The sequence below is a fragment of the Canis lupus genome, chromosome 17, assembly GCF_003254725.2.
Source record: "Canis lupus dingo isolate Sandy chromosome 17, ASM325472v2, whole genome shotgun sequence".
Lineage (NCBI taxonomy): Eukaryota > Metazoa > Chordata > Mammalia > Carnivora > Canidae > Canis > Canis lupus.
Window position 1 is genome coordinate 37,530,566 of NC_064259.1, and position 122,059 is coordinate 37,652,624.

The window sequence follows — 122,059 nt, forward strand, 5'->3', positions numbered from 1 at the left end:
CCAACAAGGTGTTTCCTGTCTCCTTCTCTGACCCAGTATCACTCTTGTCTCCCTCTAAGTGGATTTTCTGCAGGTCTAGTCTTCTGGTTGCTCTATCTCCACCAAGGAGCCATAACTTCTCTTTACTGTACACTGGTTGAACCACACCTGAAGTATTGTGTTTACATCTAAGTTTCCCTTTCTATGAGAATTATCACAAGCTCAGGGATGTTCGGTAGAGGGTGACCAAGATGGTGAGGGAGCTAGAAACAGCTCATCTTATGGAACTCTTGAGAGAATACATATGGAGATATATATAGATATCTATATATATCCTACAGACAAGAAAATGCAGAGGAAACATAATCCTCATTGTCTTAATATATTTTAAAGGGCATGAAAAAAGAGCTTCCATCTACTGACTTAGATCCCTCTACAAAATAGAATTAGACAGAAATTACAGACCAGGCAGGTATGGAATTCCTAGCAAGAAATACCTTCTGGTCTTGTGAAGGCATTAAGAGCACTGGCTCTGCAGTAAGATGACATGGATTCAAATCTTAGTACTGCCTCTTCTTAGCTGTATGATCTTGAGCAAGATATTTTATTTTTCCGTGCCTTCTTTCACCATCTGTAAAATGAAAGTAGATAATGGTAGTCATTGTAATAAAGATTCATTATTCCCTTTGCTAGATATTGTATAGAGTTGTAGACACAATCACCCTTAATGATGACTCACAACATAGGAGAGGTAGATGCACACACAGGTCATTAAAATACAAAGTAGATCACTGAGATAGAGGAACCAAATATAAGGGGAAAGAGAAAGAGAAATGTAGCTGGAGGGATTGAGGATTGCTCGAGGAGGCAGAAGCAGTGCAAGTAAAGACCTGAGGATGAGAGGAGGAAGGGCATCTTTGAGAATTGGCAAATGCCCCCAACAAGTCCACCTTGGAAGCCTTCGCTGTGAAGCCAAACTACAGTGTTTGTCTTTTTCTAAACTTCTACAGCATATTCTTCATGCTGCCAATCATCTTTCTGTGTTAGGGGAGGGGATTTTTCAGCCTGCTCTGCAAATAAAGATATAACCCAATAGGATCTGAGCCCAAGAGCCAGCTATTTGGTCCAAGGAGCAGATGGTGGAGGCCCAGATTATGGCCCAAAGAACGGGTGCTCAAGAATCTGTATACTGACCAAGAAGTGACCCAGGGGAAGAGGAGGTCCAAAGAAGGCAGGGGTGGTCCTCCATTGGGGCAGCTGGAATGTATCTACACAGGTGTCCTTTCATGTTCATTGTCTAGGGCAGACCCATGTAGACAGTGGGGTCCCAGTGAATGAGTGAATGAATGAATAAATGGCATGAACGAACGTATGGCACAAAATAGTCTGTCATGTAGGTTATAGTATATTTTACATATAATTTAGATCAATATGATGTGCAGACATTTGAAGAACCTGCATTTGAAGAACCACTTGCTGCTTTCTGGTGAAGTGCTCAGCAATCCACACACATTGTTGAATGTCTAAGAAAATAATTTCTTTGCGTTCTGATGTTGTAAAATATTGTTTGGATTAAAAGGGCAGGAACAAATTGATGGATCTGAAATTTTTTTTCTTTTGGCTTGGAGATGACAGGGCAATCCATCAGACAACTTCCTTGGCTCCCTGTGACATTTCAAGCTCAAATGTTATAGCTTTCTTATTTTTTCTTTTCTCTTTTTTTTCACCCCCTGGCTCTCTATTGAACTGTGCCTTTAGGAAATGCATCCCGTAGATGTGGCTTTTTTGACACTTGTCATATGGCAGGCACTCAGTTGAGGCCTGTTGAATGGTGGCTGGGCAAACTGGGTCTAGCTTAACAGGTCATGCTAAAGTTGAGCTAACTTCTTAATTCACCTGTGATGCTGTCTCCAGCTGTGTCTTAGAACATCCAACAAGGAATTCTTGCAAAACAGAGTGGGCCCCTGGAAAATGGATAAAGAGGCAAGTATCTGTATAATGTGATTTCAGCAGTTAGACTGTGTGCAAAGAGAAAATATTACAAGTTAAAATGTTTGAGGTGCCTGGGAGGTTCTGTGGTTGAGCATCTGCCTTTGGCTCAGGTTGTGATCCTGGAGTCCTGGGATCAAGTCCCACATCAGGCTCCCCATGGGGAACCTGCTTCTCTCTCTGCCTGTATCTCCTCCTCTCTCTCTGTGTCTCTCATGAATAAATAAAATCTTAAAAAATAAAAAAGACCTTAGAATGCTTGCCCTCTTCACTTGTTTCTGCTATCATGCATAATGTGAACCTAGAAAGGTTGCTTATCCTCTCCCACCTGCAGCTTCTCTACCTTTGAGCCAGAGAAATGAAGTATCAGAATAAAATGAGTTAATGACTATGGATAAACTGTGAAAATACAAACCATGATTTGATGATACACACCCTCTGTATTAGTTATCGACTACTGTATACAGAAAATAAGCCCCATGCTTAGTGAATTCAGATATCAATTTTTTATTATCTCACTGTTTTTGCAAATCAAGAATCTTGGAGTGACATTGCTGGGAGGTTCAGACTCACAGTCTCTCAACACGTTGGCTGGGGCTGCATCATCTGAAGACTTTACTAGGGATGGAGTGTCTGTTTTTAAGATGGTTCATTCACATGGCTATTGGCATCAGTTTCTTGCTGGCTGTTGGCAGGAGGCTGCAATTCTTCACCACATGGGTCTCTCCATGGGACCACTTGAGTGTCCTTAGGCCATGGCAGCCAGCTCTCTGCAGTGAGTGATCCAAGGCAGCATTGCAATATGCTTTATGCCTAGGCTCAACGGATACAAATTGTGATTTCCTCAACATCCTCTGGATTACATGGGTCAGCACTAGTAAGTCTGGGAGGGGGACAACACAAAGGCCGGAATTCCAAGAGACTATCTTTAAGGCTGACATCCACACAGTCCGTCAGGTTAAATGGTTCCTCTGGGAAATGAGGAATATAGCTGATTATCTCCAAGGTCTCTGCTCTGCAACCACATTGCTGCTTGCTCCAAATAGCTCTTTGGCAAGCCTACTAGGCAGCTCCTTCCCTCTCCCATCTAGCTTAAAATTCGTGCTATCCTTGTCAACCCGTTCCATACTAACACTTCAGTTTCAGTCTCTTTGGGGCATATGAAAATCACCATGTGTTGCATCTGAGGGACATTTCTGGAGCTCTTCATGCTGGGTTGCATGGATTTGCCACTTACAGGTGCCAACCATTGCAGTCGTTTAGTGTCACCACATCCTTATTTGTGCGAGATGGAGCCCCTGCCCTGAGAGCCAGTGAGGAAGTGAATGATGTTGGTAGTGAGGGGGAGGAGGAGGGCCACGGTCTCCAGCTCTGACAGTTGGCCTCACATTTTTGTATTTTGCAAAACGTGTCTGTTTCTGGGCTCTCGCTTGGAGTCTGTTGACTCTTAGGGAAACAGAGCTAGCATAGTTTCTGCCACTTTGCGGATTGAACAACTAAGGTTCAGGAAGTCTTAACAGAGCATTTGCTAGAAGAAGGGACATAGGAGGATAAAATATTGGGTGGTTCAAATGTGGAATTTGGCTTGAAATGTCTTGGTGTCTGGCGCATATTAAGCGAGGTTAATGAACTTCTTTGACTAGAGCTTCCAAGACAATTAATTGGTCACAGAACAAGATCTAATATATGGATTATTATGCTTTATCTTCAGATTTCTCCACTCCTTCCAGCTCTTGAGCTGTTTTCTATCTTCTTGGTCCCAGATGCCCTGGGACCATCATGGCCCTCAAGACTTCAAGGTCTTGAGACTTCAAGGCCATCCTCATCAGCCTTGTGGATGCCAATGGCCTGGCTGTGCCCAGCTTCAAGGCCCCACGAGCTGACTGGGAACTGCTTCTAGTGGGGAGAATTCTGACTGAGGGTTCCATGAGCCCCTGGGAAAAGAGAGGGAGGAGCGCCAACAGTGTGGGCTGCACCATCCTTCAGCAGAAGCACTGGGAAGCATAGTCTGCCCATCCAAACAGACCTCCATATTCTATTTCCAGAACATCCTGGAGCCTAGATTTGCCTTAATGGCTGGCTCCTTAGCCCTAAAGTAAGAATTATGGGTGAAGGCACCTTCGGACTAACTCCCAGGGCCCCGGTGTTGGCTGGGTCCTTTGTTGGAGCCCACAGGCCGTCCCCACCCTGCCAGCTCCAGCTCGTACCACGGACCAAAGTGAACTCTCCTCCCCACTCCAAGTCCCTTAGAAGATTGCCAAGAGTGAGGTTCCCTGAGGCCGGCACACCCCACATGGCCCGAGCCCTGGGAGCAGCTGCTTCTCCCACCTTATCTTCCCTCTGCCTCCATGGAAACCTGAGAAAGACGGAAAGGGGGAAGTGGCCCAGTTTCCCAACACAAATAACCCCACAGAGCTTTCTCAGCAGTGACCCTTAGCCTGTTGTGTCAGCCTCAGGCTGCAGGAGGAAGGAAATAGACCTTCTATTGAGTATTTTTCTTCCCCTGTCAAGAAGATCAGAGGAGCTGAGACGAGAAAAGAAAAGGAGTCAAAAGCACCTTGTTGCCTCCTCCTGCAGGATTTGTGTTGCTTTTCCCCTCCTCTCTTGAGCTCTAAGTAAACAGACTCCCCAGCCGGGGAAGGCCCCAGGCCCAACTCAGGCAGGCCATAAATAAGAGCCCTTCAGCCTTTGGCTCTCGGTGAGCAGAGAGGGCACTTGTGAGCGGAACATTTGATAGCGGGGGAGCAGCGGGGGGAGGGCGCTCGTGTTAATTGAATCCCAATTTCCTTCTCCCAGGCCTGCTCTTATCTTTTTAATTATACAAGGCCTTTAATCTTCCTGAGGACTTGTCTCTGTCATTAATGCGTGATCCCTATTAGAGATAGGGGTCTGCTGGGGTAATGGGAGCCGCCAGCGGAGGCCTTTGGAAAATTTTTTGCTTTTGAAAACACTTAAGAGTTATCCAGGGCAAATCCAGGTTGAGGCCGGGAGACCCTCTGGGATCCTCTCAGCCCTCAGATGGTGTTCTTTGGGCTGTCTGTACTTGGGGGGGGGGGTGGACCCTGAGATGAGCGACAGGAGCCTCTGCCAGCCAGCACCTGTTGTCGCAGCCCTAGGAGCTGAGGGGCAGATGAGCTGCTTGCATAATCACCACGCCAGGTAATTTTCACTCAGGTAAAATCAGTTCAGCTATGCTCACAGGATGCTGGGCACCAGCATAGGAGCCCAGAAGGAACGGGATATTCTGTATCACCTAAATGTTGGTGGATAGCTTCAGCGCTTGTGAATAGAGATATGTTCTCACGGACTTTCTCCTTAACATCACAGAGACGAGTTACCTCCAGGTGACAGTGGCGTGGGACACTCCAGGGTTAAGGTTTCTCTTCAACCTCTGCCCTCACAGTTGCCCTGTCAAATGGCTAATGAGTTGTAAACCAATACTTAGGGGTGCAAAGGACATGTCCTATGTGAAGGGAGCTGGCTCATTTTAAACATTCAACAAAGGTTTGCTAAATAACTTTTTAAACAAGGGCTCTGAAAGCCATTCAACTTAAAATGTGAATCCACAGAGTATTAATCTAGCAATTAAAGTTCCTCCTTTATGGATTTAAATCTTACTGAAATTCATTTCTCTGAGCTGCATAGCCTTCAGGGTTCTGCAGCAGGCAGTCTGATATGTCACCTGCCACAGCAGCCCGACTGTCCAGGAAAGGGGATTGAGGCCAAGTCCCCACAGGGAGCCTAGTGCTCAACTGGGAAACAAGGTATATTTTGTTAGTTTTAAGCATATTGCAAGTATTTATAAACGTATATATGTATAGTTATAAGGCAATATATAGTATATATTTATACACTATGTATTGTGTATATATGCACACCTAACACAACTACCCACATATACATACATGTATATATGATTCTGTATATTTATATTATATGTGTGTTCATATACGTGTGTGTATGTATATATATATATAGAGAGAGAGAGAGAGAGGGAGAGAGAGAGTTACCTTCTGAGAAGTCACTTGTGATTTTAATTCTATCTGTATATCTATCTATCTATCTATCTATCTATCTATCTACCTACCTACCTATCCGCCTACCTACCTACCTATTTACTTATCCACACAGATGACTTTTCTGAAGAGAGAAGTCCGCACAAAGAGCATCATCAGCCAACTACAGATCCTGAGTGTGCATTCATGAGCTTCTGTACTGAGCCCCATGTCTCAGCAGCTCACACCACCACCTTAGGGGACTTGGAGGTGACCTGGCTATTAGTGATGAAGGCCACGTAACTACAAGAATCAAGAAGCAGGATTTCAAACCATGTCATCCATAGAACGTGGCCTTCTACCCCCGAGGTCCACAACCAAAACTTTCCTCTTTGCTTGAAACCACAGTTTGCTCCTGAAAGTGGGTAGTTCTAGCCATAGGCTCCCATGAAACTTAATGAACCTGGACATGGTCCAGAGAAGAGGAATTAAAACACTCTAGGGGAAGGAAAGGCTTCTGTTTAAGGACAGACTTAAAAATATAACAAAACAAACCCAGAGTAAAGTCTGGAAGGAGGAAGGATGAGCAGAGACACTGTGGAAGTCTATGGGATAGTGGAGGGAGGAGGCAGCTGTGCCTGCCAAGGGGCACTCACTGAAGCTTAGAAGCAGCAGCTTTAGGACAATGACAAGAAAGTTCTATTTAACACGTTCCATAAGTTTGCTGCCTGCTGTGTGATCCCAGTAGGTGGTAAAGGCTGAGAATATAAATAGATTCCTGGCCTATGGATGTTTTGCTGTGAGCTCCCTACAGAATCCCTGGTTTCTCATTGTCTAATTCAACCTACCTCAGTTTCTAATGCTCTAGACCATGAGTTGGCAAACTTTTCCTGTAAGAAAGCAGATAGTAAATATTTTTGGTTTTGTGGACAACTCTGTCACAATTATTCAACTTTGCCATTGTAGTTCAAAAGCAGCTGTAGATAACACATACAAATGGGCATGGCTATGTTCTAATAAAGAGAGGCAGGAGAAAGGCAGAAGGCTGAATTTGACCAGCAAACTGTAGTTTGCTAACCCTTGGTCCAGATCAATTCATTGTTAAGTTGAATTACACAATTTAAAACTGGGAGGTGTCTTGGTGATCACATCCTCATCCTACAAAGCAGGGAAGGGAGACATCCGGAGGTGTCAAATGAACTTCCCAAGGCCATCCAAAGTGGGCTGATCCCGTTGTTCGGCTGTTCTAGGGAGAACACTTCCAACCTCTGGAGGTACTCTGATGGAGATTGGCAAAGGCGTAGTCTCCTGCTAGAGGAAACGGTCCAACTTCACATTTCTGATTCATATAAATATGTACTGATGGTCAAAGACTGCCTTTTCTTAGAAAATGTTTCAGGTATAGAAGGATTTGGAAATATAACTTACTTTAAGAAAATTAAAGACTACTTTTAAATTTCCAGAAATCAGAAAACAAGAAATGTACCACTCTGTCTATCCTTCCTTCCCACGCCCAGTTCTGAGATGGGAGAACATTTTATTTCTTGACAGACTATGCAAGTGACATTGACTCTCAAAGTTGAATCTCTTGACAGATTGGTGTCTCAGAGATTGTACCTCTATCTCACTTAGGTCAATAGAGGTGCTCCCGGTGGGGCCTGGGCCCTGAGAGCACTCACCTATTACATTCAGGCAAGACTTTCCTGAAAATAATCCCTGTTCCATGCTTTGATGTCCAGAGCCAGGAACTGCTTAAATTAGTTGACACTCAGAGCCATTAGGGGAAAGATGTGTGTGTGTGTGTGTGTGTGTGTGTGTGTGTGTGTGTGCTTGTGTTCACGTGAATAGCTGGTGCAAGGAGGATAACTCCGGATAAATCAGGAATGCATCAGTGCTCAAAAAAGTCTAAGAACTACTAAATTTGTGGCTTTGTGTGTGTGTGAGACCCATTGAAGTTCCTTCAGGAAAATAAGTACTCACTTGCTCAAGTAACCTGTAAGTCCGAGGTCTTATTGCTGGAAGATGGGCATATGACTGTTCCAGGCTTGATGTCTGGACCTCTTGATGGTACCGCAGTTCATCATGGGCCTCTCAGCCTCTTGGCAGGCTCAGAATTGCCCTCTGGGAAAGGGAGCTGGGTTAGACACTCTTTAACACCTTAACAAAATGTCTGCAGCTGAGCAAAATGGCAGAAGTGAGAGGATATTTTATAGTTAGATGGCTGATTCACCTCTGAGGTTAGCATCATGCTTCAGGGATAGGAAGGATCTCTGTTCTACAGATTTAGAAAAGGAATCTATCAGCAGGATTTTTGGTCCACATAATAAGCGTTCCCCTAGAATGTTTGACGATGGGGGGACACTGGAATCTCAGAAACACAGCTGTGTTCTAGCCACTCCCTGAGCACCTCCTCTCCTGGAGAGGTCTCCACACTAATTCTTCATAAACCTGTCAGGAGACAAAACTTAGTTTGTCAGGAGACAAGTCTTTGTAACAGATTGCAAGGTTTCCTACTTGTTTCTTGATCCCAAGAAGTGAGGCAGGCTGGATAGTTGAATAGGTGCCTAAAGTGGGCCTGGTTCCTGCAAAGGGAGAAGGCTCTTTCAAACACGGGGTGAAGACACAGAGAGTCCTGAATTCAGATCCCAGCTCCAACTCTTATTAACCTTAGGCCATTCGAGAGTTAGAGGTGGGAAGTCCTCTATTCAGATCCCAGCTCTGACTCTTACCAGCCTTAGGTCATTATAGGAGTTATCTTGTCTTCAAGTCTCAGAGTTGGAGCATACAGACTGAACTAGACTTTGGTGAATATTACTTCCCCTTCTTTCTATTGGTTCTCACATGTAGTGGTCCCACCCAATGCAGGCTGGACACTCAGGGGCAGGGGGCCTCCGCCTCACTGGGAAGCTGTCACTGAGCAGATTCACCTGCAGGTTCATCCCAGAGTCTATCAGCTATCCCGCACACAACCGTTCTTCAAATATTCTTAATGTGTGTTTCCTGATTATAAAGAGGATAACCTACACATTGCAGGAAATTTGGAAAACATGCAAAATGAATGTAAAATAAATCACTGATAAATTTAACATGCAGTGATGAGCCCTGTTAGCATTTTGGTTGCATTTCTTCCTATTGTGCACGTGTGGCCATGTATGTTTTATAAAATTAGAAACCTACTGATGATAAGGTATTGAACCCAGATCATTCTTATTACTGATTTTGCAAACATTTCTCATATTACTAAATACTCTTTGAAGACATATTTTTTATGGTTGCCATATATTCCATAACATGGCTATATCCCAACGTGGGGAATCGTATCCTAACTTTTAGGCACTTAGGTTGTCTCTCACTTTTCCATATTGTAAATAACACATCAGTAAAAAAAAAAAAACACTGTAGGAATATTACTTCTTTGAGATAAATTCCCAGCAATACAAGTCCTGGACCAAATTCAGTGTGAGGAATTTTAAAGGCCTTGATATAGAGGAAAATGGAAAAGGCTGCATCAATTTCTATCGGTATGTGTGTTTCTCAGCATGTCCATGTAACCCCCAGATTCTCATATACAATCCCTCAAATATTGGAAGGTTGCTCTCAAATCTGCATTCCGGCATTCTCCTTTTGGCTGAACAGCCATTTCCTTAAAATTCTTCAAAGGCTCCTTTCCAAGCTCCTCACCATAGCATTCCACTGATTTAAGAATATTCTAATTTGTAATTATGGTCTTAAAAATGTGCTACCTAAAACAGAACACAATACACCAATTATGGTGTGACCCATTCCTGCCTTTTTTTTTTTTAACTTTGAATCCTATACTTGCGTTAATATAATCTAAGATTGCAGTAGTTATCTGTTTTTGTGTTTGTTTTAGCTGTCTATTGGCTCATTTAAGTTCGTGGCATACTGACACTCTGAGGTCTCAATAATCTGGTTAGTTGGGATCTCTCCCAATTGATATTTGTTCAGTTGATTTTTTGAACCCAAATCCAACACTTATATTTGATCGACAGTAGTTCAGTGCCCCAGCTTAAGTTCTAGTGATGCCCACAGAAAATAGGTCCTTGGTGCCTCGGGTGTGTTTCCATACCATATTGCCCAGTGGCCTCAGTCTGGGGCTTCTGTCCGGACTGTCCCTATGCAGAGGTCAGGAGAAGGTCGTGGGGTTGTTGGAGCCTGGGCTGCCTGGCGCCTTCCTGGCCGGCAGTCCACTTATGAGTGTTCTCAGGAGTAACTGGGATCTTGCCTTGAAATAACTCTGGAGGAGAGTGTGGCTGGCCTCTCTGAGAAGGGCTCTTGAGTGACGCCGGGACAATTCTACTAGCAGGGGAGGGGTCTCCTCAGAGGCCAAGGGGCTCTGCAAGCCCTGTACTCACCTGGAGGGGCACCTCTGGCTTGACCCAGGGGCAGGCCCTGGGACTCTGCCAGAATCCTGGCCTGCTTTGCTCTTTCCAGAGTCTTTCCCAACACCAATAGGGTGTAATTCCTTTGTGAAGCCGGCACTTCACTCAGTTTATAGGTGAGTCTGAGGTCTGCCCTGCCTCCCAGCTTTGACCTGAGCCCCCAAGGCCTTGGCGCACTGGTGTCTGGGCATCCTGGTTCCATTACAGCTCCCCCCCGCTCCCTGCCACAGCAGCCTCCTGTGGGCCACCCCCCAGGCTTCAGCATGTGCCCTGGGACATGGTCGGTATGGCCCCTCGGACTCATCTCATGGGAAGAGGCATGGCTTGGGAGCCCAGGGCAAGGCCTTTGGGAGTCACGGGGCCTCAGGCAGGGACCTTAGCTGTCCCAGGGACTAAAGTGATGCTGCTCTTGAGCAAACTATGTTCAATCAGCCACTTAGCCCCTGTCGGTCGCTATGCTTCTGTGCGTGGAGAGGCACTAGGGTGGATGGCTGGAAGGAGCAGCTGACCCTGTGTAAACAGAAAACCAAAATGAGAAGAGTTCGGGTCCACATCTGAGGCACTCTGCTGTACTTGTGGGGAAGAAACTCCCAGAACATGGAAACAGTGGAGATGGTGATATGGGGAAGGATCTTGACGGGGGGTCAGGGAGCTTGAGCTCTCATTCTGGGATCTGGCTAGTGAGCATACTGCCCATGGGCCCCATTTTGGCGCCAGGTCCTCTGAAGACAAATATCATCTCTCCCCAGCACTTGTGAACTTCTGTGCTCTGCACTACCGCCACCTGCCTACTGTGCCCTCCTTGGGGAGCGCAAGTCTCTCATCCCTAGAGCTCCCCTCCCTCCCAGGCTTCACTCTGGCATCCACTCAGTGTTTGGTTACTACGAGTAGGGATAATGCAACTTTTATTTAATTCAGATCGGTTCGATTCCACCCCATTCAACTCTCTCCCATCAATGACACTCTTTTATTGCCACCATAATTTGCTGTTTTGAAGGAGATAAAGCAGAAAATATGAACATACGTTAAAAATAACCCCCCTGCCTTATACTTCCTATTTTCAAAATGCTTTCCCATAAAGTATTTCATTATAGACTCAAGCAGCTGGCGTCATGAAATACGGTGTCAGATGTAGAATCCAATGAAAAACAAATGAAAAGGAACCTGAGAGCAGAAGGAAGGAGAGCGCAGCTCCATCAGGCCACTGCCCCATCCTGCCAGGGCCTCAATGAGAACTTGGCACTGGCCCCTGGTCATGGCGAGGTCAAGTGTCTGGAAACTTCTCTTTCTTCTTCTGAAATGCTCCATTATTTTTAGGCCATTTCTTGCCATTTATGTCCTTCTTCGGAGCCAAATCCTAAGATTTTGGAAATGGTGAAGGAACCAGTAGTCATCATGGAGGCCAGTGGTTCTCAAAGTGTGGCACTGGTTGAGTGGCATCAGACCCTCAGGGAACCCGTTAGAAATGCAGACTCAGGCTCAGCCTTCACCGGCTGATTCCCAGACTCTGTGTGTGTGTGTGTGTGTGTGTGTGTGTGTGTGTGTGTGTGTGTGTGCATATGTGTGTGTAGCCATCTGTGTTTCAACAAGCCCTCTGAGTGACAGTTGCAAGGTAGAAGAAGCTGATCTGGGCCAACTTCTAAATTTCAAACTAAAGCCCTGTGAACAGAAAGTCCGACTCCTTGTCTTGAAGGCGGTCAGCTGGGGAGCCCAAACGAGAATCCACTTCCCAGGCACAGTGCTGCACATCTTCTCCTGCCTCCCTCTCCCTCTGCTGACCTCTGGGTCACCCCCTTCATGAGCATTTTTGCCAGCCTGTTTCTCACTCTGCCTCAGAGTGCACAGAAGAGGAGCCAGGCCAGCAGCCAGGAGCCCCCAGGACAGCAGGCGTCTGTGCTTCCAACCTGGCTCTTGGCCCGCAACTCAACTCTCCTGGACAGCATGGCTCTGGAGTTTCCAGGCTCTGAGGACACCTGATTTCTGACACTCAGAATATATCCTCTTACCTGCCCTGTCCCTCTTTTGATCTTTTTTCTTCAGGATAAATCTTTGGGCCTGAACCAGACCAGAGTCCCTTGCACTCTTCTGGGAGGCTCCCGGCTATCGCTGGCATGTGACCCAGGGTTATAGGAGCTGTGTGGGTAGGTCTCCCCTCTTCCATTCCTGCCCAGATATAGAGTCCATAAGATGGCAGAGATGTGGGCACATTGGCCCTGGACACCAGCATTCTTGGGGTGGTTTTGAAAATGATACAAAATATTTATTACATATCAACACAGGGCCTGACACTAGGCCTTGCTGCCCCTCCAGAGTCAGAGTCTCCTGGTCAGAGTCAACAGGCCTACACTGAGGTCCTGCACTGTGCCCTGCATCTCTCTTAGCCTCGCCCTTCCCCTTTCTTTATCCCCTCTGCCCCCACCCCCATTGCTCTGCAGCTGTGCCTTGATGGCCCATGACTTCTCCCTGATGACACTTAGGAAGGTACTCATCCCAGGGTGCTTGACTTGCCAGAACAAAGGAGGCAAGGTCACCTGGGGAAAAGGAAGACTGGGATAGAATCAGGCATTCCAGAAGACAGGGGGAGATTTTAGGTACCTCTGGTGGAGGATGTGCTCAAATGGACCTGAGATGATTAAGACATTGCCCAGCTCAGGACAGAGACACAAAAGCCATGATGGGGTCCTTCGGCATGACCCAGAGTTTTGCCAGATGGATTTGTTGTATTTCTGCAAGGCAGAGGCTCCAACAGGTCAGTGAAGATGGCAGTGGGGCTGACCTGGGTCTTAGGATATGACTCAGGCCCGGAGTGCTGTGTGATGGGAGGCCCAGAGCAGCCAGGGGACCCGGGGAGGGTGGAGAAGCTGTGGGTTGCTGTCAGTGAGCAGGAGAGGAGGAAGGTGAGGTAGCGAGAGTGGGGTGTGATAGGCTTCCAGTGTGAGGATGCTGGACAGTTGTCATCCCAGGGACCACGTTGGTCAGAAACAAGAAATGCATCAGTAATGTGCATGGAACCCATGGCCTGCGATAACTTCTCGATGTGAATTTCCTCATGTAGACTTCACAGCCATGTATGCAGCACCAGCTATGTGCCAGGTACCACCCAAGGTCCTTCTACATTCCCACTGGCATTCGGCTCATCTCACCCACCCTGGGAGACAGATGTGGCTATCAAGGAACAGAAACACCTCGTGACTTGCCAGGCACCCACAGCTAGCAGGGAACTGAGCTGTTTTTAGATTCTGGGTCTTCCCACTGAAAAGTCCCAGCTCCTTGGCAGGGTCTCACCTGGTTCTTCTGCTCAAAAAAGCTAATGAGAGTCACAGAACAGGATGCCACATGGGACCCAAACTTCTGGTTCCCCTGATGCCCATGCAGGAGGAGGAGAGGGAAGCAAAGAACTGATACTTGTCCTGGGGCATACCAGGCAGCACTCCTCCCTGTTTTCTCACACCCTCTCACCCCCTGGTGTCACCTGGGGCTCCAAGATTTGTGCTCAGAAGCCATGGAGCTGCTGCTTATTGGCTAGATGTGTCCAGATGATCCTGGTATGTATCTGTGCTGAAGAGTGTGTGTGGAAGGGAAGTCTCAAGCTGCCATGAGGACCAAAGGAGAGAGTGGTTGCTGGAGGGTGTGGCCAAGCTCAAGTCTAATGATGGTGACTTCTGTTTGTTCATTGGTCAGGTATCTATGAGGCACTTGTCATGCCATAGTATGGGTACTGGAGTCAGAGCAAAGACAAAGCAGAGGCAAGCTCCAGTGACATTACAATAACCAAAGGGTGGCAAGTGCCACAGCTCATGGCTTCTTACAGACATTTGTTACTCTAGGGGTCACCCCTCCTCTTAGTCCTAAGGCAGTTCCTGACCTTTGGCTCTTGAGTAAACTGCTCAGTGAATACTGCCTCGATGCTCTGATTGAGCAATTTCACCTGGGATAAAACAAAGGCCTATAGATGGGGGTCCCAGAGAGGTGGTCTTTTTTGGAAGCTCAGGCCTCCTCAGATGGTCCTGGAGGTAAGATTGGGGCCTCCCTGCCTTTACTGTTGAAACCCATAGACTTTGGACTCCTTCTAGAAGAAAGCTTACATCTGCCCCCTGTCCCCATGTAATAAGACTTCACATGAATTAAATGACCCCAGGAGTATAAATCCAGCAGGAGGAAGTGGTTAAATCTCACACGAGTTGGCACTTCTGAGGCAAATAGAAGAGAGAGACCTTGGCGGACGCACTCCTACCTAGTTCTATGTAATGATTCGGAGTGTTTTAATATTTACCTAGCTATTAGGCTCAGCTGGTTCTTGGTTTGGCTCTCCTTTATCCTCTGATTTCCCAAGCAGAGTGTCCATCCTAGTCCCAGCTCATCCTCCTCAGGACGCCTGGATCACTCCTGGGGTCTTGGGCAGAAAAGGAGCAGAACTTGAATGAAAGGATCTGCATGTGCTGACCCATGTGACCTTGAGCAAGACATTTTGCTTCCTGAGCCCGAGTTTATTCAACCGGGAAACGGAAATAAAAATATTCACTGAGTCTGTGTCGGGACCAAATTAACACCCTCACCCACCCTCCTAAGTGAGAGAGCACCTACAGTGTGTGACGGGGCATGGGAAGCTCTTTCTGTGCATGATCTCATTTATTCCTCACCACCATTCGCAGACAGACGCTAGCTAGTGGTGCTTTTACTTTACAAGTGAGGAAATGAATTGCAAAATGCTTAAATAACTTGCCCAAAGCCACGCAGCTGGAAGTGAAGGGGCAGAAAATTGAACATACGCCAGGCTAACTTTCAACCCTGAACTCGAATCCCTGCAGCTTTACCTCAAAAGCAGATCTCTGCTGACTCCCAGTTGCCCCTGAACCTTCTCTTTTTCTCTCACTTGCTGTCTTCTGCCTTCCATCTGACCGACTGCATTCTGCTCCAGTTAATATTTCCATGGATGCAGAGGAGCAGGGAGGCGTCTCTTCCAGGCGCAGATGCTAACCCTTTCTCAGCAAACTGCTTTCATCTCCTGTGTGCCTCCAGACATCCCTGGGCCTGTGTGCGACGTGGCCAGTACCTGGCATTTGGGGTATCAAATAGCTAGTGAGGGTCATGGCTGGGCCTGAGAACAGGAGACAGTGGCTCATGAAATGAACTCAATTTGTGCACTTTCCCAGGGCACGGGGGAGGAAATGACAGTGACTTGTTGCTTGGGAAATGCTGATGGGTGGCCTGGTATCTTGGGAATGTGCTCAGATGATCAGGGGCTGTTTTTGCAGCCTCTCCCTCTCCTCCCCATTCCTGGGATGGTACTTTGGACTCCTCACCACCATTCCCAGGCACAAAAAAGAAATCTGAGTCTGCTGTTTTCCAGTGTTCTCAGTGCTAATTTCATAACAACCAAGCTCTATCTATGTATCTGTATGTGCCCAGTCCAATGCAAGATATCTAATTTATCCTCTAATTTATCCTCTGCAATTCCATGTGGTTATTAAGTGAGGAAGCCAAATCAGAGAGGTGAAGAAACTTCCCTAGGATCATACAGGTAGAAATCATGAAACCAGGACCCAGACACAGGGTCTGAATTCCTCAATCACTATCTGATATTCTTTGGATTCAGAGTCACCTCAGGCATTTCCCCACCACAGAGTGTGCCACCCTCATGGGCCTGGCCTTGCTTCTTTTGCATTGAACTTGGCTCTCTGTATGGTTCCACCACTTGGGTGGTCTAGAGGGGGCCAAGTTGGCCCCCTCTTTGCTCATGTGCCCATAAATTGCCATGGTGGTTATACGGAAGCACTCATCTCACGGAGGCAAAGGTGAGGACAAATCAAAGGCATGTGATAAAATATACCTGCAACCCACTAGGCATTTATTCCGCTCCAACTATTTCCTGGTGCTACATACTCGAGTGGAAGGGACTCAGGTATAGATGCTGACCTTCAAGGATCGTAGAGTCAAAGGAACTAATAACGGGAACTTAGTAGCTCAAACCCAAGGCAGGATATTCTGAATGCAAGTAAAATCCTTTGGAGAGGAGAAGAGTTGAGGATTCCAACAGTGGGAAATATTTGGAGGACGTAGTTTGAGCCAGCACTCTGAAGGCCTTTGAGTCATATGGAAAGATGGTAGGCCATTCCAGGCAGTCAGACTAAGAGACTGGGTACACACAGAAGTGGGGATGCCAGGAGTGAACAAGTGGTATGTGTGCAGGCCCAGCAAGTCTGTCTTTCTGACTGTGTGCTGAGTAGGATAAAGTGGTGGCCAGTCTATGAAGGTTTTCTAGCTGTGATGAAGACGTCCACATGTACTCTCTATGCAAGGAGAAGCTCCTGCTGACTTCGAACAAGGCAGTGACATGATAGCCCCTCCTTGGGGAAGACCTTTGTAGGGTTAATCTAGAGGGTCTGGGTGAGCCTGGAGCCTGGGTGGTGGGGGCAGGTGATGGTAGTATTGCAATAACCCAGGCAAGAGGCAGTGAGGGCCTGAGCCAGGGCAGTCACAGAGGGGGTGCAGGGGAAATGAGAATGCACAAAGCTTGGGCAGGGAAAAGGAAGGAAGGGATTTCTCTGACCATGGTATATTTACCCACTACCCCTGTTGCTCACACTCTGCTTCCCTGGAAGCCTCAAGGGAGCCTGGGAGGAGAGCTGTTGCTACTTCTCTGTGTTTGCTGGGCTTGTGACTGTGCTCAGAGCCATAGGGTCCCCTCCTTCCTCTGCTTTACTGCATTTGGATGATTTTCTTTATAATGATTGTCATAGTCATAACTATAATAATTATAGAGGCAATAATAAGATTCTGAATGGATGGAGAGCCTTTCTTCTAAGGATGCTAATGTGTGTGAGGTGAGGGCAGAAGGGGTCCTACCAGGAATATGATCAGATCCAATTTGGTAGAAAACAACTCCAAGCAGTGTGGAGAAGACCTAGCCACAGGGGAAGTGTTTCTGACCTCTATTCTTGAATAACAGGCCTCCCCTCTTAGTAAGGGCACAATCTGCCCCCGCTCCCTGGTAGGCACCTCCTGGATGCGGATTTGCTGGCAGTGGTGGAGAAGCTTGATTTAGAACTTCATTTCTCCTCCTCACCTCGGACAAGCCTTCCTTGGGATCGTTGGTATACAGTGACCCCTTCATCCTTACTTTAGCTTTTTAAATTAAATTAAATTAAATTAAATTAATTTATTTGGCAGACATAGAACACAAATAGGCAGAGCAGCAGGCAGGGGGAGAGAGGGAAGCAGACTCCCGGTTGAGCAAGGAGCCCAGTGTGGGCCTCCATCCCAGGACCCCAGGATCATGACCCGAGCCCAAGACAGATGCTTAACTGACTGAGCCACCCAGGCACCCCCTACTTTAGCCTTTTTTATTGTTTGGCCATACAATTAGCTTTTAATAATATGTCATGGCATTTTATGAATTACAAAGCCTGTTTGAATTCATGATCTCATTTAATCCTTGCAGTCACAGGGACTAGCATTATTTTATTGTTCCCACTTTACAAATGCATTCATTCTTTCAAAGAGCAGGTATGGAGCACCAGTCATGTGTGGGGCCCCATGCCAGGTGCTGAAAGCAGATACTTCGAGATTAAATGACGGACAGAGACCCAAACAGATTTGAACCCAGGTCATCTTTCTCCAAGCCCTGTCTTCTTTCCCCCTTTCGTGCCACTGTCTTAATTTTTAGCTCTGTATATTCCCAAAGTTTAGCACTTTATCTCTGCATGTTTCATGTATTCATTTTGTCTTTCCAAATATGTGGGAATGTTTTACCGAAAAATAAAGGAACTCACAGTTGGAAATAATAATAATAATTATTAAAGCCTATTTGTGGTAAGCCTATTTGTGCAAATTTGTATCCCCAATTATGCTTAGCAACATGGTTAGGCAGATAGGAGTTGCTCAGTAAATATGAGTAAACTAGAAGGTCCTACAGCTCCAACCTTAGCTCACTTCCACCTCAAACACTGGTCTCTATCCTCACCTCAAAAAGTCTTCCCCGTAGTTTGTTTCTGAAGCATTTGGAACCTTTCCTTTTAAATTATTTTGCAGCCAGTTTTCAAATGATGTCATATATTTTGAAGGAATATTAATATGTCCATTATAAAGATAGGACAATTGAGGCTAAGCAAGGACAGTTTAAAGTCCTAAAGTCCTTTTCAATGATTTGACAGCTGGTCTTCACTTCCTATACGTTCTTTAGACAGATAGAGGAGGTTGGAAATCTAGACGCGCCTCACTGGCTGACAATTTCTACAGATGCTGTGGTCTCCCGGGGTGAAGTAGAACCTTCAGATGACCGGGCACTTGCTGCCACCATGCGGTAGAACTTGAGGTCTGCTGCTCTTCCTCCATCTGCTCCTGGCGGGCGCTTCTTTCCCTTTCCCGTTTTGCTGAGTGTGCCTTGTGTTCTCAGGCACTAACTGCTGGGGGATATTGAGGGGAAAGAAAAGAAAGAATTATTGTCTTGTCAGGACTTACGTTCTGGGGTATGTGTTGTGTCTGAGGGAAGATGGGCATTAAATACATAATAAACCAAGATAATGTTAGATAGTGCTCAGTGCTATGCTTTAAAACAAGACAATGTGATGGAGTGACTGCAGAGCGGACCTACTTCAGTTAGGAAGGCCAGAGAAGGCCCTTCTGAAGAAGGGATGTTTATTCCAAGAACTGAATGCTGAGCAGGAGTCAGGCATGTGAAGAGATGTTCTCAGAAAGAGAGAGCAGGATGAAGCCAGTGGGGCTGGCTCCCAAGTGTGCAAGAGAGTGCTCCCAGATGGAGGGTGGAGAGGCAGGCAGGAGTCACATTTCACACAGCCTTCCAAACCATTCTATGTGCTATGGGAACCACCAGAAGGTTTTTAGAAAAGGGATAACATAGTCTGCAATGCCATGTGAGGATCTTCTTGTCTGTGTCTGAACTTGCCATTAAATGGAACTAGCAGGTACAAAGGGCCACACTTGGAGTGTCTCCAGAAATTGTGAACACACCTATGTTATGTGGCTGCACCTTTGCGATGTCTGGGGAATTTTACAAACTCCTGATGCCTGGGTACAGCCCAGGGGCAATTCAATCAGAGGAGCTGCAGATGGGCCCAGGCTGGGTTTTCTCATCTAGTCCTTTCCAGGGATTCTGTGCATCATTGGAGTTGAGACCTGCGATGTGCTGAGGAAACTCAATGGAGGAGCCCTTAAGGTGAGGGCTTGATAGGGTCTGTGGGAGTGCTGGGACTGAGGACTTGGCCCTGGGCTGACCACTACTATGGACTATGAAAAGAGAAGGAAGGGGGGAAGAAAGCAGGTGGCAGAGCCTTGGGTACTGATGAGAATGAGATGGGGTGAGTCTGGACTAGACTTGGAAAGTGATGCACATGGCCGCGTGACTGAATTTATTACGGAGGAAGAAGAAGCATAAAGCAGGCCCGGATTGGAAGGCAGTCAGAGCAGAGGCCTGGGGCTGGGGGTCCCTCGGCAGGTTTGGAGGCACACTCTGGTGGCTGCTTGTAGACCCATCTTGCCCTCACACATCCCACCCCACCCAATCTCCTAGCAGAGACTTCTTTCCTTGGAGACTTCCAGTCAGAGCAGCTGCTTCCAGAGCTGAACCTGGGGACAAGGCTCCTGCATTCTTGGCAGCTGGCCTCACCCAGGGAATGCTCTCTCAGGCATCAGGCTCTATGGATGGATCATCAGTGCTCTTTTGGTTGCAAGTGACAGCAAACTCAACCCAGAACTACTCAAGTAAAGTGGGAATTTATAGGTTCAGGGGGCAGAGAATTTAAGGGTATTACTTCAAATGTGGCTTGATCCCAGAACCAATCAATGGCCAGGGAAGTGAAAGGCTCTGATTGATCTGCTGTGGGTCATGGTCCCATTCTGGGAACAGGGGCTGGACTCAGTACCATCATGTGGGGAAAAGGGCTGAGAGCCAAGAGAGAACAGGTCACTAGAATAAAACCATCAGGTGCTGTTATACCAGTCAATGGATGCCTGTGTGACCCAAACCAGCCCATGTTCCCCACAGTGATTCACATGATGTGGAAGAATGTGGAGTTTATAATCTGCCTTATCCCATTAATCAATTTGGGTAACTGTGGGAGGAGCTCGAAGATTTTGAGAAGCCCTGAGGATGTAGCCTCATATGGTTGAGGGATGGTAAAGGATACTTGTCATTGAACATTGACAGATGATTTCATTACTCTCCAGTAATAGACCAGATGTATACTGGAGAATGATGACTGGCTGTCTTGTTTGTTTTTCCTCATCTGAGCCCCAACTAGAGTAACTCCTTGGGGAAATATATGACCATCCACAGTGACAAAGAGAAGGAGAAGAAGGACTCCCCTCTCAGTGTGGTCAGGTCATTTATGGCACTTGTTATGTCAATTGAACAGCCTAGCTGTAAATGGTTGTAGGCATATGCTGCAAACACGGGTGCTAAACCCAGCCCTGAAAGCCCAGGGACTGGACTGGGTGATAGTAGGGTGTTAAAGCAGAGCTTATGAGAAGAGGGAGCAAGGCTCAGTTCAACACCAGCAACTGGACTCATCAGACAGAAAGAGTACGCTCAAGGCTACGAGCAAGGAGCAGCTGGTAGAGGTAGCAGCCCTGGAGCCCAGTCAGGCAGGGTCTGGGTTAAGGCAAGAAAACATTAAGAACATTGATGTGGGGGTGATGTTCTTCAAGGGCTCAAGCCTTCATTACTGACACATTCCTTATTCCTAGAATCCCTCCGAAATGCTCTTGGTCCTTGCCAAATTGGAAGGAAAACGCTGACATTTCTCCTGCTGTTATCTATGAATCCAGGACTGTAATCAGAGATTAAGAAAAACTTTAACACTGAGAAATTTCTGCTTGGACCTTGTGATGGCCCAATCCAGCAGTGGGATTGCATAGCTTGGGTTCTCCTGCTAAATATAATAGGAAAAAAAAAAAAAAAAGGCAGGGAGAGAGAGAGGGGGAAAAAAAGAATGAAAGTGGGGGTGGGGGGAAATCAAGCAAGTGAGAAAGGAAGACAGGAGTCATAGAAGCTCTTCCAGATGCAGAAGTAGTATGAGTCACAATAGAAGAAGGTAGGAGGGCACAGCAGGAAGCCTAGAGGACCCTCCTCCCCATATCTCCCTGCTCTATTCCTGCTTAGGGTCAGCGCTCCCATCCATCCACTTGCCTGGGGAAGGAAGAGATGTACAGGGTGAGGGGCATCTTGTCCCTAGGTGGCTCAGGGCATTTGTGCTCTCACCTCTTCCTACCTAAAAGCTCTAAAGAATTCGTTTCTCAGTTCGCAAAGGATGCGTGATCCAATTAGAACCTCAGACACAAACCGGAAGTCATTAACAGCTGAATAAAGGTAACAGGGAACAGACTTACAGAATTAGGGAAAGAGACCAAGCAGAAAAGCGGATAACTTAATTTCCATAATTCAGACAGCAGTGCAATTTAACAACCATATTGACAGGCTTGAAAGTTTGTCAAGGAGAAATAACCCTCAAGTTGTAAGAGCTTCTAAAGAAAAGAAAAAGGAAATGGACAACAAAATTATTTTGCTCTTGATAGAAAAACTCAATACCTTTTCCAAGATAATCAGATTTGTAAAACCATTTGTCCTAGCCAATTTGTCACACGTAGCACAGAAGTCCGATAAAACAGAGCCACAGCAGCTGGACGGATGGATGCTAACGCTTGCCTGAAAGCCTCCTCACACCGCTCTTCCTCCTCGTCCCGTGGGTCCTCTGGGGTTGCCTTTTCCCAGTCTATTCTGACACCAGTGCCAGCTCCACCTGCCCCTTCAAAGAGAGACCTTGGTCCCAGGTGTCAGGAAGGATTTCCACAGCAGTTACAACTCCTGAGCCAACTTTGGATAGCCTGGCTCGGTGGCTCCCAAGCCTCATTGGTTATAAGTGACAACAAACCTGGGAGCTGGGCCCACCTCCAGAGATTGGATTCCTGGGGTTTCTGGTGGGACCGAGATGCTGATCTTTTCAAAGAAGCCTATAACATGATTCACATGTATATTGGGGGCTGAATGCTTTTCAGGCCCCTAGAGGAGACCTAGTCCTTTTAATTCACAATTGCAGACATTTGGAAACTTTGGTGATGTTTTCTGAGGGCTTTGTCTGAAGAGGATGGGTGAAGAGGCACTTTCTGGTATTACACCTCAAAGGGATCCCATCCTTGTGGGCCAAGGAACAGCCCCTTAACCTCCCTATTGAGAGTCTCTGCTGAGAATTCCTGCGGGCAGCACCTGGGGCAGCTGTTCATGCTGGTTGATCTGCTTGTTTGTTTCAGATGTGGGCATAGTGCAGTATTGAATTCCAGGACAAAAAAAAATATGCAGACAAACAAGGAAAATGCATACTCAATAACTCCATGGTCACAAATAAAAAGAATGAGGCACTAGACAACCATCTGGAGATGATGAATATACCAGAGATAAAACCAGTGACCATACAGGATGTAGGGAAGGCAGTAGCAAGCGTAAAATATGTAGCAATAATCCAGACTTAAAAAAAAAATCCTCCTTGGAACACCTAACCAAGTAATTAAAGTAGTTAGAAATCAACAAATCAGTCAGCCCTCACAAAAAACTAATTGTAACAGTGAAAAAAAATCAGAAAAAAAAAAAAAAAGGAAACTGGAAGTACTATTAACCCAAGAATGGAAACGGAGATTTGATTCTTTATTTAAAAGTATGACTAGAATAGTCTGGCTTGACCAACCAACAAAGAAGAGAAGGAATATTATGAGAATATTAACTTGTTTTAAAAAGGCTATTATCATCATTTAAAAAGGAAATTATTGTCCTGGAAGAATCATATTTTTCTCTAATGTTATATATCTGTTCACGTAACTGTAATTGCTAGGAACTACCATGCAAATGGAATTACACCGCCTGAGGAGTCAAGCTGTCAGAGGGTCTAGAACTCCAGTCGTATGGGTCATACAAGGTCCCAAGTCAGACTCCAGAAGAGCAAGTGAGACCAGTGCCTGGTGGGGTGGGGGGTGGGGGTGGGGAGGACCACCAACATCGCCACTATCCTCTCCTCAGCCACAGAGGGTGCTGCAGATCACTATCTCTCCTGTCTGCCGGCTCCAGAGCTAAGTCCCAGTACTGGCTGGGGTGGGGTGGGGGGGGATGTCTCTGAAGGAGGGTGGGGCAGTGCTGACGCGGTTCTCAAGGGGCGTTTTCCATCTGTGCTCCTCTATGGGTTCCTGAGTCCTCATCCTCAGCTCCTCACACACAGTACATCCTCCCCGACGTTCCCCCACACTGCCTCCCATCTGCCCAAATGCTGTTCCAAAACTGTCCCCTGATTCTAACCATCTGGGAACCCCGAGGCATTGTCCTTGTTCCTATTCTCCTCACATCAGCCACTCCCAACCACAACCTTGAAGTTTTCCAAACCACCCCCAAGTCTACAAGGGGTGCTCCTTGTAGACTAAGGCTCCTTAGTCTACAAGGGGTGCTCATCCATCTGGCCTTTAATTCCCCTGACCCTTCCACACAAAGTTTATTGCCTCAGACTTTAAAAACACAAGCGACTGGTTCACTGACCCTTTATTTATTGGTCCTTCCGTGAATAGTGATTCATTCCCTAAGAATAGACATTTTCTTCTTTGATTAAATATGAGAAAAAGGAAACACCTAAAGTCTACTGTCCTGTGCATGGCCGGGACTGTGGTTATAGAATCTATGATCCTTACTTTCTGGCAGTTTCCAGTGCTGAAGAGAATGTAAAACATGTACACCAACAACGACTATGCAAATGTACCTCAAAGGGAAGAGTAGAGCCACAGGTTCCTTGGGTGTTCTGGGAGGATATTGGCCAGAGGAATCAAAGAAGACCTAAGGAAGGATGAAGCAGTAAAGCTGGGTCTTAGAAAATTTTTAGGGTATTATTAAAAAATTTGTAGAATTTAAAGGAAAATATAAACAATTGGAATTTCAGACAGATGCACAGCCAGGAGACAGTTGTGATAACAAGGGATACACTAACTTTCCATCTATATTTTCTAAAAGTGTCATTTTTCAAATAATTTTTAAAAAGTAACATGCTGATATGAAGGTTTTTAATACTATAATAGAAAATGTTAGAGGAGACAGTATATATATATATATTATAATATAAATTATATATATATTTAAAGATTTGTTTATGTATAAGAGAGAGAGCCTATGAGCAGGAGGACGGTCAGAGGGAGAGAATCTTCAAGCAGACCCCCCACTGAGCATAGAGCCCAACTCAGGTTTCGATTTCACGATTCATGAGATCATGACCTGAGCCAAAACCAAGAGTTGGACACTTAACAGACTGAGCCACTCAGGCGCCCCAAGGAGGAGGCAATAGAAAACTAAGACTGTTTGACCTGCAGAGAATTCAGTCCAAGGACAGCACATATCTGGGCTCTCAATCCATTACCAGTTGATGGTGTGGACTTGGCCTCCTGGCATGGACTGTCTGGGGTAACTTTTCTGTTCTCAGAACCCAGTGCCAGATGAGAAGTCATGTGAGCAAACAAGTGGAAACTGAAAAAGCATGGAGTGTTTCCCAGGAATAGTGAGTAAGTAGACCACTTTCTCATTTTTTAAAATTGAGGTGTAATTGACATACAGTATTTTATTAGTTTTGAGAGTAAAATATCATGCACCCTCTACCACTTTTCCTCATTCATGTGCAGGGTCCCAGGTTTTCCCAACCAGGATCTGACTGTGGCTTGACAACCTAGTCTCAGCTGAGCATTCAATTTTTTTCAGGCTTTTAAGTTCTGAGTTTGGTTTTTGGCTTTTTTCTGCTTTCCACAAGCAGAAAAAGAAGGCTTTTTCTAAACTGCTAAGGATGGCCTCTGGCCTTCACACTTGCTTTTCAACTGTTTAACTATCCTCAGGGCCCATTAGGACCAATGCAACCTGACAGCCAGCTGCTGGCATTACTGCCTCGAATGCCCTATCCTTCCTTCCCGGATCCCTGAATCATTGCAGCCACCAGCATCTCCACCAATTGGCATATTTCCTTCACCTTCTTTTGGCAATTGAGCCTCCACAGCTACGGATGGGGATCCTGATTACCTTCTGGGTACTAAGTGACCCTGTCCCAGCCCTATCTTTACTACCTGCTTTCTCAGATCCTCCCTTCTATCAACTATATCCATCCATTTGGATTCTCCAGGAAGAAGGTGGTGAGATGGAGGTGAGAGGGCTAGGAAGTTCATTAGAAGGTCATACATTCTAAGGAGGAAGACGCAGAGCTGGATAGGGAGAACCCCGACAGTCTCACTCAACCCAATGGGAAAGCCCCCAGCACAGGGGAAGGGCCCCCTCACCACCACTGGGCAGAATTGGCCAGACCTTAGCCCCTCTGCCACGCTCAGTCAATGGTTGGGAGCTGTCTGGAAAGAATGTGGGTTTGATTCCAATGCTATGGCAGGTCGTGAGGGAGGCTGGAGGCTGTCAGCCTACTGTACACCTCATAGCTGAACAGTTCTTTCTTATAGGAAGACTCACAAAATGCATCTCCATGACTGCCATGGAAATCTCTGGAAGCTGTATCAGAGAGAGAGAGAAACTGCCTCATTCCAGGGCTTGCAGTCTGCAGAGTTTAGGAAGCTTATTTGGCCCTGTTACCTGGACTGGGGAGGCACAGGAGGTTTTTGGGTCCAAGCTACCAGTTTTATTTTGAACATATTTTTCTTGACAGGGGTCAATGAGCTTTTGTATTCAAAACTATTTGAATAGGATGTGAAGTTTAAACACATATATTTGGGAATTGGAAGCAAGAAGGAGGTCACAGGAAAGAGGGAAAATTTTGATAACTTTCTTTCATAAGTCCTATCTCTCAGTCCCTAAGAAACACAAGAATAGTATCTGATGATCAACAATAACTTTTCCTTCTTCTCTGTCCACTCAGCATCATGAATCTATCAGAGGGGAGTGATAGTGTTTAAAATCATTATCTTCTCAGGAGATTCCCAACAAACCACTACGTGTTTATTTAAAAAAATTTTTTTCTTCCCCTCTAATGCAAACCAAACCAGTCCTGTAAGAATGGGGAGACTTCTGAGGGTTTTTTCACTGGAAAGGTAAACTTCATTACATTTTTCATCAAGCCCCTTGGCCTGGATCACACCCATGAGACAGGCTGTGCCCTCTGTTCAGAAGCTGGAAGCCCAGATCCGCATCCATCATTGCTTTGCACGTTCCCCAAAGTGCTGCCTCTACCACTCAAGCCCTTATCAGTGGATTGTTACAGGCTCTGGGCAAGATCCAAGTCAGGGAGGAGCAGCCCAGGCCATAGACACAGGGCTCTAGCCCTCTGGGTCATGTGTTCTGGCTCAAAGCAAGAAAGAGAACAGGGTGAGGGAAACAGTCCATGGTGAAGGGTGCACATGTTCTATGGGACTGGGATTGAGATCACTGCTCAGTGAGTGAGGCCCTTCCAGCCCCTTTTGATCACCAGCATGATTTCACTGGGAAGACCGTGGGTGAGACATTGTCAATATGGGACACATTTGTGTTTTGTCTCCATCTCCTATTCTAGAGGTGAGACTGGGGACAACTTTCCTCTTCGTGTCTCCAGGAGAGAAAGTTTCCATCGTCTGCCAGGAAGCAGCAGAAACCAGGGAATCTTCCAAAGATCCACCATGTGTTTCATCCACTTTGAACACAACCACACTCCAACTCCTAGCTTGGTGCAGTGGCTGTGGGGCAGGCTCTGTGCTCAGTGATGATCAGCTGGTTGTCCTGGTGATCGTGCTGGTTATTACTGTCAAAAACTATACTGTCACATGGCAAATATTAGCTAAACCCAGCTATACAAACTTAAATTAGAATTAATTAAAATTAAAGCTCACTTACTTGTACTAGATACATTTCAAGTACTCAACAGCCACATGTGGCCAGTGTCTACCCCATTGAACAGCATAAATACACACAGTTTCAGTATCACAGAAGATGCTATTGGTCAGTAATGGTCTAAAAGTTTACCCGTGGTCACTTGTGGTGTTACAGCTGGAGCACAAACCTCACCAGCTTTTGATCCAGATGCCTCCTGGCTGATGCACTTCTTGTGGATCTCAGAGCCTCTCTGGCAGCATATCTGGTTGGGAAGAGAGAAGCTAGGGTGACAGATCTGGAACAGGAGCCCTCTGTGTACAACACCCCCCCCCCCCCCACCACCACCATTATGCCTGCAGGTTCTCTCCTGGCCCACCTGTCCTTTCCAAAACCACATCTTTGGCATCTTGTATGGATCACATATAACTCTCCTATGACCAATATCTTCTCTCTATTCTGGTTACCTGTTAGTCTTATGTTTTCACCTGGGTGACTGGAATCATTTTGTGCTCCCTACTGAGGCTGGGCTAGCTTCATGGATGTGAGTGACAAGTCTCACAGTCAAGATTGGCTGGAGCTCAACCTCTGAACTCTAGGTTGTAGTCTCACAAAATCGCCATTAGATGGCAAACCAACCCCATAAAAAGAGTGCCCAGATCTTAAAAATACTGGGACAGTAACTGAGTGACAGTGGCCCATTTTCAACAGGGAAGCACCTAAGGCTTGAACAAATTCTCTGGGTATGACAGGGAACACCTGGAAGGAGCCACCTGTGTGCTGACTTGTTCTGCTGTGTCACTGGAAACCTGGTCCTGCTCATCTGCTGGGGACTGAATTGTGTCCTCCTCAAATTTGTATGTTGAAGGCCTAACTCGCAATGCAACTGTGTTTGGAAATAGGGCCTATAATTAAGGTTAAATGAAGTCATAGGGTGGGTCCCTGTGCCCATCAGATTAGTGTCCTTATAAGAAGGGACACTGTGGAGCTCACTTTCTTCCTGGATGCAAGCACCAAGGATAGGCCATGTGAGGACATGTTGAAAAGGTGCCCTTTTGCTAACCAGGAAGAGTGCTCTCACCAGAAAGTAAATTTTACCGGACCTTGATCTCCAACTTTTCCAGCCTCTTGAGCTGAGAGGAAATAAATTTCTGTTGTATAAGCCACCCAGCTCTAGGATTTTGGTATAGCAGCTGGAGCTGATTCATATCCCATCCCTACCCTATCTGGGCCAGAGAGGCAGCTGGAGGTGAGGTGCTTCGAGGACTTGGGGAGCTCTGCTCCTTTTCCTCCTGCTATTCTGAATCTGGTGAGGAAGGAGGGCTCATGCTTCATTCTCAGTCATTTGCCTTGAACTCAGACATTTCCGTGAGGATGAAGCTGTTAGCTTGTTTTGTTTTCTGATCAGAAATAGAGCAAACTGCATGAGCTACCTGCTTGCTATTGATGCTTGGGGATGACCATGTTGGCTTTCCCACTTAGGTGCCAGTGGGGACATGTGTGCTCAATATCTCCAGCCTCCCTAACTATGTCGCAGAAGAGAGGGTCACCATCCCCTACAGGGGCAGCCAGAGTATTAACATCTTTGTAGCTGGAAATCAGACAGATGTCACCTTCACCATCCATGACCAAGATACTTTTAAAAGCACAGGCCCCCTCCTCCTGTCAATTCTTGGGCCACAAACCTCACCCAGCTGCCACCCTGCTCTGGAAGCCTGCAGCGTGTTTGTGCAGCTCCTGTTCTGAACTCTCTGATGCCAAATGGCCCTTCCTTCTTGTACTGGCCATCTGCACTTTCAGAGGGCAGGCCTCGTCCTCTCCCACATCCTGGCCCCTGTGAACCTCTGGTTCTGACTCCACTTTTGAACCATTTGGAAGGGTCACTGTTGGTAAGTGGTGGTTCTTGGAAACCAGAGCTTAAACTATAAATACTCAGAAGCTTGTTCACAGGGACAGACCCTCCCACTGAGAACCGAGTCCCAGTGGCCATGAGTGGCAGTGAGAGTTGGGCAGGTGGATAACATCCTGCTGTGACCAGGCCATGGAGTAGTTTTGTCTGCAAGCACACACTCCCCGGAGGTCACCAGTGCTGCTCCTACTGACAGGAGCCACAGGGGGTGCCGCTGCCACCAACTGGACTCTGGAGGGGAAATGTCTCTTCTCAAGGCCCAGACCCACTGCATGTCTCTTCCAGCACCGGCTGATTCATGGGGTCCTCAAACCCTCCTCAGGTCACTCAGAGTCCTCTGCAATGGCAGGTCCCTGCTGAGCCCAGCAGGTCATGAAGGTGAAGTTCTGGGCTTCACAGCGTTCTCTGCTCTGTAGTGAGGAAGGGGCCAAAGGACTGAGAACTCATGGCTGGTTTTAAATATTCATGCTTATATCTAAGTTTAAAATCATACATTAGGGGTGCCTGGGTGGCTCAGGGGTTGGGCATCTGCCTTCAACTCAGGTCGTTATCCCAGGGTCCCAGGATCAAGTCCCACATCGGGCTCTCTGCAGGGAGCCTGCTTCTCCCTCTGCCTATGTCTCTGCCTCTCTCTGTGTGTCTCTCATGAATAAATAAAATCTTAAAAAAAATAAAATCATACATTATACCAATTAAAGTCATATCTGTATATAAACATACATATTGTTTTTATTTATATTATGGATAAATATTACATATAAATATGATTTATATAAAATATTTGATTTAATAAATTTTATTTAATAAATAGTATTTGCATATAACATGTAAATGATACAATTGTTTGTTTATTTAACATATATTCCATTTTTTCTAACCAGAACAGCATCTGGCTGACTAAAGACTCCAGGATAGGGACATTTGCTGACCTCGCTCTTCGGGGCCCAGGGGGGGTCAGAGCCACTGATGACCAGGGAGAGTAGCTCTGAGATCAGAGGGCCCCACAAATGCCAGGCCCAGCTCCAAGGTTCTGGTTACTCCACTGTCACTCTGGTTACTGGGCTCTTGGCTTGGTTTAGCACATTAATTCTAATAACTCCAAACTTCAGACTTGTTATTGCTTGACTTACTGCTAAAGCTTCTTTCATTTGCTTTTAAAATTATTCTTATACAGAAAAGATAGGTAAGGAGAAGGGTCTGTCGAGGCCTTCAACCTGCCGTTCAGTTGGGGGCAAACATCATACTTTTACGGGTGTGTTTGAGGGAATCAGAGGCATGAAGACAGGAAGCCATACATAGTGATGCCTTCCCTGGCATGTTAGGCATGCTGTGCTCATAGCTAGAGAAACCCAGACAGAACTGAGTTCATGGACTCTACTCTCTTCCTGTGTACACTTCTCTTTTCATATCCTAAACACCAAAGTAGCCTCACGTCCTGTATTTCATTCACCAGAGGGTCCTTAAAATAGAATTGTGGCCAAGAAAAGTCAGATACCACATAGAGAATGTGGATCCCATAGGTCTCCTCAACCCCAGTGTGTGTTTGTGGGTTTTCTACCTTGTCAGGTATTTCTGGAGGGGAGGTGCAGACTCATCCAGCTGGCTTCCCAACAGAGGTGGCATTTTGAAGATTTACAAAGAAATCCTTCCCAGGTGGTTAGTGCTGGATTCCTGCATTGTGAAGCAGGACAGTGGTTCGGAATCCTCAGCAAGGAGGGGGCCAGAGGGAGTCCTGAGAGGCTGTGCACTTGAAAAGTAAGAACCCTCAGACTGAGGGTCATGGCCTTGGGAGCCAGAGACTGGGAACCTCTTATCAAAGAGCCACAGGCACCTGAGTTGGGTTCTCATCAGGACGCTCTCTTTCATCAGGGCCTCCCTTGCCTGTCATGCAAGTGGGGACCCACTTCAGTGATGCCTCAATGAGGCCCCCAAAAGCAAGGGCTGTCAGGTCCCTCAGTGAAGGGGAGATGGACCCCAGTGGAAGAAGCAGGCTTCATCCTGGGATCTGTGGGAGGGAGCTTCAGGTGAGACACCACGGTCCCCATTCAGAAGGGAGATGGCACTGAAAGTATGAAAGAAGTTTCTCTTAATTGTACCGACAGCCTATAAATTTGACGGCCCGCCACTTACTGACAGATGTTCACCTCTGCTGCTGTAGAAGTCCAGCATCTGGAGTGAGTCAAGTCAGGCCAGTGAGAAACGTATCATGGAGAGCTGCTTCTTGCTTTGACTCAAGGCAGGATCTTTTTCTTTTGCTCATTGTCAAGGGATAGAAAAGTTGCTTTCTTAATAGTTCTGATTTCTTAAGAAGGATTAATATTTCTTAACAAGGATTTCTGCCCCCATCTCTAGTCGGAAAACCTACAGCCTCATAGGACTACCCAAATTATTTCCCTGTGGCCTTTTTTTCTTTTTTTTGCATGCTCCCCTCCCCTATCTCATCTCCATCATACCCCCCAGTCTCTATAAAAGCTGAAGCCTCACCCATTCCCTGGGCTCTGAACATTCCCTGCCAGCATGCTTCTGGGGACTTAGGTGCAGCTACTCTGGAGCCTGGCTTTCTGGAGGGCAGGTCAGAGGGAAGGCAAATCCTCTCTCCTAAGGGAGGGTGGATGCTACGTTGTTCAGGACCCCCTTTGTGCACCGTTAAGTGCCACTTTTCTCTTTTACTCTTGAACAGTGAGTGAGAACATCATCCTGACCCAGAAGCCAGTCTCCCCATCTATTTCTCCAGAAAAGAGTCTCCATTTCCTGTCAAGTCAATGCCAATGTGCATAGAGAAATATCTCAGATCTGGATAAAACTTGGACAAAGACTTGAACCCCTGTATTTCACATCCCTACATTGGCCCCAACCATCCCAGCCTGGTGCAAAGCAGAAGTGGAACTGAGTGGAACTGACTAAACCTTCAGTATCAGCACCAAACCAGGGTGTGCAGCCTATGCACTGACCTCCTACTGCCTTCTGGATGTCTAGGGAAGCTGCTTGCCACCAGGCAGCCAGCATCATGTTCCAGAGAGAGAGGCAGGGACATGTGGAGCTCCTGACTGAAAAGACAATTTTTTTCTTCAATGGATACTGTCAGCCTTCCATTTCAGTGCACCTCTGCGGACTTCCAGAGCCCCTGTCTGTGCCTCTCTGCATTCTCTGCAGCTGGAGAAGGCAGCTCTGCCAGCATTCATGGCCCACCAATGGCCTGGAATAAGGACCCTCTAGAACAGTCCTCAATTATGACTGACAAGAAGAGGTGGATAAAATACCCCAGCTCCCCCACCTTTCAGCTGGAATCATCCAGAGATACTTTCTCTTGTTTCCATGTGGAGTTTAGATCCGGCAACCTCACTCAACACTGCCCTGCTGATGGATGGTTCTCTATCCATCTTCTTCTCCCAGTTTCATTCCTCTGCTTCCCTGCCAGCATCTCCTGCACCTCTGTAATATGCAGTCTGCATGGGACTCCTGAGCATCTCAGGGAAAGTTCTGTAGAAGTCTGTTAGGTCCATTTCATCTATAGTGTTTTTTTTTTTAATAAGATTTTATTCATTCATTCATGAGCGACACACACAGAGGGAGAAGCAGGCTCCATGCAGAAAGCCCGACATGGGACTCGATCCTGGGTCTCCAGGATCACTGCCCTGGGCTGAAGGCGGCGCTAAACCGCTGAGCCACCCGGGCCGCCCATCTATAGTGTTTTCAAGTCAACTGTTTATTGACTTTCTATATGGATGTTTATATCTACTATTGAAAGTGGGATGTTGAAGTCTCTACTATTATTTTTTAAAGATTTTATTTATTTGTGCTCAGAGGGATTCCTCTTGGTGCTAAGCTGTGGTGGTCTGGGGGATGGGATGACATAGGTCAATGCTTCCCACACTTTCTATGCAGCCATCCTCGGTATTGTGCTCTACTAGTTACTGCAGTTTCTTAATTGCAGTGTGGGACTCTCTTGGAGCTATTTTTATACATTAGTACCATTAAATCATTGTTTATGTAGGAGGACAAAGGGTGGAGCCTCTTAGTCCACCATCTTGCTAACATCGCTGTCCACCATGAAAATGTTCCCCAATCCATTTAGGTACAGCATTAGAAAGTTAGCCAAGGAGATTACAAACAATAGTGCCTTTAGTATGGAGCTTCTTTGAGCCCCATTTGTGTTTGTTTCTTATGGCTCCTGTAACAAGCTTATCTAAATGTGGTGGCTTAAAATAACAGGAATATATTCTTTCACAGTCCAGAAGTCTGGGCCAAGATCAGGGTCATGCTGAAATCAGAGGCTGTAGGACAGAATCCATACATCACCTCTTACAGGTTCTTGTGGTTGCTGGTACTCCAATTCCCACCTCCATCTTCGCTTGGCCTTCTCCTCTGCTGTGTTAAACTCCCTCTGCCTCTCTCTTACAAGGACACTTGTGATTGCACTTAGGTTAATTCAGGATAATCTCCTCATCTCAAGATCCTTAATTTAATCACAAGGATACTTTTTCATATCAAGTAGTATTTTAGATTACAGGATTAGGTAGGATCTGATACCTCTGGGGGCCATGGACTCAGCTTGCTCTACTATTGCAATACCAATTCTCTGTGAACACACACTACTCTCTTTCTCTTTCTGTCTCTCTCTTAGGTTCACAAGGCATTTCTCTAAGTGTATCCAACACCAGCTTTGCCTAGGCTCAGAGAGGCACACAAAGGAAGGCCTTTCTCAGGATATTTTAAATGACCTGCTGTGTCATCCATTATCTTGCACAAAAAAGACTTCTCCAGAGATAGCCCTTAACCATCTTGGGAGAAGCTGTCTCTACAGAGACAGCCGTGGGCTATTATCCTTTGGATCTCTGATTGTGTGTCGGGGCTGTGGTCCTCAGTTCTCGTGGAGGGTAATTTGTGGTCACTGTCTCAAATATGATCCTCTTTTGTCTCCCTTTTTAATTCTTTTTACTTACTGGGGACAGTGTACTTGGCATTGGCTGAGTGACCTAAATTGCCCAAAGTATGGAAATAACTAAAATTTGGTTATATTTTTCTTAAGCTCATGAGACATTTTGAAATGTTTTACAAAGTTTAGGGTAAGAATCATTTTTTCTGGACATGGCTTAGGAGATGGGATAAATCCCTCAATTAAGACTATAACATCCTACTGTTTCTCCAATTTGTGACACAAAAATCAGTTCTTGACTCACCTGGCTGAGAATCTGCTTCTGCTGAAGGCTATTAGTAAGGATGATCCACCTTCCCACCAAATTTGTATATCTCTTCCCTCCAGGATGGGCTGCAGGGATTCAGGGAAATGTCTTGCTATCATATTACAGTAATGAATCAGGCCAGCCGTGGCCCAGGGAGGCTGTTTGTGACCCAACCTCTCAAGTGCCCAGCCAAAACCCCAGGGCTCCTGATAAGACGTCATCTCTAAGTCAGCTGACATCCTGGGACCACATTGCCATGAGAATTAGCCTGTGGGTAAGGTCCTGGGGATCGGAAGAACACCTTATACCTGAGTATCTCCTTCACCCTCACTCCTGCTCCATTACTGGGGAAGAGAGGCATTGGAAAAAGATAGGAGCTTCTGGGCTGTCCCTGCTGGCGAGAACTTCCTTACACAGGACAGGGCTATTGGCCTTTGGCCCTAGAGATACAAATATTGAAATCTTTAGTTCCTACCTGCAAGGAAGTCATTGTCTCATAGGGAAGATGGACCCCTACATACATAAATAATTACATATTCATGAATACATACATATACAGCTTAACTGAGGTGTGCTGCGGTTACAGCAAAGATAAAATGAAGACGTGGAAGAAAAAGGGCCACTGGATGGAGAGTCAGGAAAGCAACATGGAGAGGAGAGATTTCGAAGAGGAAAAAGAATTTTCAGGCAGACAAGGTCGGGGAGAGTATTATCTTCTCTAGGCAGAGGGTGAGGCAGTGCTCACTGCTGATGTTCCTTCTTCATTCCCTAGGGTATAAAGGAACGCTTCTTCCCCTCTCCCCAGGGCCGAGATTAAGGGAGGGCCTGCCCTGCTCACCCAAGAACTGTGGTGTTCTCCAAAGGTCAGGCTGAGCTCTTTTCTGTATGCCTAATTTTTTTAGACTTTGCCTATCTATGGGGGAAAGGCTCACTCTGCTTTGGATGGTGAGGAGTTTCTAAATTTAGATGGCTGAGAATCTGCTTCCAGTGGGCAGGGCATTTTCCATGAAGAAGAGGATGATCCTATCTCATCTCATCTTATCTTAAGTAGGCTCCATGCCAAACTTGGAGCCCAACAAGGGGTTTGACCTCATGACCCTGAGATCCAGACCTGAGAGCTGAGATCAACAGTCGGATGCCTAACTGACTGAGCCACCCAGGCACCTCAAAGAGGATGATTATTGAAGAGTTTTCACCAGGCCAGAGACACTTTGTGCAAATCCAGCCTTCACTCTCCACTCCTATTTCCCTCAGAGGCTATCCCACTTGCCTAAGGGGCCAGTGCTCTTAGATCAGTGAGCTTGGTTCTATCACACACAGCACAATGCCTACATCCTTGTCCCACCAGCCCAGATCAGCAGCACTGGCTCTGGACTGGTCTCTTGCTGCCTACTAGCAGGTCCACAGTAGAGGAAGCCATATTCTCTCTGTCTGAAGCTTAATGCTATCACTTGCCATTCTGAGGCTCTGGCACCTCAGAGCTCTGTGTAGAGCTGCCATCTAGCAAGCGGCGGGAGGTGGGGAAGGGCGCATCTAGTGACCACACATAACCTCACCTTCATTTCCAACCACATAAGCCTCCTTGTTTGCATTTCAACCCTCCTTAACATGTAGATTCCTCTTTGGTTATGAGAGATTCTTTTGTAGAGCCAATAAAAATCTTTACTTCCAGTGAGGAGAAAATAACCTATTCCTAAATGCCTCCTTAAATTTCTGGGGGATTTCAAATGCTAGTAGTGGGATTATTCAGCTCTCTTGTTTTCCCAGAACTTAGTTTCTCTGAACATTGGTAGGTTCTAGAAGCAAAACAGTCAAGGTGAACACAGGTTTGTATGCTGCCCCTGGGGACTTGCCTACTAACTCATTTCCCTGTGTTCTGTTGACCTGTAGCTGCCTTAGGGAGGCTGATGACAAATAGACAACCAGATAGACAAAAAGAAGGGGACCAGGTTGAACCGTACAAGCACGCTCCATGGAGGCAGCTAGAAGGACACTGAAAAGATCTTCCCAATAATAGGTTCTCCAAAACTTCATTCCCATTGTCCTCTCTGGGTCCTATCCGCAGGACCCTGGAGTTACAACCTTGCCTTGGAAGGCTGCAGAAGAGTCCGGAAGATCCAACCTGAGACTCTGGGGCTGCTCCAGTTCACAACACATAGGAGAGAAGGCAAAGGCTACTGCTGTGGTCTCAGGATCAGGAGATACCATCCCTTCTCCTGAGACATGGGCTAGACACCGTGCCTCGTTGTTGGGTCAGCAATATGTACCCAAATTCTCTCTGTGGGCATCTGGCTTCTCCTATTAACTATTTTCTTCAACCCCAACTTAACTTTAATCTCAATTACCATTCTTTGTTGAGTATATTCAGAAATATATTCTCTGTGAGGAAGTAGTTTGACTTGATTATTTTGTCTGGGCTTCAATCAATGGTTAACTTGACATCTAGTTAGAGCAGAAAGCAGAACAAGACCCCATCTCTATAGCAATAGATCCTTGAGTGATCACTTTTCAGGCAGGCATCTGGCTGTCCCTGGGGTGACCTCTATCCCTTCTTCTGCAGAGGACGTCCCTGGTCCTGCTTAGTCCACAGGCACCTCGGTTGCCTCCACTACCTCCTCCATCTGCAGGCAGAGTGAGCCTGCCAGTCCTGAGAGGCAGGAGAGAAGAGCTCTGTTGGGTTCTCAGACATGCAAATCAACTCCATGGAGACCTGTGGCTTATTTAACCCTGGGGCGTGGGCCCCTGTTCCAGAGCAGCCCTGACCACTATCCACCTGCCCAGCCCATCCCTCTTGCCCTTTGGTCCAGAAGCAGCAGATTCAGGGGACACTCCAAGATGAGCTTCCAAGCCCAGCTCCTGTGTCTCCTGGCGATAGGCTTTCAGGGTAAGCATGTTTCCCACTGCCGATTGTATGCTGGACCTTTAGCCTTTGACACAGAGACCATGTGCTGAAAAAGGGGTTTGGGCAATTATAGTGGGTTATGTAGTGTTGTTTTGACTTAACTCTTAGTAGGAAATCCAGGCACGGAGGCCAAGGCTGACAATGAGGCAGAGGCACAAGCAGCCTGGAAACTGTCCTTGGCCTCCTGAGGACCATGAAGTGCTCTGTCCATGCTCCCACCCCGTGTCCACTCTGCCTTTGGAGGCTCACCTGGGACCCGTTCAGGCTATAAGGGAGAGTCACGTCCATATGCCCCTCGAGGTGGAGCTGTGCCCTGTGGGGTCACCTTTCATAGCTTGCCCTGAGCCTAAGGACAAGCTTAGGATTGACTTGAAAGCTGTGTGAATTCTTGGACACATGCAAAGGTGGGAAGGCCCGGGGACACTTGATTTATAGTCTCTGTCATGTTTAAGCATGGCACGGTTCTTCTGAGGAACGATGTTTCCTCGATGCCTTTGACAGAAGTAATACACTTCGTTGCTCGGATGGGGTGTCCTTGCAGGCTGTGGAGGGCGGCACATCCTGACCCAGTTCCCAGAGACCCTGGCGGTATCTCCGGACAGCTTCATCTCCATCACCTGTCAAAGCAGCATAGACATAGGCACCTCCATGGCCTGGTACCAGCAGAAGCCTGGTGAGGCTCCCAGGCTGCTCATCTTTGGGGCTTATGCCCGGGCTGCTGGAACCCCGTCCCGGTTCCAGGGAAGCGGCTCTGGCTCTGATTTCTCCCTTACCATCCATGGAGTGGAGGCTGAAGACATGGGGGTATATTACTGCCAGCAGCACTTCAGCTGGCCTCCCTCAGTGACAGGTCCCCAGACAAAAATATCCTGTCTGGGCTGTGGGTGCCAGTTGTTGAACAAAGACATCTGCTTCCTGTAGGAGGCTGCAGCATGAGGGAAGTGATATACCTAGTGTTTATTTAGACTTTATGCTTTCAGAGTCTGTGTCTTCTGACCTTGTGAAGCAAGGGCAGGTTGGAGAGTTATTGTCTCACATTTAAACCAGTTTTACAGGGGCATCTGGTGGCTCAGTGGTTGAGTGTCTGCCTTTGGCTCGGGTGGTGATCCTGGGGTCCTGGGATCAAATCCACATCAGGCTGCCCACAAGGAACCTGCTTCTCCCTCTGCCTGTGTCTCTGTCTCTCTCTCTCTCTCTCTCTCTCTGTGCCTCGTATCAATAAATAAATGAAATCTTAAAAAAAAAAAAAAAGGAAACCACAGATCTACATACAGGAAAATGTGGAGGTGGATAGAGTCAAGTGGTAATCTGGACAGAAGCTTTAGATGGATTAATTTATTGCTATTCTTGGGGCACCTGGGGGCTCAGTAGGTTTAGCATCTGCCTTCGGCTGGGGTCATGATCCCAGGGTCTTGGGATCGAGCCCTATGTTGACCTTCCTGCTTAGCGGGGAGTCTACTTCTCCCTCTCCTTCTGCCTCTTCCCCTGCTCCTTGTTTGTGCTCTATCTCTCAAATAAATAAATAAATAAATAATTAAATAATTAAATAAATAAAATATTTTAAAGAAAATAATTTATTGATGTTCTATGATCTATTACATTATGACAGAGCACCCCAAAACTTAAAGGCTTAAAAGAACAACAATTCATTATTTCTTATGATTCTGTAGGTTGGCTGGGTAGTTTCTCTTCTGGTTTGCCAGGGCTCACTCATGCAGCTGTAGTCAGCGAGGTCAGCTGGACTGAAAGGATTAAGCTGGTCTCACCCCATGTCCACCAGCTGGTGCTGGTTGTGGGCTGGGAGCCTCAGGTCTCAGTTGCAACAAGGGGAGGGGTGGCACCCCCAAGTGCAGGCTCTAAAGGGCTGAACTGACTGTAGAAATTTATAAATTAATAATAATGCAACTTTCATTATCATCATCCACCAGCAATCATGAATACTTCTCCCAATCCTGCATCTCCTCTCATGCTGTTGGTTGCAAAGGACAGGTCTCCACAACAAAGAATTTTCAGTTCTACAATGTTAACAGTGCTCAGGTCAAGAAGGCTTGTTCCATGAGTTACCATTTGCAGGGACAGCTGTCCCAGTCTACTCTAAGTTAATATTCTCCTACTTCGCATACACGGGGAAATCCTTAGAGCCATGCACTGTCATTACCCTGTGCCAATCTTTATACTATTCTTGTCATGCATTTTGCTATTACATATGTTTTTAAATTTACAATATATTCTCATTCATATTGCTTTAAATAGTCAATTGTCTTTCAGGAAATTGTAAATCAGAAGACAAGTCTTTCATATTTACCTATCATTTACCACTTCTGGTGCTCTTCAATTTTTTTATGTTTCTATCTGGTGAAATTTATCTTCTGCCAGAACTTTCCTATGTGCTTCTGTGTAGGTCTGATGATGACAAATTGTTTCTTTTTCATCTTTAAATGGCTTTATTTCGCCTTTATTTTTTAAGGATATATTTACTAGAAATAGAATTCTAAATTAACATATTTTTCCTTCAATGCTTGAAGATGCTATCCTGTGGTCAGCTACATATGTTTTTCTGATAAGAAGTGTGCAGTCCTTTTTCTTGTTCTCCAATACTTTTTTTCCCTGACTGGATTATTTTAAGGTTTTCTTCTTATGACCAGTTTTTATCAGTTTGACAAGGATGTACCTACATGTGATTTTCTTTATTTTGTGTTGATCCTGTTTGTGGGTTGTTGAACTTCTAGGATCTGTGGGTTAGCTTTTTCATCTGCTTTAGAAAATGTTTAGTCATTATTTGGCTCATAATTCTATGGACTGTTGAGGGTTGGCTGGCCATAGGCTACTGTAAAATAGCTCTTTGGCAGCTGAGCTCTTTTCTGCATGGCCTTTAATCTTCCAGCAAGCCCTGTCAGGACTTGTTCACAGGGAAGTTGTAGGGGCCAAGAAACTAAGGAATTATGCAAGATCTCTTGAGCCTACGCTTGAAGCTAGAACAATAGCCTGTCTGCCACGTTCTATTGACCAACACAAGTCACAGGCTATTCCAGAATCAAGGGCTGAACATATAGATTTTACCTCCTGACAGATGGAGCTGCAAAGGGATGTGGCCACAGGAAGGGAAATCACTGAGAGGAAGAGTTCTTAAGGGGCCATGGCAGACAGCACAGTACCCACACTGCAGTGTGAGGAACCACATTCACTCTGCTGGTAATATGGTGGCTTCAATCTGGAGAACACTGGAGAAAATTATATCATGTTTACTCTCTGGGGCCAGAGAAGACATCATGCTGACCAAGTTCCCAGCCTCTGAGTCCATGACTCCAGGAGGCAAACTCACCATCAGCTGCCAGGCAGTGACTTTAGTTCACAAATCACAAAAACAAGGAGAGGCTCCTAAGTTTTTCATTTACAAAGTGAATGATCAAAGTTCTAGAACCCTAGGCTAGTTCTATAAAATTCATAGATTCTGTGGGTAAACAGCAATTCAAAGCCTTTGTGATACTGGAGAAAATTTTTTCAAATCTATAACTTGCTTTCACAATGTTACATCTGTGAACACAAATCTAATGCACTCAAGCTCATCACCCAAGGAGGTCTTGTGGTTCTAGCTATCTCCTCTTAGGCAAGGGGACTGTTTGGTATCTCAACAGCTGCTGAGCAGAAATGTTTGCTGAGCTCACAGTAAAGTGACTCATTCTTTCCTTGATAAAATAATAATCTACAACCTTCAAGAGTGATTACTGCACAAGATGGTGGGCATCTTCCTTACTTATTTATTTTATTTATTTATTTGTTTTTTTCTCCTTTGTACCTCTATTTTGATAACATTATTTTGAATGTTTAGAGCCTCTCAGAACAAGTTGAATTATGATATTTTATAATTTATGTATCCAATTTCATGTACCATTTTGCTAAGTTTGCAATTAGAAATTGTACCTTAGATGCATCAATTAATTTTTAAGTGAATTTTTTAGCCAGTTAATTTCTATTAAACCAAAAGCATGTTTTATGTTTATTAAGCATACAGACTCTACTTTAAAGTTAGGAATGTTATACATTATAAATTTACACAAGGATATCCAAGTAATAGCAGATAATCATGGGAGTTAAGGACTCCTTTTTTCCTATAGGATCAGAATGAGGAAAAAAATAACCTGTGTCTTGAACACCTGCCATCATCAAGAGGCAAGTGATGGGATGAAGGAAGCAGTTAATGGGCATCTTAAAACTTCAAATAAGAGAACTTATTTCAAAGATACAAAATCTGTAGAGATAGAGTTAGGCTTTTCTCAGGAAAACAGATACCCCCATAGAATTTCCAAATAAGTTGGTTTTAGTCCAGAGTACTGTAGGGCTGAACACTGGGGAGTTTGAGGAGCAAAGGTCAAGGAAGCCACTTCCAGAGTTCCTCAAATCAAAAAATTCCTGAATCATGGAAAATCTGCTACAAATAATTTTTTTTTTTTTGCTACAAGTAATTTATTTCAGTAGCAGCTCCAAAGAAGATGAGTCCCCAGAGATATCTCAGAAGCCATGATAAACTTCAAGAATATAAGAAACCCATCGGTGGCCCACATATACTTTGGCCTACAATACTACTGAAGAATAAGTTTTTCCTGTGCTATTCCAATTTGTAGATCTTACACAAGAACCTTCTATTAACCAAACAAAATCTAGAGTCATAGGGGAAAGGGATTCTGGAAAGTGATGCCAATGAGAATGTAGAAAGGCAAAGCAGTGATGCTAAGCAGACATATAGGCCATCTGGTCCACTTCTTTGTACTCCAACATCCAAAACACTTGTTTACCTGTGTTTATATTTCTAATTAAAGTCCAATTCCATCATGCATCTAGCTAATATGATCCAATGATGCTAATAAAACTCAAGACATGTTCTCTTTTCTCATTCTTCCCTAGAAGGGGATGCTTATTTATTTTCCAGTTCAGCCACAATCACTTTTATATTAAGTAATTTAAAGAATGAATTATCAGGTTGATTACTACAAATACACCTTATTTAAGAAATAAGGGATATAGCTAACCACCAGGTGGCTAGCTAGTACTCTCAGGCCTTGAAGCCGTAGTGAGAGTGCAGGGATCAGTATTGATCTTTTCTTTTGTTTGTTGACCAGTTACCTAGAGTCAAAAAGGTCAAAAAGTCATATAAGTCTCAGTTAGAGTAAGTCCATGTTGTTGAGCCCATGTATAGCCTCCATCCATGCTACCATGGCCACTTTATGCCTCAATGAACAAGACTGGGGTGTCTGGACAAGGAGCTATCTGACATCCACAGAGTTGGTTATCTTACCTACCTAATGACTGAGAGCTCCTTGTGCAGGGCATGTGTTGAAGTGAGCATGTGCATAGGACAGATACTCTTAGAGTAAGTGCCCAGGCCAGAGATCTATTCATAAAACTCTACTTTTGAGCTCCTTATCATCAACCTCCTAGTCTTGTTTTATCCATTCTTCTGGGAATGTGACCACACTGTTAATCACTGTCCCTGAATAAGTGAAGACTCTGATACGGGTTACCTCTATGAAAGGTAAAGTGGACTGGGGAATCCAACTCCAAGTTCTGCCCACTAGATGAATTTCTCCCTACACGTTCTTCCCTGGCTATTCTTAAAGTTGTCTTTAAGGCTCTAAAACTCAACTTTTGATTTCAGTTTATGCATATCTTACATATACTGAATCTGAATTATTATTATTTTTTATGGTCAACTGTCTAAAGAGAATCCACATTAGGATAAGGATGAAGGAAATGGAACAATTCTACAAGTGTAGGTGCCATGAAAGTTTGAGAGTTTGAACAACTTACCTGTGTCCTTGGGGACTACAACAAGGCCTGGCCTATCTATCCTACTTCTACCTGATGATAGGATACTGCTGTGAATATATACAATATGGCAGGTTGGATGTTACCTCTCAATTCTTATAGGCAGCTCAGGTTACATGGCTACTTCAGGATCTATATACAATGTGTAGTCTCTCCAGGACTTAACAGCAAGCCAGGACTCTATCTCAAAATGAGTATTGTTCTCTGTGAAGAGATCATGGCACTATTCTAATACTTCAGGGTCCCTCCTGTGCTTCTCCTGTTGGAGCTTTCTGGAGCCTCCAAATGCTCTCCTTATCTGCCACAGGCACTTTAAGCATCACTGCCCTACTGGATCATAAAGTCCTCTGCAGGTTGTCCTTACTGCAGAGTGTTCTTCTTTTCTGGGTCTCACTCAAAACAGGCAACCTTATAGGTTACTAAATAAATGAGTATATATTGGCTTCAAATCTAAAGAGGGCTTCGGGGGGCACCTGGTGGCTCAATGGTTGAGCACCTGCCTTTGACTCAGGTTGTGATCCCAGGGTTCTGGGATCAAGTCCTGCATCAGGTTCCCAGCAGGGAGCCTGCTTCTCCCTCTGCCTGTGTCTCTGCCTCTCTCTGTGTGTTTCTTACTTCGGGGGTTCCTGGGTGGCTCAGTCAGTTAAGCATCTGCCTTCGGCTCAAGTCATGATCTCAGGGTCCTGGGATTGATCCCCACATCAGACTCCCTGCTCAGCAAGAAGGCTACTTCTCCTTCTCTCTGACCCTCCTCTTTGCTCTCTCTCTCTCTCTCTCTCTCTCTCTCTCTTTCTCTCTGTCTCAAATAAATAAATAAAATCTTTAAAAAAATTAAGAGGACTTCATGGTGTGGAGTCTGTTTCTTAGTTACTGAAGATGTGCAGGGTTTTTTTAGTTTATTTATTTATTTTAGTAACTTCTATACCCAACGTGGGGCTCAAACTCACAACTCCAAGATCAAGAATTGCATGCTCTTCTGACTGAGCCACCAAGGCACCCCTGAAAATGTGTTTTCATTTTGGAGACTTTTTTTTACATTCCCCAGACAACTCAACTTCTAAAAACTTCTTTGCAACTGCACCAGGACCATGGAGGAAGTTCTATGTGATCTGCCTTGCACTTCTATATTTAGCCACCAAGTACATTGTTTCAAGTTGACTCTGGATTTTTAATTGTGCAAGCCCAATGACGATGATTTCTTAAAACTGGAAAAAAATTAGCCAATGATTTTTCAAAATGTTTCCTGTACTTCCTCACTTTCTCTTCTCAAGACTCCAATTATTCATGTAACAGACTGCTTCCGGCTGTCACAGTTCACTGATGGTCTCTCTGTTCATGTTTTTTGAAGTATTTTTTCTCATGATACTACATTTTAGACAATTTCTTTTTTCTTTTTTTTTAAATTTGAATTCAATTTGCCAACATATAGTATAACACCCAGTGCTCATCCCATCAATTGCCCTCCTCATTCCCTGTCACCCAGTTACCCCATCACCCCACCCACCTCCCCTTCCGCAACCCTTTGTCTCCCAGAGTTAGGAGTGTCTCATGGTTAGTCTCCCTCTCTAATTTTTTCCACTCAGTTCCCCTCCTTTCCCTTATAATCCTTTTCACTATTTCTTATATTCCACATATGAGTGAAACGATATGATGATTTTAGACAATTTCTAAAGCTAAGGTTGCTAATCTTTTTTTTTTTTTTTCTGAAGTATCAAATCTGCCACTTGAATCTGTCTGATGGACTCAGGTCTTGCTTTTAAGCTTTGCTAGGTGGGACCAGAATAGTATTTTGTCCAGGGGTAATTTGCCCCACTCTTAAGGCAAAGATTTCTTTAGTAATCAGCTGATTGCCTTGTGAATCATGAGGTTTTCTTTCTACTCTCACTGGTGCACATGAAAACTCTTTCTGCCCCTGTGTGAACTCTGCCAAATTTTCCCTGATATACTTTCATACAATTTTTTCCTCCAGCTTCTGTAGGTTCTTGACATGCATGTGTTGATCAGTACACTCTTGAATATTGAAAGGAACAATCTGTAGATACCCTGGATTCTCTCTCTATGTTGATAATTAATCACACCAAGGGCATCAGGGTATCAGAGCAAAGAAGAAGACTCTCTGTCTTAAAAGATGTATAAGTACCAAATGCAAGGACTTGTAAAATTTCTTTGGATTTCTGGGCTTTTGTCATTCTCAATAGACCAAATCTTAAATGGAGAGGTAACAAGAAAAGCATGTTACAAAACTTGAAGACAGCAAAACAAATACTCTCTTCACAGGATAGTAGACTAATTCTGTCCTGTGGTCCTCAGGGATAGATATGTTCTTTGCAGACAAATTTATGCTGCCCTAGTCTGGCCTGGACTACACTGCACTTAAATGCTGTTTTTGTAAAAAAAAAAAAAAAAAAGCCAGTCCTATAGCCAAACTCAGCCTTGACAGAAGCAAAGAGAATTATATCAATATTTATCTTGTGATAAGTTCTTAGAATTGTATTAATTCTTGATCTCTAGAATAAGAATATTTATGTAGGCAGCAACATATGGCTGCCTCACCTGGTGTTAGAAGTTTTATCACACTTAGGAAGCTTTTCACTCGTGTTGCCTTCTGGGACAGAGCACTCAGAATGGAAGAGGACACATGGCTTAGCTGGAGATGACAGGTTAACAATGGCAGATACTCAATATCTGGGCACTTATTTACACATCATGACACCCACACTTCTTTTTTGTTTGTTTTTTTGTTTTTTTTTTTACACCCACACTTCTTAATTATTCTTCTACCTCATTGCATCTCTGGATCATAGTGATGATAATTTCTTACACCGAGAATAGCAAGAAATTATAGCAAAGAGGATCTCTCTGGCCTCAATAATATTCATAGGCACCAAATAAAAAGAACCTGTGCAATTTCTTATAGTATCTGAGATTGTATAATATTTGACAGAGACTGTCTTAGACACAGTATGAAAAGTGTGTCATGAGTCTTTGAGACCAAAAGAACTCTACTCACAGGATGGCAGACTGATTCCGTCCCACCTCTGCTGGCAAATTTCTGCTGCTCTGGTCGAACCCGCACACTGAGGGGTTATTGTATCCATTCTATTTTTGAGATAACTCAACCCTGCAGCTGTACCCAGTTATGCTCCATCCTCTGCTGATTTGCATTTTATTGGAGTACAACCCACTTCCCTGAACACTAATTAGCAGGTTGGTCACACCGGGTGCAGGACGCAATCCCAATCAGGACACATGAACATGAAGGTCCCCACTCAGCTCCTCGGCCTCCTGCTGCTCTGGCTTTCAGGTAAGGAAGGAGAACCCTGGGAATTTATTCAGCCAGTGTGGTCAGTACCACCTGGTCCTTCAGGGAATGCCTCTTATAACATGATTCAGAGTGCAGATATTTATTTCTGTTTCCAGTCTCAGGAGCCAGCTCTGAAATCCAGATGACCCAGTCCCCAACCTTACTGTCTGTGTCTCCAGGAGATAGAGTCACCATCACCTGCCAGGCGAGTCAGAACAGTAACAGTTGGTTAATCTGGTTATCAGCAGAAACGAGGGAATGCTCCTAAGTGCCTGATCTATGAAGCATCCAAGTTGCAAATTGGGGTCCCATTGAGGTTCAGTGGCAGTGGGTCCGGGACAGATTTCACCCTCACCATCAACAGTCTGGAGCCTAAAGATGTTGCTACATATTAGTATCAGCAGTATAATAGCTACCTACCCACAGTGTTACAGGTCAGAACATAAACCACCAGGAAGCAGATGTGAGAGGCTGGGCTGCCCCCTGGTCCTCCTCTGGGGCCTACATCCGCTCAGAGAGTTTCTCAGGTGCAGCCCCACTTTGGAGGTCACTGGGAGCTCTGGGAGAAGAGCAGGGAAGCTCCTCAGTCCCCTGACTGACTGCCCCCCTATCCAGTCCAGCAAAACAGACATGACGATGCCTCTCCTGACTCAATCAAAACAAAATGATTACACCTGTGGATTGCGGGTCATGGCATCAGCCAGGATTTGAACAGCAAAAGAGAAGCCACTCTAGATATTCCAGTAGGAATTTTTTAAATTGACTTCAAGTTTTAAAGAAGTTCTATACTCACAACAAAATTTGGCAGAAAGTACAAACTTCCAAATATCCCCTGCTTATGCCCACATGCAGCCTCTCCATTGTCAGCATTCATCATCCCCCCCAGAGTAATGCATTTGTGACAGTCGGTGAGCCTACCTGGACACACCATTATCACCCCAAGTCCATAGTTTACATTGACATTTACTCTTGGGGTTGTACATTCTATGGGTTTGGACAAATTCATAATAAAATGTAGCCACCGCTATTGTGTCATATGGAGTAGTTCGGCTGCCCCCCAAATTTGTGCTCCACCTATGATCCCTCTATACCCTCCAGATCTTCTTACTGTCTTCACAGCCTTACCTTTTTCAAAATATCATATAGATGGAATCATACACTGTGTAATCTTTCCAGATGGGCTTCTTTCACTTAGCAATATGCATTTAAGTTTCCTCCATTTCTTTTCCTGGTTTACGTGGTCATTTGTTTTTAGTTTTGAATAATATTCTATTGTCTGGATGTGCCACAATTTATTCATTCACTTACTGAAACACATCTGTTTTAATCTCCCCAATTTTTGGCAATTATGAATAAAGTGAGTATAAACACCTGTGTGCAAGTCTTGTGTAGGCATCATTTTCAACTCTTTTGAGTAGATTCTAAGAAGCACAACTGCCAGATCATATGGTAAGTATGTTTAGTTTTGTAAGAATCTGCTGTCCTCCACAGTGTCTATGCCATGTTGCATTCCTACCACCAATGAATGAGGGTTCCTGAGGCTCCACATCCCTGTGGGCACTGGGTGTTGTCAATGTACCTGATTTAGGCCAACCTAAGAGGTGTGCAGCAGTGTCCCATTGTCTTCTTAATTTGCATTCCTCTGCAGTCAGGATAGATATGAAGTATCCTCTCATATGCTTTTTTGTCATCTATATACCTTGTTTGGGGAGGTATCCAGTAAGGTCTTTTGCCTCATGTTTTAGTCACATTGTTTTCTGTGGAATTTAAAGAGTTCTTTGCGTGTTTTGGGTAACAGTCCCTTATCAGATACGTCATTTGCAAAATTTTCTCTTGTTTCTTGTTAGGTGTTTCTTGTTAGGAACTGTTTTAATATAGGGAATTAGAGTTTAAGTACAATTTTTTTAAAGAGAGAGATCAGATGAATGAGGGATAGGGGGCCGGAGGGAAAGAGAGAGAGAGAGAGAAAGAATCTTAAGCAGGTTCCATGTGTAGCCTGACATGGGGCTTGATCTCATGAGACTGCAATCATGACCTGAGCTGAAATCACGAGTTGGACACTTAACCCGCTGAGCCACTCAGGCATCCCTAACTATATATATATATATATATTTTTTTTTTAATGGACTAGGGATATGGCAGTCAGGAAAACAAATACTAGAAACCGGAGATTCCCTGGTGCTCACAGCCAGAGCTCTGAAGGTCCAGGCTGCCTAACCACGTATGTGGTCCTCAGGCCTGTCTGGGAAGCCCAGGGGTGGAAGTGTTGATGCTCTAGCCTCTGCAGCCCCTCACCAGATCATTCTTCAGCTCTCACCTTGTCCATTCTGCCTGCAGCTGCTCATGGGTAGAATCAAATCCTCTTTTTCTGACCTCCAAATTCCAGTGAGGCTATCTCTTTGAGTATCTCTAAAGGAAACTATAGAGAAAAAAGATAGAGTTGTGTTTCTAGAAGGGACAAAATGATGAGTGGTTGACAGCAGGCAGCCCAGGATGGTCACTAACTCCCATCTCTCAGAGCTCTTCTGGCTAAAGGATGGACCCAGAACACACTTGAATGTTCTTCCAAGTATTATCAGCAAGTCTGGGATCATAGCATGAAATTTATTGAGTTATATGGTAAACAGAAAATGAGAAAATTACATAAATATATAACAATTGTTTGACGAATAAATGAAAAATGTTTTTGACACTCACAAAAACACTAAAAACCAATGTAACATTCTTTTTCCTTAATATGAAAATAAATGGCTCCTCAACATTTTCCCAGAAGCCTGCAGCATTACCTGCCTCACTGAGAACTTCTTATAAACCCAAATTGTGGGTCACCTTAGACCTTGAGATGGCACTCTGAACTTTAACAAGTTACCAGGTAGGGGCATGTGGGTGGCTCAGTGGTTGAGCCTCTGCCTTTGGCTCAGGTCATGATCCTGGAGTCTTGGGATCAAGTCCTGCATCGAGCTTCCCACAGAGAGCCTGATTCTCTTTCTGCCTATGTCTCTGTGTGTCTCTTACGAATAAATAAATAAAATCTTTTTTAAAAAGTTACTAGGTGATCTATAGAATGTTTAAGCAGATGTTTTAGAGAATGTTTACTTCAGCTAAAAAGATTTTTTTCCAATGAAGCCATTTAAGACAGTTTCTATTTAAAGCTGTATGTTGAAACCACATTCAGCTCTGTTTTCCAGTTAACACAAAACTAGATTTGAAAACATTTTTATGATGGTATAATCTGAAAAACATTTATCTGCCAATGGCATGATCAAATACTCCATTTTTATTTTATTTCCAGTATAGTTAGCACACAGTGTAATATTAGTTTCAGGTGTACAATTTAGTGATTCACCAATTCCATACTTCACCCTGTGCTCATCATGACAAGAGCACTCCTTAATCCCCATCATCTAGTTCACCTCCTCCCCTCTGATAACCATCAGCTTGTTCTCTATAGTTAAGAGTCTGTTTCTTGGTTTCTCTCTCTCTCTCTCTTCTTTTTTTGCTTATTTGTTTTGATTCTTAAATGAGCAGGGGGTAGTGGAAGGGGAGGTGGAGTGGGGATGGGTGACTGAGTGAAGGACACTGAGGGGGGCACTGGACGGGATGAGCACTGGGTATTATATTGTATGTTGGCAAACTGAACTCTAATAAAAATGTACAAAAAATAAATTCCACATGTGAGTGAAATCATATGGTATTTGTTTTCCTCTGACTTATTTCACTTAGCTTTATACTCCCTATCTTCATCCATGTCATTGCAGATGACAAATTTCATTCTTTTTTTTTTTTTTTTAGGAATTTCATTCTTTTTTATGGCTGATAATGTTTCACATCTTCTTTAGCCACTCATCTATCAATGGACACTTGGGATACTTCCATAAGTTGGCTACTGTAAATAATACTGCTATAAATATTGGGGTACATATATCCCTTTGAATGATTATTCTTGTGTTTTTTGGGGTAATTACACAGTAGTGTGATTAATTGTATAGTAGGGTTCTATTTTTAACTTTTTGAAGAATACTTGAAAATTTAATATGTTAAAGTTTTTTAGAAATTTGAGGAATTACCAAGGCCAAAGAATGTGAATTTTGTGCACCTGTGTTGGAGATATTTGGATTTAAATTCCTTGTGCAACTTGGTTTGGGGATTTTGATCACTTCTGAAACTTGACATTAGAATATTTTGCCCAAAGCAGGGTGCCTGTCTGGCTCAGTTGGTAGTTTATGCAACTCTTGATCTGGGGGTTATGAATTCAAGCTCCACACTGGGTATAGAGATTACTTAAAAAGAAAAAAAAAAAAAAAAGAATGAGTAGTCACTGCCCTTCCATCTTGGTCCCAGATGAAATTCTATCTGTAGGATAGAGAGCATCTCAGTGGTGTGTAGCAGAACCATCCAGCTGAGCCCTGCCTGGATCAGGCAAGCCATTGTTAACATGAACATCTGTGAATATTAAAATTAATGCCTAACATGGTGTGCCAATGGGTTGTGAATGGTTTGTTACTAATCATCATGTAAAAATTGACAAATACAATATTTATACACTTATATAGACGCATTTTATTAAAATTGATGCCTTCAATATGAATAACATTCCATTCATAAAGATATTAAGAAGAAATTAAAACAAAATAATATTTGAATAAAAAGTTAAAAATTACCTTATTTGTGGAAAAATATGCATATATTCATGTAATATACGTATAGGTGCATATATATATTTAAGGTGGCACATACTTAAATATACATGTATTCATGTTCTGTGACTATCATATATGAATATATATGGTGATATAACTATAAATATATATCTTTAAAATATATAAATACATGTGTTTGATCATACTGATAATAGTTATGTTTGATAAAATTTAACAATTCATTACTAATTTTTAGTTAAGAAATGTCTTAGTAAACTATGAATAAAAAGAATCCGGATAAAAAAAAAAAAGAATCAGGATAGAGGGTTGTTATATAAGTTTTCATCCAAACTGGGTTATTTGTGAGCGCAAAAAGGAGGTGCTATTAAATGTTAAAGATCACATTGGGACTGTGCCAGACAAAAGGGAACTTATGGTAAGTCTAAGGCATGACACTTGATGGGATGAGCACTGGGTGTTATGCTATATGTTGGCAAATTGAACTCCAATAAAAAGAAATTTTTAAAAAAGTCTAAGGCATGACAATATGATGAGCAAAAACTGATGAGAAGAATGAGGAAATGGGCAGCCTGGGTGGCTCAGCGGTTTAGCACCGCCTTTGGCCCAGGGCATTATCCTGGAGACCAGGGATCGAGTCTCACATCCAGCTCCCTGCAAGGAGTCTGCTTCTCCCTCTGCCTGTGTCTCTTTCTCTGTTTCTCATGAATAAATAAATAAAATCTTAAAAAAAAAGAATGAGGAAAAGTAAAAATAGAAAACTGAAAAAATTAATACCCAAAGGACATTTACCTCCAAAATAAAGAATCATGTTGATTATAGAAATAGACTCCAACAATGTATAATATAAGCCTTCTCTACTGCATAGTGCCTGAAGAGGCAGTGCATGGATTTGATCCGAGGACATATTCTCTGTTTTTTTTGTTCATGGCTCACCAATATTTAATCTAAGTAGCATATCAAAATAGAACTGATATTTCACACCCATCCCTAGAAGATGAGAGCTCAGGAATTCTATAAGGAAAAGTATATGTTCATACAAAAATTTAAGTTTTAGAGGGTCGTCTCAGTTCTATTATTTTATTGTTTTTAGAAGGTGTACAGAATTTAGAGTCATGAACACAAATAGGCACCAGAAGAATTAGAGATGTATTAATTTTTTTTAATGTATTTATTTGAGAGAGAGAGAGAGAGAGCACGCAAGTGTGAGCACAAGAGGAGGGGCAGAGAGAGAGAGGGGAAAAGAATCCTCAAGCAGATTTCCCACTGAGCACAGAGCCAGAGCAGGGCTCCATCCCAGGACCCTGAGATCATGACCTGAGCCAGAATCAAGTCAGCTGCTTAACTGACTGAGCCACCCAGGCACCCCCGAGAGATGTTTTTTCTTATAAACACCGGAGAGAAGCTCCTCTGGGACTGGACATGAATCCCACCTTCTGGTGTGAGCCCCCAGGAGGCAGTGGTTCCCTAGCCGCAGCCAGATCTGCCCAACCCCTCACTGGTTTGCATGTTTTCCCAGAACCCATTCCTGCTCTTCAGAAGTCTCATGAATAGGCTGCTCAGACATTCCAGGCAAAAAAGAGCCTCAGGCAGGGCCTGGATGGAACATGGGTGTCCTGACCCAACTCCTCTGCTCTCTGCGGTCCTGCCTGCCAGGTGAGGGGGGAGTGCAGGGGATATCCCGAGATGCTGGGAGTTGTCTCCTCCCCACTGACTGTGGGATCTCCCCAGAGCTCTGTGATCCCTGACCCGGGATTTCACCCCCTTCTCCACCCCCCCCCCCCACACACACACACACACTCTCAGGTGCTCTAGGGTTAGGGGACCCGGGCAGCTAGAATCTTCTGGAGGAAAGTGGAGTGGGACCTAGTCAACAAAGGTGACTTTGTGCTTTGTGTCCTTCCCAGCTGCTAGCAGGCACGCTGGGCTGACCCGGTGCCGGCTCCCCTCTGCGTCCCTGAGACACAGCGTGTCCGTCACCTGCAGGCCCAGTAGAGCATCAGCGATCACTTCAGCTGGTATCCGCAGAAACCAGGCCGGGCTCCTGAGCTTCGCATCTGTGATACTAGTAACCGAAAGCCTGGAGTCCCACAGGTTCTCCGCGAGTCAGCTGGACACCGAATTCATCCTCAGAATCAGCACGGTGGGGGCTGAGGGTCCTGCCAGTTATCACTGCCCCGGGAGTATACACTGCCCCCCAGGTGCCGCAACCGGAGCATTAACCACAGGGACTGGGGTTCCAGCTGCGCCCTCCGCCTGTGGTCGGTTCGTGGGGGCAGGGTCTTCTTTGGGGACCGCCTCTGCAGGGCGCAAGGGCCATGGCCTGCAAGGGACTTTGTCCTTGAAAAGCTTCCTGTTTGAACAACAGTGGATGCTATCAAAGGAGGCTTCTGGGTCAGGTCTGCAAAGGAATTTGTCCACAGCATGGTCTTTGAATCCCTTCTCTGAGAAACACTCTGGGAGGTTTTTTGTTTTAAGATCGAGAATTAGGGACGCCTGGGTGTCTCAGTGGTTGAGGGTCTGCCTTTGGCTAAGGTCGTGATCCCGGGGTCCTGGGATGGAGTCCCGCATCAGGCTCCCTGCAGGGAGCCTGCTTCTCCCTCTGCCTATCTCTCTGCCTCTCTCTGTGTCTCTCATGAGTAAATTAATAAAATCTTAAAAAAAGAAAGACCGAGAACTAGGCAGAAAAGGGAGCCCATATCCAAGAAAATATCGGTACTAAAACTATTAATAATAAGGACAATAATACTAATACTATTAATAATACTATTAATACTATTAATAATACTATTGAATAATAAGGACAATAATACTACTACTAGGGCCAGTAGTTACTCTGCCAGTTGCCAGTTGCTGCAGTCTTGAGGATGTGCTCTGTGTTTGCTGCCAAGGCCTTACTCATCCAGAGCAAATAGTCGAACAATAATCCTCTAGAGATGAGAAATCAGGGGTTCTTCCAGCTTAGGTTACTTAAGGCACCAGGACTCGCAGGGAAGATGATAAGAAAAGAATCTGATTGTCAGACTCCGTAAGCCCTACTCATTAATGAACTCATTCATTTAAAAAGTAGAGAAAATTAAATGCAGCAAAGTGAATTTCTTATATATAAAGTGAATTTAAATACACACCTAGATGAATATAACATACGTACATCCTCCTCTAACTGTTACCAAGTCGGGAGAGCCACTGTCTCCAACACCCTGAAGCCTTCCTCACTCTCCTGGTAGTCAGTGCCACACTCCAATCAACCCCCAGCACCAGCGGCCACCACTGCTCTGTTTTCTGATCTTAAACTTCACAGAAATGAAATCATATAGTATGTACTTTTCTGTATTTGGCTTCCTTTGACAGCATGTTTTTTGAACTTCACTTTTGTTGTTGGTGGCCATAATTTATTCCTTTTTACTGCAGAAAAGCTCTCTAGCATATGAATCTATCACAATTCATTTTTCAATTTATGAGTTCTTTTAGATTGAGGACTGTTACTGAAAAAGATTTTAGGAACATTTTTTGCAATATCTTCTATGGACTTAAGCACTCCCTTCCCTTGGGTACATTCCTCAGAATGCAAGTGCTGAATTGCATAGGTTGGACTACAGTAAATACTGCCAGTCTGTATTTCCGCTCCATCAACTGTAAGTACAAGATCCAGTTGCTGTAAACCCTGGCAACATTTGGTGTTGTCACACTTTTTATTATAATCATATTGGTAGATCTTGAGGTGGTATTGCAGCTAAAATGTAGATTTCCTTGATGAGTAACAATGTTGAGTAATTTCTTACATGTTTTTCATTAGTTATTTAGAAATCTTGGGAAACATCTGCCCAAAACAGATAGGTTGGGGCGGCTGGGTTGCTCAGTCGGTTAAATGTCTGCCATGGGTGTTGGCTCGGGTCATGATTCCAAGGTCCTGGTATTGAGTCCCACATCGGGCTCCCTGCTCAGCGGGGAGCGTGTTTCTCCATCTTCCTCTGCTGCTTCCCCTACTTGTACTCTGTCTCTCTCTCTGTCAAATAAATAATAAAATATTTTTAAAAAATTGAAATGCAAAACAGGTGTGTGTGTGTGTGGAAAGAGAGGGATTATCTTTTGTAATATAATCTGAAAATGAATCTTTTCACAAAAACATGCATTGGAAAATCTTTCCCCATGTATAGGAATGTTTATTAACTTCCTTAATGAGATATTTGAAAATAAGTTTTTAATCTCAATGAGGTCTAATTTATCCATTTTTTCCCCTTAATTTTGCATGTGTATATGTATGTTTCATGTAATAAATATTTACCTTACCTTTAGGGCCTGAAGTTATCCTCCTGGACTTTGTTCTAGAAGCTTCATTATTTTAGCTCTCACATGTAGACTATAATCCTCCAGGAGTTCATCAAGGTGTTTTTTTTTTTAAGATTTAAAAAATTTTATTTATTTATTCATGAGAGACACAGAGAGGGAGGCAGAGACTTAGGCAGAGACTTAGGCAGAGGGAGAAGCAGGATCCCTGTGGGGAGCCCTATGTGGGACTCATCCCAGGACCTGAGTCCAAGGCAGACGTTCAACCGCTGAGCCAGCCACCCAGGCATCCCAAGGTTTTCCTTTTTATGATCCATTTCATTGCATTTCCATCTCCAATGGCTCCTCACTGTTCATTGGAGAAGAAACACAGCATATCATGCACTCCATTGTGTGGCAAATGGCCATCTCAGGATCCTTTGTCAGGTAGGGTGAAGATAATTCCTTTCACAAAATCCTTTATTACACAGCAGCTTGCAACAGAACCAAAGTCTGAAAAACATAAATAAAAGCCGTCTTCAAAAGTAAAGAGACTAGCAATAAGCTAGAAACAGAAGAATTTCATCAATTTATATGAAAATTCAAGGGCAGGAAAACCCAAACTACTGTGAAGGAAGTCAGAACAGCTAGCATGATTGGGAATAGTGATGGACAGAACAGTGCACATGTGAGGCATCTGGAGAATTCGAAATACTCCAATTGACAAGTGGTCACTATTCACTTGTGCCCTGAAAATGTTTGCCTTTTATTCTGTATGTATTTTATCTCAGTTGAAGTGAAATATAAGAAAAGACCAAAAATCACCAAATATTTGCGGAAACTCAACCCCACTAAGATGTAAATATGACTAAGTAAGTTCTGAAAATCCAGAAAACTGATAGAGAAAATAGAAGGGACATGTCACTGTGTGCCTCTACCCCTAAGTCACCATAGATTTTATCTCTATCGGTTTTCCTTCAAATGCAGAGGCATTTGATCTCTGCTCACAGGAGAGCCTCCCCAACCCCTTCCACCGGTTCTCTCCACACAGGGGATTTGCATATTGTTCTCTAGTGAGGACATTTCCTTCTAAGTCTAAGATAAAACGTCAGCTGTCATTTTGCTTCTACTTATCAGGATTCATCAATTCAACTTCCCAAAATGACTTTCCCTGCTCAGATCCTGGGACCACTGATGCTCTGGGTCACAGGTAAGGACAGAGGGAAGATGAGAAAGGAATAGAGGGTGGGCTCAGTGTGCTCTGGAAGACACAGTTGCTTAGGATGTATATTTGTTCACATGTTAGATACATACATGTTGCTCTGTAGAACGAAGTATGTTTAGGTCCATGAGATTGAGGACAATTCCAGAAGGAACAAGAAAGGATCTATGTTCTGATGAAGACTGTCACCTAGAAGGAGAAGGATGGTGTAGGTGACTTCTAGAGGCCCCTTTGTATGTTGTGCATCTTGGGTTCTTTTTGAAATTGGATATTTTAGGGTAGTAATCAACTTTTTAAAATGATTTAGCCTGAAATAAATAACAAAAGAAAAATTCTGAAAATGGCTCAGAAAGTTTGTATATGACCTTGCATTTCTCTCTCTCCTTACTTTAGGATCCAATGGGGATATCGTGATGACCCAGACCCCATTGTCCTTGCCTGTCACCCCTGGAGAGCCAGCCTCATCACTGTGCAGGAGGCCAGTCAGAGCCTCCTGCACAGTGATGGATATATTTATTTGAATTGGTACTTTCAGAAATCAGGCCAGTCTCCATACTCTTGATCCATATGCTTTACAACCAGACTTCTGGAGTCCCAGGCTGGTTCATTGGCAGTGGATCAGGGACAGATTCACCCTGAGGATCAGCAGGGTGGAGGCTGAAGATGCTGGAGTTTATTATTGCCAACAAACTCTACAAAATCCTCCCACAGTGGTACAGCCTTGGACACAAATCTCCTCCCTCTGGGTGGTGCAGCTGTGCATGGATGTTGATAGTTTGAGGAAGAAACAGTTTTAGACTATTCACATACCCTGTTCAGTTAGTTTATAGGTCAGCTGGGATCAGCAGAGAGTTTAACTTTATAGACAAAAAGCTTTCATCTTCAGCACACTATTTCTCCACTTATCCTTATCAATCAGTGGTATATTTCTAAAAAAAATTTCTATTTATTCCAAAAAATAGACTCCTATGAGGCAGATAGATAATAAGGCCTCAAGGAGCCAGAGAAGTCAGGCATGTCACTGTTTCTTCCAGTGTTTGGAAAGAGCATGCACACTCAGAGGGTAAACACATTCAGAGAGTCTTCCCTGAGCTTCCTGTTACCAGAATGCATTTCCACAGATTTTACCTTTTGTGGGTGGCAGTAATTTGTGCAAGAGGACCAGCCTCAATCACATGTAACTCAGGGCTCAGCAAACCACTCCATCCCACCTGTACCTGGGAAACTCTCCCGATGGGCAGGTTGATCTACCCTTTAATCAGAGAACCTTACTTTGGATCCAGGAGGTGACCAGGCCTCCCTGTCTCTAATCTCATCCAAAGCAGTGTGGGCCTGGCTACTTGGGTTGACAAAGTCTAGAGAACACAGTGCACAGTCTCCATGCCCCCAAAGTGACAGAATGATAACAGACTCAGACCCCAAAGAAACAGTCTTTCAAAGTCACACCACCCCATACTGGCTTCCAGCTTTATGGACCTCAAAACAACAGCATCTGACAACAGACACAAAGTATAATGAGACCCACCTGCTTAAATCGTTCCTTACTTAGTAAGATGATAAAAATTTGAGACTCCCAGAGCCTGATACTCAGCTGGAACTCATGTTCCTATTCTTTCAACCTGTACAAAGTCTTATTATTTCTAGGTGCTGTGAAGTGACTGGTGTTGGCTACTGGTTGGTTTTGTTTTAAAGCCACAGTATACTTTATATGTCTGTGAGAGACAGAGATTCTTTTTTAGAATTAGGAATATTGTACTCTCTGTCCACAAATAGTATAGGAACATTTCATAGCCTTTTTGTGACAAAGAAAGAATTTCAAAATATTTCACATTTTATGTCTATTTTGGGATAACAGATTATGACATGAAACAGCCAATAAGAATTAGAGACCTTTATGACCTTTTCTTGACTACCTTCATCTAATTCTCCTACTGTCTAGTCTCTGCCTTTACCAATCACAAACATGATTTTTTTTGTAGTTTTATATTGTTTTCTTTGTTTTTGAATCCACTTGTAAGTGATATCATACACTATTTGTCTTTCTCTATCTGATTTATTTCACTCAACATAATGCCCTCAGGGTCCATTAATATTGTCACAAATGGTAGAGTTCCTTTCTTTGTTATGGCTGAATAATATTCCATTACCTATATGATGTGGGAAACCCAGAGGGCTGTATTAACCCTTCTTACTTTTTACTAAGTTACTTCCACAGCCCAAATCTTGCTTAGTATTCCTTACTAATTGAAACTCTCAGATGTAATTTTTCTTCGACCTGTCACTTCCTCATAGATTCCTTTCCTTGGTTTAAAAAGTATAAAAACTGTCTGCCTTGGTCATTTCTTAGGGTCTCAGTTTCATTACTGGGCCTCTGCACACACAGAACAAAACGTTTCCTCCTGCTTTTTCTTCTTTTTGTTTGTACTTTTTTTTTCTCCTGTAACTCTGTGTCATGCAAATTTCTTAGTCCAGATAGAAGAACCTTGGAAAGAGGAAAGTTTTCTCCTCCCCACTGTTACCAATCATATTCATAGAGGGCCACCCCTAAGATAGTATGACACATCTAAATTAATGATACCTGCAATGACTATTTTTCCCAATAATAACACATTCTTAAGTACAAGAGGCTAAAATTTCAACATAATTTTTAAGGGGACCCAATTCAACCCATCATGGTGTATAAAAACAATTTTTAATTTAGTACATTTAAAAATAGTCCTATAAAACTAGCTTTAATATTTTTGAAAGAATGGCTTTTTGTTCCTTTATTAGTTTCTTTTCTTCTTCAGCTACTTACCTTTCTGGATTCTTTCATTGGCATGATTAATTAAGAGATCTGGAATTTTTTAGGACAGCAACCTGTTGCTTAGTAATAGAAACACTGATTAGTACTGATACCATCAGAAGTCAGGAGTATGATCCAGAATTGCCTTGTTGAGCATCATAAGAAATGATCAGACCAAAGAAACCAAAATAACTTTTAATTGGAATAAAATGAAAGGGCAATAATCTTTTAACTGGCAGGAAAAGGGATCTATAAAATTTTAGATCTAACTCTTCATTATGATTGATTCCAAGAAATGAGATTGGTACCATAGAATCCAGAGTGTTAAAGATCAACATAATTTTTGCTCCATTATCATTTTCAGCATGCATAAAAGCTTATTCCAGTGGATTTCCCAGATGATACTATCAACCTAAGTAGAGATAAACTGAGGCAAGCTTAAATCATCTGAAATTGAGTTTATTCTGGAATAGCAGGGAAAGTAACATTTGGAAAGTGCATGCTGTAGCAAGCTACAAGTGAGTCCATTGAGGGTTTGGGGCAAGCTGCATTTATGGACAAGGAATGCAAGGAAAGGGAAGTCCAGCCAGAATCCAAGCAGCAAATTCACTGGCTTGAAGATGAGGTGAAATTCTTGGCAGATATTCGTTGGTTAGGACATAATTCTCCATCTTCTGTAAGCCAAGCATAATAGTGGAAATCAGTCTCTCAATTCTCAATTTCCATTCTTCCGAGGGTCCATAAGTGAGATTCTCCACTTTATCTCCACTGATTCTAGTTGAAATTGAAATCCTTTCACAATATTCAGACCAAATATTTTTGTGGAATCTTACCTAGACTAGTATTTGTTAATTTGTTTCCTTGGTCGGTTTAGTCTGACTCTGGATTTAAATTACCCAAAACATAATAAGATGGCAAAATCGATTTTTTCCATTGTATTTGCAGGACAAAAAGCAATTTGACACAGGCACTGTTTTTCAGGAGCTGTTCAATTCAACATGACCTGCATCAGGCTGACACATGAAGAACTACTGGGTGCTTTCCCTATTAAGTGAAGGGTGGTGTGATAGATGGACACCCCAGGGCAGCTCTGACCCAGAATCCTATTCCATAGTGATCATATTTAAATGAAAGCTCAGGAATAGATCAGTGATGGGTCCAGGTGCCCTGAGTTATAAAATAATCAATGCACTCACTGGTCCTCTCACAAATGGAATCTCCTCTTGGCTTGTAGGATCATAGCTATGACTTCCCCACTTTCAAGGCATGTAAGAGCTTTAGTTTCTCACAGAGAGTGAACAGGAACCCAGAATAGCTTGCTAGGACCTTGCTCTATTTGATCAAAAAGAGTCAGTATGGACAGAGTTTTTCTAAGCACCACTCAGAAAAAAATATTTTAAAAATTCCCAGGGTGCTTATGGGCTCAGTCAGTTAAGCATCTGCCTTTGGCTCAGATCATGATTTTAGGGTCCTGGGATGGAGCCCCTCATTGGGCCCCCTGCTCAGTGAGAAGCCTGCTTGTCCCTTTCCCTCTGCTGCTCCCCCTGCTGTATTCTCTCTCTGTCAATAAAAGAATAAAACCTTAAAACAAACAAACAAAGAACCAAAAAAAATTTCCTTTTTCATCAGGTTCCATCATCCCAAGGGAATTTTTTCCTAAGTATTCTTTGACCTAATAATTGGTCATGCTATTTATGTCATCACACATATGATAGAACTAAAGTCATTAAGTCAAGGGAACGATTTCTAGTTGAGAAAATAAAGTGTATAAAAAAAATAAATAAAGTGTATAGAGATGATTGCCTCTTCCAGGTAATGAATATCATGGCAAGTACAATTAAATGCAATGTGTCAATTCTGGTAGCTTTGATAGTGTGTGAAAAAAGCATATACAAATCAGGCAGACTGGAGTCCACAAATCTTTGAACTTATGACACTTAACAAAATATTTTAGAATATTGATAAGAGCATTATGAGATGGAAAGCGATTATGGAAGCACAGAGAGGAAACAGAGCAGGAAGACCCGAGGCTCAGCTGAGCCATAGTCATCTTACTCCCACACGATTTATAGCACCTTGTGATCTGGAATTTCTGCTTTGATATCAAGCTGGAGAGAAAGCCAAAGTCCCTTAGCATGTTGAGACTAGTAGAAGAGTCCTACATGATGCTTGTATCCCAAAAGGGCTGTACTCAAAACAAAATAGTACAAAATAAATGATCTCATAAAACTGAAAGGGGACACCAAGGAGAATCAGAAGACAATTTAATTGGCTGTTATACATAAATCTTCAAATATAGTTGATTAAATACGACAAGATTTCTCTGTCACTAACAGAACACTCCAGAGGTGGGCCAGCTCCCTTGGTTACGGAAAGTGGCTCATTAGGTCACTTGGATTTTCCCCAGCTGGTCACCGTGTATGGTGATTAGGGACCTTGCTCCTAATTTCAGCAGGTGGTCTCAAATCCTATTTATTTATTTATTTATTTATTTATTTATTTATTTATTTATTTATTTTTAATGTTTTGTTTTTAAGTAATGTTCACACCCATTGTGGGACTTAAACTACAACCCTGAGATCAAGAGCCACATGCTCTACTGACTGAGCCAGCAAAGTGTCCCAAAATCTATTCATCCTTGCACTTATGGTCACTATGTCAAAATACATAGCACATCTGAAGGAGAGTCTCTGAAGTCAACAAGATTTCATACCTAAGCAGACCCCTCTGTGTGTCATATATGGTAGATTAACGGATGCCATAGTCATGAGTTTACTGTTACATGAGCGTCACAAAAAGTACGTTCCTTGTCCCAAACAATACTCTTATTAATCAGCCAAAAACTCTGCAAACTCTTGGATGATGTCACCAAATGAGACTCACTGGATCAGGAAGCTTAACTGTATGTGGAACACAACTAAGCCCAGGATTGATGTATCACATGCTCTGTGGGGAACTGATAAGATATACAAAATTAGGAATAAGTAGTTGGTAGTATTAGTCCCTGTTGGTGGCAGCTCAGATACCCAAAGGTGACAAAAATTATGTCCACCCTAGTGGGGATGCTAATGGTGGGCTCATGCCATTGGGCATAGAGCCTCCACTCATGTCACCATGGCTTTGTTACTCATCAACATAGTGAGCAAATACCATGGAGCTTGAGGCAAGGGCTGAGTATAGCTCATCTGCTCAGAAGTACAAGCTTGTTTGTTTGTTGTCTTACCTGTGGTGGATACTCTGCTAAATTTTGACCAAACACTGAGTTCCACTGACAAAATGTCCACTCCCTTCTGTGTATCCACAGTCCTTTTTCCAGATCTCATAATCAGTGACCTTCTGATTTTCTCCTCCCACACCCTTGATTTATCAGACATCCAAGAATCCTTGTCAGCCCTTATCTCAGGCAAGTTGTGTATTTATAGAAGTCAGAGCCATAAAGACAGGAAATCATAGTAAGTAATGTCCCTGACATGTTAGGCATGCTATGCGTGTAGCTAGAGAAACCCAAATACTTTGAAGAGTTCATGAATTCTACTCTTTTCCTGTCTTCACTTCTCTTTTCATGTCCTGAGCACCAAAGAAGCCTCATGACCTCCTTGATCTTGCTCACCTTCTAGGCTCCTTAGAATTGTGGCCAAAAAGTCAGATACAACGTAGAGTGTAGGGATTCCATGGTTCTTCTCAACCCCAATGTGTGTTTGCAAGTTTCCCTCCTTCTCAGGAGTTTTTGAGGGGAGGTGCAGACTCATCCCACTGAGTTATCATCAGAGTGTGCATTTGAAGATTTCAAAAGAACACTCTGATGACCAAGTGGGATTTTTCCCCGGGATGCAAGGCTGGTTCAACACTCATAAAACAAGCAATGTGATTCATCATATCAGCAAGAGAAAAAACAAGAACCATATGATCCTCTCAATAGATGCAGAGAAAGCATTTGACAAAATACAGCATCCATTCCTGATCAAAACTCTTCAGAGTGTAGGGATAGAGGGAACATTCCTCAACATCTTAAAAGCAATCAACAAAAAGCCCACAGCAAATATCATTCTCAATGGGGAAACACTAGGAGCCTTTCCCCTAAGATCAGGAACAAGACAGGGATGTCCACTCTTACCACTGCTATTCAACATAGTACTAGAAGTCCTAGCCTCAGCAATCAGAGAACAAAAAGAAATAAAAGGCATTCAAATTAGCAAAGAAGAAGTCAAACTCTCCCTCTTCACAGATGACATGATACTGTACATAGAAAACCCAAAGACTCCACCCCAAGATTGCTAGAACTCATACAGCAATTTGGCAGCGTGGCAGGATACAAAATCAATGCCCAGAAATCAGTGGCATTTCTATACACTAACTGAAGAAAGAGAAATTAAGGAATCAATCCCATTTACAATTGCACCCAAAAGCATAAGATACCTAGGAATAAACCTAACCAAAGAGGTAAAGGATCTATACCCTAAAAACTATTGAACACTTCTGAAAGAAATTGAGGAAGACAAAAAGAGATGGAAAAATATTCCATGCTCATGGATTGGCAGAATTAATATTGTGAAAATGTCAATGTTACCCAGGGCAATTTACACGTTTAATGCAATCCCTATCAAAATACCATGGGCTTTCTTCAGAGAGTTAGAACAAATTATTTTAAGATTTGTGTGGAATCAGAAAAGACCCTGAATAGCCAGGGGAATATTAAAAAAGAAAACCATAGTTGGGGCATCACAATGCCAGATTTCAGGTTGTACTACAAAGCTGTGGTCATCAAGACACTGTGGTACTGGCACAAAAACAGACACATAGATCAATGGAACAGAATAGAGAACCCAGAAGTGAACCCTCAACTTTATGGTCAACTAATATTCGACAAAGGAGGAAAGACTATCCACTGGAAGAAAGACAGTCTCTTCAATAAATCGTGCTGGGAAAATTGGACATCCACATGCAGAAGAATGAAACTAGACCACTCTCTTTCACCATACACAAAGATGAACTCAAAATGGATGAAAGATCTAAATGTGAGACAAGATTCCATCAAAATCCTAGAGGAGAACACAGGCAACACCCTTTTTGAACTTGGCCACAGTAACTTCTTGCAGGATACATCCACGAAGGCAAGAGAAACAAAAGTAAAAATGAACTATTGGGACTTCATCAAGAAAAGGAGCTTTTGCACAGCAAAGGATACAGTCAACAAAACTAAAAGACAACCTACAGAATGGGAGAAGATATTCGCAAATCACGTATAAGATAAAAAGCTAGCATCCAAGATCTATAAAGAACTTATTAAACTCCACAGCAAAGGAACAAACAATCCAATCATGAAATGGGCAAAAGACATGAAGAGAAATCTCACAGAGGAAGACCTAGACATGGCCAACAAGCACATGAGGAAATGCTCCACATCACTGGCCATGAGGGAAATACAAATCAAAACCACAATGAGATACCACCTTACACCAGTGAGAATGGGGAAGATTAACAAGGCAGGAAACCACAAATGTTGGAGAGGATGTGGAGAAGGGGGAACCCTCTTGCACTGTTGGTGGGAATGTGAACTGGTGCAGCCACTCTGGAAAACCATGTGAGGTTCCTCAAAGAGTTAAAAATAGACCTGCCCTACGAGCCAGCAATTGCACTGCTGGGGATTTACCCCAAAGATACAGATGCATTGAAACGCTGGGACACCTGCACCCCGATGTTTCTAGCAGCAATGTCCACAATAGCCAAACCGTGGAAGGAGCCTCGGTGTCCATCGAAAGATGAATGGATAAAGAAGCTGTGGTCTATGTATACAATGGAATATTACTCAGCCATTAGAAACGACAAATACCCAGCATTTGCTTCAACGTGGATGGAACTGGAGGGTATTATGCTGAGTGAAGTAAGTCAATCGGAGAAGGACAAACAGTGTATGTTCTCATTCATTTGGGGAATATAAATAATAGTGAAAGGGAATAAAGGGGAAAGGAGTGAAAATGAGTGGGAAATATCAGAAAGGGAGACATAATATGAGAGACTCCTAACTCTGGGAAATGAACTAGGAATGGTAGAAAGGGAGGTGGGTGGGGGGGTAGGGGTGACTGGGTGATGGGCTCTGAGGGGGGCACTTGATGGGATGAGCACTGGGTGTTATTCTATATGTTTGGCAAATTGAACTCCAATAAAAAATAAATGTATGCATATAAAAAAAGAACACCTTTCAGGCAATTAGTGCTGAATTTCTTCAAGGGGAAGCAGGATGGTGGTTCTGGATTCCCAGCTTGGAGGAAGCCAGAGTGAGTCCTGAGAGGCTGCACACCTAAGAAGTAAGAACCTGACCCTCTACCCTAGGGTCACAGCCTTGGGAGCCCGAAGGTGGGGATCTCTTATCAAAGAGCCACAGGCACCTGAGTTGGGTTCTCATCAGGATACTCGATTTTATCAGGGCCACCCTTGCCTGTCATGCAGGTGGGGACCCATCTTCAGTGATGCCTCCACAAGGCTCCCCAAAACAAGGACTGTCATGTCCCTCAGTGGAGGGGAGATGGACCCCAGTGAAAGAGGCAGGCTTTATCCTGAGACGTGTGAGAGGGAGTCGCAGGTAAGATACTCTAGTCTCCATTCAGAAGGCAGATGGGTGCTGGAATATGAAAGAAGTTTCTCCTAATTTTACTGACAGCCTGTAAATCTGAGGGCCCGCCACTTACTGACACATGTTCACCTCTGCTGCTGTAGAAGTCCAGCATCTGGAGTGAGTCAAGGCAGGCCAGTGAGAAAAGTATCACAGAGAGCAGGCTCCTTCCTTTTGCTCCAGCAGGAGCTCCATTGTACGTCTGGTCTTTGTCAGGAATAGAAGAGTCCCTGCTCAACAGTTCTGATTTTAACCTAGGGCTCTGCTCCCCTTCTCAGTAGGAGCACCACAGTCCTATGGGACTATGGGAATCCTTCCCTGGGAGCCTGCTGTTCTCATGCTCCCCTCCCCTATCACATCTCTAGTATCTCCAGAGCAGGTCTCCTACAGTCAGGAAACATGGGCTCAATTAGGAAGAGATCCTCTGATGGTGTGATCTAATTAACACCAGTGATTCCTCTTTTTTTTTTTTCACAGTTCTGTGAGGTCAGGACCTATCTCTGTCCTTCTGGGGCAGACACAAGATGATATACAGCTGTCCTCAGTGGAAGAGTCAAGAAAAAACTATTCAGATTCTCCTTTTTTGTATAATTGACATACACTGTTACACACGTTTCAGGTGCACAACATAGTCACTTAAGAATTCTATGCATTACTCAATGCTCACCACCATAAGTGTCGTCCCTGTATGCCAGCATACAACCTTATTAGAATATTACTGACTATATTCCCTACATTGTACTTCTCACTTCTGTGACTTTTCATCTTATAAGAGAAACCTTGTACTTTGTAACTTCCATCACCTATTTCACCCATCCCCTCAGCCCTCTGCCCTCTGGCGACTATCAGTGTGCTCTCTGTAGTTATGAGCCTGTTTATATTTGTTTGTTTGTACATTTGTTTTCTAGATTTCCCATGAAGTGAAATCCTATAGTATTTGGCTTTCTCTGCCTGACTTATTTCACTTAGCTGAATACTCTCTAGGTCTACCATTTTGTTGCAAATGCCAAGATCTCACTCTTTTTTTTTTTTATGACTGAGGACTATTCCATTTTATACATATACCACTTCTTCTTTATTTCTCTATGGCTGAACACTTGGGTTGCTTGCATATCTTGGCTATTGTAAATAATGCTGCAATAAACATAGGACCACATATATCTTTTTGAATTAGGGTTTTTGTATTATTTGTGTAAATACCCAGTAGTGGAATTACTGGATCATATGGTCATTCTATGTTTAAGTTGTTAAGAGACCTCCATAGTTTCCACGTGGCTATACCAATTTTCATTTCTACCTACAGTGCACAAGAGTCACTTTTCTTCACATTCTTGCCAACATTTGGTACTTCCTGTCTTTTTGATACTAGCCATCCCAATAGGTGTGAGATGGTATTTCATTGTAGTTTTGATTTGTATTTCCCTAATGATGAGTGATGGCTCTAGGCAAAGCTCTGCACCCAAACCAGCTCATCAGATGACTCCTCTGTAACAGCAGCTGCAATACGCCCAACTGAAACACTAATGTTGTGCCCAGGGTACAAGGAACAGCAGACACTCTGGTGCCACAAGACTTATCTTCTTTAGTATTCAATCTGTGAACTTGGATATGAGCCCTGCTAGCAGGTTAGGTTTTCGTCTCTTTCAAATGGCGCTCTAAGGATAACTGTAGCAGCATCCGATAGTGGATAAGAGAAGGTTCTGGAGTAGGAATGCTTGAGTATAAACTCTGACTCTGAACTCTGCTGGGAATGAGCAATATGACCTCAGACAACTTTGTCAATTTTCTCACCCATAAAGGAGGATATTAACTATCCTATATCATAGGATTGCTCTGAAGAATAAATTAATTACTACAATACTTAAAACTGCATTTGGCACATAATGAATCTGCAATAAATGTTTAAAAATAAAATTGTGTTCCTTCTTTCAGAGAGAAACTCAGGGAAAGAGAGACTGTAGATAGGCTATTAGCTATTCTCCTAAATGCCTTTGGAGAGGCCATTTGTTATAAACAATAAAACGGAAAATCTTCTGCAAAATAGGCAGAAGTGATTTCACTTAATTGTCTGAGTTATAATTTCACAAATTGTAAGGTCATCCATTGCAGTGAGAGAAGGAGCACTCATTCAGTTTTAGATCAAGGACTGGGAGACCTGCTGGAGAACTAGGAGGGTAGTGGGGTGGGGACCAGCTCAGAGGTTAAGGGACACATGCAAAGGACACACACAGAGCCCTATACAATGCAGGCTCATCACCTGTGTGGAACCCGGGAGCAAAGGAGGAAAGAAAGGCACTGCTCTCATCCTTCAGACTCTACTCAATGTAGATTTGGGACAACAGTTTGAAATTTGCATATGTTGGCTTGAACATGCTTAAAAATACCAGATGTAATCAATTTAGAGAGGATAGAAGAAGGTGTCCCCTCTCTCCATAATCATTTGGCAGTCACCACCCTGCCCAGCTGAGATCACTGAATAGAGTGAAGCTGAGATCCAATAAGAACTGAGAACCTGAAGTCCAGTTTTCCTATGTAGCTGTCACCCTGTGATCCCAGTACTTCCCAGGGAACTGGGGGAGCCAGTGGTTCCAAAAAGAGAGAAATGACCCCAGACATCACCACTGATAGAGTGAAATAAAATGTGATGTATGCACAGATGAGTTGAATTGCTGTGGACTATATATGACTCTACAGTCACTCTGCTGCTAATGTGTTGGACAGCAAAATCTTGGGTGGATTCTGCAGCTTTTGGATCCCAACATAATGGGGAAATTGCAATCCAGGAACTGTTGACATCTAAGTGAAAACTATGTATCACTAGCTCATGTGGCCACACCCCACCATAGAACCTGGAAAGCAATTGTCATTTATTACAAGCATCAGAAACAAGACATGTTTGAAAATGTACAAGAGGGAAGTTCACTTTATCCTAGAAATGATATCAAGAACAGAAAACAAGGGCAGCCCCAGTGGCTCAGCGGTTTAGCGCCGCCTTTGGTCCAGGGCATGATCCTGGGGACTCGGGATCGAGTCCCACGTCGGACTCCCTGCATGGAGCCTGCTTCTCCCTCTGCCTGTGTCTCTGCCTCTCTTTCTCTCTCTCTCCCTCCCTCATGAATAAATACATAAAATCTTTAAAAGAAAAAAACCTCAGGGTGTCTCCCTTCACGTGGCCAAAAGAGAGCGCACAGGTGTCTGGCAATAATGGCCAAGGGCCCAGACTGATTTTAGATGTTATTATGATTTCTTGTTACCACTTATGATTACATCTCAAAGCTTCCCCTTTTCAGCTAAGATAATTTCACACATCTTTCTGTGGCCCATCTTTCCATCAGACTCCGTGGCCACAGGGAAAAGAGCACTTAGGGAAGACTCCAAATGACGTACTTGATTTAGCTGGAAATGAGTTCCCTCCATCAAATACTGCTGCAGGAAGAGTGTAACTCTGGGGAAATAACCCCTACAGAAAACACATGTTAGAAGGACTTACAGTGGGAGGTCCCTCTGGTAAAGGCAAAAAAATGTAGACTAGTCACTGAGGGGCCATCAGGAGGACACCATGCAAGGTACTCCTCATCCAGGTGTGACAAAGTGGGAAGAATGCAGGCTCTCGCAGGCCCACGGCCATGGCTTTGGGAACCCATTGGCCAGACTCACACTTGCTCACATCTGCAATCACCATTGGTTCCAGAGACAGAGTTAGCAAAGTCTGATTTCCCAGTACTTCAGAACTGGCATACAGCCTGTTAATGACCAATAGGGCTTTGCTTAGATGAAACCAGTAGCTATGGTCAAGATGGAAAATTGGGCAGAAGAGACATCTCTCAAGTCCAAATTAAAAATCACCACCTTGTGGCTTATTTCTCTTCCAAGATTGATCCTCCATGACATGCTGGAAACCTCTGAGTGTGAAGGGATCCCCATATTATTCACTCCCAAACTGTGGCCTGGTCACCTGACCCCACGATTGGACCACTCCAGGAGTCTGCATATCCTCTTTAAATGACCAGTGTCTGGGACAGTGTGGCTGAGGTAGCTGAGGTCATGATGGCTCCATAGTTGACTCTTTTCCCCTTGGCACTGGGCAGTGCTGAGCCCTGAAGGAATGGCCCACCATCTCATCTCCAGAGCTCCAAGAACACAGGCCTCTCTGTCTCAGGAACACTTTTTTTTACCCTGAAAGCCCAAGTCAGACACACTATATCCAGTAAATCTGATTGGCCCTTCTCGGCTCTCCTCTCTTATATACACAACATCTGCATCCTCTCTTCATTTTTGCCTTGCACAGTCATCAAAAGACACGGTCTTTTGATTAGATCAGAAATTAAAAAGTTGGGAAATCATCTAGTTACTGAAATAAGTGCAATAGAGATATGGTTACATAGTCGTCAAGTGAGATTTTCAGAAATAGTGTCCTAACTCTGTGACTCTTAAGATGCATCAGTCCTAGCCTGAGACTGGTGACTCAATCTTCCTAGTTGTGAGTAGCTCAGTGAATTAGGTAACTGAACTTTTTTCCCTTTTACTTCTGAAGCACGTTAAGTGGTAGAAAATTCTGTTCATTTATCTGAATAATTGACACAATAGCAGCTGTGCATTGGTGGGCATTTTAATAAATCACATTTTTCAGAAGTCCCATGTTTTCATCAATCCTATTCCTCTTTTCCATTTTCCAGGCTAATAACATCCAAGTTGTAATTGACCATCAAAGAAACATTTGTCATCTTAGAGCAAAAATAATTTGTTTCTTCCATCTTTCCTATTGGGTTGCAAGCTACAAAAATAACTAAAATCTGAAAACCTATGACAAACACAGGTAATCTCCAATAGAAATAGACTATTTCCAATAACGTCAGCATATGGCTAAATAAGGAGAGTGTTACAAGTAGCTCCTTTGATTATGTTTGGAAGGATACATAAAAATGAGATAATCATCGCAGATTAGAGGAAACTAAGGAGACAACGCAGTGCAATATAGATTCTTAGATTTTATCCTAGGACATAAAAAGCACTTTAATGGAAAAATTAGTGAATCCAAATATGGATTATAAATTAGTTAATAGCACTGTATCAATGTTGACTTTTGGCTAAGATAATTATGGTAAGGTTATATAAGCTGTTCCCATTGGGGAAAGCTGGAGAACCGGTATGGAAACAAACTTAATACTTTTGACATTTCTTGCAAGTCTAAAATGATTTCAAAATAAGTTGAAATATATAATCAAAAGGCTTTACTATAAGAAGAGAGTACGAGTTCTTACTGCATGGTTCCACAGTGTCCATCTCTTTTCCCTCCTTGACCTATTTGTAATTCCTGTTTATTTTCTTTATTTACTTATCTTTTAAAGTCTAGTTGACATGCAATGTTACATCAGCTTCAGGTGCACAACATAGCGATTCAATAACTCTATAGGTTATATTCTGCTCACCACAGTGTAGCTACCATCTGTCACCATAGGACGCTATTGCAATACCATTGACCCTATTGCCTGGGCTGTACTTTCATCCCCATGACTAATTAATTCCCTAACTGGAAAATTGTGCCTCCCTTTCCCCTCACCCATCTTTCCCATCATTTCCTCACCTCCTTCCTCTGGCAGCCATTAGCTTGTTCTCTGTATTTATCAGTTTGGGTTCTACATTTTGTTGTTTGTCCATTTGTTTTGTTTTCTAGATTCAACATAGAAGAAATCATAGGGCACTTGTCTTTCTCTGTCCTACTTATTTCACTTAGCAGAATACCCTCTACGTCCATCCATGTGGTCACAAATGTCAGGATTTCTTATGGCTGAGAAACATTCCATTGTACCTATGTAGCACCTCTTCTTTATCCATTCACTCATTGATGGAAACTTAGGTAGCTTCCATATTTGGCTACTGTAAACAATGCTACAGTAAACATAGGATTGCATACTATCTTTTCAAATTATTGTTTTCATTTTCTTTGGATAAATACCACAAAGTGGAATTCCTGGATTGTAAGGTATTCCTATTTTTAACGTTTTAAGGAGACTCCATACAGTTTAAACTCTATACTGTTCTCCAATGTAGTTGCACCAATTTACGTTCCCACCACCAGTGCATAGGGATCCTTTTTCTCTTCATCATCACCAACACTTGTTATTTCTTGTCTTTTTGATGCTAACCATTCTGGCAGGTGTAAGGGGATGTCTCACTGTGGTTTTAATTTGCATTCCCCTGATGATTCGTGATGTTGGTATCTTTTATGTGTCTGTTGGCCATCCCAGATCTTCTTTGGAAAATGTTTATTCAGGTTCTCTGTCCACTTTTAATCAGATTATTTGGTTTTTGTTTGTTGAGTTGTAAACGTACTTTATATATTTTGGATATTAACCCCTTATTGGATGTATCATTTACAAATATCTTCTCTCATTTAGTAGATTGACATTTCCTTTTGTTGATGGTATCCTCTGTTGTGCAAAGCTTTCCATTTTGGTATTATCCCAATTGTTTATTTTTGCTTTTGTTTCCCTTGTCTGAGAAGACATAGCTAGAAAAATGTTGCTAAGGATAATTCTGCTAAGAATTTTATGGTTTCTGGTCTCACACTTAGGTCTTTAATCAATTTTGAGTTTATTTTTGCCTGTGGTGTAAGAGATTGGTTCACATTCATTCCTTCAAGTGTTGCTGTCTAGTTATCTTGACACCATTTGTTGAAGAGACATACCTATTGTATACCCTTGCCTCCTTTATCATGGATAAATTGACTATATAAGCATAGGTTTATGTCTGAGCTCTCTATTCTGTTCTATAGATCAGTGTGTCTATTTTGGTACCAGGACCATACTGTTTTGGTTACTATAGCTTTGTAGTATGGTTTGCAATCTAGGATTGTGATACTTCCAGCTTTGTTCTTCTTTCTGAAGATTGCTGTGGCTACTCAGGGTCCATTTTTTAAAATAAAAGTGTAAAATATGCCTGAGAATAAGCTAAAGAGGTAGAAATCTAGCAGAGGAAACAGAAAGAAACATTTAAATATGTCCCTTCTCCCAGTTAGGCAGCGTGGATTGTATCTCTTTTAGTTTTGTTCCAAACATAGAAAATCTTTTATGACACTTTGCTCATATGAGAGGCCGTACCCCTCTCCTGCTGGCTCTTTCCATTTGGCTGCACCCACAGGGGATTTGCATATTGTCCCCTAGGGAGGACCTTCCCGTGCAAGTCTGAGATAAAAGATCAACTCTCAACTTGTCTTGACCTATCAGGACTCATCAGTTTAACATTGTCTCAACATGAGGCTTCTTGCTTAGCTCCTGGGGCTCCTCATGCTATGGTTTCCAGGTAAGGACAGAATGCTCAAAGAGGAAGGAAAATGGGGTTGACAGGATGAACTCTGAGGGCAACACTGTTTCCCAGGAAAATTCTGTTTGCCTGTGAGATGGATATGTGTTGCCCTCTGGGATGTTGAATGGGACCTTTAGATCTGTGAGAAAGGAAGATTCCTGAAGGAAAAGGAACTATGTGTACTCTGGTGAACCATCCTGGCACCGAAGAAGAAGATGGCTTATGTGACCTCTAAAGGCACCTTATGTCTTGCCAATCTCTGTTTCTTTTTTTGAAATTGGAAAGTTAAGAGTTTTGAATCAAAATCCCTTAAAAGGTATTTTGGTCTGAAATAAAGAGCAAAAAGGAAATTACGATAATTTTTCACAATGTTTGCATATAACCTTGTGCTTCTCTCTTCTTACTTTAGGATCCAGTGGGGAGGTTGTGATGATACAGACCCCACTGTCCCTGTCTGTCAGCCCTGGAGAGCCGGCCTCCATCTCCTGCAGGGCCAGTCAGAGTCTCCGGCACAGTAATGGAAACACCTATTTGTATTGGTACCTGCAAAAGCCAGGCCAGTCTCCACAGCTTCTGATCGACTTGGTTTCCAACCATTTCACTGGGGTGTCAGACAGGTTCAGTGGCAGCGGGTCTGGCACAGATTTTACCCTGAGGATCAGCAGGGTGGAGGCTGAGGATGTTGGAGTTTATTACTGCATGCAAAGTACACATGATCCTCCCACAGCGGTTCAGCTCCCAACACAAACCTCTCTGGGTGTCGTGGCCCAGCTGCCCATGTGTTGTTTGTCTGGGGAGCAGGCACAGCAGAGTCTCTCAGTCAGTGTAAGAGGAAGATGCTGGGGAGCTCGAGGGGATGGTTGAGGCTGTGGGTTCTGGAGCATGAGAGCCTCAGCTGCACCCCAGCACCATCTTTCATGGCATGTCAGCTGAAACCACCCAGGCATGACATGCATATCAGGGAGAATGGGTGAGCTCTGAGCCACCAGTCAGGACAGAGGGAAGAGCTGAACGGAAGTTCATCCTGGTCTTCCCTGCCTTGTGTACAGTTGGAAGTTAAAATTCAGTGGGAAAGCCAAACAAGGGGGGGCCAGTCTTAGAAATACAAGTGGAATATGTGCTGGTGTTTGATAGGTTTCATTTTTGGTAACTGAGTCAGTCTCCATTCCAGTGATATGCCTTTGCATTTTTCCTATTTCTCCATTGTTGGTTCTTGTCAGGGTGTATGTTTCTAAGAATTTTTTCATTTCATCTGGACAATTCAATGCAGGGAGATACAACTGTTTGTAGCACTCCCTTACCATCCATTTAATTCTGTAAAATGTACTAATGTCTGCATTTTCAAATCAATTTTAGTAATTTGAGTCTCCTTTTTTTCTTTTCTTTTTTTTTAATTTTTATTTATTTATGATAGTCACAGAGAGAGAGAGAGAGAGGCAGAGACATAGGCAGAGGGAGAAGCAGGCTCCATGCACCAGGAGCCCGACGTGGGATTCGATCCCAGATCTCCAGGATCGCGCCCTGAGCCAAAGGCAGGCGCTAAACCGCTGCGCCACCCAGGGATCCCGAGTCTCCTTTTTTTCTTAGGCAAGCTAAACATTTGCCAATGTTACTGACTTTTTAAAGAACCAAACTCTAGTATATTTTATTTTCTCTGTATTTTAAATTTATTTTATTTATTTATTATTTATTTATATCTTTTCCAATATCATTAATTTCCTCCCTTCTGCTAACTTTGGGTTTTAGTTTGTCCTTCTTTTTCTGGTTCCTATAGTATAGAATTAGATTGTTGATTTTACATTATAATGAAATTTCAAAAATCGAATTCATTTTATATTTACCAGCTAATAGTCAAGTGCCTTTAGTGTTTTCATAAGACATTGTCAATTAGAAAATGACTGTCAACCTTCTTCCATACTTGATTTAGAAATGAGTGGTCACTTCTGCTGACCCTATTCCCAGCTTTCATCTTTGCATCTTCAAGAGAAAATATCACCTGACTGTGCAAGGTGAAGGACATCCTTTCACTCTTCAGTGAACACATGGCCACAGGTGCCCTAGCATAAACTAAGGCAATCTCCTCAACTCCTCTTCCATGAAATTTCCACCTTGATCCTTGGGGTCCCAGCCCAACTGAGTGGTTGTGTATTTGGGACAATTCCATTCCTAGTCACTGGAGTGGAGGATAGAAAAACTGTACACATATCTCTGTGAGTAGGACTGCCAGGGCCCCTGCAGTGTAACAGCCCCGAACACAAATCTCCCAAGGAGCCTCAACCTCTCATGGGGGCAGGAACCTTGGTAAACCATATGAAGTCAGGATCAGGTGGAAATGGCTATGGAGCCTTTGGGAAGAGGCTACGGAGGCCTCTGTCATGGCCACTCTGTTATATAAACAGGGGCCAGGACAATGCCAGGACAGCATCCCAGAAACTCTTCCTCTATTCCCGTTGAGGACATTCAGGCCCCACGGATTCTCCAAGGAGTGGCCACTATGTCCTTCCTGAGGGATCCACTCAGGATTCCTGCTGATCTCATTGCTGCACAGAAGCCCAGTCATGTCACTGGAAGAAGATCCTAGTGTGTCCTGACATCACCCAAGCCACTTAATCCTTTTGGGTACTGTGATCATCACCTTCACTAATCACCAGAGAATGGAAAGCCATATTAACTGTTTCAATTTTGGCTTTTGAGTAAGTCAGAGTTTACAGGAACCTCACATATGTATAGTGCCATACGAATATTGTCTAATAATCCTATCCTGACTTCCCTTTCACTGAATTGTCTTGGAGCAGTTATACAATATACCCAACAACTAAGACTTCTTCCTTTTGAAGCCACTAATATGTTGTGGGACCCAGGAAATTTAACAAAAATCCCCTACCCCTGGACAAGCAGAGCAGGACTGATTCCATTTTGTGCTACACCGGCCACCTCCTGTATGACCCCCACATGACCTGCTTATTGCTTAAGGCGCTGCCCCACCCTAGTCAAGCCGCTGGGCACACCCTAATCGAAATCGGCTCATAACAAAGTAACCCTGCTTTGTGCCCGCCAAAACTGCGCGCCAATTCTGACCAAAGTAATAGGCCAGCTCAAATGGATACTATAGGGTAAGATGTAATTCAATTGGCCACCTGCGTGTGGACCCACATGGCTGTGCAACTTTCTGTGTATCCCATTGGCCGCTGGACACCTATAAAGCTGCTACGCCTCTTAGTCTCGGGGTCCAAGTCCCTGCTCCGCAGTGTCGGGTATACTTGGACCTAACCTCGAGCTTGTAAATAAACCTTCGTGTGTTTGCATCGGTGTTGGCTCCTTGGTGGTTTCTTGGATTCGCAATCTTGGGCACAACAATGTGACTTTACTTCCAGACTGATAGGAGTTCAATGCTGCACACCCAGACTTGTACACATCAAATCCCTTCATTTTTATGAAATTTCCTAGAGCAAAGCTATTGGTCTTTTTACTTTCCTTTCTACTTCTTGGAGGAGGGGCAAGATGGCAGAAGAGTAGGGTCCCCAAGTCACCTGTCCCTACCAAATTACCTAGATAACCTTCAAATCATCCTGAAAATCTATGAATTCGGCCTGAGTTAATGAGAGAACAGCTGGAATGCTACAGTGAGAAGAGTTCACGCTTCTATCAAGATAGGAAGACGGGGAAAAAAGAAATAAAGAAACAAAAGGCATCCAAGGAGGAGGGGCCCCGCGAGGAGCTGGACTAAGGCAGGGCGAGGGCCCCCAGGACAGGAAAGCCCCATCCCGGAGAAGCAGGAGCTTCACCAATCTTCCCGGACAGAAAGGGGCTCACAGGGAGTTAGAGCAGGACCCCAGGAGGGCGGGGATGCCCTCAGGCTCCCTGGGACACTAACAGATACCTGCGCCCCAAGAAGAGTGAGCCAAGCTCCCTAAAGGGCTGCAGCGCGCATGGCTTGACCCGGGAGCAGCTCGGAGGGGGCTGTGTGGCCGGAGCACGAATCCAACAGCGCAGGCCTGGGAGCACAGGGCGCCGTAGACACAGCCCAGGATCCGGCCTCCCTGCGGGACAGGCAGAGGCCAGGTGGGCCCAGGACAGCAAGGATGCTCCTGCCGCAAGCTGAGCAGATCAGCGGCCGTGCCCCTGGAGCATCCAGGCGCCTGCAGGCTGAGAGCTTCATAGTTACTGCGGGAGCTGACACCAGGGCTCCAGAGCTGGCCGCCGCCACTGTGGTTGTTCCTCCTGGGGCCTCACGGGGGAAACAACCCCCACTGAGCCCTGCGCCAGGCAGGGGGCAGAGCAGCTCCCCCAAGTGCTAACACCTGAAAATCAGCATAACAAGCCCCTCCCCCAGAAGACCAGCTAGACGGACAGGGGAAAAACAAATTAGTGACCAAGCAGCACTGGAAAGTTCCAGGGGAAATCAAGGGACTTACAGTATACAGAATCAGAGAATACTCCCCCGTGTTTTTTTTTGTTTGTTTTGTTTTGCTTTTAAATTTCTGTTTGCTTCCCCCACCCCTTTTTTCCCCTTTCTTTCTTTTTCTTTCTCTTTTTCTTCTTTTTTCTTTTTTTCTTCCTTTTTTCTTATTTCTTTTTCTGTTTTCTTTCCTTCTTTCTCTCCTCTCTTTTTCTCCTTTTCCCAATACAACGTGTTTTTGGCCACTCTGCACTGAGCAAAATGACTAGAAGGAAAACCTCACCTCAAAAGAAAGAATCAGAAACAGTCCTCTCTCCCACAGAGTTACAAAATTTGGATTACAATTCAATGTCAGAAAGCCAATTCAGAAGCACTATTATAAAGCTACTGGTGGCTCTAGAAAAAAGCATAAAGGAATCAAGAGACTTCATGACTGCAGAATTTAGATCTAATCAGGCAGAAATAAAAATCAATTGAATGAGATGCAATCCAAACTAGAAGTCCTAACGACAAGGGATAACGAGGTGGAAGAACAAGTGAGTGACATAGAAGACAAGTTGATGGCAAAGAGAGAAACTGAGGGAAAAAGAGACAAACAATTAAAAGATCATGAGGACAGGTTAAAGGAAATAAATGACAGCCTGAGGAAGAAAAACCTATGTTTAATTGGGGTTCCCGAGGGCGCCGAAAGGGACAGAGGGCCAGAATATGTATTTGAACAAATCATAGCTGAAAACTTTCCTAATATGGGAAGGGAAAGAGGCATTCAGAGCCAGGAAATAGAAAGATCCCTCCCTAAAATCAATAAAAACCGCTCAACACCTCGACATCTAATAGTTAAGCTTGCAAATTCCAAAGATAAAGAGAAGATCCTTAAAACAGGAAGAGACAAGAAATCCCTGACTTTTATGGGGAAGAGTATTAGGGTAACAGCAGACCTCTCCACAAAGGTCTGGCAGGCCAGAAAGGGCTGGCAGGATATATTCAGGGTCCTAAATGAGAAAACATGCAACCAAGAATACGTTCTCCAGCAAGGCTCTCATTCAAAATGGAAGGAGAGATAAAGAGTTTCCAAGACAGGCAGGAACTGAAAGAATATGTGATCTCCAAACCAGCTCTGCAAGAAATTTTAAGGGGGACTCTTAAAATTCCCCTTTAAGAAGAAGTCCAATGGAACAATCCACAAAAACAGGGATTGAATAGATATCATGATGACACTAAACTCATATCTTTCAATAGTAACTCTGAACGTGAATGGGCTTAATGACCCCATCAAAAGGCGCAGGGTGTCAGACTGGATAAAAAAGCAGGACCCATCTATTTGCTGTCTATAAGAGACTCATTTTGGACAGAAGGACACCTATAGCCTGAAAATAAAAGGTTGGAGAACCATGTACCATTCAAATGGTCCTCAAAAGAAAGCAGGGGTAGCCATCCTTATATCAGATAAACTAAAATTTACCCTGAAGACTGTAGTGAGAGATGAAGAGGGACACTATCTCATACTTAAAGGATCTATCCAACAAGAGGACTTAACAATCCTGAATATATATGCCCCGAATGTGGGAGCTGCCAAGTATATCAATCAATTAATAACCAAAATGAAGTACATACTTAGATAATAATACACTTATACTTGGTGACTTCAATCTAGCACTTTTTACACTCGATAGGTCTTCTAAGCACAACATCTCCAAAGAAACGAGAGCTTTAAATGATACACTGGACCAGATGGATTTCACAGATATCTACAGAACTTTACATCCAAACTCAACTGAATAGACATTCTTCTCAAGTGCACATGGAACTTTCTCCAGAATAGACCACATACTGGGTCACAAATCGGGTCTGAACCAATACCAAAAGATTGGGATCATCCCCTGCATATTCTCAGACCATAATGCCTTGAATTAGAACTAAATCACAACAAGAAGTTTGGAAGGACTTCAAACACGTGGAGGTTAAGGACCATCCTGCTAAAAGATGAAAGGGTCAACCAGGAAATTAAGGAAGAATTAAAAAGATTCATGGAAACTAATGAGAATGAAGATACAATCGTTCAAAATCTTTGGGATGCAGCAAAAGCAGTCCTGAGGGGGAAATACATACCAATACAAGCATCCATCCAAAAACTGGAAAGAACTTAAATACAAAAGCTAACCTTACACCTAAAGGAGCTAGAGAAAATACAGCAAATAGATCTGACACCCAGCAGAAGAAGAGAGTTAATAAAGATTCGAGCAGAACTCAACGAAACCGAGACTAGAAGAACTGAGGAACAGATCAACAAAACCAGGTGTTGGTTCTTTGAAAGAATTAAGAAGATAGATAAACCATTAGCCAGCCTTATTAAAAAGAAGAGAGAGAAGACTCAAATTAATAAAATCATGAATGAGAAAGGGGAGATCACTACCAATACCAAGGAAATACAAGCGATTTTAAAAACATATTATGAACAGCTATACGCCAATAAATTAGGCAATCTAGAAGAAATGGACGCATTTCTGGAAAGCCACAAACTACCAAAACTGGATCAGGAATAAATAGAAAACCTGAACAGGCCAATAACCAGGGAGGAAATTGAAGCAGTCATCACAAACCTCCCAAGACACAAAAGTCCAGGGCCAGATGGCTTCCCAGGGGAATTCTATCAAACGATTAAAGAAGAAACCATACCTATTCTACCAAAGCTGTTTGGAAAGATAGAAAGAGATGGAGTACTTCCAAACTCATTCTATGAGGCCAGCATCACCTTAATTCCAAAACCAGACAAAGACCCCACCAAAAAGGAGCATTACAGACCAATATCCCTGATGAACATTGATGCAAAAATTCTCAACAAGAGACTAGCCAATAGGATCCAACAATACATTAAGAAAATCATTCACCATGACCAAGTAGGATTTGTCCCCGGGACACAAGGCTGGTTCAACACTCGTAAAACAATCAATGTGATTCATCATATCAGCAAGAGAAAAACCAAGAACCATATGATCCTCTCAATAGATGCAGAGAAAGCATTTGACAAAATACAGCATCCATTCCTGATCAAAACTCTTCAGGGTGTAGGGATAGAGGGAACATTCCTCAACATCTTAAAAGCCATCTACTTAAAGCCCACAGCAAATATCATTCTCAATGAGGAAGCACTGGGAGCCTTTCCCCTAAGAACAGGAACAAGACAGGGATGTCCACTTTCACCACGGCTATTCAACATAGTACTGGAAGTCCTAGCCTCAGCAATCAGGCAACAAAAAGACATTAAAGGCATTCAAATTGGCAAAGAAGAAGTCAAACTCTCCCTCTTCGCCAATACATGATACTGTACATAGAAAACCCAAAGACTCCACCCCAAGATTGCTAGAACTCATACAGCAATTTGGCAGGATACAAAATCAATGCCCAGAAGTCAGTGGCAGGATACAAAATCAATGCCCAGAAGTCAGTGGCATTTCTATACACTAACAATGAGACTGAAGAAAGAGAAATTAAGGAGTCAATCCCATTTACAATTGCACCCAAAAGCATAAGATACCTAGGAATAAACCTAACCAAAGAGGTAAAGGATCTATACCCTAAAAACTATTGAACACTTCTAAAAGAAATTGAGGAAGACACAAAGAGATGGAAAAATATTCCATGCTCATGGATTGGCAGAATTAATATTGTGAAAATGTCAATGTTACCCAGGGCAATTTACACGTTTAATGCAATCCCTATCAAAATACCATGGACTTTCTTCAGAGAGTTAGAACAAATTATTTTAAGATTTGTGTGGAATCAGAAAAGACCCCGAATAGCCAGGGGAATTTTAAAAAAGAAAACCATATCTGGGGGCATCACAATGCCAGATTTCAGGTTGTACTACAAAGCTGTGGTCATCAAGACAGTGTGGTACTGGCACAAAAACAGACACATAGATCAGTGGAACAGAATAGAGAATCCAGAAGTGTACCCTGAACTTTATGGTCAACTAATACTCGCCAAAGGAGGAAAGACTGTCCACTGGAAGAAAGACAGTCTCTTCAATAAATGGTGCTGCGAAAATTGGACATCCACATGCAGAAGAATGAAACTAGACCACTCTCTTGCACCATACACAAAGATGAACTCAAAATGGATGAAAGATCTAAATGGGAGACAAGATTCCATCAAAATCCTAGAGGAGAACACAGGCAACACCCTTTTTGAACTCGGCCACAGTAACTTCTTGCAAGATACATCCACGAAGGCAAGAGAAACAAAAGTAAAAATGAACTATTGGGACTTCATCAAGATAAGAAGCTTTTGCACAGCAAAGGATACAGTCAACAAAACTCAAAGACAACCTACAGAATGGGAGAAGATATTTGCAAATGACGTATCAGATAAAGGGCTAGTTTCCAAGATCTATAAAGAACTTATTAAACTCAACACCAAAGAAACAAACAATCCAATCATGAAATGGGCAAAAGACATGAAGAGAAATCTCACAGAGGAAGACACAGACATGGCCAACATGCACATGAGAAAATGCTCTGCATCACTTGCCATCAGGGAAATACAAATCAAAACCCCAATGAGATACCACCTCACACCAGTGAGAATGGAGAAAATTAACAAGGCAGGAAGCCACAAATGTTGGAGAGGATGTGGAGAAGGGGAACCCTCTTGTACTGTTGGTGGGAATGTGAACTGGTGCAGCCACTCTGGAAAACTGTGTGGAGGTTCCTCAAAGAGTTAAAAATAGACGTGCCCTATGACCCAGCGATTTACCCCAAAGATTCAGATGCAATGAAACGCTGGGATACCTGCACCCCGATGTTTCTAGCAGCAATGTCCACAATAGCCAAACTGTGGAAGGAGCCTCGGTGTCCATCGAAAGATGAATGGATAAAGAAGATATGGTTTATGTATACAATGGAATATTACTCAGCCATTAGAAACGACAAATACCCACCATTTGCTTCAACGTGGATGGAACTGGAAGGTATTATGCTGAGTGAAGTAAGTCAATCGGAGAAGGACAAACATTGTATGTTCTCATTCATTTGGGGAATATAAATAATAATGACAGGGAATAAAAGGGAAGGGAGAAGAAATGAGTGGGAAATATCATAAAGGGAGACAGAACATAAAGACTCCTAACTCTGGGAAATGAACTAGGGGTGATGGAAGGGGAGGAGGGTGGGGGGTGGGGGTGAATGGGTGACGGGCACTGAGGGGGGCACTTGATGGGATGAGCACTGGGTGCTATTCTGTATGTTGGTAAATTGAACACCAATAAAAATAAATTTATTATTAAAAAAAGAAAGAAAAGCTTATCTAGAACTATTTTTACTTGTTTGTGTTCTTTGGCAACTTTTTGTGTGACTTTGGGTTAAATTACCCATGATTAGAAAAGCCACACACTTGTCTTTAATTTCTCTTGGATTATTTATTTGTTTGTTTGTTTTTGCTCCCTAATAGGACCATTATTATGTTTGTGAAGCAATTTAAAATAAGCTCCATTTGTCAGGAGCTGTTCAGGTCATCAAGACCTACATCTCTGTCAAGGGTGATTATTCAGGTGGACATCTTATTTCAATGACCAGCAATATAATAAAGTGATGCCCCTGAGCAGTGGCTACCTTTGAGGGAAATCTCTGGGAAACATCAGTCTTAGTTAAGAGTTACCCTAAGACACAAACATTATATGGTTTCACTTGTACGGGGAATATAAAAAATAGTAAAAGGGATTAAAGGGGAAAGGAGAGAAAATGAGTAGGAAATATCAGAGAGAGAGACAGAACATGAGAGACTCCTAACTCTGGGAAACGAACAATGGGTTGTGGAAAGGGAGTTTGGTGGGATATGGGGTGACTGGGTGACGGGCACTGAGGGGGGCACTTGACGGGATGAACACTGGGTGTTATACAATATGTTGGCAAATCGAACTCCAATAAAAAAATATACAAAAAAAGGTTATCATAAGACATTAAAGCAGTGACTACATTTCTTGTTCTTCTCACATATAAAATCTGTTGAACTCTAGACTCACTGCCATGGCTGGGCCACATCTCTCCATCATCACTGTTTCTATGCTCTCTTACAGTATTAGGGCCAGTGCACTGGGTCCTCACCACAGACCCAGACATCCACGGGTCAGATCTTTCTTCAAACTTCTGCAGGCAGCAAACACCTTATCTTTATTGCTTCTCCTCCAAACCCAGAATCTACTTTAGGGGAATTTGCTCACATGGTAAGGCTCTTACCCTTCTGTTGGCTCTTTCCACTCTGCTGCCCCTATAGGAGATTTGCATAGTGTTCCCTAGGGAGGACCTTTGCTTGCATGTCTGAGATAAAAGGTCACCTCTAAACTTGCCTTGACGTACCAGAGTTCATCGGTTCAGCTTCTCAAAATGAGGTTTCCTGTTCAGCTCTTGAGGCTCCTCAAATTCTAAGTCCCAGGTAAATACAGATTGGAAATGGAGAGAAGAATGAGGGGAGGAGGATGAGCTAGAGGAACATCACTATTCTCTATGTGTATTCTGACCATGTGTTAAAGTCATATGTTCCTGCTCCAGTGAAGAAAATTTGGTCTTTAGCCTTTGAGAATTAGGAAGCACCTAAAAGGAACCATGACCAGAGCTCTGATGAAGAGTTTGAACCAGAAAGAATCACCGTTATGCCTTCTAAATATTGCTTTTTCAAAAAGTTATGATAAGGATCCATTGTCTAAGTGATTAACCCGACATAATTAACAAAGAAAAAATCATGAGAATGAGAAGGACACATGCTATAGTGAAGACTGTCCCTTAGGAAGAAGAGACTGGTGCAGGAGATTTCTAGAGACCCTCTTGCGTCTGAAAATTTCTCTAATTTTTTTGACATTGGACATTTTTGGTATGTGAGTAAAATCATAAAAATAGTGATTCAGCCTGAAATAATTACTGAAGTAAAAATTATGAAAATGCTTCATAATATTTGTATGTAATCTTGCATTTCTCTCATAATTTTAGGATCCAGTACAGATATCATGATGACACAGACCCCACTCTCCCTGCCTGCCACCCCTGGGGAATTGGCTGCCATCTTCTGCAGGGCCAGAGTCTCCTGCACAATAATGGAAACACTTATTTACACTGGTTCCTGCAGACATCAGGCCAGGTTCCAAGGCATCTGAACCATTTGGCTTCCAGCTGTTACTCTGGGGTCTCAGACAGGTTCAGTGGCAACGGGTCAGGGACAGATTTCACACTGAAAATCAGCAGAGTGGAGGCTGAGGATGTTAGTGTTTATTAGTGCCTGCAAGTACACAACCTTCCATCCCCGTGGCGGTTACACTTTGAACAACAACCTGCCTTTCTAAAGTGATTCAACTGCCCAAAAGTATTACTTGTTTGGGGAACCCACAGCAGATTATCTGAGTCTGTAAAGGGAAGATGTTCAACAATCTGGAGGAATAGGTTGCAGCTGAGGGCTCTAAACCATGAGTGCTCTGGTTCCATCTCAGGCACCACGTGTTAAGGTCCCATCATAAGGTCACATGTTAAGGTGCAACAACTTGGATGCAGAACCATTCTTGTATTGTTTCTGGGGAATTATGCATTCATTTATCTTGGGTATATTATTAGGAATGGAAGTTTTTGTCATAGGATTGGCATATGTTCAGCTTTAGTCAGCACTACCAAAATGGGCTAGAAACTGAACATATTTACAACCCATCAGGTATCTAAAAATTCCAGTTGCTATAAATCCTTTGCAATACTTATTATTGTCAGAATTTGTTTACATGCATATTGGTAGATCCCAAAATCATATTGTGGTATTCTTGGATGAATAAGATGTTGAGAAATTTTTCATATTTATTTTTTATTACCCATTTGGATATATTTTTTTCTTAGAATGCTTGCTTTACTTGTTCAAATTATATATTATATATATTTATACTTAAGCATAATTATAGTATACATTTTGTATGTTTATACATAAATATATTTAGATTGTCTTCTCTCTTTCAGGGAGTTCTTTATTCATTCTGAAATGACTTTTTGTCGTAAATATGTATTGAAGTATCCCCTCATGGTTTATGGTATGTCTATTGACCTTCTTAGTGATTATTTGAAAAGAAATTCTTAATTTTAATGAAATCTATTCAATTAAATTTTCTATCCCATGATTATATGTCTGTGTGTATACATGCACATTGTTGTTTTTTTTTAAGATTTTATTTATTTATTCATAGAGACACAGAGAGGCAGAGACACAGGCAGAGGGTGAAGCAGGCTTCCTGTGGGGACCCTGATGAGGGACTTGATCCCAGACCCTGGGATCACAACCTGAGCCAAAGGCAGATGCTCAACCACTGAACCACCCACGTGCCCCTACGGGCATGTTGTTTAAAACATCTTTGCCGGGGATCCCTGGGTGGCGCAGCGGTTTGGCGCCTGCCTTTGGCCCAGGGCGCGATCCTGGAGACCCGGGATCGAATCCCACGTCGGGCTCCCGGTGCATGGAGCCTGCTTCTCCCTCTGCCTGTGTCTCTGCCTCTCTCTCTCTGTGACTATCATGAATGAATAAATAAAATCTTTAAAAAAAAAATAAAACATCTTTGCCCTCATTTATTTTATTTATTTATTTATTTATTCATTCATTCATTCATTCATTCATTCGAAACACACACACACAGAGGCAAAGACACAGGCAGAGGGAGAAGCAGGCTCCATGCAGGAAGCCTGACGTGGGACTCGATCCCAGGTCTCCAGGATCACACCCTGGGCTGAAGGCGGCACTCAACTGCTGAGCCACCTGGGCTGCCCACTTTGCCCTCATTTAAAAACCAAAGATTCCCTCCTATGCTTTCTTCTTGATTCATAATTATTTTCATACTTACTCTAGAGTATGATCCTCTTAATGCATGATTGTGCTTGATTTGAGATAGGTCAAGGTTTTTGTTTCCACTATCTACTTATAATTTCATTTTCCTATCAATTACTTCTCACCATTTATTAATTTATCTATATAAAGTTTAAGAAGCTATGTTTTAAGGGATGTTAGCTCAGCTAAATAGATTATTTTTTCCCAATGGATCCATTTAAGAAAATTTCTATTTAAAATCACACATTGAGGGGGGGCATGGGTGGCTCAGGTGTTTAAGCATCTGACTCTTGATTTAGGCTCAGGTCATGATCTCAGGGTCCTGGGATCCAGCCGGGCTTTGGGCTCTGTACCAGTTAGGAATCTACTTGAGGATTCCCTCTCTTTCTCTCCCTCTCCACCTCCTGCCCGCAGCCAATGGTCAGTCTCACTCAACTCACTCTCTCTCAAATAAATAAACAAACAAATAAATCTTTTAGAAGAACAACCATGTTAAAAAAAAAACATAAGAAGCTTTACTTCCTGATTAACACAAAATTAAATTTGAATACATTTTTAAGATAATAAAAGAAGAAAAGCAATGATTAGTCAATGACATGATAAAATACCTTGATAATTAATGGAGTAAGTGATTATTAAAACTTCAGGAATTATCAAGATGACAGAAAAAATCCTGTCCCCATAACTGACTTCAACACTTACTAGAAGGTGTGTAATCAAGACAGCATGGCACTGGCAAAAGAATAGACACACAGATCAATGGAACAGAGTAGAGAGCTCAGAAATAGATCCACATAAATGTCAAAGACAACTGGTCTTTGACAAAAGAGCAAAGGCAATAGAATGGAACAAAGAGTCTCTTCATGAATTGTGTTGGAACAACTGCACAACCACATTAAAAAATGAATCTACATATAAACATTATATCCTTTCTAAGAACTAACTCAAAATGCATCACACACCTAAATGTTAAGTGCAAACCTACAGAATTCCTCAGGTATGACATAAGAGAAGACTTAGATGATCTTGTGTATGGCAAGGACCTTTTAGATACATACCAGAGTACATGATCCATGAAGGAAATAATTGATGATGTTGACTTTATTTTAATCACAAACTTTTGCTCTGCAAAAGACAATGTCAAGCAAATTAGAAGATGAATACCACACTTGGGGAAAATATTTGCAAAAGACACATCTGTTATATGTTATATTCTGTTATCCAGAATATACAAAGAACTCTAAAACTCAACAAGAAGAAAGCAAACAATCCATTAAAAAATAAGCCAATGATCTTTAACAGACACCTCACCAAAGAAGATATACAGATAGCAGGTAAACATATAAAAGCTGTTCCACATCATATTTTATCAGAGACTTCCAGAAACAATGAAATAACACTACAAATGTATTAGAATGGCCAAAATCTGGAATACTAACAACACCAACTTCTGGCAAGAACGTGAAGCAACTGGAATTTTCATCTGTTGCTGATAGAAGTGCAAAATGGTACAGCCACTATGGAAAACAATGTGGGAGGTTCTTACAAAACTAAACATACTCCTACTGTAAGATCCTATAAAAACAGGCATTTGTTTTTATCCTAAGGGGTTGAAAACTGATGTCCACACAAAAACCTGCATCCAGATGTTTGAGTCAGGTTTATTCATAGTTGCCAAAACTTGGAGGCCTCCAAGATGCCCTTCAGTAAGTGAATGGATCCATAAATTATGGTCATCCAGAAAATGGAATAACATTCAGCCCTCAAAAACCATGAACGTGAAAAGACATGGAGGAATCATAAATACATATTACTGGGCAATCTAAAACAGCAACGTATTGCATGATTCGAACTATATGACATTCTAAAAGGGTAGACTATGCAGAAAGTAAAAAGATGGTGGTTGCCAGGGGTTGGGCACAGTAGGAGAGAGAGATGAATAAGTAGAGCACAGAGAATTTTTAGGGTTGTGAAAACACTTTGTATGATAGTATAATGATGGACACATGTCATTATACATTAGTCTAAACCTATAAAATGTATAATATCAAGAGTGAGTCCTAAGGTAAAGTATATTCTTGAGAGATTATGATGTGTCAGTGCAGATTCATCATCTGTAACAAATGTACCACTCTAGTGAGGGATATTTGGGGGAGGCTGTGCATGTGTTAGGGCAGCTGTACATGGGAAATCTCTTTACTTTCTTTTCAATTTTCCTGTGAACCTAAAACTGCTTTTTAAAAAGCATTTTTAAAAATAGTAATATACATACCTATGATGAAATTTTTATTTAAAAAGGCAACATAATAAATAAATAAATAAATAATAAAAAGGCAGTATACCGTATATTTTGCAAGTCAATGGCATTCTGGAAAAAGCAAAACAATGGAAGTAATCTCCATTATAAATCAATATTAGCTCTTATATGTAACAAATGTACTAACCAATGCCTTGATGTTAATAAGAGAAGAAACTAGAGGAGTGTTGAGTGGGTATTGGGGAACACTCTGTACTTCTGATCAATGTTTGTGTAACTGTAAAACTTCTCAAAAAATTCTAATAATTTTTAAAAACTGGCGCATGCATTGGAGATGATTAGACTTAAAAAAATTCACCTGCACAGGTTAGTTTGGGAATTTTGTGCACTCTTGCAGCCTGCCATAGGAATGTTGTGTCCTGAGCTGCCAGCACCCTTCAGTCTTGGCCCAAATCAAGCACAATTCATAGAAGGGAGACGAGGTCAGTGGCTCACAGCAAAAGTATCCAGCTGAGCCTTGCCTGGATCAGCCAGAGTTAATCATGTGAGTCATTGTTAATGTGAAAACGTCTGTGAACAGGACAATAAATGCTTAATGTTATAAGCCACTGAGTCTGGAGTGTTGTTTACCAACTATTATTAGGAAAAGACTGACCAATACAATAATTAGACATCTGCCTGCATAGATAGATGTATTTGGCTGATATTTATGGCATGAAGTAAGTCTTTAAGATTCCATTTACAAAGACATTCAGAAGAAATTAAAACTAGGTAATATTTGAATAGCAGCTATAAAATTTACCTCATTTGTGGGAACATTTGATATAGATAATATGCATATCTGTGCGTGGATATTTATTCTATGTTGTTGGATGCAAATATTTACATATACTTGTTTATGTAAAAATCAGTTTATTTGAATATATATTTATATATTTATATAAATATATATTTATTTGAATATATATATACACGCACACAATACATACATGTGTACAAAATTTTTACCTAATGAAATAGATTAAATGTAGTACCTGCTCTGGCTATAACAATGTCTTCTATAAACCTTTTTTTTTTTAAGATTTTATTTATTTATTCATGAGACACACACACACACACACACAGAGGCAGAGACATAGGCAGAGGGAGAAGCAGGCTCCTTGCAGGGAGCCTGATGTGGGGCTTGATCCTGGGACTCCAGGATCATGCCCTGGGCTAAAGGCAGGTGCTCAACTGCTGAGCCACCCAGGCATCCCAGTAAACCTTATTTTTAGAACTTTCACAAATACACGTAGTCACCTTAAAATACTTTCCTAATTCAATCAGGGCCAAAGGGTATAAATTGAGAAAATTATGCCTAATGTTAAAAAAATCAATCAGTAAATCTATGAAAGTCCTCATCACATGTACATTGACAGTGACACTATGACATCCAGGTAAGATATTACTTATTAGATTTTTTTCTCAGTTTTAGGGGAAATGTGGCTTATACTCTCTCACCTAGGTCATAGCACTTATGATTTATAAAGATAACAGCAATTAAACAAATTGACCAATCAGTAAAAACAAACCAGCCAGTGGCTGGAAAATTAATTACATGGACAAAATCACATGTCTTCAAATGTAGTTTAAGAGACCACACTTACCCTGGGAGAAGAGGCATATTAGAATCTCAAGGAGAGACAGTCATCAAGTTTGATCTGATTTATTTAACAGTAGAGTTTAAAGTCCCCTTTTCCTGCTATAAATATTATACTATATTATAATATAATTAGTTTGCTTTGCCAACAGTTGTCCTGTTTCACAAGTATGGGTGGATGACTCTCCTGGCCCTGGTGACTAAGGAGAGGGTTAAAATATGCATTAGAAATTAATACTCATAGGTTAAGAATTTTCTTTAGGAACCATTCCTGACATTTTATAGATGGTTGATATTGGAAAAATGAAAGAAAATGGGCCCAATTTAACAGACTGTCCATTGACCAAGAGTAACCAAGAGTGGAACAAGAACAAATCCTAAGCCAATGTGTCCTAGTGGCCTCCATCAGACAGCTGCACTGTATTGACAGTGGGGTACAGATCACCTACTTCAGTTACCTCATTTTACAGATAAAGAAGGAGACATAAGGACCTAGAGACATTCATTCCCTTAAAAATCAAAATTGTACCAGTTGAAAGAAACAAAACAAAATTGTACCAGTTGGACACCTGGACATGGAAAAAATGTCCAGATATCTTATAATTCCAGATTATCGCCTGTGTTTCCTTCACTTTCTGAATTACTTCTGGGTTTGGAGACAAAATTATGCCTTGATGTTTATCAGAGATTTATGTTGGCCCGATGTCACATCACTGCTATCGTCAAGGATGTCTGGAATGAATGGAAATCACAACAGTGGCTAAACTCCAAAGGTTACATGTGGTGGAAACCAATCAAACAAAGGTAGGCAATTCAAAAATAGGGACTGCTGGCTTTGACAGATTATCAGGCCTTAGGAGAAACGTAACTGAAAGATCAGACACAAAGATATTTTTGGAAGAAAATGAATGGACCAAGAACAAAATAGGCCAAGACTGAAAATAATGGCTTTCCATATTTGGCTTTACTATAATGGCTCTCCAAGTGAATACTTATCTAAAAGTCCTTACTGAGCAGAGAATGCTCAATAATGAGATGATCCAACATGGCTTCAATCAGTCTCCTTTACCAGCTCTTCCAGGGACACTCATAAACAAGTGTCATGGAAGGTCATGCATGAGCTCAATAACATGAATTTCAACTAACCAAGTCATATATGGCTACTGGAAGTTGCAAGCATCCAACTTGCCTAGGACAATGACAACTCCCGAACCCCTAGTATTGTGCCAGAGAGCAAGAGATCTATTGGTGTCAGGTTGATTATATATGACAGCTCCTCCCACAGTGTTGTAGCCTTGAGTATAAACTGTTCTCCCAGGCTGCTTATGTGATGAGGGTGGTGGGTTACAATGCCTGTACTTACCCAGGGTCTGTTCACAAGTGCATGGTCTATTTCAGGAAAGAGTTTCAGGGCTCCAGGTAAAGGCCTGCAAGGGACTTCAATCTTGCAAAAACTTTCTTGGCAACATGAATACCTCTATTCATTCTAAAATGAGATTTCTAGGTAGAGCCTACAAAAGGTTTATCATTAGCATGCTCTTTGAATATCTTCTGTAGAGGAGGTGTCTATTAAAGGCAGAGAACTTGATTAAAAATTAAAAAGGAGCCCATACTCAATGAAATAAAAACAACAGCAAACCCCAATTATACTTCCAGTTGCAATTTCCAGAAATCTTGAGCACTTAACTATGTGTAAATACTGTACAAAGGACTTAATAATCTAGTGCAACTACTCTCACAATTTTCCTATAGAGATGAGAAATTAAAGTTTCTCAGAGCTCAGGTTGCTTAAGGGATCAGTGCTTGTAGGGAAGAAGGTGGCAAAAGACTCCGATACTTTGACTCTCTAATTCCTATTCATTAATTAGTCCATTCATTTAAAACAATTAGATATACATAGGCACGGTGAAGTGTATGCAAAGTGACTACAAAGTGTACAAGTGGATAAACATAAACATGTACTTTTCTATAGTCGCCACTCATATCCAGATGCTCCTTCGTCAATGCACATTCCTTCCACGACCACCAGAGGTCCCCACTGTTCTGTTTTCTATCAAAATTAACCAGATTTTCCCTGTTCTTGTGCTTCATCAGGAATAGCCACAGGCTATGTACTATTGTCGCGCTTCTTTCAAACAACATATTTTTGAGTGTCATCTATATTGTTGGTGTGGCAGTAATTTGTTCCTTTTTACCTCAGAATAATTCTCTTTTACACAAATAGATTACAAGTTATTCATTTTTTAATTAAGGAGTTTTCATTTGCTTTTTATTTTACTTTTTATTTTTATTGTTTTATTTTATTTATTTAAAGATTTACTTATTTGAGAGTGTGTGTGCAGGTAGGAAGGTAGGGGAAGGGCATAGGGAGAGGAAAGATAAACCTTAGCAGATTCTGTGCTGAGCTGGGAGACCAATGTGAAGCTGGAACCCATGACACTGAGATTATGACCTGAGCCAAAACCAAGAGCTGAGCACTTAACCAACTGTGCCTTCCAGGTGCCCCTTCAGTTTTTATTAATAATGTTTTATTGGAACATTCGTATGTCTGTCTTTTGTGGATTCATGCCCCCACCTCCCTTGGGTATATTCCTAGAACTGAAGTGTTTAGTCAAAGAGTTGACATAGGCTTGGCTTTAGTTAATAGTGTAACACTTTACTGAAATGGTGAACATGTTTACATTCAAACAGCCATGTAATAAGTATTTCAGTAGCTGTAAATCCTGTCTAACACTTGGTATTGTTAGACCATTTAAAAAACTGTATTGATAAATCTGAGGTGGTGTAATGTTTCAAATTTATATTTTCCTGATGATTAATGTTATTCAGTAGCCTTTTGTACATGTCCACATATATATAATATGAATCTCAGATATACATATATATGGATTTGGAATTCTTAATTATAAAGTAGTCTAATTTATATTTTTTCTTATGTGTTTGTTTTCTATGTTTATGTGTGTATCTCATTCAGTAAGTTTCTGCCTATCTCTAGAGCCTAAAATATTCTTCTATGCTTTCTTCTAGAGGCATTATTATTTTACCTCTCACACATAATTCATAAGTTGCCTGGTGTTAGATGAGCCAAGTCTTTTTTCTCTTTTTTTTAAATTTCTCATTTTATTCTTATTTCCATAATCAATAGCAGCTTACCATTCATTGCAAACAACAACAACAACAACAGAGAAACCTGAAAAGCCAACTATACCCCACTCTAATATCTCTGTTAGAAATCATGTAATTTTGTATGTGTATCTTTTTCTGGACTCTTTATTCTCTTCCAATTCTCTATTTGTCTCTCTTTGTACCTACAGTAATTGTATTAATCATTGTAGCTTATAAGAAGTCTGGAAATCTGGGTATTGTAAGTCTTCAGACTTATTTTTCTTCTTTAAGATTTTCTTGACCCTTTTGGGTCCTTTGAATTTCCATGGAAATTCTGGAATTGCCTTTTTTCACTTTCTAGGAGATTTTAATTGCATTGCATTGAATTTATATGTCAAATTTGGGAAAATTGAAATCTTAATAATATCAAGTTTTCTACTTTTTAAGCATGGATCAGCTCAATTTAATTAAATCTTCTTTAATCTATAATAGATATTTATGTATTGACATTGTATGCAGACACCTTGCTAAGTTATTTCTAGAGGTTTAGTTGCACATTCTCTAAGAATTTATGGACGCATTTTGTTCTCAACAAATAAAGATATTTTGCTTCTTCTTTTCCATATTTTGTACCTTTCTCTTTTTTCTTCCTTTCTTTTATTTTTGCCTTTTTTCCTTTTTTCTTTTTTTTTTCTTATTGCACTAGCTGGGACTTATGTATACTTTCAGATAGAAGCAGTAATAGTGGACATTACATCTCTTTTAAAATATAAGGAGTAAAGTGTTCAATATTTTATCACTGAGCATGATGTTTGCTATAGGATACTGATAGACACTTTATGGGAATAAGGTGTTTTTCCATTATTCAGGACTTGCTGAGAACTTTTATCATAAACAGCTGTTGACTTTTTTCAAATGACTTGAGCTACGGCTGAGATCACTTAAGCAACAAAGTAAAGGTCTGTCTGAAAGATAAATTTCTGATCACCTCCTCAATCCAACCCAATCTAGTGCTGCACTGAAGAAGATGTCCATGCACATTGGGAATGGAAAGTAAGTAATAGAACCAACAGTTTCTCTTTTGTTTCCAACATTCTTGTGCCAAACACCATCTCACTGAATCTACATGAATAATGAGATGGGAGGACATAGGAAACAAAAGTTGTGACCATAGAAATTCTTCAGACAGAAATTCTTCCCTCAGGCTGAGCTCCAGGCGTCTTCTGACATGACCACCTGGGGATGGGTTGCTCAAGTGCAGAGAAGAGGAGGTGAATGGTCTCTGCAACTGAAAGCCCAGATGCCCCTCCCCAGCTGCTTTGCATGTTCCTCCTAGCAAACTCTTCTCTCCAGAGCCCATATCAGTGCTGGGTCAGTGCTCTGGGGGAGATCTGCCTCAGTTAGGACACAGAGTGAGCCATGGAAGCCCCAGCTCGCCTTCTCTGCCTTCTGTTACTCTGGCTCCCAGGTGAGAGGACCATGGGACGATTCTGCATGTCAGTGAAAATTTGTGTTGTTTGGCCTTATCACTTGGCACCTTTGCTTAAGAAGCAAGTTAATTAAAGCTCAATCGAGATGAACAAAGCTGAAGACAGGGGTTAAGATGTTGATGACATGGCTGACTTCTGTGTTTTATTTCCAATCTCAGATATCACCGGAGAAATCGTGATGACACAGTCTCCAGCCTCCCTCTCCTTGTCTCAGGAGGAAAAAGTCACCATCACCTGCCGGGCCAGTCAGAGTGTTAGCAGCTACTTAGCCTGGTACCAGCAAAAACCTGGGCAGGCTCCCAAGCTCCTCATCTATGGTACATCCAACAGGGCCACTGGTGTCCCATCCCGGTTCAGTGGCAGTGGGTCTGGGACAGACTTCACCTTCACCATCAGCAGCCTGGAGCCTGAAGATGTTGCAGTTTATTACTGTCAGCAGTATAATAGCGGATATACACAGTGATTCAACAGGAGACAAAAACCTCTGTAAGACCACAATGATTCTTTCATTTTACCAGGTGCTTCCTTTAGAAGCAGCTGCTGTGGTGGTTGATCAGTCTCAGCATCTCTCTTCTGTTTGGAAATATTGAGGTTTTGAAAAGTAACTCCATGACAAGACTTGTACTCTGATTACTAGACTTTTCCTCAGACTTAGCTGCATCTCCAGGTTGAGGAACACTTTCACCACCAATGACATCAGATCAGATTCATAGGAATGGATGCCTCTAAAGGTCTTGACGGGTGTAACAACACAACCGCATCTATAACACATGACAATTGCAAGGAGAGAATGAAAACTATCATAATTCACAGACTAAAAGATTGTATGCAGAGAAAATTCAAAATAAGTTAAAAGGAAACTACTGGAAACAACAGGAGAAATACCTCATCACTGGATTCAAAGTCAGCATGCAAAAGTCAGTTGCATTTCTACATAAAGGAAATGAATGCTTTAAAATTAAAATTAGAAAACATAACCTTTAAGTGTCTCAAAAAATCTACTACTTAGGAAAAATCACAAAATTATTAATAATAATTAATAACAAAATATAATTTGAGGAAAACAAAACCTATGTCAATGGAAGGCCATATCATGCCCAGGGTTGTAAATCTCAGTATTGTGAACATGTCAATTCTATCTTCTCCTTCAGCTCAGATCTGTGTAGGTGCTAGAAAATTCATGCCTCATCAATCTGCAGCCCAGGGAAGGAGCATTCCCTGATCCCAACCCCTAGCAATTATAAAAGCTCAACATTCTGTCTCATGGAAGCCAGTTTGGACCTACTGGTGCACACCCTGCTCTCTCTGGGAATCTTTTGTATGAATGATAAACACCTTTTCAATTTCTCTTGGTATGTGGAGTACCATCAGCCTCAAATTAATGTCTCTAACTGGAAAAGTGGTCCATTTCACCTCCATGGAAAAATAATAAAACATAAATATTGAAGGAAACAAGAAAAAGGAAAATCCATAGATTTGAGACCCACTTTTCTTTCTTCGGAGTCCCTCGGCTCATGAGGAGACTCAGAAATAGAAACAGGTGCTTACAAGCAGAGAGTCTGGGATAAAGGAGAGGCTGAGGGGCCTCAGTGCTGAGCAAAGCCTCCAGAAATCTCACAGAGTCAGGGATGAAAATTAATCCTCAAGGACCAAAGAGAAGAAGAGATTCTGACAAACTCCAAGAACTTCAGTTGGAATCTCAGCAAGGCTACACCCCAGGAGGAGGGAAGAACTGGGAAGAGCCAGCAGTGCATCAGCAGTGCATCTTTGATTGGATGGAGGTCACATACCTTATCACTTCAGAGTGCCAGAATCAAATGTCATCTCTTTCTGGATGGTAAAAATCATTCTAGAGCCTAAAATCTCCTTAAAATGTTTCTCAGCAAATATGTGTATGAATTGACATAAGTAGGAGGTATACAGAACACAGCCTGTTTTTCCAACAATAATCCAGGAGGGAAAAAAACAGGCAACAGAAACAGACCCCCCCCCCAAATTGCAGCTATTGCATTATAGGATGTTATATGTTTAATGCATTCAGTGAAAGATTGTGAATTAAAACAGAGAGCCTGAAAGTTTTAAAAGTAACCAAATAGAAATTCAACAATAACAATCCAAATGGAGAACTCAGTAGATGAACTTAACAGTAGTTTTATCAGATCTGAAAAGAGAAATGGTAAACAGGAATATACATTGGAAAGTTGGAGTAACAAATCAATGGAAAACACATAAAAGATCATAAAAGGCATAAGGGATACACCAGAAAAAATTGAAGGATTGAAGGAATTCTGTGAACCCTCAATAAGATAAATGCCCCTCCTGAATTATACCGAGGCCCACCTTAGTATGAGTGCTGAGAAAACACATCAAAATGGGAGAAGAGAAAAACAGAGAGGGTAAAGGTAATTCTTAAGAAATAAGGTAAATTATCTTTAAAAGAGTAACAATAATAAAGTCACATAAGTCTCTACATTAGATACCAAGAAACAATAAAATAAAATATACTTTGAAGGTATAGGAATTGGAGGGGGAGGGCAAGATAGCGGAGGAGTGGATCCCCCAAGTCACTGGCCCCCACCAACTTACCTAGATAACTTTCAAATCATCCTGAAAACCTACAAATTCGACCTGAGATTTAAAGAGAGAACAGCTGGAACACTACAGAGAGAAGGGTTTTTGCTTCTAGCAAGGTAGGAAGGCGGGAAAAAAAATAAAAAGAATTAAGTGGGGGAGGGGCCGCCCCAGAGAAGGCAGGTTAAGGCCAGGTGGTGCGAGCCTCCAGGACAGGAAAGCCCAGCCCCGGAGAAGCAGAAATTTTAATAGTGAAACTTGCAAATTCCAAAGATAAAGAGAAAATCCTTAAAGCAGCAAGAGACAAGAGATCCCTAACTTATATGGAGAGAAATATTAGATTAACAGCAGACCCCCCACAGAGACCTGGCAGGCCACAAAGGGCTGGCAGGATATATTCAGGGTCCTAAATGAGAGGAACATGCAGCCAAGAATACTTTATCCAGCAAGGCTCTCATTCAGAATAGAAGGAGAGATAAAGAGTTTCCAATAGGCAGAAACTAAAAGAATATGTGACCACCAAACCAGCTCTGTAAGAAATATTAAGGGAGACTCTGTAAAAGAGGATGCCCAAAGAAATAATCCACAAAAACAGGGATTGACAGGTATTATGATGACACTAAATTAATATCTTTCGATAGTAACTCTGAATGTGAATGGGCTAAATGATCCCATCAAAAGACTCAGGGTTTCAGACTGGATAAAAAAGCAAGACCCATCTATTTGCTGTCTACAAGAGACTCATTTTAGACCTAAGGACACCTACAGCCTAAAAAATGAAAGGTTGGAGAACCATTTACCATTCAAATGGTCCTCAAAAGAAAGCAGGGGTAGCCATCCTCATATCAGATAAATTAAAGTTTACCCCAAAAACTGTAGTAAGAGATGAAGAGGGACACTATATCATACTTAAAGGATCTATTCAACAAGAGGATCTAACAGTCATGAATATTTATGCCCCTAATGTGGGAGCTGCCAAGTATATCAATCAATTAATAACCAAAGTAAAGACATACTTAGATAATAATACACTTATACTGGGAGACTTCAACATGGCACTTTCTGCAAATGACAGATCTTTTAAGCACAACATCTTCAAAGAAACAAGAGCTTTAAATGATACTGGACCAGATGGATTTCACAGATATTTAGAACTTTACATCCAAATGCAACTAAATACACATTCTTCTCAAGTGCACATGGAACTTTCTCCAGAATAGACCACATACTGGGTCACAAATCAGGTCTCAACTGATACCAAAAGATTGGGATTGTCCCCTGCATATTTTCAGACCATAATGCTTTGAAACTTGAACTCAATCACAAGGAGAAATTTGGAAGAGATTCAAACACGTGCAGGTTAAAGACCATCCTGCTAAAAGATGAAAGGTCAACCAGAAAATTAGAGAAGAATTTAAAAGATTCATGGAAACTAATGAGAATGAAGATACAACCCTTCAAAATCTTTGGGATACAGCAAAAGCAGTCCTAAGAGGGAAATAGATGGCAATACAAGCATCCCTCAAAAAAGTGGAAAAAACTCAAATACACAAGCTAATCATGCACCCAAAGAAACTGGGAAAGAACAGCAAATAAAACCCACACCAAGCAGAAGAGGAGAGTTAATAAAGATTCGAGCAGAACTCAATGAAGTAGAGACCAGAAGAACTGTAGAACAGATCAACAAAACTAGGAGTTGGTTCTTTGAAAGAATTAATAGGATAGACAAACCATTAGCCAGCCTTATTAAAAACAAAAGAGAAAAGACTCAAATTAATAAAATCATGAATGAAAAAGGAGAGATCACAACCAATATCAAGGAAATACAAACGATTTTAAAAACATATTACGAGCAGCTATCTGCCAATAAATTAGGCAATCTAGAAAAAATGGATGCATTTCTGGAAAACCACAAACTACCAAAACTGGAACAGGAAGAAATAGAAAACCTGAACAGGTTGATAACCACGGAGAAAATTGAAGCAGTCATCAAAAACCTCCCAAGACACGAAAATTCAGGGCCAGATGGCTTCCCAGGGGAATTCTACCAAACATTTGAAGAAGAAACAATACCTATTCTACTAAAGCTGTTTGGAAAGATAGAAAGGAACGGAATACCTCCAAACTTGTTTTATGAGGCGAGCATCACCTTAATTCCAAAACCAGACAAACACCCCACCAAAAAGGAGAATTATAGACCAATATCCCTGATGAACACAGATGTAAAAATTCTCAACGAGATACTAGCCTATAGGATCCAACAGTACATTACAAAGATTATCCATCATGACCAAGGGGGATTTATACCCGGGATGCAAGGCTGGTTCAACACTCCCAAAGCAATCAATGTGATTCATAATATCAGCAAGAGAAAAAAACATGATCCTCTCAATAGATGCAGAGAAAGCATTTGACAAAATACAGCATCCGTTCCTGATCAACTCTTCAGGGTGTAGGGATAGAGGGAACATTCCTCGGCATCTTAAAAGCCATCTACAAAAAGCCCACAGCAAATATCATTCTCAATGAGGAAACACTGGGAGCCTTTCCCCTAAGATCAGGAACAAGACAGGGATGTCCACTCTCACCACTGCTATTCAACATAGTACTGGAAGTCCTAGACTCAGCAATCAGACAACAAAAAGAAATAAAAGGCATTCAAATTGGCAAAGAAGAAGTCAAACTCTCCCTCTTTGCAGATGACATGATACTCTACATAGAAAACCCAAAAGACTCCACCCCAAGATTACCAGAACTCATACAGCAATTTGGTGGTGTGGCAGGATACAAAATCAATGCCCAGAAATCAGTGGCATTTCTATACACTAACAATGAGACTGAAGAAAGAGAAATTAAGGAGTCAATCCCATTTACAATTGCACCAAAAAGCATAAGATACCTAGGAATAAACCTAACCAAAGATGTAAAGGATCTATACCCTAAAAACTGCAGAACACTTCTGAAAGAAATTGAGGAAGACAAAAAGAGATGGAAAAATATTCCGTGCTCATGGGTTGGAAGAATTAATATCATGAAAACGTCCATGCTACCCAGGGGAATTTACACGTTCAATGCAATCCCTATCAAAATCCCATGGACTTTCTTCAGAGAGTTGGAACAAATAATCTTAAGATTTGTGTGTAATCAGAAAAGACCCTGAATAGCTAGGGGAATATTGAAAAAGAAAACCAGAGCAGGGGGTTTCACAATGCCAGATTTCAAGTTGTACTACAAAGCTGTGATCATCAAGACAGTATGGTACTGGCACAAAAACAGACACATAGATCAATGGAACAGAATAGAGAACCCAAATATGGGCCCTCCATTTTATGGTCAACTAATATTCAACAAAGCAAGAAAGACTACCCACTGGAAAAAGGACAGTCTCTTCAATAAATGGTGCTGGGAAAATTGGACAGCCACATGCAGAAGAATGAAACTAGACCATTCTCTTACACCATACACAAAGATAAACTCAAAATGGATGAAAGATCTAAATGTGAGACAATATTTCATCAAAATCCTAGAGGAGAACACAGGCAACACCCTTTTTGAACGTGGCCATAGCAACTTCTTGCAAGATACATCTATGAAGGCAAGGGAAACAAAAGCAAAAATGAACTATTGGGACTTAAAATAAAAAGCTTCTGCACAGCAAAAGAAACTGTCAACAAAACTAAAAGGCAACCCACAGAATGGGAGAAGATATTTGCAAATGACCTATAAGATAAAGGCTAGTATCCAAGATTTATTAGAACTTATTAAACTCAACAGCAAACAAACAATCCAATCATGAAATGGGCAAAAGACATGAACAGAAATTTCACCAAAGAAGACATACACATGGCCAACAAGCACTTGCCATCAGGGAAATACAAATCAAAACCCCAATGAGATACCACCTCACACCAGTGAGAATGGGGAAAATTAACAAGACAGGAAACAACAAATGTTGGAGAGGATGTGGAGAAAGGGGAACCCTCTTGCACTGTTGGTGGGAATGTGAACTGGTGCAGCCACTCTGGAAAACTGTGTGGAGGTTCCTCAAAGAGTTAAAAATAGATCTGCCCTACGACCCAGCAATTGCATTGCTAGGGATTTACCCCAAAGATACAGATGGCAGTGAAACGCTGGGACACCTGCACCCCAATGTTTATAGCAGCAATGTTCACAATAGGGAAACTGTGGAAGGAGCCTCGGTGTCCATCGAAAGATGAATGGATAAAGAAGCTGTGGTCTATGTATACAATGGAATATTACTCAGGCATTAGAAACGACGAATACCCACCATTTGTTTCGACGTGGATGGAACTGGAGGGTATTATGCTGAGTGAAGTAAGTCAATCGGAGAAGGACAAATATTATATGGTCTCATTAATTCGGGGAATATAAAAAATCATGAAAGGGATTAAAGGGGAAAGGAGAGAAAATGAGTGGGGAATATCAGTGAGGGTGACAGGATATGAGAGACTCCTAACTCTGGGAAACGATCAAGGGGTAGTGGAAGAGGAGGTGGGCGGGGGGATGGGGAGACTGGGTGACGGCACTGAGGGGGGCACTTGACGGGATGAGCACTGGGTGTTATGCTACGTGTTGGCAAATCGAACTCCAATAAAAAAATATACCAAAAATAATTAAGGTTTAGGAACAAATTATCTGCCAGTTTAGGATTCTTTTTTTTTAGTTTTTTTTTTAATTTTTTTTTATTTATGATAGAGAGAGAGAGAGAGAGAGAGAGGCAGAGACACAGGCAGAGGGAGAAGCAGGCTTCATGCATCGGGAGCCCGATGTGGGATTCGATCCCGGGTCTCCAGGATCACGCCCTGGGCCAAAGGCAGGCGCCAAACCGCTGAGCCACCCAGGGATCCCCAGTTTAGGATTCTATACAGGAATATCTTTTACAACAAAAGAAAAATAAATATAGTTTACAAAAACAAACACATAGAAATTGAATCATCAGAAGACCAACATGACTAGAAATCCTACAAGAAGTTTTAGGAGAAAAGGAAGCTTAGTCCCAACATAAGTTCAGAAATTTAAAAAGGAGTGAAGAGCAGTACAAAGGGTAAATATGTGAGAAAGTCTCATAAATTTTAACTATATAAAATAAGAATATTTTGTGGTATTTACATTGATGTACAATTAAAATATATGTACAATTACAATTTGGACACAGATGCAAGGAAGGCAGAAGGTTATAATTTAGGCTGGAGTTTTTAAGATGCATGCATTTTCTGGAATGTGGTCAGGTACTAAGGTATATAAAGACAGGACATGCCAAAGACACATGTTGTAACTCTTAGGACACTCACAGTGTAATAAAATAATACAAAATTCCAAAACATATTTAGGAAAAAAATGAACCAATACTGCAACTACACACCAAATCAATGCCATGTGATTTGGTATGTAAAAGATTACATAAAGACACATAAAATTGCATGGCAAAAAAAAAATTGCATGGCAAAATATTACACAGCAAACCATATTAAAAGGCAACCAAAAACCACAGTAAACTATTTTTAATGTATTATATATAAATAAAAAGTCAATATTCTAAACTAAAAGAATTTTTTAAATGATTAGGGTAATGCGTCAAAATCTATGTAGAAACATGAGAAAAAGAACAGATAATTCCAAGAAAAGACATATGCATAGCCTTTAAATATATATAGAATTTTCTATCGCACGAATTATTAGAAAAGTGCAAATTGTAAGTACTTTTTTATATATAAATTTATTTTTTATTGGTGTTCAATTTGCCAACATATAGAATAACACCCAGTGCTCATCCCATTAAGTGCCCCCCTCAGTGCCGTCACCCAATCACCCCCATCCCCCGCCCACCTCCCCTTCCACCCCCCCTAGTTCGTTTCCCAGAGTTAGGAGTCTCTCATGTTCTGTCTTTCTCATATTTCCCACTCCTTTTTTCTCCTTTCCCCTTTATTCCCTTTCACTATTTTTTATATTCCCCAAATGAATGAGACCATATAATGTTTGTCCTTCTCCGATTGACTTTGACATGGCATTTCTCATCTATTGGATTTGAGAAAATTAAGAACACATGAAGCACGTTTTTAGGCAAAGTTTGAGGAAACAGACACTCTCATTTGAGCTCCTAGGGATGGAAACTAATACTATATCTTTGGGGAATAATATGAAATATTTACAAAATTACATGCATGTTAACCATTTGACCCGTAATTCCATTTCTAGAAATTCCTGAAGATACATCTACAAATACAATACACAAGGTTATTCGCTGCAACACTGTTTGTAACTGCAAAATATTGACAACAAACTAAATGCCCCTACATAAAGGTGTGTTTGAAAAAACTATGGTCCATCCACACAATGCAGTACTTCTCATCCATGAAAACGAGGATTTCTATGAACTGATAGTGACTTCCAGGACTTCTTGCTCAATGAACAAAGTGAAGTGCAAACAATTCTCTGTACTATATTCCATTCCATGTAAGGAAGAAGGGGAAAAAATGAAACAAAACAAACAACAAAATCTGTGAGAATAAACCGGAGTGAGATTGTAGCCTGCAGGAATGGTATGGCAGTGAAATGGAAGGGGCAGGGATGTGACACCTCTCTGAGCATAATATTCTTGCTTTCATATATTTCTGACTTTGGGAATCATATTAACAGTACACACATTCAAAAACATAGCTAAATATTATCTACAAGGTTGAGGGAGAATGCAATTGTTCTCCTTGTTTTGGAGAGAAACTCGGGCATCGGAAAGAATCTGTGTGAGCATTGAGCTGCTCTCCCAGGTGATCTGCTGGAAGTTTGGACAGGCTATGCTGAATCCTATTATAAATAGTAGAAAGAAAATCTTACTGGGACACCTGGGTGGCTCAGCAGTTGAGCATCTGCCTTCAGCTCAGGGCGTGATCCCGGAGTCCCAGGATCAAGTCTCACATCGGGCTTCCTGCATGGAGCCTGCTTCTCCCTCTGCCTGTGTCTCTGCCTCTTTCTGTGTCTCTCAAGAATAAATAAATAAAATCTTAAGAAAAGAAAATCTTACCCCCAAAAAAGTTGAATGTGAACTGATATAAAAATATAGACTTGTTATTTCACAAATTGCAGGCCACATGATTATCAGACTAAAAGTAAGAGCCTTCATTCATTTCTAGGCCAAACAATGTGAGAAATAGTGGACTAGAGAAAAGATTGAGATAATATTAGGGAGGAAGTGAAACAGCCCAGTGACAAAGGGGGACCTAAGCAAAGGATACTCACAAAGCCCTGAATAATGGAGACTGTCATTGCCTTTTGTGGAATCAGGGAGCATAGTAAAGCACAAAGGCTCTGCTCCCAGCCTTCAGAATGTATTACTTTCAATACAATTTGAATAAATAATTTGAATCTTTCCATACTTATTGACTTAGTCATCTATCAAAACCAGGATGTACTTTGTATAGAGCAAATAGGAGAGGGTTCCCTCTCTCCATAATCATCTGTGGGCACCATCTTCAGAGCAATTACTAAACAGAGTGAAGCTAAGATCTAATCCAAACTGAGAACTTGAAGGGGAGTTTCGTGTGCAGCCATCATTTTGTGCTCCTAGTATATCCCAGGGGTGTGCAGAAGGAGAGGCCAGTGGGACACACAAGAATGAAACCTCACCACAAGTTACCACCAGAAGGACAACAAAAATGTGGTATAAGCCTGAGTCCCTAGGGACCCCCCATTCTGATCACACTATAGTGACTTCATTGCTAATTAGTCTTGAGCAACAAATAATGAGTGACGTCCAAGGGCTTGGATCCCAGACACGGTGGGGAAATACCAAGTCACAGAGAATTAACGACTAACTGAATACTACATCTCACTACATTACGTGCCCGCAGTCTTGCATGGTACCTGGAAACGAATTATAACTTGTCACAGGCATCAGAAATAAAGCAGGTTTGAAAACCTGCAAGAAAAATCCACCGTATCCCATGGTGTCCCTCCACACTTGGCCACAAGAGGGGGCACCTGCACCACAGTGATTGCTAGAGAGGACTGGGTTTACCTGGTACTAAGGGCTCCAAACTAATTTTGGTCATCATCATTATCATCCCCATCATCATAACTTTTTCATTACATTTCAGAGTTTACCCTTTTAATGTAATGTGAATAATTTTATAGTTCCTCCTACTGCCCATTATCCAGCTGACTCTATGGTCATATGGCAATTCATATTTAGAAAGACTTCGAATGATCTAATCAAAGGGTCATTGGAATAAAAATCAGCTCCTTCTGTGACAAAGTGTTTCAAGCACAACGTAAGTCTGGAGAATTGACTCACAAAGAAAATATGCATGAGGAGGAATTGTGAGTGGGAAGATTTGTCCAATAAAGGAGGGCAAAGCTACATCTCTGGAGTATGGTCTGGTCAGTGATGAGCCTCAGAAGGACACAGGTCAAAGCACTTCCCTCAGGCAAGCATGACAAAATGTCACACCTGCAGCTCCTCCCCAGGGTGGTGGTCATGGCTTTGGAGACCTGTAGATCAGACTCACATTTGCTCACATCTACTGTCACCTCTCGAATGCAGAAACAGACTTGGTGTAGTCTGGCATCTCAGCTTCTTGGGAACTGGGCCCAGACTGCCCATGACTTAAAGTGCCAACAAAGAACAGTGTATTGGGTTAGATTTATACTGAAAACTACACTCAGGAATGAAAAATGGGCAGAAGAGAAATCTCTCAGTACAAAATTTTAAAAATCACAACGTTGTGACTCTTTCCTCTTCTCATCCTGATCATTCAGATCATATTTGAAACTTCACAAAGTCAGCTCAGTCTCATGGTATTTATCCCTAGTCCTCGGCTCTGCCCAACCTGAGCCCATGGTTGGACTATCTCCAGGCATCTGGGTACAAGTAGCCCATGAGCCACTAGTTTTCTCTTACGGGAGCCTTCAGCAAGAGTTGACTGGCACCATGGAGTCTCTTGCACAGAGCCACACGTGCGAAACTTGATAGCTGCTAAGATACATATGAGTCTTTGTTTTTCTCCTGCTCATCCAGGTTGAAAACATGCTTTTACAATTTATGAGATTAAGAGATTATGTACTTAAAAAATACAATCATAAGACTAGACCAGAGAGTTAACCAAAACAGGTGACCCAGAAACAGTTTCAGCATATCTTAAACCTTGCTTCCCAAATAAATTTATATTAATGAAATCATTAAATGGTACTATAGCAGTTGTTTTACCCTTTGAAAAATATCCACAAGTGTACTAAAGTACAGATGAATCAAAAAATAAATAAATATTTAATCAAAATTAACTACATGGACATCTAATTTAAATATTTGTTTGAACTCATTGTGGCTAGGCCATTTATTAGATGAATTAAAAAGAAACTATAATAGGTACAGACTGAGATCTAGATACATAAACCTTTCTGGGCAAATGCTTTGGTTTGGCTTTCTGGGTATCTGCTTTGGTTTCAACCTCTTAAAAAACTGTCAGAATGAGACATTTTATTTGCTATTGCTCATATTTTACTATTCTAATTAAATGTTATTTTAGAAAAAAAGAAAAAGAAAACATGCTTTTATAAGGTTCCGCTGCCCAGTTCTTTCTGGAACAGACCTTCTGGTCCCTGTTGCTCTGCATTCACGGTAGGGGATAGCTTTAACAAAAAAGTGATATTCTATTCTCATCCAGTGCATGGGACAGTTGACAACAAAGACTATGATATTTCAGCCACTGATTCTAGGGATAGATGTTCAAAATTTTGAATAAAATCCATAAAATAGTTAACATTTGTGAGAAAAATATGAATTTGTGCATCATTTCTTTATTTCAAAGCTATTATTTCATATTTGTATTTTCATAAGTTTCCTCCTTTTTCCAATTATCCAGGGCAGCTGTGTTGACTCAGGCTATATCTGTCTTGTCTGTGGCAGTGGCAGTGGGGGGGGTCGTGAGGGGGGTGGGGGGGAAGGGGAAGTGTCTCCATTGCCTGCAAGGCCATCTCAGTCCCACCCACAGCACTGGACACACCTACCTCCCTGGTTCCTGCCAAAACCACACCAATCTCCTCAAGCACTGACCTATAGGGTGTCCCATGGGGCTCCAAGGGGCCCAGACCAGTTCAGTGGCAGTGGGTCAGGGACAGATTCCACATTCCCAATCACCAGCATGGAGATGGACACACTCATGTTCACAGAAGGCTCCTGGGAGCCTGTGCAGGGCAACGGCCCTAAACACAACCCTTCCGTGTGGGGTCAGCCCTTCTGCTCAGCTGAGCAGCTGCCTCCTCCTCCAGGGAATAGGTCAGAGCACCTGCTTTTCTCAAAGAAGAACCAAGCTGGGGTAACTTGAAAATGGTGGGGAGCCCTTGAAGGAGGGCAGGAAGAGCTTCTGGGTCTGGTCCCAATAACCAGTGTCCGGGAAAGCATGGCTAAAGCATCTCACAGATGGCTCCATGCTGACTCTCTCCTCAGCTCTCAATAATGCTGAAGAATGGCCAGCCACCTGTTGCACAGGGCACCAAGAACAGACCTCCCTGCATTAGTGGAAAAAATCAATAAAATCCAAATTTAAAAGTATATTCCATTATAGTATAATGTTATTATTAATTTGGGGGTATGATCATTTTGCTATGGTATGAATGGTGAAAAAATTAGGGAGACCTAGGGCAAGTGTACATGGGAACTATCTTTTATTTTTGAAACTTTAGGGAAGTCTAAAATTATTTCAAAATAAGTGATGGCATAGAAATAAAAATAACTAAAAATAAGAAAAGAACATAATAATTACTTACTAAAGACTTCCACAAGTGTCACTCTGTTTTCCTTCATTCTCTGGTTGTAATTCTGGTGTCTCGTGGCACCAACTCAGGCTCCTGTTACCTACAGCATGGTTACTTACTTGCTCAATCCTGGAATATACACAAGCTGTTCAAAGTTGCTAGAGCCTACTTCTGAGAATAAGAACTTCAAGTGACCAAGATCAATATCAGTTTAGAATTTCATTTCTTTCTAATTTGAGGACCTGGTGCCCAAATTCTCTATTTAAAAATTACTGTATTAGAATACATTTAACTGAGAACAGCCACTCTTGTTTAATGAAATCTGGCTGCAGACTTACAATAGTCCACAAAGTATGATATCCTTCATGGCAAATGAAAAAAATTATGGAGCCCCAAGTAATATTGCTAATTGAAAAGGAAAACAAGAGTTTCATAAAAAATAAAATAAAATAAAAATAAAAGTTACTGTATTACTTACAGTTAACACTTGAATAGCATGGGTTTGTCCACTCGGGTTCACTTACATATGGGTATATATATATATATATATATATATATATATATATACACACATATATATATATATATATAATCACAATCCAGTATTATAAGTGTATTTTCTTTTCCTTATGATTTTCTTCATAACATTTTCCTTCTCTAGCTTACTTTATTGTTAGAATACAATATATAATACATTAACATACAAAATAAGTGTTAGTCTACTGTCTATGTTATCAGTAAGGTTCCTGGCCAACACTAGGCTATTGGCAGTTACATTTGTGGGGGGGAGTCAAAAGTCAGACATGGATTTTCAACTGCATGGAGGGGGTTGGCACCATTAATCCTTGGGTTGGTCTAAGGTCAACCATAGTTAATCCACACCTTCATTCCTATTCAGTGTGGCTTTGATACTCATTTAAATCCACTGCTGAGTGAAGTAAGTCAGTCAGAGAAGGACAAACATTATATGTTCTCATTCATTTGGGGAATATAAATAATAGTGAAAGGGAAAATAAGGGAAGGGAGAAGAAATGTGTGGGAAATATCAGAAAGGGAGACAGAACATAAAGACTGCTAACTCTGGGAAACGAACTAGGGGTGGTAGAAGGGGAGGAGGGCGGGGGGTGGGAGTGAATGGGTGACGGGCACTGGGTGTTATTCTGTATGTTAGTAAATTGAACACCAATAAAAAAATAAATTAAAAAAAAAAATAAATCCACTTCCAATTACACAATAATGAACAGGTTAGTGACTCTTTTCTGCAAAAATGAACAAGAAACAAGCACTGTACATGGCTGGAAAAATTATCAGTAACTATTTCAGTACTTTATTTTAGGAAATTACCAAAGGAACAAAACAAATGGAAAAGTGCTTACTCTTTAAAAAGAACTAGAGCTCTGAATGTGGACAGAAGTGGCTCTGTCCCTTTGCCTGGGAATGCTCATTTCTGTCCCCAACTCAGCCCATCTGTCACCAACATAAGGATGGCAGCAAAAACTATCAGGTATTGCCAGGAAAAAAATGGACTTCAGTTGGGGTGTGCATTGGAGCAAGATTCTTCAGTGTTTCCAGCTATGTAAACACAAAATATTAAAATATTTGACAGAATAAGGGAAAAAACCTTTCACACATAATGGAACATTTTAGTGAATAGATCAAAGAAACTCAATCAAATCTGTTCAAGAGGAACACAGTGAGATTCAGAATTACACACAGTATACTTAAAATGATCAAAGACAAAGAGAAAATATTGAAAGCAGTAAGAAAAAAATAGGACTCCTTTTTTTAAGGGAAACTAATCAATTGGCTAACTTTTCATCAGAACTGCTGGAAACCACAGAACAGGGACAGGTTTAAGGTGCTGAAGGGAAAAATAAAAGTCAATGAAGAGTTTTATAACCACAAAAGTACCCTCAGAAATAAAGGAAAAGTAAAACTAATCCCTCATAAGCAAAAATGAAGAGAAGCTATTACTGGCAGATATGCTTACAAGAATCCCAAAAGGAAATCCTTCAGACTCAAGGAAATGTCATAAGGAGCTAACTCTAATGCACAAGAAGGAAAGAAGCACTCAAAAATAACAAAGAAACAATAAAGAAGAGAGAAACAGGATGCTTGCTTCACCTTATATAAAGTTGAAGTCTGGGATCCCTGGGTGGCGCAGCGGTTTGGTGCCTGCCTTTGGCCCAGGGCGCGATCCTGGAGACCCGGGATCGAATCCCACATCGGGCTCCCGGTGCATGGAGCCTGCTTCTCCCTCTGCCTGTGTCTCTGCCTCTCTCTCTCTCTCTCTCTGTGACTATCATAAATAAATAAAAATTAAAAAAATTTTTTTAAATAAAAATAAAGTTGAAGTCCAAGAAAGACCAAACTATTGTGATAGATGTCAAAACAATAGTTTCCTTAGTTGGGTGAGTGGGGAGTCCTTTCCACTGGGATGAAAGAAGCATCTGGAGAATTAGAAATACCTTATATTTTGATCTGGACAGTGAATTTATGTAAACCTTACTCAGTTGCACAATTAAGATTTCTGCCCTTTACTTCTCATTTGTTTCAGCACAATTTAAAAAAATAGAACAAATTTAGACTCTTAAATAAACATGAACAAAGATTAAGATTCACCAAATATTTATGGAACTTAACCTTATTAAGATGTATAAATATGACTGGGAAAGTTCTAGAGAAGTAGAAAAAGAAGGAAAAGAAGGAAACATTTAACTCTGTGTGATTATTCTATAGGCAGCATAGATTTTAGCTCTCTCAGTTTTCTTTCAAACACAGACATTTTATATTTCTTTGCTCACAAGAGAGCCCCCCACACTCCCATTGGCTCTTCCACAGGAGCTCCACCCACCAGGGATTTGCATATTTTTCCCTAAGGTGGGACTAAGATACAAAGTCTCAGATAAAACCTTTGCATCTGAGATAAAAGACCAGCTCTGATCTTGATTAGGACTCATCAGATAAACTTCTCAAAATGAAATTTCCTTCTCTGCTTCTGGGGCTGTTGATGCTCTGGATCCCAGGTAAGGACAGAGGGATGATGAGAAAGGAGAATGAGTCGGGGAGAGTGAGCTCTTCGGACACCACTGCTCTCCATTTTGTTTGAGTGTTAGAGGCCTATGTCTTACCTTCTGGGAAGGGGCGTGTGATGTTTAGATCTAGGAGTGTAAGAAATATTTGAAAGGGAATAAAGATCTATGTTCTGGTCGAGAAAAGGGGATGAGGTAGGTGACTTTTAGACACCCCCTTTTATGTTGCAAATCTTAGGTTCTTTTTTGAAATCGGATATTTGGAGATATTAATAAAAATAAAAAAATGGGGCACCTGGGTGGCTCAGTTGGTTAACCCTCTGTCTTCAGTTCAGGTCATGATCCCAGGGTCCTGGAACGGAGCTCCATATGAGGCTCCCTGCTCGTTAGGGAGTCTGCTTCTCCCTCTCCCTTTGCTCCGTGTCCCCCACTCATGCTCTCTAATAAATAAATAAAACCTTTTTTAAAAAGTCATAAAAAGTGATTTAGCCTGGAATAATTACCAAAGTAAAATTTTGAAAATGGCTAATAATGTTTGCATATAATTTTACATTTCTCCCATTACTTTAGGATCCACTGGGGAGGCCGTGATGACGCAGACCCCACTGTCCCTGGCCGTCACCCCTGGAGAGCTGGCCACTATCTCCTGCAGGGCCAGTCAGAGTCTCCTGCGCAGTGATGGAAAATCCTATTTGAATTGGTACCTGCAGAAGCCAGGCCAGACTCCTCGGCCGCTGATTTATGAGGCTTCCAAGCGTTTCTCTGGGGTCTCAGACAGGTTCAGTGGCAGCGGGTCAGGGACAGATTTCACCCTTAAAATCAGCAGGGTGGAGGCTGAGGATGTTGGAGTTTATTACTGCCAGCAAAGTCTACATTTTCCTCCCACAGTGTTTCAGCTCCCAACACAAACCTCTTGGGTGTCATGGCCCAGCTGCCCACATGTGTTGTTTGTCTGGGGAGCAGGCATAGCAGAGTCTCTCGTGTAAAAGGAAGATATTGGGGAGATTAAGGGGATAGGTTGCAGCTGCAGGCTCTGGGCCATGAAGGCTCGCTGCACCCCAAACCCTGCACATGAAGGCCAGGCAGTGGCATAACCTTACTTGGCAGAAGTAGCTGGGGTACAGAAGGATCAAAACACCCTCTAAGAAAGCAGCATGAGCAAAGGGGTAGGGGAATGAACACTCATCCTAATTCTCCCTGCCTTGCCTGCACTTGTCGAATAACTTTCATCAGCATGACAATAGTCAACTGAGGCACACTGTTATACACCTCTTGGAATTTAGCAATTTGGTACATTTTTAAAGGGGATATATCAGGCAAATAAGAAATTAATATTTATCCACTTCCCTGTTTCTCCTTTTTAGTACTTATCTTCTCACTCCATGGACATGTTTGAGATGGCATCTAAACAAGCCGGTGTCAGGTGGTTGAACAGAGAAAAGGTAGTAAAAGTTTTGGATTTTGAGAATATAAATAGTCATTTGTAATATGGTAGCAGATATGATATCATGAAAGGTGACCAATGTGTGACTTTTGCAAATAATAAACATATTTAATGCTATAGATTCAATGTGATTAAATCATTGCTTCCTGCAACCCAATTTTGCAATCAAAATTTTGATATGCCACATTTTCTTTTGGTTTAAAATAGTATCTACTTTCTCTTTTCATTTCCTGTTTGACCCTAGTTTCACTTACTGGGTGTATCCTCAAGTAAGTACAGTTATTTAGGCAAGTTGACAAACTTCAATCACAGGTGCCCTGGAGCTCAGGAATCCACTTCAGTGATCAGCAGTTGGGGAAGCTCATTCTGCTAGATGGCTTGATCTCAGTACTCATGCAAGGACAAAGTCTCCCTTTTAATCAGAGAGAAACGCCAATTGGGCCTGTCAGGGAATAGGCCTCTGTGTGTCTCCAATGTTGTTCAAAACAGTGTGGGTTTGGACTATCTGCACTGATAAAGTCTATGGGTGAAAGTATAAGACTATCATATCACATTGTCACACCATCCATGAAATGTCTGACTCTTAGTTTTAGCTCAAGTCTGACCTCAAGGTCATGATCTCAGAATCATGAGCTCAAGCCCCTCCATTCTGCTCTCTCTGTCTCTCCTTCTCTATCAAATAAATAAACCTTAACAAAAAGAGTATCACATTCTCCACTCACAAAATCTGATTGCAGGAGAATAGATCAAACAGTCTTACCAACTGTCTTCCCACATAAATCGCACACTAGCTTCCCATTTTACTGACCCCAAACTAACATCCTCTGACAACTGAGACATATCTACAATAAAATTACCACTTGCATCAGTCCTTCTTCATTCAGTTGATGATGGTCAAGTATAGAGATTCAGAGAGACTACTCTGTTCCCCAAATAGATGCCTTGTATCCCTTTACCAAATCTTATTATTTGTATTGACTTGTGGGCAGTTTTGTGGACCAGACCATAGCATGGTTCATTATCATTCAGGAAACAGAGATTCTTTTTTTCAAATTAGTAATATTATGGCTTCTGTATACAGGTAGAAAAGAAAATTTCAAAGCCTTTTTGTAACCAAGAAAGAATTTTTATAAGATTTAACATTCTCAAAAGTACTAATTTGAAAAGCTATTATGCACTTCTATGTTTATTGTAGCATGATTTATAATAGCCAAGATACAAAAGCTCCTAAGTGTCCATCAATAGATGAATGCATAAGGAAAATGTGGAGTATATACAATAGAATGTTAATCAGCCATAAAAAAGAATCAGATTTTACCATTTGTGACAACATGGATGGACCTAGAAGATAATGTGGTAACAGAAATAAGTCAGATGAAAACAGATACCATATGATTTTACGTGTACTTAGAATCTAAAAAAAAAAAAAAAAGATACATGGACAAACCAAAAAGATTTGTGTAGAACTTAGAGTCACATTAATAAAGCTGCTTCCTTGAGAGGTAGTGAAAAGTTGACAAAGCAAAGAAGTTTAACTGCTGTAGGGAAACCCCCAGACTTATTATAGGAAACAAGAATCAGAGTTAGACAACGTAACTGAAGAGTTGGACAACACCACCTCTGTCTTCAGGGAAATGATATCTGTGCTGTGAGTGTCAGAACCTGAGTCCTGCTTAACTGTGCAGTTGTGGTTGTCCCTCCACCTACATAGCTGGGCCCAGCTCAGTGTTATTCCTTACTAATCCTTACAAAGAATGAAGCATCTTCAGGGCCTTCAAGAAAGATGTATAACAAGTACAGGAAAGATGTGTCTAGAAGGTAGATTTCTTCTCATTGGAATTCCTCATCCAACCTGACCTAATCATGCAACAAAGAAGTGGTCTAGGCACATTGCCAGTAGATGGAAAGAAATGGAACCACAGGATTATAATTTCTTTTCAACAGGCTTGCACCAAACAGCATCTTGCTGAGTCTAGGTGATACATGAGACAGGAGGACACAGGAATTCGATTCTATGTGCCCGGGAGAGAAATTCTTCCTTTAGGCTAAGCACATGGCATCTTCTGACATGACCACCTGGGATGGGTTGCTCAAGAGGAAAGAAGAGGTGAATGGTTTCTGCAGCTGGAAGCCCAGATACCCCACCCCAGCTGCTGTATATGTTCCTCCTAGTCCACTGTTGTTCAGAGCCCATATCAATGTCTGGATCAGTGCTCTGGAGATCTGCCTCAGATAGAAGACAGAATGAAACATGGAAGCCTCAGCTCAGCTTCTCTGTCTCCTGTTACTCTAGCTCCCAGATGAGAGGAACATGGGTTGATTCTGCATGTCAGTGAAAACATTGCCCATGTTGTTGGGTCCCATGCTTTCTTGCTCAGTCAGCACAATGATTAAAGCTCAGTATAGACCAGCCATCCTAGTTCTGCCAGGAAAACAACAGTTAAGATCTAGATTACATGGATAACTTTTGTGTTCATTTCCAAATATTACTGACTTTCTGACTGGCCCTGCAAGAGATGGTGGCCCTCTCTCTGAGAGACATGATCAAGGAGGCTAGAGACCAAAAAACAAACAAACAAACGAAAGCTAACAGGGCAACTGGAAACCTACACCAAATATTTCCATTCCAGCCACCAAGAGCCAGAGACACCGAAAACATCATGGCCACAGTGAGTTTGCTCAACATTTCTCTGTGTGCCTCCCTCTCTCGCCTGGAGCCTGGAGCAGCAGGAGCCACAGCAGAGGAGCTCTGGACCCCATCTTGGAGAGCTGGACTAGAGGCTGCTCCTCAGGGGCCCTGACAAACTGCCTTTAAGGATGCTGAGAGTACCCTAGAGCTTTGTCTAATGACACAACATGCAAATCAGCTTAGAAGAGCTTAAGATTATGCTCACAGGAGACACTTGCTCTCAGAACACCCTGTGGGACTTGGGGTCACCAGATATTTCTAAGTGTAGCTCAAGCATGTCCCAAGGGATGTGGGGACCAGTTTCTTGAATCTGCCTTCTAGTCTATCTGAGATGCTATGTAGGAGAGTGCCCTGGGGCCTTCCTACTGTTAGGATATAGGTTATTTCAAGAACATTCTTAGTCCCTAGAATTGGAATTTCATACATTACCACAATAATGTATTTCTAGTTGTGATTATTGTCAGGAAGAGAAAGCCGTGGGATGGGAAAAGAGTGAAACAGGCTGGCCTGGTTCAGATGAGGAGGGTAAGTCGACCCCACTGAGTAGATGGCCTTTAAACCAAGTCCTTAAATGTCCTCAGGACCTAGAAAGGGTGAGAGGAGTGAGCATGGAACCTTGGTGAAGGCTGGGAACTGACACTAATCACTGAACTTGCCTTGGTGTGAGTAAGACCAGACTTCATCTGCTCAGCACTGAAAACCACTGTTGTGACCCCCTGAAGCCCTCCCAGGTAGGGGGGTCTCCCCTGGCTTCCATTCACAACGAACATGCAGTATCTAACTTCCTACCATTACAACTTTGTCACTGAAAGCTTAAACCAAGGAAACTCTTGCTCTTCTACAGCAAGGGATCACATCCTGAAGACACTGGGAAGAGTGATAGAATTGATATTATTCTACCTATGAAGGGAAAAGAATGAAATTTATCTGAAAATATTTCTTAGAGATTAAAAAGATACAAGAAATTGAGAATAAACTGGTGAGGTATTCTATCCCATATAATCAAGAGCAAATATGAGTAACAGTCTTTTAGAATTTATAAATTTTGTAGTCCAGGAAAATTGCTGTTTGGGTTAGATTGAAAAGACTTAATGGATCTATTGCCATATCCTTTTATTTTATCTTTTTTTCTTCACTCAACATCAGTCAAAGATAATTTCTTTGCTGAGAAAATGAAATCTTTGGTGGGATCTCTGCATAGAGAAAACTGTCACCAACTCTGACAAAAACAAAAAGAGCAACTGACCACTTAACTTTGAAACTAATAGCAGCCAGGACTTGGTTCAGGATACCTGTCAACCACCTTCCAAACCAGGGTCCCACCCCAGGTGTGGACAGAGAATTGGAAGTCCTACACTGCCTACACTCTAGCCATCAACAATGGGCTGGCTAGCTATGTTATTCTCTAGTGCTCTCTAGAGCACTCCCAACTCCCCACACTATCATATCCCTGAACACAGTTCCCAGGCCACCTGGGCAGGGAGGTTCTTTTGTGACAATTGCTCTACTTTTCCATTGTGTCTACACTTAAGGGAGCAACATTAGCTTACTTGGTGAAAGTTGCTTACAATGTAAAGGAAGTTCACACATCTAAGCTTGCTGTTTGCCAGTGAGAAAAGCCATAGCCCCTGGTGCCCACACACAGCATTAGTTACAACATGAAGGACTGAGTAGGGGCAGCGCAGTGCTTCACTCAAAGTACTGGGTCTGCCCCTTTCACTCTAACTCAGGAAGATAGCTGCTCTAGTGTTTGGAAGATGCAATAATGCACGACAATGCACACTTTAGTTAATGTTTGTGAAATAATGTGCAATCCTAGCAAGGATACCTACTCATCTAGAATCTATTGCCCCATGTAGATTACTTCATAATGGAAAACCAAATTTTAAATATTATGTAACATGCTGTCAGTACAAGTAGCAGGGCTAGAGAGAGGGTGGATTTCAGAGTTGACTGAGTCATTGAATTAAAGTAAGATCAAACAGTTTCCACATCAGCTCTTCTGTCCTCATTCTGTCAATAATGTGCTCCTTCATGATGGGAGAGTAGCTGACAGGCCACTTTCTGTACAACCAGCAGGAGAAAAATGCTATTTTCACTGAAGCATCAAATACAATTTTTGAGTCTTTTATTGATGTCTTATTGAACAACCCAGAACAATAATTGCACACATTGCTTCTCTTTAGTCAGTACATTGGGATTATGCCAGCTTGTCATGAACCCCAAAAAAGGGTAGAAATTGAAGGTCTAAGATACTGAGATGTTTAAGGATGAAGCTGTGTAATGCTCGATAAGCATTCAATTCACCTTCCATACTCATGGATGGGTTAAGATCCATGTAATGAGAATAGGTAAGTCTACATAGCAGAGTCTAGGTAGTTGAGGAAAGATACATTCCAAATAGTCTAGAAGAATATGAAAGTATTTTCATAGTACAGAAACAGGCCTTATAGCGATATCTCAGAGGTCCTGTAACCTAACTCCAGGCTTACTGACAGAGAGAACGAGGAAGTCGCCTCCATTGTGAGGTCTATGCAGCTTCTGTAAAACTCACAAATTCCTGCCCCTTCTCAAAACCTCAAATGTTTTTGCAAGCCTTCAGCTGGGATCCAGTGAGATATTATTTTTCCAGTTACATTTTGTCTTTTTAATAGCCTCTAGCAAGAATAGAGAGGAGAAGATGAATGAAGTGCAGTCTTAAGAACACTGCTGAGTAATCATGTCTTGAGTTGGGCAGTTATGCAGGTGACAAGGGGGTTACAGGGTATGCTGAAGTGTCATATTACAAGAGAACATTCTGTTGTGAGGCACACTGGTCCCTTTTCCACAGGATGCAGCTGAAACCATGATCAGGTCAGTAGTATAAATCCATCTGTATGGACAATTCAGATTCAGGTGATACAATCTATCTTGAATGTGTAGACAAGTTGGGTCGGTTGAAAGTCACTACAGTCTTCACAGAATGACCTCCTTGCACGAGAGACATAGAAGAGGCTAATCTACTCAATCTTCCCTTGAAACTCATACATTCTTCCATGATTAAGCCAGAAGGCCTGGCTCCTCACACAGCTTAGGGAGATACAGGGCCAAATGGGGAGGAAGCAGATGGTGCAGCAAAGCCACCCTGACCTGCGGCCCTGGGGAGAAGGTTTGTGTGCGAGACTGAAACACTGCAAGAGGAGAACTATAATGCTGCTGACAGTAATAATCCCCCACATCTTCAGCCTGGAGGTTGTTGATGGTGAGGGTGAAATCTGTCCCAGATCCACTGCTGCTGAATCGGGCAGGGACCCCAGATGCCCAGCTGGAGGCTAAGTAGATGAGCAGCTTAGGACGCTCTCCTGGTTTCTGCTGGTACCAGGCTAAGTAGTTCTTCTGGTTGAAACTGTACAGAAGACTCTGGCTGGACTTGCAGTTGATGGAGACGCTCTCTCCTGCAGACCCAGCCAGAGAGCCTGGAGACTGGGTCATCACGATTTCCCCAGACACACCTGCAATCACCAAAGGACAGTGCCCATAGATGGCATCATTAATATACTAAAATATGTATCTAAAAATGTAGGTTTTCTCATTTCTCATAAGTAATCAGACTGTTTTAATGAAATGTTTTATTCATATTGCATGGTAAAGTCATTTGCCAATTTTATAAAGATCTTTCTCCTCTCAGCCTCTCACCTGAGACACAGAGCACCAGGAAGAGGAGGACTTGGGGCTATGGCACCATCTTGCTGCTGGTCACTTGAAGTAGTATAAGCTGGCCAACATATAGTTGGTCCTATATAACAGAATATATAAGTATGCAGATGATTCATATTCTATGGAATCCAATCTTATTTTTAAGTCATTTGTGATAAAAGACGTCCAATTATAATTTTGCTTTTTGCATTCTTTGAATTATACCAGCTTAACTATATGTTGGCCAGCTTATACTACTTATACCTGATGCACCCAGGCCCCATCCCCAGGAAACCCTATTAATAGAGCTCTGAGCAGCCAGCCTAGGACCCAAGAAGCAGCCTATGCAAAGCAACAGAGAGTATGAAAGTATCTGCTTGGTGAGTTGTGAAGCAGAGAATGGAAAGAAAAGAGACAAAATATCACCACCTCAGAAAATGGGATTTTATGCTACAAGAGGCCAACCCCCAAAAAGAGACCCAGAAATCAACTTAAAACTATGATTCTCAATAATATTTAGCAAAATCCCCAAATGTAAACTCTTGCTAGTACCAACTGTTCTATTTCAAACTAGCAGAAGTCATCATGAAAGCATAAGTTACTTTTGTAGTAAAATATATGTGCTTATGAGTATATCATTTCAGAACCTAATTGAAACAATATAAGTATGGCATCCGTGCATGGAATATACTCATGTTGCCAGACAGAATGAGCATATAGTGCACACATTGACATCTTTATCTTAGACTCTCTTCTGAATTTTAAATACGTATTTGAAGTTGTTCTTGGACAACGTAAAGGCGCCTCCATACATCCAAAGCAGACCTATGGTAGTTCCCTCTGCAACAAACACTATCTCAGAAAATGTGTCACCAAATCACCCTTGTCTCTGCTCTTCAGGTTAACCAGTGTCTGAAACAACATCTCAGATCCTCCTCGTCCTCTTTCACTGACTGACCTGGGGGTGTCACACCGCTCCCCCTCAGGGCAGTAGGTGAAATGGCTTCAGCTCCCAGCTCTGTAGAACAGGTCTTCATTTATTCTGACTCCGAGTCCACAATACTTCCAGAATTCTAAAGAAGAGCATCATGAACTCTCTGGGCATAAAGCATTTAAAACAAATCAAATAGGGGCACCTGGGTGGCTCAGCTGATTAAGTGCCTGACTCTTTTTTAAAAGATTTTATTTATTTATTCATGCCAGACACAGAGAGGCAGAGACAGAAGCAGGCTCCCGAGGAGGAGCCTGATGTGGGACTCCATCTTGGACCCGGGGATCATGCCCTGAGCCAAAGGCAGATACTCAACCGCTGAGCTACCCAGGCGTCCCAAGTGCCTAACTCTTTTGATTTTGGCTCAGGTCATGTGCCTGGGGTTGGAAGCTTGAGTCCTGTGTCAGGCTCCATCCTGGACTCAGAGTCTGCTTCAAATTCTCTCTCTCTCTCCTTCTCCCTCTGCCCCTTCCCCTTATTTTTTCTCAAAATAATAATAATAATAATAATAATAATAATAATAATATCGAACAGAACGTCCAACCTCATAACACTTTCCTTTCAATGGGAGGGACAGGTAAGAAAGAAACCAATACTTCTTTGCTGCTGCCACTTCCACCCCCTGAGGTCCCTAGCCCCAAGCAGTGTCATCACTCAGCGTGAGTAGAGCAGTAGATGTCCAGGTCTGTTTAGTGTATCCTTATCTTTAGCATGAATAGACAGAGGAAGAGAGAACATGTATGTGCAGGTTAACACTTTTGTTCTGGAAAAATAAAATCAATGGTAGTTTCATATATTGTGAAGTATCCAAATCCTCTCTTGATTGCAGAGAGTAATCTTGCAATTCATCATTTCCCTGCACCATGAAACTACTCAAAACACAGGTCAGTGACAAAAGTCAATACTCTAACACTATATATAAAGAGGAACTGAACCTGGTTTTATCAGAGCACTTTTGTATGTTTGATATTTTTTTCTAGAGAAGAGAACCATCTTTCATTTTACCTTTTTCCATTTTTTCTCCAAAAAAATGAAGTTTATCTCAATAGAGGAGGTAAGCACTGATTCTTCATATGCTCCTGATTTTAGCTACTTGTCCTTGAAGCACTTACCATTTCCTCCTGTAATCTTTAAATTAGAGTATCCAGTATGGATGGAAGAGAGGACATTTGTATTAACTCCAAACTATCCTCTTTCTCCTTCCAAAGCTCTCAGTTACATTTGGTCGACTTGGTTTGAGTAGTCTGATTCCAGCTTAATTCCAGGGATGAAATGCAGGACACTGTATTCTCCTTTCAGCAAATCCCTTCCTTGACTACAGTGGCCCTTAGAAATCTGTCAAGAATGGTCATCACTGAAGCTTGACCACATGGAGAGGATGTCAGAATTCCTGATAGAATGTGAGGGATGAATACTATATACAAGATACACATAACACCAGGATCTGTTGGCATCCATAGTAAAGCTTCCCTTAACATGAAGCTGGCACAATGGAAGCCAAAGTGGAAAGGTAGAAGAAACTGGATTTAAAGTATTGTAAATACATGACAAGATCAAACCTTTCCTTTAAACCTTCCACTCTGGACTTTTCATTAGCTTAAGCAACGAGATTCCCTTTACTACTTAATGCAATTTGAGTTAGGTTTCTGGTAATTGCAGCTGAAAATTTGCCAAAAGATTTTGTACTCTTAACCAACCTAATAAGGTAATGAAATTGAAAATACCTCCATTTTATTTTTGCCTACACAATCTCATCTCAGAAAATACAAAAGAACCATTGTTAAAAATGGTCTGTTCCTAACCTGGATAACCATGAAAAATGCAAGCCAATATGGTAGTATCAACTTTTTCCCAAAGAAAATTTCACTATTTTCTTAAGATTGTCAAAAACATTTTTTAATTTTCAGCCATTAATAGTCCTTTACTCAAAGTATAAATTCAATGATTTTTACCTTCATTACAATCCTGAGAGAGAATATGGTCTTCTTCAAGAATGCAGAAAATGGAAAGGATGACTAGACACAT

At 42.2% G+C, this 122,059-nt stretch overlaps 2 long non-coding RNA genes, 1 pseudogene and 4 gene segments (V, D, J or C); 4 read left to right on the plus strand and 3 right to left on the minus strand.

Moving 5' to 3' along the window:
• Window positions 1-377: 377 nt before the first annotated feature.
• Window positions 378-30,769, minus strand: LOC112664377 (uncharacterized). Of its 4 annotated transcripts, none has more exons than XR_007403171.1 (9): window positions 30,638-30,769; window positions 27,324-27,435; window positions 24,115-24,188; window positions 18,330-18,768; window positions 15,181-15,419; window positions 14,640-14,759; window positions 7,944-11,723; window positions 1,876-1,943; window positions 378-610 (listed from the first exon to the last, which is right to left on the minus strand). It is a non-coding gene; the product is annotated as an uncharacterized LOC112664377 (long non-coding RNA). The 4 variants fall into 4 exon arrangements; XR_003139671.3 differs by having other exon boundaries at window positions 7,944-10,876; window positions 18,330-18,771; XR_007403169.1 differs by having other exon boundaries at window positions 18,330-18,771.
• A 6,254-nt stretch (window positions 30,770-37,023) lies between these two features.
• LOC112665071 (immunoglobulin kappa variable 3-15-like) lies at window positions 37,024-38,369 on the plus strand. The segment is given in 2 exon segments: window positions 37,024-37,146; window positions 37,706-38,369. Coding segments are annotated over 2 exon segments (429 nt in total).
• A 390-nt stretch (window positions 38,370-38,759) lies between these two features.
• Window positions 38,760-40,568, minus strand: LOC118351219 (uncharacterized). Its single transcript, XR_004806310.2, has 3 exons — window positions 40,487-40,568; window positions 40,225-40,385; window positions 38,760-39,037 (listed from the first exon to the last, which is right to left on the minus strand). It is a non-coding gene; the product is annotated as an uncharacterized LOC118351219 (long non-coding RNA).
• Window positions 40,569-46,236: 5,668 nt separating this feature from the next.
• LOC112665070 (immunoglobulin kappa variable 1-5-like) lies at window positions 46,237-46,737 on the plus strand (annotated as a pseudogene).
• Window positions 46,738-94,685: 47,948 nt separating this feature from the next.
• On the plus strand, window positions 94,686-95,343 carry LOC112664983 (immunoglobulin kappa variable 3-11-like). The segment is given in 2 exon segments: window positions 94,686-94,843; window positions 95,024-95,343. Coding segments are annotated over 2 exon segments (354 nt in total).
• A 15,745-nt stretch (window positions 95,344-111,088) lies between these two features.
• Window positions 111,089-112,221, plus strand: LOC125752726 (immunoglobulin kappa variable 2-29-like). The segment is given in 2 exon segments: window positions 111,089-111,229; window positions 111,806-112,221. Coding segments are annotated over 2 exon segments (465 nt in total).
• A 2,498-nt stretch (window positions 112,222-114,719) lies between these two features.
• On the minus strand, window positions 114,720-118,854 carry LOC112664982 (immunoglobulin kappa variable 4-1-like). The segment is given in 2 exon segments: window positions 114,720-114,902; window positions 118,498-118,854. Coding segments are annotated over 2 exon segments (525 nt in total).
• Window positions 118,855-122,059: the final 3,205 nt, after the last annotated feature.